The sequence below is a fragment of the Dermacentor albipictus genome, chromosome 5 (assembly GCF_038994185.2).
Source record: "Dermacentor albipictus isolate Rhodes 1998 colony chromosome 5, USDA_Dalb.pri_finalv2, whole genome shotgun sequence".
NCBI classification, from domain to species: domain Eukaryota; kingdom Metazoa; phylum Arthropoda; class Arachnida; order Ixodida; family Ixodidae; genus Dermacentor; species Dermacentor albipictus.
This window is the reverse complement of record NC_091825.1, coordinates 126,515,247-126,640,356: the sequence shown is the minus strand read 5'-3', so window position 1 is coordinate 126,640,356 and position 125,110 is coordinate 126,515,247. Positions and strand designations below refer to the sequence as shown.

Genomic DNA, 125,110 nt, shown 5'->3' with positions numbered 1-125,110 from the left:
TGAGCAAAGGTGTACGGCGAATTGTGTGTTGCAACGTGAAATTACGATGGCTATTTTTTTTTATTGCGAGTGTTCAGGAGGCGAACGCGGCAGTATTTCGGGCGGTAGGTGTGTCATACTTCTGTTGTCGCGCTTGTATCCGTCCCTGGCCTAAGCGCTAAAGCACTTCCATCTACGCGCCACCGAAGTTTTATGCCGGCAGAAGCGAGGATGGAGGGGCTTTGTTTAGCCTTACTTACAGAACTTTATTTAAAGCGTCCAAATTTTGATGTACGTCAGTTTAGTTATTGGTCGAAAAGACACCTACTTGTTTGGTGAAGTGGAGCAGCGTTGATTTGCTGAATGCTTTCAGAGTTATTCAAGCTTTGTGAAGTAAATGTGAAATTGGCTTATACCTACTGCTATTGTATGAACAAATACTGTGCGTTGCATGTACCACTCTGTCAACACTTCATATGCCTACATTTTGTATATATTCTGTTTGTAAAGGCCAACTGTCCTCCACCTTGCAGTAAAAAGAAAGTTCATACAGGTCGTTATCGGCGAGAGGCGCCGGGGCGGGTGATTTCCAACGTGCCGGACACATGCAGCAGCCGATGATGCAGCCACAGTCCATGGCTCTCCGTACTTTGTCAGCGAAAGAGGACGAACAAACAAGCGCGTAGATGCACCCTAATGACGCTTGGTGGAATGGCTAGTGCGAGCAACTCAGATTTGCACCGGTTGCTTAGCACGGGCGCCTCACCATCGTCTGCAATGGGAGCGGAAATTCTCGCAGCGCAACTAGGGTGGCCACCCTAGCGCAACTCCAGGAAGCGGAAACGCCGGAACCGGAAATACCGGAAGCGGAAAGGCCGGAACCGGATTTGGTGTGAGGGGAAAAGGCGGCGCACACAAAGGTTGGCGCTACTTAAGAGAGCGGCGGTGGCGCGTAGATGCAGGGGCTTTAATCATGAGTAGCGGGCGCGCCGAACGCATAGTACGCCACAATGCTTTCAGTGAAGGACACAGCTGTAATTATGCAACGAGAACTATGAATCACGATCGCCGCTTCTCCGAAAAAAAATAAAGCAAGAGTAAACAGACTTAACACAAAACGGCGATGTTGTATCAAATGATTTAGGAATGCTCACAAGCCTGAAAAATGAAAGAAATGCGGGGAGAATGTGCCGCCTTCAGCGATGCTGCTATGTGAGCACCTTGCGGGAACAAAGCCTGAGAAAAACAAGCAATGTTTGCGCTAGAGTCAAGTGGAGGCAAAGCCCATTGAACCAATGCAGTCACAGGATAAGAACGCTACGAAAGAAGAAAACAATGGTCCAACATGTCATCAGGACAATATTTTATGTGAAATTCATCATTGAGGAGTTCATTGGGCAGAGCTTTCGTGCGAAGCTGTATGTGCAATAACAAGCTGCAGAATACAATCGTACTTTAAACGGCAACAAAAAAATTCTAACATTTGGCGCGCCCGCCCTACGCGTTGCCTGAATGGAAGTTGAAACATATACAAAACAAAAGCCGTCGTTAGCAATACAGAAGCCACACCACCGGCATTTACTGAAATTGGACAGTTACCCCTGCACAGCGTGAACAGCATGCGTTGAGTGGTCTGAACGACTAAGTCGTGTGTTAAGAAAACGTGCCCCGAGAAAGGTGAAGCATCCGCTCGAACAAGGAACGCGGCGATTTTGAGATATTGCGACATACGATTTCAAGTGGGTCGAACATTTTAGCCAAACAAAAGAACAGCGATTACAGAAGCAAAGAGATAACATAACGAACAAAGCGTATACATGATGACTAAATATGCAGCACGTATGTTCGCAAGTTGCCTCTAAGAGTGCTTTCGCTCGCTCCAAATTACATCCTTCACGGTCGTCGCGCGAAACGTTTTACGGTTCCAGCAGGTACAAAAGTCGCTTCTTGTTTTTGATCACGTGGGCCGGAGCTGCATCATAGCCGTCCGCGCTGACGGTCCACTGCCGCTCGTCGAAGAACCGTGCGCTCTTTCTCAGGGACTCGATGTATGCCAAGCCCGTGTTCTCGGCCAAGTCGCCCCACCACACACCATGGTCCCGCTGCGCCGAAGTGAGCTTGTACTGCAACGTCACTCAACAAGATCAATATGAACAAAACAATATTCACTCATAGTTGTCATGCGGAGTCTAATTCACATGTTCCGCCGGGCAAATGTGTCTCAGGGAATGTCACCTCTGAAAATGTCAACTGGTTTAAAAATACCCACTCGAATTTTGTCACCTCACTTCGCCAGCGTAGTAATATGAATTACTAATAATACAGCAAGGTGGACAGGCGGTCTGGTTGGTTGAGATTCACCTTGGGCACTTTTCTTTTAGAGCGTAACAAAATAAAAAAAAACGAAAGATGGAGAAACGACAGGACGATGGGGCGGCAGTCAGAAGCTAAAAGTCACTGTTAGCATAAGAAAGTGGAATGGGCTATCATCAAAATCAGCGTGATCAAGTGAACGGTGGAACAACTGCATCAGCCTGAGGTATTCATTAACCCTGCCCTGCATCAAGCAAACCAAACTCATGCCTTCCGGTTTTTTTATTTGGGCGTTCAACGCCGGAGCACATCTCATTACTAAGAAAAGTCAGCAGTAACTGCAGACGTGTCTGCTACAAAATTATCATCACCAAACATTCGCGTCAAGAAGTCCGCCGTCAATGGAATGCCTCCCTACATTACAGCTCTCCATCTTGTTCTCTGCCTTTAGAGACTCAGGAGCCCATCCTTCTATGTCTGTCCGGTCATATTACGATGTCACCGGTTGCTCGTTACATGCATTACGTGACTTGCTCAAAACCCCTTTATTGTAATAATGTTAACTAGTCTAGTGTCTACGTGATATAAGTGTGTCTGCAAGAACCCGGAAGAGATGCACCTGTCTGTCGCTGCTAAATTTTCTCGAAGTTTGTAGTCCTTGCAAACTAACTTCTGCCTCTTATTCGTAGGGTATGTCACTATATATAGTGTACGTTGTGAAATTACTTACTCTTTTCAACGTACTTTACTCTCAACAGCGGCGGCAATAAAAATCTGACTCTTGCAGCATTACCAAATTATTTCTTTCCAGTCTTCATAGTAGAATTCTGAATGCGGCGACGCCAACGCCAACTCCCGGAACCTAAAAGGGCACTATAAAGGAAAATGTAAGTCGACTTCGATTGAAAGTTGATGCTTGTGTAATCATTCGCAACGAGAACAAAGATTATGTAAGCGAGAACAGGACGCAGATAAAAAATCGGAGTGGCGCCTTCTATTTTGGTACCTCTCCTGTGACGTCAGCACTGGCTGATTTACAATCAGCGCCTTGGAGGGAGGGCACATAGAGATTACGACCGTTCCGGCGTGGCCGCTTCACATTAAGGAGCAGCAGATGGGCGTTCGGCGGCAATCTCCTACTGCTGCAAAGCGACATGTTAGCACACAGCAGACGATGATGGACTGCTAGACGATTAATCTGTCGTTCTATCTCGACTCAAACATTTTATTTAGTGACCCCTTAAATGCACGAAATCCAATCTACGAGATGCGTCTGTCAGAAGCAAGCCACCGCATTTGCTCAAATGCCATGCCAATGAAAAAAAAGCAATAAAAAAAACTGACCGTGCTGCACTGACGTGCATGTCACGGTGCTATTGCGCAAAAAATAACACGGTACAATATATTGAAATGCGACGCAAAGAGAGAGCGACGCAGCGCACCCCCTTTGCGGTCCTCGAGAGCGGTTGTGAAAGCTGCTCGAAACAGCATTGCAAGCATTAGGGTTCTTAATTTCCACCTGCTAATGAGTACACGTACCAGAAGACATCGTTGTAGTCTGGTTTTGAGTGCGTGCGTGCGTGTCTGCGTGTCCAATCTAACTTTAGAGACTGAGCGTACGTACGCCCGTATAAAGGCGGAAAAAACGATAGACAGATAACTACGCCACTTTGGAGTTCACGCAGAATCTACCCGTGATGGTATGGATTTGGAAGAGCATCTGCTCGTGACTAATAATCGTTTTGTCGAATGACATAGTTACGTTGTGTCCTAAGCTACGACTCAGTTTAACAAGCTTTGAGAACTTTCTCCGAACAAGCACAGGCGTAAATACATTGAAACATCTGACGCAATGCTAACCGGCGCAGCACATCGGGCAACATACGGAGGGCGACATTTAGCCTCCCTTTTCACAGCCAGTAATCAGCCTTCTTCCATCGAATTAACGAAATGAGGTCTTGAAAGAACACAACTTGTCTAAAAGGATTTGGTGTCACTGTTAACTCTATCTAAGCCACAATGAAATGGCAGCAGAATAACTGATTAGCGCGAACGCTGTTCAAAGAGAGAAAAAAAATGGCTGTGGCTTAGCTAAGGTTAAGCCCAGGATGCGAAGCATACTAGCCTTTATTTTAGTTGTTGAACCACTGTTTAGCCTGGTGAATTGCTGTTGCTTGGCTATATTTGGTTCGGCTAGACGAAGAAACAACTCATGCGTTACTCTGCTTCGCCTTCAAGAGTGGAACGCGATAGCGTTCCCATCGACCCGCCAAGGGGTGTAAGACAATGGGCTACGGCGCAGCGACTACGCGCCCCGCATTGGACGCGATGAGCGTCGAGCAACGCAGCGTTCGGCGCGGCAACGAAATGTGCGCCTGAGCAAGCCACGCACGACTACACCGCATTCACTAGAGGCGCTTTTGTACCGCTTTGAAGCATCGTACTCGTGGCTCAGTGGTAGCGTCTCCGACTCACACTCCGGAGACCCTGGTTCGATTCCCACCCAGCCCATCTTGCAAGAGTTGAGCCAAAGCCACCTAGAAAATCAGTCTCTGTAGCACGCCGCAACCTTCGCTTCTCATTCCAACGAGCAGCTCTGTCTCCAGGAGGCATCTCACCTCGTGAGTGTCTAGCAGAGGCAAGCGCAGCTGCTTATATATCGCCGCGACGCCGCGAGCGACGGCGCGAGTTGGAGCCCCGTTTCTCCTCTGTCGTGACGTCACGGTGTCACGTGGTATAGAAGGCGACACCGCCGCGCCTGAGGAGCTGGGTTGAGCTCTCGTAATATGCTTCGCATAAAACAATGACGTGACCTCATCCTGCGGTGCGTGCCAGAGTACACGGCTGCGTCACCTGTATGCCTTGGGCGTTGAAACACCACGAACACTGCCAGCCGGCGAATCGTGGCCGTGCTCCTTCGATGACCCACTGGTGGGCCACCGTACCCGTGCCAGCAGGCAACGTCTCGGGGAAGGGACTCCTGCCCTGACGCAGTGTCACGAGGTCGTTCGCGCAGACGGCGCGCAGGAAGGCGACGGTGCACGCGGCGTACACGTGCAGCGCGCTCCTGCGCTCCCAGAAGAAGCCGTAGAGGAACCAGCGCAGGGTCAGGCCGATCGGCTCCCCGTAGCCGTCGTGGTGCTTCAGGAAGAGCACGACGTCGCGGTTCGGTATCTCGTCGACGTCGGTCAACAGGATGAGGTCGTCGTCCGGGACGTTTCCCAGCCACGGCCGGCCCTCGAGCCAGGTGGCGTTGCGGCTGCGGTTCTCCGGCCAAAACGGATCGCAGCCGTTGCACCTGAGCTCGCCCACTGTCAGCGGCACGATCTTATGCGCGTGCTCACCCAGAAAGCCGGCATTCAGGTTCGACTGCAGGTAAAGCGGCTTAGCGTCGCCGAAGAAGGTGTTGTTGGACTCGACGACCACGTAACGGTCTACCACGTCGCTCAGCTCGTTCACGTGTATCTCGAGCATGTCGAGTTCGTGGTTCAAAGGGATACCGTTGAAGATCGCGCGCGGCCGTGATCGGCGTGTTATGAGGCCCTCGGAGTACCACTGGCGGAACACCGGCGTCGACCAGACTGCGCTGGGGACGGCGCAGTCGCCGCCGTGCCAGCCGTCCCTGCAGACGCACATCTTCTTGCCAAGTCCCGGAACTGTACCCGATGCGAAGCATTCGACGGATTTCAAGGAGTCCCTCTCACCGGTCGCGTTGTACGCTAGTCTCAGCACGCCCGACGCTGCGTTCGCTCTGTTGGATGAACCACTGCCGTTGACTATTGTAAGCGGCGGTCGGTCAGATGCTGGACATTCGAGGGAGTCGATATCGACTGCTTGCTACGTGTCACGGCTGGTTTATGAATGGTCATGAGGCCGCAGGAATATATTGCGCCAGGAATGAGGGAAAGCATGGCACACATTACATATAACTTGAATAATTTCCGCCTTGTGACCAATGGAAACGAGAATGAACACACCAATGAGCTGCTCGGCTTTTTCGCAGTTTCCCACGAAACGCTGATCATCCTGCACAGGGATCGTTGTACCGCGAGCCACCAAATTGTTCTTCCAAAGCTGAAAATCTCGCGGTGTGATACAGCCAGAGCGAGCCACAATTTGTGTTTGAGGCGCTCAGGCAGCTGAACGTTACGAAGCGTCTGTAAAATGAAAACAAAATTACAGAAAATTATTAAAATAAAAATATTGAGCAGTCATTCCACTCGGTGAAGGTGTATCACCAGCGAAGTTATAGCGCATCACACATGGTTAGACAGGGGTACATATATTTATTTTCATCCTTTGGTAATGGTAGTGACAGTAGCTTTGTATGTACTGTGATATACATAGATTGGTTCTTTTACAACCTTAGACACAATCCTTGCCAAAGTTAAATCTATACGTGACCATTGCGTAACTTGGATTGGTGTCGCATTGCAAACCGAACTGTTATAGCACAAACTCGGTGAACCATTTCTTGTCTGGTTTTGAAATGTCCATATTGAAGTCTCCAACGATGATCACAGGTGTAGTGTGATCACGGCTAATCTGTGCAACGTGCATGGTCATGAACTTCTCAACATCACACTTGTGTGTGCCTCGAGACATATACACAGTGGATACAACAACTTCATTTTTCGTTTGTACGGCACAGACATCCCCTCAGCCGCTGGCATTACCCTCTTGCGAGTCAAGGGTGTATGGTTCTATATACATGTTCTCTTTTGCGTGTATAGTAATGCCTCCTGCTAATGAGTCTACGTGTTGTTCAGAAAAGATTCCAGTATACCTAACAACTTGAAACAATTCATCTGGAGTCATTTATTTCATTTATTATTATTTATTAGTAGTTAGTACTAGAAGGGGTGGCGCGCTTGAAGCCTGCTTCACCTCCGCCGCGGGTCGGCTCGGTATTGCACTGTATGTATGTATGTATGTATGTATGTATGTATGTATGTATGTATGTATGTATGTATGTATGTATGTATGTATGTATGTATGTATGTATGTATGTATGTATATGTATGTATGTATGTATGTATGTATGTATGTATGTATGTATGTATGTATGTATGTATGTATGTATGTATGTATGTATGTATGTATGTATGTATGTATGTATGTATGTATGTATGTATGTATGTATGTAACTGTTTTCTCACCCACCGTAAGACAATGAATGGTCCACACTCCCTAAGCAATGGTTCGTACTACATACGTAGCATACGTACCCCCATAGGCAAGCAAGAAAATTGAAAATGGTGCCTGTTGACCACTAATCTACTGAAAATGCATATCGAAATGATGAGACGTATAATCTTTTGCATAAACAGACGCAATTCTGCATCAAAATTTGGGAGCTGAGCTTTTGCGCACACAGCTTTGTTGATGGACACAAAAAAAAATCTACGGAAACCCAGCCACAGACATCTTCGCTGTAATCAGAACCACATTTAGGCCTTAAAAAGGGGAATTCAAAAGCGTCTTGTTGGGAACTTAGAATTAGTGTTTAATTAAATTACCACAGAGAAGCACTTCTCTAACAAAGGATTCCTCTGGTAGGAGACATTTCGACAAGGGGACTAGTGCTCGTCAAGAGGCAACAGCTGATTTGTCTGGCTGCGTTTGTGAGTGTCTCTCTCCTCCATGCCCAGTGTGAGAGGAGAATAAGCGGGCAGGCAGAGCGAGGGAAGTCAAAATGTCCCAAGACGAAATGGGGAAGCGGCATAATGGCGACAGCAGGTGAGAAAAGGCGGATGGTTGGCAGGCAAGTTTTGCATGTCCTTCAGGAATCCGCAGAAATGTCAAAAATGTTGGTATGTACGAAAAAGACATGAAGGAATATTCACGCGCAACCAGGTTCCGACAACACAGGTGGGCTTCATGTTCATTGAAAAAGAAAAATTGGGGCAAGGCGTAGGTTTTATACACTTGGCTAAATAGCGCGAAAAAGAAAAGTCCTGAAGAAACTGAGTTATGAAAGGGAAGTGAGCATCCAGCTGTGGGTAGCACGAGGCTGCAAAGGAAACCCGCTCTTCTTTTCCTTTGATGAAAATTACTCTATCCTGATTTCTGCAGAAGTGATTTGCTAGGAAACTTAGTTGTATCAAAAGGTGTACAGTTCAGAGAGGAAAGAGCGAATGAGAAAATCTATCCATGATTAGGAATGCACGCCTTGTCGAAAGCTGTGATAAATAGAGAGAAGAGAGTAAGCCAGTATCAAATAACTGAATAAATGAAGGACGTACATTAGGTTCAACTAAGAATGATAATAAAGCTAGTTATAGGAGTGATAAGAAAATAAAAAGCTGGTGAAAATAATTAGGGGCATTTAATTTAATTAGTTTTTTTCCTGACGATATTAAAAGTCAACGAATTAAGCGTGCCCTTTGTCTTCTTGTCGTTAGTATTATGAGTATATTCGAGAGCTCCATTTAAAACATTTATGCCTGTTCGCTGCAACGCGCGGAACTTGTGGTTGAGATCGGACTTCCCGTAATATTTGTTCCTTCAAGAAGTAAGGTTTGGTTGTAGAATGTGAAGTGCAAGTTCCTCGTAGCGACCTGCCAGGTCACTACGAAGTGCGAGATGTTCACTACGCTGAGATTTTTAACCTGTCAAGCCGCATATCGTTTTGCCCCTCTCTTGGTGGGTTCCAAAAATACTGAACTTTGTTCACAAATTCATTCACATACAAGTTAGTTTATCGCCAAAAAGTATCTGAGCGGCAAAAAATAAAAGCAAAGTCATTGTTGATTGGTTATTACTATTATTATGACTTTTTATTATTAAACATTAGTTTCGCACGGTATTAACTTTGTTCGCAAATTCATTCACATACAAGTTAGTTTATAGCCAAAAAGTATCTGAGTGGCAAAAAATAAAAGCAAAGTCATTGTTAATTGGTTATTACTATTATTGTGACTTTTTGGTATTAAACATTAGTTTCGCACGGTAATAGGGTTTCGCCTTACCGTTGCCTCCTCACTCTGAATTTTTCTGCGTAAGTACGATCCGGAATAGCCATAGCGTGCCTGGCTGTCGTGATTGAAGCGTTAAAGGTAGTGGAAGTGGGCTATCGGTATGGTACGAGAGACTATAGTTGCGCCATCTGGAGTGCATTTCGTTTGAATCTGCAGCGAAACACGTCCTTCGTAGGCATTTGTATAGGCAGTATAATGGTACGTATCGAGTAGTTATGGGATACGTTTTCTTGCACGCTTGTGAGTTTGGATAAGCTAAGTTCAAAGCGCGCGCTCGAAAGGCATGAGCAAATTTTTCTCCGGCCCACTTGCAGCCCATAACTTCCATACGGATTGCTTGCGGAATGGTGTAGAGACACCAATCGGCAAGAAGCGTGAAACCCTAAGTCCACACGCTGCCTAAATAATATATATATACTACACCGCCAACTGCCTCAAACCCGAGGGCGTTCACCCTCACCTTACATCGCGGTGACTACACGTTTGCAAGCGCGACACAGCTGCAGCAGCGATGTCCTGTCATTCCTCACTCTGCCTGTCCACTACCTCGGCCGGCTTTCCGTATAAGCCGCGACTGCAGCCCTGACAACTTAGATGACGACGATCAACCACACACGCCCAGCAACACGCTCAGTGGCTGGCTTGACCGTGCGGTCCGCAATTTTTCACCGATGAGTTTTCATGCACACAATGACGAGCCGCCTCTGCGCGTCGTTCGTAGTGCACCACCCGTGGTGTACCACCCATGCTCCGGTCAGAGCACTTCGGCCCCTCTTGGCCCCCTCGGCCCCCTAGAGCCACACACGATGCGGTACGCAAATGGTAAATTACCGGAGGTAAATCTGGCGCTGCAAGCATTCAGGTGCAATGTGAATTGAAGGGTAGTACACTAATTTGTCTAATCTACGTGCTTTCGGTCTCAAACGTTGCGTCGTTGCTTATTACGGTTTATCTTTACTTTATTTTTATTTCAAGTAGTCTTAGTTTTCTAAGCGCAGCAAGCCAATGAGTCTCTGCGCGTATGCATCATAATTGCGAACTGTTGCATTTATAACTAAATACTTCGTTGGATATTACCTAATTTAGGAAGCCTCAAAGCCGTAACTTGGTTGCACAGGGAGGAAGTTTAGGCATATTCATGAGCCCATGCTGGCTGGCCCATGGGAATGATATTCATCGTTCCCATGCTGGCCATATTTGCACTTTCCATAGGCTAGCGCCAGAGTTCCCTCTAGTAAGAGCTTTGCGGGGAACACCGTGAGCCGCTCTATACGCATTCGCGACACCACCTATCGTCGCTTATGGCAAGAGCGCTATAGCTTTGCAAGTGCACGACTGGGCATGCTTTGTCTTTATGTTTGAGCTCGAACGCGTACGCACGAGATCTCGCTTTGGCGCGATCTGGACAACGCTTGTGGGCGGACACACAAATGTATATACATCTAACAACGACTCACACCAGTCGCAGCTGTACCCTCAATGAAAATTGCAAACCACTGCGAAATGAAGAAGAAGAAGAAGTATTTTAATGATTGGAAAATGTAGAGAGGTCGGCCGGATAATGGAGAATCTGGCCTGCTACTCTACGTAAGGGAAGGGGAAGAGGGGAAGAAAAAGGGTCATAATGGGGGATGATAATGATATTACGGGGGTTTGGCGCTCCAAGATCCACGATCTGATTATGAGGCAAGCCGTGCTGGGGGACTCCAGAATAATGTTGAACACGTAGGGTCCTTTAACGTGCACTTAAATCTAAGTATACACGGGGGTTTTCACATTCCGCCTCCTTCGAAATGCCGCTGCCGTCGCCCACTGCGAAACCAACGGCAGCCATAGCAGATCCTTAGGAACTTGTTGTTTATCTAACCATCATATTGACGACGGGTCAAACGATTTTGTTTACCTTAGTTGTGGCCCGAGGCACCACGCACACTCGACATTCTTCTTCTTCTTCTTAATATTCTGCATATGTTCTACGGTACACGCGCAAAGTGTGGAACATGCTGATGATGATAACGATGATGATTTATGATGATGTTAATACGTTTAGAAAATCCTGGGCTGTAACCCGTGTGGTGCATATCGGCGAAGAATTTGGATTCGTGAGAAAGAAAAATCTGCGGGGTATTCTATGTACACTACACCTTGAAAGTTTGTGAGAACTAAAAATAAATTGAAAGCCGTCATGTCTGCAGGAACAGACGTAGAGAAGTGTAAAAAAAATACAACTAGCATGGAGAGAAAGAAAATAAAAAAGCCGTTAGGTTAGGCTTCTCGATCGCGATATTCAGAAATAAAATTTTCCATCGCAGTAGATACCTTTCTCTGATTATGACTAAGAACGGAATGACCAAAATAAAAGGAGGGCAAATGGTGCGTTCCTGACAGCTTCTTATCGACTGGGCACAATACAAAAAAAGAAGGTCAGCTGTTTCAGCTTAATTGCAGAACAAGCACAAACGAGGGATCGCGAAACATGATCCGCGTGAAGTGAAAAATTCAGGGCGGGAACACGTGCTGCGTAACCTACCTAATGTGAACCTCGATATTATGCGTCCCGCAGAATTTGGTGCCCTAAACGATGTTCTCATCCACCGCCACGGCCTAAGTGGCGCTGGCGAATACCCCCACGGCTAATATCTTACACATAACTAAGTACTCAATACAGTGGACGGAAAGATGGCAGTCGCCATAATTTAATTGGTAAAGGGCCGCACTACGTGATACGGAATATATGAGAGTACGACTCCTACCTACAGTAAGTTGTTTCATCGTCTACACTCATTCCTTTTTTTTTTATTACTCTTCCTACATTCCAACTAAACGCAGCAATTAATTTTCCCTATGCTGTCTCTCACGTCATTGCCTGTTTATTTCGTATGGTTGTTTAGAAAGGAATCACGGGGATCAGCACTGCAAAGCACGGCCTCGTTATTTTGTGCACTCACCGCATCCCTATGGGGAGAATACCACACAATTCTTGGCAGACAGAATGAACATCAACAATTGCGCACAAAACGTAATCAAATAAATGCATAACACTCAAGTGGCCATCAAACAACACGAAACATTGTGCTCGGAGGCTGTCCACGAGGTTACTGCAGTCTATTAGGAAGCCTTGAAGGTCACCGATCGTGCGCCTCTGCTAATTAGTGTGCGACCACGGTCCAAGCACTCCGCTAACTGTTAGAGGGCGCCCGTCAAGCATGCTCAAACAGTCACTCAGACAATCCCGCTGTTCTCGGTATCGCAGGCATTATGTAAGTATATGCACCACTGACGCGTCTGGGCTGGCGCAGAAAATACTGCCTTCCTAGAAAATCATTTAAGGCAGCCCAAGAAGTGAAGCGTGTTAGCTATATCCAAGGGGAGATGATAGAGGAGCGTGTAGAACGTGCAGTTAATTTTTTTTCTTTTTTGCGTTTGTTGAAAACTGCAGGAATCGGGGCTGCAGGAGAGACGAATTGGCCTGCTTATCGAACCATATGCCCGTGCAGAAAGCGTGTGCCGCAAGATGCGAAGAACAGTCCTAGCACCTGATAAAGCAAATGTAACTCAAGTAACACTAACGCCTCCTCTGCAGCCGCCAGTTTATTAGCTTTGTTGTTCCCTGTAATTCCAACGTGGTTCGGCAGTCATTGAAAACCGACATCAGGACCAGTGATGGAAGCGATGATCAAAACATTTATAATTTCCTAGATTACAGAGTGGTTTACAGAGTTACCGTTAGTCCTTTACTGACCAAAAGCTTAACGCTTCACGCCTCTGGGTTCCAGACTTCTTTTTTTCTTTCTTTTATGTTATTGGCATTCTTTCGAAACCTCACTCAGTTTCCGGTATCTACACTAGTGAAGAAAAAGGCATAATATTTTGTATTTAGGTCCTGCGAACTCAACTGATCAGAGTGTTGGTGCTGAGTTATGCAAAACCGCTATAGCCTAGGGCAGTAATCTCTCGAACCACGCCCTGCCACTTAAAGTTATTCACACCGCATATAGCCCACCCACCGTGCACCCGATTTCCCAATTGCACTAATGTACTGCAAGGAAACCAGTAGTGAAAATACGCGTGCGCTGCTGAGAGAAATTTAAATCACGTGTGCAGCGGTTAGCCTAAGAAAATGAAGGCTTGACGTGCTACTACCGGTTATTATATAATGTGAGATCAAGGGACGAGAGAAAAGAAGAAAAAAACACACATGCGTCCACTAGCGCAGAAATTCAGAAAGTGGCAGGTGTGAGTTCCACGAAATGAACAAAGAGGAAAGTGGAGCTTTGTGGCACCATCCAATAAGCAAAACGTTAGCCATTTCTGTGGTGCAGCCAAATCGGGCAGACATGGATAACGTTTTAGTGTTCGTTGAAGGTGCCTCAAAGTTCCACTTCCCACTTCGCTCATTGTGAGGAATCACTGAAATGCCGTGTTGTCCTACAAGCTACGCCGTGCTTCACCGCCGTCAATAGCGGAACAGCAAGGCGACAGCGGCGCGAATGGGCGGCGCCGACGGCGCGAAATAAGAAACTGCCTCACGTTATGCCTTCTAGCATTTTGATATTCTTTGTTTTTCATATTCTTTGTGACCCACCCTTTATGTAATACCCCGAAGAGGGGGCTGTAAGGTAATAAAGTGAAAGTGAAAGCGTCTGTGTAATTGCGATGGATGGTTGGACACAACTTTATTGAACGTCCGACAAGGTTTAACGCGACCCGGGCTTAGGTCTCCCACGCCATAAAACTGCCATAAAAAATGGCCGTTTCGTCCGAAAGCCGAAGCAGGGACAGTGACAGCGAAAGCAAAGTATTAGACAACTATATGCAGTAATGTTCCTTCTTTTATCGGCCATGTAATTTAGAGTACACGTTCGCTTACTAAAAAATTACATGCAGAATCTCCCGTGGGAGTTATCTAAACGATGCGTAAGCATTTACTACTAATCACCTGCTGTTTCGTCGTCGTATGCTGCTGTGTGCGGTATAATTGCGATAAACATCGCGAAAGAATGGCGAAACGGAGAAGCGCGTTTGCAACCCCAAAATTTTAATTGAGACCAGCACGAGACGACGAAGAAGGGGCGAGTAGCAGCAATGTTCACTCATGTTATAGATAACACCCAGAGGATGTGGACGTCAGATGAAATGACGAGAGAGATCTTGTAAATGAAGCCAATATATGCAGCACAAATTACGTATACACTGTTTCTTTTTTTGTTCTTCTTGTTGCGTTTCTTCTTTATCTTCAAATTGAATGATCGTACGTTTGGATGATGCCGCTGCTTCGTGGAAGATAAGCACTAGCCGATGCGCACTGTAGTCCGTGACGTAAATGAACACTGTCACGTTCGGTAGACCTCGTACGTAGACGTGGTCGATGATGCTGCTTGCTCTCGATTCGTACCATAATCAACCGGGATGAACCGTATTCCGGCGGTGGTTGCGTATGGTGCTCCCGCACGTGCCTTATGTTGAAAGCGATTTGCGATGGGGACAAAGTGCACCGAGTGCTGATAGCTTCGTGTGCGTTGCGTTCTCGCCGCTTAGTTCGCGCTGAAGCGAGAAGCATAACGAAGGTCAATTCGTTCGCTGCAGCGGGTCCTTAGTTAAAAGCGATCGTCTCGCGTGATGGACGGACGGACGGACAGGTTTCCTGGTTGGGTAGGCATAGAAATGCTTACGCATTTAATAAAATTAACAAGCATGATGTCACGCGCGCACAGGAAAATACGAACAGATCTCACTGGACGACCGCGAACACTCGATGTCCCAATGCTGGCGTGATGAATAACGTATAGAGGGGAGCGAACGCGTCTGCTGCCACTCCCGTCAACGCGGCTCCGAAACCTCAGATTACGCGAACTCCAGCATTAGGCGCGCGGAAAGGCAGTGCACGTGTAGCCACCAGCCATCTCCGCTCGCAAATTTTTTGCATCGGCGAGAGATTGCCTCCAAGATAGGGCACGGCCGGGCGGCACTGGCCAGGCTGGAGGAGCGAAACATTGGAGCGCAACACAAAATGAGCTTAAACTGATTAAGTATTATTTCAAAGTGGTATTTTTGTTAATGTTGCGGTTAAAGCTTGATTACTTGAAACGCATATTAAGGCTTCCCCCTCCCCCCCCCCTTTTTTTTTATTTCGTGCCATACATGTCGAGAAATGTTGCACATTGCCTCTTCGGCCATCTGTTGAACGTGACAGTAATACACCAGCGCAATTCAATGATCAAATATATGAAAAAATTATACTTCAAAATATCGGCCGCATTTCAAGAACTTTCACTTAACAACGTCGCGAGTGCACTCCCTTCTAATAATATGCGCATTTACGACAATTAGTAAGGCCTACCTCAAGGCTCCGAATAGGGTACGTCATTATTCCTAATTTATGTAGATTATATAGTTAATGTAGCTGATTCACCGGAAGTAATGATGTATGCCAAAGATACAAATAAGTTTTGTAGCTCGCATGAGCAGAACGAAAAACAGCACATTGTGAATCGGTACAGCTCATTTCGCTGGCACGGTGGCGATCAACCAGAATCTGTTGCAGCTAATTGCGCAGCGTAAACGACATACGTTGTCTTTAGATCACGCGATATGCACGCAGACAGTTACATAACCATAAACTTTAACGGCATGAAATTGCAGCAACTTAAATTTTGATTGCCCAGAAGAAGCTTTCCAGCTATTCCACAATGACATAGGAATCAACTGCAACACGATGGTATGCCCGTATTGAGACGCCTCAGCAAGCAGAGACATATCATAAACCAGAGGACTATATGCGGTTCTGTGATTCATATAATTGCTAATGAGTTGCAGAGCTCGTTTTGAGTTACAGAACACTGTCCACTTCTCAAGGCTTTGTTGCAGTATGAAGCGAATTGCTTCTCGAACTCCGGTCAACTCAGCGGCTGTAGAGGACGTTCTGTGTGCTATCTTGAACCGTTGTGCGATGCCCCTTCCAGGTACAGTGTAACCCGCCACCGAAGATCTCTGTTTCACAGAACCATCTGCAAAAACATGTTCGGGATATCCATACATGTAAGCAATGTAGGATAACGCGAAATGCTTGAGCCTCGCAAGCGGCATTTTCGACTTCTTCGTTATTCCAGAGATTGAGAGCCTCACCGTTCGCTTTGCCATCGTCCAGAGTGGAACTTCTGGTATGTCGTGCGGTTTGAAATCCGATGGCAGTAAGTCTTGCTGCGACAACACGGCTTCTGCGTAGGTGGCGACAAGCCGTATGCTTGTGATGTTTGTGAGTGGATGATTCCTGTGTCTCAATGGCGGCCTGTCGGAAGAGAACAGCAGTTTACGATAGGTAGTGAGGCACTGGAAGTGGTAAGGGAATACATCTACTTAGGGCAGGTAGTGACTGCGGATCCGGATCATGAGACTGAAATAATCAGAAGAATAAGAATGGGCTGGGGTGCGTTTGGCAGGCATTCTCAGATCATGAACAGCAGATTGCCATTATCCCTCAAGAGAAAAGTTTATAACAGCTGTGTCTTACCAGCCCTCACGTACGGGGCAGAAACCTGGAGGCTTACGAAAAGGGTTCTACTTAAATTGAGGATGACGCAACGAGCTATGGAAAGAAGAATGATAGGTGTAACGTTAAGGGATAAGAAAAGAGCAGATTGGGTGAGGGAACAAACACGAGTTAATAACATCTTAGTTGAAATCAAGAAAAAGAAATGGGCATGGGCAGGACATGTAATGAGGAGGGAAGGTAACCGATGGTCATTAAGGGTTACTGACTGGATTCCAAGGGAAGGGAAGCGTGGCAGGGGACGGCAGAAAGTTAGGTGGGCGGATGAGATTAAGAAGTTTGCAGAGACGGCATGGCCGCAATTAGTACATGACCGGGGTTGTTGGAGAAATATGGGAGAGGCCTTTGCCCTGCAGTGGGCGTAATCAGGCTGATGATGATGATGATTCCTGTGTCTAGTCAGTAGCCTTAAATGCACTCGCAATGGCTCATGTTGCAGATAAACTCGAGCTAGGCACGCGCGTGCCTCTGCAATAGTGCCCCAAGTAGACACACATCGTGGTATGGTATGGTATGGTATGAAGAACTTTATTTAGGTCCTGAGGGATCAGTCTGGGACTGATGCGGGCCACTCCCACGTCGGTACAGAGAGGCCGAGCCCCTCTGCTATCACACGGGCCCTCTGGACAGCCCTGAGCTGGTCCGCCAGCACTTCACTGTGCAGCATTCGCTGCCACCACTGTTCACCTCGAGAACCATCACCGGCCAACGCCAAGCAGCGCCACAGCATGTGTTGTAAATCGAGCAAACCCCCACACTTACTACAATAGACTGAAACCCCGCAGTCCGGATTAATTTTATTCATGATGACAGGGTTAGGGTACGTCCGTGTCTGCAGAAGCCTTAATGTAACCGCCTGCGGCCTATTTAATTTAGGATGTGGCAACGGGAATTCCCTGCGCCCTAAGTAATAGTGCTTGGTGATTTCGTTGTAGGTTAACAGTTGGTCCCTGCACATCGTGGTAGTCCTAGGCAAATTCTCAGTGCGCGAGCCTGAGCACTCTCAAGTGTGCGTACAGCAGTTGTACTAAGCCGAGAAAGTACAGGCGCATTGTAGCGGAGGTAGCCAACAAAAGATGCCTGGTAGAACTTCAGAAGAGATTATTTGTATGGCCTCCATGATTTTCCGGACATATGTCGAATGGTCTGAGTAAAGCTGTCCAGCTTTTTTTCTCAATGCAGAGATGTGCTTCGACCAAGACAAGTCACGTTCGATGATGACTCCGAGAAACTTGTAGTGGGTTACCGAAGGTATAATCTTCCCATCAATCATAAAGAGTTAGCAGGCTATTGAACTCCGTGTAAATGCCATGGTTACACTTTTTGTGGGCTAGAGATGCAATCCTCGACTGTTTAGGTGTGTCGATGTTATTGACACCGCACGCTGCAGCTTCGTTTGCACTTGCAAGCGCGTTGATCTCGTGGTCGATATACAGATATCATCTGCGTACGCAGAGACTGAGACTGTGCCTGTGAGTTCTTTGACGAGTCCAACGAGAACGACATTAAATAAAGTTGGGCTCAGTACGCCTCCTGGAGGCACCCCACGATACACGGAATGCTTCCTTGTTTCACCGTCTAGAGTTCTCATGAATATCGTTCTCTCTTGAAGATAGCTGGCTATCCACTGATACATACGGCCACCGATGCCATGTTCTTCAAGGGCATTCAAAATTGCATCATGTAGAGCATTGTCAAAAGCACCCTTGATATCAAGAAAGACAGAAGCCGTCAATCGACGGCGACGTGTTTGTTGTTCAATAGTTGTTACTAGGTCAATAACGTCGATTGACGACCTACCCTTTCGGAAACCTGTCATTACGTCTGCATATATATTACGCTGCTCCAAAAACCACTCCAGGTGCGTCAAGACCATGCATTCCTTTGTTTTTCCTATGCAACTGGCAAGCGCCACATGTATGTAGGAAATCATAGCATGGGGTGTTTTGCCTGGATTCAAAAATGACACGATCTTGCTTGTCTTCCGGTGTGCAGGCACAGTTCCCAGGACCAAGAGAGATTGTATAAAGCCAGAAGCACTTCAGTCGCTCGAGGGCCTGATGACGCAAGGTAGAATAGATAACGCCATCACGCCCCGGCGCACTTGAGTGTCTTGAAGAGGCAATCGCTGCACGTAGCTCTTCCAGCATGAATGGGAAGTCGAGACGAACGGCCATTGTTGAAGGAGCGCATCTGAGTAGTGAAGCTACTGCTGTTGTAGATCTGGAGGGGTGCATAGAGAAATCTTCCGCAATTTCCTTCTCACTGCGCGTCTAGATGATGGCCAAAGCTCGGAAGGGACGTAGTTTTGAAGAAGATGGTAGGGCTTGTACGACATGCCATATCGGAGACAACGGTTTCCTTGGGTACCGGCTGGTGCAAACGACCTCCAACGTTGTCTGTCAAGCTTGTCTAAGTATCTTTGAATTTTCTTTTGCACATGGCGTGACGTCCTCACGTCTGATATCAATTTAGTTTGCCTGTATTTCCTCTCGGCGCGACGTCGGACTGCCCGCAGGTCTTCATATATAACGTCAACGGATGTTCTTGAATTTGATGTTTGGATGATTCGTGTTGTTGCGTGTATTGCTGCTGCAATGCGCTTTTCAGTCTCTTTCGGAGAAATTATACAGTTGCAGGGCTCTTCCAGCTTGTTTTGAAAAGCATCCCAGTCAGTGCGTCGTATATAAGAACTTGGTAGTCTTGTGAACCGTCTCGATTGTACATAAATGGGTAGGTGATCACTACCATACGTTTCAGCATCTGTGCACCAGCCAGCAGACGATATGCCTCGTGAAGCGATAGCTAAATCAAGGCAGCTGCTGTATGTTGTGCCACAAAAAAATGTTGGTGAGCCATTGTTCCACTGCAGCTTGTGAAGACCACTGCAGTTCTCAAGACCACTGCAGCTTGTGAAGTAAAGAACTTGTCTTCCTGAAATATTCGTGGCCCTACTACCCCACGGGCACGTTGAAGTCACCTACAATAATGTGAGATCCTTGGCTGGAGTCAAGAACAAGTTTCAGGCGTCCAGAGTCAAATCTTCCCCTGGGAAAAATATTGCCACTGATTATCGAGATAGTCCGGTGCTTTAGCTTCAGTGTTATAAAAACGTACTCGTTGCTAATATGCACCGGAACTTGGTTAAGCGAATAGGTGAGGTCACATCGCACGCATACTAAAATATTGCTAGGATTTCCATTTGTCTCCGGCGCGTATTGTTCGTATCCAGAGAGTCTAAATGGCGATGTCATATTCGGCTCGCATATCACAATAACTAGAAATCTATGCTTCCAGCCCTCTCTTTGAAATCCCCCAGGTGACCCCGTAGACATCGTGCACTCCACTGAAATATTACGGAACGGCTTATCCTTTCCTGCAGTGATAACCTTGAAGTTTATGATGCAATGGTGTTCGCTAGTTTTTATATAGCAGCATGCACTGGTTCTAGTGCATCGAGAATCCGCACCGCAGCCTTCGCAACGGGAGTCTTAACTCCTACAAGCAGCATTCGCAAGGAACGAACCAACTGTGCAAGCATTGCCTTAATTTGCCCATCCGACGATGAAGGTTCATGTTCATGCTGGCGTTCCGGCTGCACTTCTGTACTCCGAGACGGCAGGGAAGGCCACATAGTAGTGTCCTTGGTGTTCAGAAGAGTAGACGTTGCTAAAGGTGGTCCTGGCGTTTGAGGAATAGCAGGAGCGCGCGACGACATTTCAATGAGTACAGGTTGTCCTGCTGTCGATTCTGATTTCTCCTGCGATTGTGTGAGCGACTCTGGCGGCGGCCGGTGTACCTTGTTAGCCGCTTCTCTGTGTGTAGATCGATCTCGTATCATTTTCCTTAGCACGGACCTTTCAGTCTAATTTTGGACAATCCTTTGACGTTGCCTCGTGCGGCCCATCGTAGTTAGGGAACTTCAAGTCAGAGCCAGCACACGTCAACTCGGATCACCACCACAGCGGGGACATGTGTTCTTGTTCACGCACACGGCACTTACGTGCCCGATTTTCTGGCATTTACGGCAATGTAATGGCCTAAGGACGGATGGACGGACAGGATGGCTTACATAACCCACTCCACCAACAAAGATGCCGCGGAGGCATGTGCAGGTGAGAGGCAAGAAGCAATGGCACTGGTGTTGATATTCATCCAATTTCTTTCTTTTTCTGACGCCGAAGCAGCCAGCACTCCTCATACAGCCACCTTGATTGCGGGTGTGCGAACAGATTCCAGTTGTACATATGCTCATAATAAACTTGAACTTGATAATAAGCTTGAAGGCAAATGGGACATTGATGTATTGCTTTTTCTTTTAACATTTAGTGTACTCATACACGTTTTACTTTGCAGCCCTACAGAGCATATTTTGAAGCTTCCCTCTGTGTTATTTTCCTTTAATTATGGATGTGTTGTGTGGCCCTCAGTGCTGCAGTTCAAGTTTAGCAGCTGCTTAGTGTATTGCACACTGGATTAAGCTTGTGATATCCACATGTGCAAAAGCCCTATATGCTTCTCTGACAAATACAAACTGAGGTTTTGCGTACAGTTGTCAGTGTTACAATAAAAAAAGTAAACAATCTCATCATGGAATTATGTTTATTACGGTAACGCCTATGACAGTTTTTTTTTTTATTGACAACTTGAACTGGTTGACAACTTGTGAAAATTCGTACTTCAAAAATTTTTCTGACGCATTTTACTTTGAGAAATTCGATTAGTTCAGTAACATCTTTGCGCTAACACGCAGGCCTTGCGTGGTTGGGTATGCGTGGCTCGGAAATATGCATCTCTCACAAGACGGTAGACGCGCGACGCCGACGCCGGAATTTCCGCGACACGTGGCCCTTAACTCTCTCGCGTTAAGAAAAGGTGCCGCGCCATTCGTGCAGTACTGCGGAATCGCTCTCTAGAGCAACAACGCAGCGTTGCTCCTGCGTTCGAGCGCGGCCACTGAGCTAGCCTACACGCAAGAAGCGCTTGAGTTTAGTCCCTACGCTGAACGGGGAGCTAGTGCCACCACGTGGTGAGTGAAAGAGACAACGTTGCCTACAAGATTGCCGACGCAAGTAACTGCGCACAAAATCTCAAAGGCCGCAGATTCCCACGGCGCAGTCGACGACCTTGGCACAGTAGGCTCTCTCGCTATAACAACTAGTAGCGTTGGCGGCGAGCAACTTAATTGAAAAACATGCAAGGCAGCTGATGCGGAACGCCGCGTCACGGCCACTGGACTAAATGCCGCGTGAGCGCCGTCGTCGGCCGACGTATTTCAGCCTTCGTGATGTTTCGCTTCCAATCACGAGCTCGCACGTTTGATTATCGACCGGTCACGTTTATACTTAGGTCAGCACACAAGAACCGAAACGTTGAAGGAATTCTGGTCAGTTTAGTACACCCGGTAGAGGTAGTGCCACTAGGCAAACCTGCCCACAACCCGTATTCAATTGTGAACGTTCCTCGTATAAGGAGGAAAAGACTCTGTCTTTCTTATATTTAATTAGACAATATTATCACTTTTATTTTCTGCGAGATATGTATATACCGCATCGGACTAAAGCTTGTGAAAAATAAAGCAAATAGCTCTGCCCGCTCAAACATTCCATTTGATGTTCGAGCTACAACAAATATCCACGAAGCCTTCTGCGAGGCTTATGGCACGAATTTACAAGGCCAAGTGTACTTATAACAGCCCACCTTGTAATTACCACTAGTTGTTTGCTGCCGCGTCTACAAGAGTCGACGATTGCAATGCGTCACGATACTGCAGGACGTATACTTTTATTGACGTAACCCAGAGAGCGTACTATTACAAGCGTTCGGCAGTGTCACTTGATCGGCTTACGCGACAGTGAGTAGTCTTATTTTGGTCTCACACGCAGTGTAACGCGTACACAAAAAATAAGAGGCGTTATTAAACTGCTCGCGGATCCCCCAAGCAGCACTCGCGAACATTTGCCTCTGTCCAAGCGGATCAACGCCCTTTCAGATGACTAATCTTATGGTCTGCTGAAGCATAACGGGGACATGAGGTTGTTCATCATTCCGTTAGAAATCCAAACCGGACAGGATTTCGCAGGAAGGTGGACACTTGAAGTGATCAACGGTCGTCGAATTCTCAGGCTGGAGCTAGGACATTTCGACAAGGAAATTGATCTTCGTCAGGTTAGCAACAACTGCTGCTCTGACGAATACAAATGCCCGTCAATAAAATGACTCCAGCCTGAGACTGTGTCCGAGGTCTGTTGATCACATTTAGCCAGGTGCAATATGGAGTCGCTTAAGGAATGGTTTACCCATCCAGGGCGTTCGGGTAGCTGTCTGATAGCGAAACTATAGCCATCATTTTTAAGAACATAGTGTGTGACGGCAGCACGGTAACAATTGCGGTGGTAACTTATTGTACCGTATATATATATATATATATATATATATATATATATATATATATACGTAACCCTATTTTCGCGAGTTTGTGTAATCTCCGATGGAATTCATTAACGCTGATTAGACCCGATCAGAGTAAAGGCCCTCCTATCGGTGCGGTTTATTAAAGCTTGAAAATTAAGTCACAAACGTGGGTGACTTGTCTTCCTTACCTTTGCACGGCGTATGCATTTGATCCTGCTCGCTGAGCGAAGGTGTTATGTTAACTTGCATTCTTTGTCCGCATGTTATATTCATTCACATTTATTTCTTCTAGCCCCTCCCCCTCCCCCAACACCCCATCCACTTCTTTATTGCTGTGTCAGCTTTTAAGTGACGAAGAATAGCGCGGCACACAGCTGACCAAGAAAGAATCCCGACACACAAGCATATTGTGTGTCGCGCTATTCTTCGCAAGTACGAAAAACAAACTAGCTTAGCATTCTCTAGTTCTTAGCCAGCTTTTAACATGGTAAGTGTTCGTTCCAACAGTTCCACATTTATAATCGATGACACCATAATGGATTCTTTTACAGGTCAGGCCTAGAAAAACTGCGCTACATGGCTGCCCTACGTGCCTGCTCGTCGCAACACATTCCCAAGAGATGCAACTTTTGAAAGAACATTGCCTCCGCCGTGACTTGACGCCACAAAAATAAACTAACGTAATTCACTGGCTAACCGATAAAAATTGCCTGCTGCGGTGGCCGCGGTTGCCCCAGTGGCTATGGCATTGTGCTGCTGACCCCGAGGTGGCGGGTTCAGTCCCCTGTCACGGCAGCCGCACTTTGATGGGGGCGAAATGCAAAAAGTAGTGTACTTGTGTTCTTGGGCATGTTTAGAACTCCGGCTGGTCAAAAAAATAATTCGTAGAGCTCCACTACGGCGTGTCCCATAACCAATTGTGCAGTTTCGGGATATCAAAAACCACAATTTGTAATACATACAAATTTTCTTCGAGTAGTACAGCGGTGTATTTTGCCAGCGTTCCCTTAGGTACTCACTGGCTACAGGATTGTAGCCTTTGGTCAAAGCGTTCGGTCTACTATGGTGCATTCTTCAAACTCTAACTGAATCACCCCCGCATTCGTGCAATATCTTTACTGAGACTCCGTCATAGTAATAAAAAGTGCAGAAATTGAGAAACGCGCCCCTAAAATGAGCGTCGTTGTAGCGAATAATTTGAATACTGAAAGATATGGAATGGACGTGATAGCTTCCCACTGGCACACCCAGGAGACTTTAGAGAATATGTACTTGAGTGTCTATATGAAGCAGTGCGTCTTCAGCACCGCTAAGCACCAAGCACAAAAACAATCTCATTCGCTGGTAGCAGTTCTGCACCACCACTTGTGAAAGTTTGATTAAGGTCCATGCGCCACAAAGACTGTGGTTTGTACGAGTACCAGGCACCGTGCAAGCACCGGTAATGTCATCTTGTGTAGGTCGCCAGTATGGAACAGGCCCGTCTGTCGCGCGGCAACGAAGTTCGAATGTCACCGTTCTCTGCATAGCTCCGCCTTGCATTGCTAGAGTGGCACGGCGGCTTGGTGGCCGCAGTATGCTTCGGGCGATGGCCCTCTCTGCGTTTTCGTTCGTAGAGCTAGGTCACTCTCGATTTTGCTATGTGACAGTAATGTAGACAGTCCATTAAAGCGACGACGAATCAAGTCCGTTCTCGTCTTGCGGTGGCAGGACTTCGACGATATAGGCCAAGGTCTTGCTGTTGACCCAGCTGTAAGAGTTGTCGAACTCCAGGACGTCTGCGAAAAGATAGAGCGCAAGTTGGTCGTTTTGGCAGCAGGATAAGGCGGCACATGTAAAGATGAAAAGCTAAAAAGATATTGAACAAAAGAGTGGCGATAGAGATCTATTATAACAAGGACAAAAAGCCAAAGAGGCGATGTTGTAACTATGAGAATTGCCCGCCCCAAATTGTGCGACATGAATGCAAAACCAATAATGTTCTGCCCAACATTTTGTCCAAAACAAGTCCAGTCCCAAATTATCTTCAAACTGAGTATATTTGCTTGCAACGTTCGCCGAGAAAAGCAGGTTTGTCAATAGTTTTTCCGTACAACCACATCCGTGCAATTACCTCATAAGAATTTCCTTAGACAATCTGTAAAATAGTACCCATAAATGTCTTGCTATACAGACAACGCGCTGCCTACTGACATCGTGTGTAGCTATTGCATTATATTTTCTCTCCACCAATGTTTACAGATTTTCTGAAAACAACACGTTTGAGTTCAATAGACCACAATATAAAATACAGAACTGCAAAGATAATAGTCTATAAAACATTAGCGAGAAGCTTCAGATCGTGACATTACGATTGTGCTCTGGCACTGCCATCAAATTCCAAGCAGGCACTAAAACTGAAAAAACAATACTGACAGGAATTTTCGTGAGAGCCAAGATTAGCCTCACTTTCAGAAGTTGCTACGCCAGAAACACTTGTTTAAAACTGGACAGCAAAGGAAAAGCGAAGCGTCCGAATAGTTAGCTGTCGGCTCTTTTTGCCCCCCTATGTCACTTTGTTCACAAACATAAGTATTGTCTATAGTAGACTTTATGTGGCTCAAAGAACAGGCTTATAAGAAATCAGATTGGTCTGCAAGAAGCATTTGAAAACTACAGATCGCCTAAATTATGTCTAGTAAGAGAAGCAACCTGCGGTGCGCTGGGGACGATCGATAATGCTCAAGGAACTTCGCCATCGGGCCACTAACAGCAGATGCACACATGGCATCGGTCAATCTTCAGGGCACATTTTTATTTTTATTTATTTATTCATTTATGATATTGCGATCTTTTACAATATCTTAGCAGCGTGGGAACATACAAGTGCATTCATACAAACACACAGTTCAAGCAATCATGCCGACGCTTCAACATGGCATTTCAACACCTCATGTGGACTTGCCTAGGGCTCACCACACAGCTCCAGTAGGCGCCCAATCAGGGTGCTGCCGCTGGCGACGATTCGGTCACAGGACTCACCGGTGTTACTTCATCCCCACTCCGGACCAAACATACTAATCATAGATTCTTCGGGAGTCCTTTTCACTGTGTTGCTCTATCAAATCCATGCGTTCTTAACACAGCTGAACTGCTCCTTAACTGCACCCACCTGATCTAACTTTTTTCTACTCATTTAGCGCGTACGAGTTCGATCGAGGCGTGATTGCAGCCTTTTCTTTTATGCGAAGCATATTACTAGGGCTCAACCCAGCTCCTCAGGCGCGGCGGTGTCGCCTTCAATACCACGTGATACCGTGACGTCATGACAGAGGAGAAACGGGGCTCCAACTCGCGCCGTCGCTCGCGGCGTCGCCTTCAAGGCTGACCACGTGACACCGTGACGTCACGACAGAGGAGAAACGGGGCTGGTCGCGGCGGTATCTAAGCAGCTGCGCTTGCCTCTGCTAGACACTCACGAGGTGAGATGCCTCCTGGAGACAGAGCTGCTCGTTGGAATGAGAAGCGAAGGTTGCGGCGTGCTACAGAGACTGTTTCTAGGTGGCTTTGCTACGGCGCAGCGACTACGCGCCCCGCATCGGACGCGGTGAGCGTCGAGCAACGCAGCGTTCGGTGCGACAACGAAATGTGCGCCTGAGCAAGCGCCGCACGCCTGAGCCGACGACACCGGCTTTTCTGCGACACGAGCTCCTTAACGCTGTCGCGTTAAAATAAAGGCTAGTATGCTTCGCATCCTGGGCTTAACCTTAGCTAAGCCACAGCCATTTTTTTCTCTCTTCTTTTAATAAGCAAGTTTTCGCAATCTCACATGTTCCGGGTTTATCGCAGACGAGGAGTCCGCGCTCGGCCACCAGGCTGCAGGAGGGCAACCTCTGCGGCTCGATCAGGTACTCGCCGACCCCGCCGCTCCCGAACGGAGGCTCGTAGCGGATGCCGAAGGACAAGTCCCCCGTGGCCGTCTGGAAGCTCCAGGACAGTCGCTCGCCGGACCGCGCCACGCGCATGGGCAGCTCCCAGCGGGAACGGCGCTCGATGCGTTGCACGGACGCGCCCGCCTCGCGCGAAAGCCGCCGCTTGGCCAGTTCCTCCCTGAACGAGGCCGGAACTTCGCCGCCGGGGCGCACCTGCGGCGAAACGCGCACGAAGTCAGCCTGGTGAGTTCTCAGCACCGATCCAAGAATCCTTTCTCTCATTCTGAAAAAACTTTGAAGTAGACTACATACTGTCAAAATACATCTTATAATAAGCTGTTTTGCCCGTCTCAGTACATTTCAGCTTCTTCCATCAAAAGCCCGAACCACTACTACTGGTACTACTACGACTACTGGTACTACTACTGGTACTACTACTACTTTTACTACTACTAACGAATGCGTAGTATTAACTACATGCTGCCGCACAAACAACATTTGGTTTATAGTGGAAGGCCCTCCGTCCATAAACAGCCCACAAGCTTAAGAGACCCTATACGTATATCGCGCTTTAACGTGCCTCTGTACAGGGCGTTAAAAATTAAGCTTTATGGTTTTCTTAAAGTTAGGCAATGGGGCCACGCGAACACCACCTGTGCAAATAATATGTGGCCAGAGGGACACAAAGTGAAATGATAATTATGGCTGTCAGCAGCCCAATTAACTAAAATTGAATAATTAGCTTTTTGTTGACTGCAGTAAGAGGGTTTGTTTGTATTGAAAAATTAGAGGCATTCATGTTTCTACACAGTATCAGTTGGAAGAATTCTTCTAGCGTGTCTGTGCTCCGAGATATCCGACTCCAAATTTGAATTGTCGTTCGCATGATTGCGCATGCCAGAGAGTTAGGATCGGCGCAAAGCTCCTCCCTGATGTGATGCGGCTGTTGCGTGGCGCGTTTAGTGCCCACTGCCCACTGATCATTTTCTATGTAGTTTGCTTACGGCTTCCACTAAATTAGCTGTAACCCATATGGCGTCACTACTGATTTGAGTTTCAGTGGTCTTGCTGAATAATCTGACTCCCGTATCCAAAAAATGGCTGTGGCTTAGGTAAGGTTAAGCCCAGGATGCGAAGCATACTAGCCTTTATTTTAGTTGTTGAACCACTGTTTAGCCTGGTGAACTGCTGTTGCTTGGCTATATTTGGTTCGGCTAGACGAAGAAACAACTCATGCATTACTTCTTCGCCTTCAAGAGTGGAACGCGACAGCGTTCCCGTCGACCCGCCAAGGGGTGTAAGACAATGGGCTACAGGGCAGCGACTACGCGCCCCGCATTGGACGCGGTGAGCGTCGAGCAAAGCAGCGTTCGGCGCGGCAACGAAATGTGCGCCTGAGCAAGAGACGCACGCCTTAGAAACAGCGCGTTTCTAAGGCAACACCGCATTCACTAGAGGCGCTTTTGTACCGCTTTGAAGCGTTGTACTCGTGGCTCAGTGGTAGCGTCTCCGTCCCACACTCCGGAGACCCTGGTTCGATTCCCACCCAGCCCGTCTTGCAAGAGTTGAGCCAAAGCCACTTCTCCTCTGTCGTGACGTCATGGTGTCACGTGATTTCATGGTCACCGCCGCGCCTGAGGAGCTGGGTTGAGCCCTCGTAATATGCTTCGCATAAAACAAGCTTCGACTGGAAGCTCTTCCTGAATTCCAGCGAATCGGAAGCCTTGCAAGTTTTGGTTAAGGGTGGTGACAATGTACTTTCACACACTTAAGTGACGGTTGAAACTTTCCACTAAACTTTGCTATGTGGAATACAAGAGGGTGAGAGATCACCCAGACAGGCCGCGTTGTCCGCGATCCTTGTCGACATGCAAGCAATTAAATTTCTTCAACAAACTATGACCTCACCCACCAAAGAAATATAGCGCACGTGAGCTCCATGCAAGCACGTGTACTTTATTGTTAAACAGGATAGCAAGCGAATACTTTGTTAACGAAAGGTGCCGCATTTCGACTGAAGAAGAAAATGCGCTTGAAGAAACGCATCTCGAGGATGCCCACGACGAGGATTTGCCCTAGAAACCTACCTTTCCTCCAGTGCATTCAGATGGACGTCGAGAGCACCTGTTAGAAATTTTTCGCTCTAATGTCACCGAAGAATGACAATGACAATGACAATTATCACTTCAGCCTAAATGTGGTGCTGGCAACCGACCGCCCAACTTAGTGGAGCCATGAAACAGTGCCTAGTGAAGAAGCGTTATGCGAGATTACACGGTTGAAAACCTTGCATCGCCCTGTAGTAACATTCGCCACGCACATATTCTGCATTCGTCTCTTCAGAAGAGAAAAGAGAGTTGTAAATATTTCGTAAAAGCGTTGGGCTTACCAGGTGAGGACAACGAGGATCTCCGTCCGGTCCCACCATGTTTCCGCCCCAGTGCTGCGGCATGAAGTCAGGATCGAAACGCTCCATGAGGCCCTTCTTCCAATCGTCTGCATGGAACAAGCGGTAGTCGATAAATTATCTAATGTGTCGTCGATAAGAAAGCCCTTTATAGATGGATTTCCTGGCTGTTATAGATGGATTTCCATAACTGTTAGTTACCCACGTTGTTGTTAAACCCTTTGGGAAACCACCCGGCATTATTTTATTCACAGCCACTGAGTTTTGCTTTGGTGTAAGCATCACCACGTATACACATAAACCAGAGTTCATATATATATTAAGCGCGGTGCCCGCAACTGCTGTAAATAACAACACATTCGGGGGTTTCGCTGACAGTTCATAGATTTGTACGCTCTCGTGGTCTGCCGAAACGGTTAATGTAGTTTCCTTACATATTTTTTTTCATCCCCCGTCCGCTCACCTGTGCCATAGATGGCCACCTTTTCGACCGTGCGCTGTGTCAGGAAGGGTCGGATGAACTTCCAGAGAAGTGGGAAGAAGCCTGGCGCTGCAAAGGTGAAGGAAAGAAATCGTCAATCCAGAGCGCGCTTGTGCTGAGGCCCTCTCGTATTGCCAGGCAACCCTGTGAAGGTTCTCAGCGTGCTACGGCAAGCGTTTACCGTGTTGATTGTAGAGTAAGTAACGTCATGAATTGCTTTCTTTTTTCTTCTTTAGTCCGGCATGGCAGCGTCAATTTTTTCCGGCTATGCGAGGGAGGAAATATCCTTACAATATGACGAGAAGCTTTAGTCGTGGTGACTACAGCAAAGGAGCATGCTTAACTGCTACGGCAGACCTGCTTAATAGTGACCGAAAGGAAGAGCGAATAGTTTTATTTGGCTCTTTCGCCCGTTTTTTTATTGGTCCATGGCTGGCGGTCTGTGGTAGTTGGTAGGTGGTTGGAACGACGGTGGTGACACAAAGTGGGCGCGCGCAGGGTAGCTTCGCGTAGCGTGTTCGTTGTCGAACGCCAGATGTCGAGCTCTTTGAGATGCACGCGCGTGCCAATTATATTGCCACTCGAAGTGTGGTGGTTCACGGCTTTGTACTCGACGGTATTACGAAACGAAACAACAAACGCTACCTCAGTATCCTCAGTGTAGCATATATGTGTCGTCGAGCACATCTTTTCTTTCTTTCTTTTTTAAATAAAGCCACTAGCTTCCTTGATGTGTTCGGCTATTCGCAAACGCTGACAGTTATTAAGGCGGAAGCCTTTAATGGCTCATTGTCAAGGTCATCGGCCGTTAGCAGAAACTGTCACAGCTTTCCCACCTCCTGATTGGTCTCCTCTGTGTCGTGAGGTCACTGTCGCTAGGCGCAGGCGTGCGCCTCCTGGTTGGCTCGCGTGCGTGACGTCACTGTCGTCAAGTTCGGTTGTCGGGGTGGTTCGGCGCCGCGCGGGATGACTCATCACATCGGCACGCGTGGCGGGCATGTGTTCGACACTGCACAATGACGTCACTGTCGTCAAGCGCTTGGGCTGGCCTCCCGATTGGGCGCTGTGTGGCCTGACGTCACTGTCGCGAGGCGCGCGTGGCGACCGTCTGCTTGGGTGTGGTGTGGCGGCGGAGGTGGTGGCAGTTTACTTTGCGGTATCGTGTGTGAAGGATGCCTCGTCTCGCCAAACCGGTGTCTCCCAATACGCGACGTGCGGCAGCCGCTCAACGCAAGTGGCGTTCAAGAGAGGCTGAGCGTATACGTCGCGTGCACCAGGGCGACGAGGCGCATCGGACACCACAGTGTACGAATTGTGTGCCTCCGTGGTGTTTCCGCCGCAACGAATCGCCATTGGCACTGGTGTCAGGCTTCCGCCGTTTCACGCTTTAGTCTCGACAAAGTGTCTTCCGTTTTTTGTTGATTGCTTATGACCAAACTTTATTTTTTTTTCTGTCCTATTTTTCGGAGAGTGTTTTTCGCGCATTGCTGATACGCAACTGAGCGTAAATTGGGCCATATTGTTTTATCTCATTCTACGCCAATTAGTGATAACGAAATTATCAACTATATCTCCTTGCCTACTTTTTTATGCGAAGCATATTACGAGGGCTCAACCCAGCTCCTCAGGCGCGGCGGTGACCATGAAATCACGTGACACCGTGACGTCACGACAGAGGAGAAGTGGCTTTGGCTCAACTCTTGCAAGACGGGCTGGGTGGGAATCGAACCAGGGTCTCCGGAGTGTGGGACGGAGACGCTACCACTGAGCCACGAGTACAACGCTTCAAAGCGGTACAAAAGCGCCTCTAGTGAATGCGGTGTTGCCTTAGAAACGCGCTGTTTCTAAGGCGTGCGTCTCTTGCTCAGGCGCACATTTCGTTGCCGCGCCGAACGCTGCTTTGCTCGACGCTCACCGCGTCCAATGCGGGGCGCGTAGTCGCTGCCCTGTAGCCCATTGTCTTACACCCCTTGGCGGGTCGACGGGAACGCTGTCGCGTTCCACTCTTGAAGGCGAAGAAGTAATGCATGAGTTGTTTCTTCGTCTAGCCGAACCAAATATAGCCAAGCAACAGCAGTTCACCAGGCTAAACAGTGGTTCAACAACTAAAATAAAGGCTAGTATGCTTCGCATCCTGGGCTTAACCTTACCTAAGCCACAGCCATTTTTTTTCTGAACTAGTGAGTGTGTTCTGTAGCACAAGTTTTCCAAATTATAGTTTGCCGCGATTTCTTCAGTGCTTTCTTTATCAGGCGGAAACAAAGAGGCGGAAACAAGGATATGTTTTGCATTCTAATCTCAGACAGCTGCGGCCGTGACCAGTGCGAACGCGACAGTTGTGCAAAAGGCAGTCCCGTTCGGTACTTGGGCAATCTTAGTAACAACTTGTCCCGAGTAGTCAGCCAACACAGCGTCATAACCGTTCAGCCGGCGGACTCAGTAGAAAAAAAAAAATACTTTGCATGGCCTCAAGTCTGGTACTGGCCGCGCAACATTCTGGGTGAATCGGCTGCTAAAGCGCGCACGACCGCGTTTTGTCAATGACTAAAGACAAGACACAAGTTCGCACTTTCAGTTTCTCCAGTCCTGATGCGCTGGAGTTCGTGACAGCGTATAAGATACCTGGACTAGATGGCCTAGTGAAGCACTTCAAGCTGTGCATTTTTGAGAGTCATGTCCAATCGACTAAAGAAGAAAGTAAGTCGAGCTAGATTGAAACGTTAGGCTTCTGCAATAACGAATTCGTAATTAGTAGCGAGAACAAAGCTTTCGTAAGCGAGAAAATGACGAAAATCGGAGTGGCCCCACCTGTTGTGGTCTACGGTACCTCTCACGTGACGTCAACACTGGCTTATTCGCAGAAAGTGGCATAGAGGATGGTCACTTGTAGATTACGTAAACTAAACCAATACGATGCGAGCGACTAAAATCAAGGAGCAACAGCGAGCCCATCGGCGACAATTATCCCACCCACAAAAGTGATATATTGGCACACAGAAAACGATGATAGATCTCTAGACGAATGATGTACAGATCCAACTCGACTGAATATTTTCCTTTAGTGCACGTTTAACTCAGCCGCGTGGCCACTATCCTTTTATTTATTGCATACCTTGCACACCATCAAACTACTTCCACTAAGCTGTTGCACTTTAGCTGTATACACCGTATGCGGCAAGAGCGCAGCGAGCCGAAGTGTGTGGGACCCACCGTTGATGACGTAAGCTTTTTCGAGAATCTCCGGGTAGTTGTCCTCGTAGGCCTTCAGCATGTCCGTCAGCAAGGTGACGACTGCAATACAAGGAAGGCAGGATCGTTTCAACTGTGCATTAAGTCAGCAAGTTCCGCGACATTGTGGTTTTGAGCTCCTAAAATGGGAACGGGACGCTTGAGCGAAAGAAAACCGGCTGTTTTGGTGCGCAGTTGTCCAACAGAAACACGTTTTGTCGCCATCGTTCACTTAGTTCTGCACACAAAGATTTCAATGAGGCCGAGAGTTTTGGAGACTCGCGCACCTCAGGTCGTCTAGGTGCACGAACTGCTGTCGTAATCAGTGCAACAACATTTTACGAGCTGCGATAAGATGCAATACCATTCGAGTTCCAAGTCAAATGACGTGCTGCGAGAGGACATACGGCTAGAGAAGCGTGCTCTCGTATTAAACATTTATTCGATGTTTTCGTAGAAAGTGCCAAAAGCTCACCGTTGGGCACCAAATGTAGTAGATTCTAACATTAAGGTATCTAACCTTCAATACAGTTATTGAAATTCTCCTAAGTTGTTGTAAATTATAAATCGAATTGTTTTTCTTCCTGCCAGGATATTCAGGCTATGAGACATCAAAATATAGATAACATATCGGCCCTCTGTTGACGACGACACATCACCTGTTAGGTGCAGCCGAGCAGAGTTTCGGTGTTTAAGTAACAGACGTTCACTCGCATAAACGAAGACACATCGTCACGCCGTTTTATTCTGGCACACACCTACGTAGACATGTGAGGGTCTCGGACATGAAAACCAGAAATACATTTGAACCTTTCGCTAGCGTATACGCACACTGGGTACAGTGTAGTCACGTTTCTTTCATCACAGTTTGCGTTTGTCCATTCCATCATTTGTTTGTTCGAATCAAAGAATCTGGCAGTGTAAACTGTTGATGACCGTACCTTGCCACGAGTAGATCTGCCGCAGCGTGAAGTTCTCAAAGTCGGCGATGAAGAAGACAGTCTCCATCACTTTCTTTTTCTGAAAGGCCACGCACAACAGTTGGAAAGAAACGTCAGTAGTGATCCCGGCACGGTGCAACGGTTTTGCAGATAAGAACTAAAGAAAAAGGAAACGAAGCCACTGACGATGTCTGAAGGAAGGTAGGTGGCGAGCATTATAACGATTAGCACTGCTCATGCCGACGCTCAGCCAAGTTTATATTGTTGGCACGGATTTGCAAAAAAAAAAATTAAAAGTTTCTCGCGACTTCGCCAAGCAGTCTGACGGTTTAAGTCACCTACAGTACGTGCAGGTCGAGTAGGAAAGTATTCATTTCACGTTTTGATTCGAGGACCAATGCGAAGAAATTTCTCTTTTCCTCTAATCGCATGGTCACGGAATTGTTCTGCTTTCAGTACCCACTACAATAACTTGCAGCATTTTTTCTTCAAACGCTTAAGATAAGGAACGTTGTAGTGGTGGTACCCAGATGAATTTGTGACTACAAACGTGAGCGAGTTTGCATTCCAACCATGTCAAAATGAGGCATCCGTAGCCGGGATGCACTACATGTCACGCTCAGCACCATAGTGTCAAGGCCAGTGAGCCATAGCGGTGAACGAGCGAGGTGTAACCCGTATTCATGCGAAAGCGACTATAGCATGAAAAATATTTCAGTGGCGATTTAGCAGTAAACGCGAGACAAATGCCTTAGCATTACGTCGCACGTCTTTGAGGTTTCGGATCCATGGTTTAAACCGCGTTGACCACACTACAAAGTGATGTTCAAGAGCTCATTCGACACACCTCCTTCCTCTTCAAGTAGCGAAGTGCAGCTGACGGTGGTCTGAAGCAGACGACGGTCAGTTTCTATATATATACACGCTCTTCTAGGCCCTTCCATCCCCCCTCTACATCTACAACGTGACCGGCTTTCCCCACTTCGCACACATACACTTTTTCCCACTTTGACACTCCTAAGGCTAACGCATTAAAACCAGGAGGTTTACCATGCATGGGGCGCCAAGCTGTCGCTTACTGCTCAGCATGGAAAGTTTGAGGAGGAGGGGCTAAATGGGAAATGGAGGAGAAGATAATTCATACTGGTGATGATGATGAGGGTGAAAATTATGCACACCGGAAACACGTGCTTTTCTCGTAGTCTTATATCTGCACAACTCTCATCCTAAGCACGAGTTCTGTAACACATACGAGATCACAGCCGTTGACCCCAGCCGATGCTCAAAACATTACAACGAAGCTGCCGCCAGTGACTGCTATTCTCAGTTCCTGTCTCTCTCGGCCACACCGATGAACAAGAACACCATCCGTTTTTTACTGTTTGATTAATTCACGCATCGTAGCTGGGGCTGTTGGCGGGACAAATTTGAACGTAACGTCTAGTGAAGACGAACGTCTGTACAAGCTACAGAAGTTCTATAGAAAGCCGCACTTTGGTTATTTTACAAAGGCTCAGGATTCCGAAAACATTAAATGCTGAGGAGGCAGAAGGTAAACTGTAACCATATACCAGAAACAGCTACTAATGTAACTCTGAGCTATAATTTCTCATGCTTGCCTCCTTTCATGCAGTGAAGAAAGTACACTAAACTGACACGGATATGAGCGATAGCGTCAGGCTGTTGTCTATACCATTTGCTTGATTCTGTGAAGTCAGCAAGCTGGAATAATTAGTTCCAGTTGTTGACACACATGGTGCTGGCGCACGCAGACGGCACGCAGCGGAAAGCAAACTCCCGGACGTCGCGCGTTTCTTCGTCAGTGTTTGCATGTCCTAATACAACGTGCAGTTCAACGTGCTTGTCTCGTGCAGTTTTTATCCTTTTTCACGAAGCGAATCATCCATCCTGAAGACGAATGCGGAATTCACCTGCGTCGTGCTGCGCTTGAGGCGATCCATCAAATTCTCGAGCAAATACAGGGTGTGTCGTTTGATGTCCTCCGCCGGGACCAACTCCAGAAAGCCTGCAAGCCGCAGTGGTAGAAGTATTAGTAATTAGTCGATTGTTGAAAATAAGAAATGTAAACTGAGTAAAGATAGAGGAACGATAGAGTCCTCCAGCGCAGGAACAATCGTCACAGGATTTTCTGACGTTTACTTCAGTCACAAAATTTGTCATGATCAAAAAGTAGCAGTCACATAACTGCCTGCTGCACACCAGCAATGGCATACGTTACTAGGTGCTATCCTCGCGCTCAAAATAAGTTATATTTCTGCAAACTCTTACTAGAACTGGCACGCATGCCTCGTATTACAACCGCCACAGAGCGTACGTAATGTATAACGGTTGCAAAACATTAATGTATGGTCGAGCTTGACCAAAAGTGGCTCCGAAATTTCCCCACGAGCGTTACACAACTTCTATACCTTTCTCAGACGCAATTAACGCCAGAACTGAAAACACAACAATGCAGATGCATACTGCTTTGACTCGTCCACTAATCCGCACAGTGTAAGACATGCTGCTTTCCTCCAGCTAGAAGTGTTCGTAATTTGTAGAAATGACCAGTGCAGTCCACCTCCTCCTAAGGAGCTAATGGACCGCAACTTGCCCAAGCTACAGGAAAAAAGCAGATACCTTGAGACGAGCGAACGATAATAAAACGAGTGACGTAATATAAGCCCACTGCCCTCACATCTCATCGTAGATGTACTTCTGAGAGAGAGAGAGAGCTATTTAATGAATACATACATGCCTCGTGTAGCCTGCTACTCAAGGGGGTAATGGTCGAAAATGAATTCACATGGACATTGCCCGTCACAAAAAAAAACCATGCATAAAACACTCCATAAAACGTAACATACAACCTAATTAAAGTGTTAACCAGCGTCACTGAGGAAGCTCGCACGAGATGCACAAGTAGGGCTGGCATGCGTTGCTCAAGGCATGAATGTCCCTAATGAATATTCAGTGCTGACATTAGGACTTTTCTTTGTCATCTGAATAGCCCATAATGGTACATTTAAGTGTGATATATCGCACGCAAGGCACAGCGGTGATCTGTGCTGCAACCATGCTGATCCAGCACACGACTCTTCTCGTTGAAGCAGGCAAATGCATTCAAGCAAAGCGTATCGTCTATGTGGGGAACTTGAAATTGCGGTTCCGGGCCTTTTTTTCTTTTTACCGGTAAGCTGCATTATTTGGTTGCACAACGTCGTAAGTGACTATATAGTCGAGTATGATCCGCGTTGATTGAGAAGCAAGCGGAAAAGCAGTTTCATGTAAAAAGCAGGTTTGTTCTGAGAGAGTAGTAGCAGGAGGGGGGGAGGCAGCTTGCCTCTTGAGCTTTGGTGCAACTATCAAAACTCGATTAGCTTGATGCTTATTACATATCTTAAGACGCCGCAAGGCCAGTCGTTACTGTGCTCTGAACGTCTACAGCTCGACGTAAGCAGTAAAAGACAAACACAGACGTCAACTACATATCTAGTTCGACCTCCTTGCGTTCTAGTTTGAGCTCTAGAAAAAGAGTGGGTGGAGCACACTGTGAACTATATTACGGGCATGCAACGTAGGCAGTAGGTTATAAAAACGTAATGTAACCTTTGATGTCTACGCTTCCGATAGGCAGCAGGTAGCAGGGATGTCCTTCTGGCGAGCATTCCAAGAAGCCGCCCGGGAAGTGCTTGAGGAAGAGCTGCGCCAATCAGAACCCGTTTTGGTATTTAAGGTGCGCACTAGTTGAAAGGAACGCGTCAGCACTCAACACGAATTGGAGAATTGAAATTATGAAATTATGGGGTTTTATGTGCCAAAACAACTTTCTGATTATGAGGCACGCCGTAGTGTAGGACTCCGGAAATTTCGACCACCTGGGGTTCTTTAATGTGCACCTAAATCTAAGCACACGGGTGTTCTCGCATTTCGCCCCCATCGATATGCGGCCGCCATGGCCGGGATTCGATCCCGCGACCTCGTGCTCAGCAGCCCAACACCATAGCCACTGAACAACCATGGCGGTTATGAATTGGATAATTATTCGCTTCGTTTTTCGGATGAGCTGTGTTTGCTTAGTTCGTTACCACAGAAGTAGAACTGCAGCCAAGCAAAATCAGACATTTATTTCGTGGTAACGTGTGTGGTGTTCTTGGCAGTGCGACCACGCACGCGTGCTACTCACCTCTGAAGGCTGGTAGTCGGCGACGATGGTGTCGGCACCCACTTTCTTCCTCCAGGCCATGCTCTGTGTAGATCGAAAATAGGTAGCCGAGCTTTGGCAGCGTGTAAATCACTAGGGCGTGCTCGCACACACGCACGCACACATATATTCGTAAGTTGTTACCGGAACTGTATCACGTCTTACGAAGAGGTGTACAAAAACAACCACGTTTATTTAGTCATTTATATATTAATTCATCTATTTATTCATTCATCTATTTATTCATTCATCTATTTATTCATTCATCTATTTATTCATTCATCTATTTATTCATTCATCTATTCATTTATTCAACTATTCATTAATTTATTCATTCATTCATTCATTGTCTGGATAGGCAATGTGACATCCACGTACCACTAACGTTTCTTTTCCTCCCGTTTGCCACCGCTTTCTGTGCGGTAATTATGCGAGTATCCTATCGATCGTCCAACTCTTGGTCTCCTTTTGATTTCTTAATCTTCTCTTTAAGCGTAGTTTTCGCGTAACCGGTTTCTGTTTGCAAACTAAACAACCTGCTGATCTTTAGGCTCATTCGAATCTTATTGGAGGCTTAATCTTCCCTAGCCGATAAGTCGCTTGCACGAAAGAGACTAGACTGAAACAAGACACCAAATTAAGATTGAAATGAGACCGGAATCTAGCCTGCTCCGAGCTGGCTTATCCAAAACTTATTCAGTATTTTCCAACATGGCTGCCCTGCGGTTCGCCCGCCTCGAGATGCTCGCCGAGCACTTGCTGCGCCGCGAACGCGTGTTTCGCGACAGGACAAATCCGCTGGACGCCTTCAGCGAGGAGGAGCTGCAGCGGCGCGTACGCTTCGGGCGGGACGGCATAGTATTTCTTGTCGAGTTCCTTCGCTCCGAGATCGAGCACCCGATGTGTCGGAGTGGTGCTTTGAGTGCCGAGCTGCAGGTGATGCTGGCACTGAAATTTTTTGCCTCCGGATGCTCCTTGATTACTGCCGGAGATGTGATCGGCGCCCACGAATCGACCGCAAGCCGCACGGTACGCCGGGTTGCCTCATCAGGTAAGCCTCTCTCCAACCTTTTATTTTCTACTGCCTGTTTTAGTAGACAGCTTTAGTACTGCGTCATAACGATAAATACGCCGCACGCAAGTGCTTTGCAGAACGTAGGAGCGCGTGTCGCGTTAGGAATTTAGTGCTGCGAAATGCCTACGTGCGTAGAGGGCGAGCGTTAGACGCCGGGCGCGTCGGAGCGCGTTGGCCGCGTCCGGCATGCAGTACGTCGAATCATCTGTGGAACTAGGCTCTGTTGATCTCGCTAATGTGATGTAACGTGTGGCCGCGTTCCCGCTTCGTCGAACATTAAATTTGAACAAGCTGCGCTGCCAGAACATCAGCTGACGATGTCTCGAATGTTTGCACCTATTCGACTGCAACGAAGCTAACTGATTGCACGTACCGCGAAGGTGTCGCTCTCCGTGAATAACGTTTCCAGCCTCAAGTGAGCAGTTCGTCATTTTGTTCTTTCAAGCCGACGTCGTGCGTAGCTGTGTGATGGTCAGCACGAGCTTAACACTATATACGTGTGCTTCCCTGAATATGTGCGTGTGTCATTGTGTGCAAGACCGCGCATGACATCGGCGTGAATCTAAAGGTGACCACCCTCGTTTTCTTTCCAGTTGGCCGTCGCCTAGAGGGGTGCGGGAAGCCCAAGGCTGCTTCTACGCTGTCGCTGGCTTTCCGCGCGTCGTGGGTGCAATTGACGGCACGCATGTGCGGATACAGGCTCCTGGAGAGCATGAAGAAGCCTACGTCAACCGCCACTTTTATCACTCCATAAACGCTGAACTTACTAAATAAAGCAGTGGTTTTCTCGTTTATGATATGGACCAAATCTATTTTTTCATCTTCGCTCCAGTGATGGCTCTTGAGTCGCTTGGCGGGCGGTTGCGAAGACATGCTTGAAAACACGCGCGTACCGTCAACGTTTGCAGCTGGTTCGGCTGCTTCCGCAGGGGTGACAAGCGCGGGAGTGCGGCCGGATGTTGACATCGAATCGCGGTCAACTATTGGACAGCGCGAACGCCTGTCGCCGCCGCAACGAACTTCCGGCCCATTCCCCATCTCATTCCCTGTCGACGGCGAAATTTCCCACCTAGGTACTAAAAGTACCTACCGTCTTCAATAAGTCCGGACTATAGTTCAGTCTCGTCGGTTCGTGCAAGCGAAACATGATGGCCGGAAAGTCTAGTCTTATTTTAGATTAGAATAAGGCAAGATTCAGATTTAAGTCTAGACTTAGAGGCTGGCGTTTGTGCAAGCGGGCCCTGGTTTCCGCCGGGGCTTAGCAAGCAACAACGCCCGACGCTATCGGCAAACCGGGAGAGGCTGGTTCTTTGCTTCACCTTGCCGGGGGACACTAAAGAAACCGATCGAGACGGCAGGCACGCAGATGGTGTCAAGGGCGCCTCGACGCGAGAGCCTGCCTGCAGCCCCTCCCGATTACGCACTCGCAGTAGGCTGTTCTTACGCAACCCGATACCTTCGGGGCAGTAGCGCGATTAACGCAGTCGACACTTCAGAGACGGCATTGGGAGCCCGCGGCGAGGAAAGGCCGCAACCATCACCGAGCACGTTGCACGCGCTCGTTTCGGTCGAAGCTGTAAGCATCCTCGATAACAACCCCGATGGCCAAATATGACCCTTCTAAGCACTGGCTATATCGTTTGCACTGGGATCACAATGAAACACAACAACATCGGACGTTATTTTGTGTCCAAGTGCGTGTGGTATCTCAAGTGTGCATCATTCTCATCTGCGCACCTGTATACGTCTCGCTTGATAACGGCACCTCACGCGCCATTCCAGCTACCTTTGTGACTCCATACGCTACGTACTCACTCCGTGCTCCTGCCTATGTTGGACCACACCAGGACCTCTCGTACTGGTTTGATGTGATAGCAGTTATATACGGATACTCGAGGCGCGTTTTCGCCGTCGCGCTCTCATGATCGATGCGCTGCTTGCACGTGTATGGCTTGTAGGTATCCAGATACGCGAGAGCACGCGCATTGCATTTTGCCGCAAAAAAAGAAAAAAAAAACGACAAAGCCAAGTGAACGCACCGCCTCATACTGGCTCAATCGGCTTTACAGCGGATCCAATGCACCGTTCCTCCTCCCGCTGCTGGGACGGGCGTCGTGTTCACAAACGCAAGCGTTCCACGCTGTGCAGACGTGCGCATACACAGGGGTCTGAGTGGAACAGACAGTGAAGCTTAAACTACAAACGCCGACGGCTTTCCTTCGTTACCATCTCGTGCACCACCGAAGTGCTAACCCCTGCAACACCGCCGACGGCGACACTCATCACGCCAGCGTTGTAATTAAAGCTCAAGGTAGCCGCCAGCGCACTGTTCATGCGGCGAAACAGAAGTTGCCTCACCTGTTGCGTCCCGCCAACATGTTTGCCCCAGCGTATTGCTAGAACTCTGTCCGAGCAGGTTCAGCGAAACGCTAAACCTTGCTATCGCTTTCAATGAATCGTCCTCAGTGTTAGCCGCTGAGCCGTGCTCCCTAAAGAGCGCTCTCCGCAATCACTCTCCCTCTCTCTTCGGGCGAAACAGCCATTTTTTAGCTCGTGCCATTTATAATTCACTGAACTTTCTGCGCTTCTGCCTACTTTAATTATGAGGCAGATAAGATCAGATTATATTTTCGTGTTTTACGTCCTAAACCACGATGTGATTATCAGGTACGCCGTAGCAGGGGACTCCGGAATAATTTCGGCCACCTGGTGGTTCGTTAACGTGCAGTCAGTGCACGGAACACGGACGCTTCTGCATACCATTTTGCAGGTTGTTTAATTTCCATTGCGTACGTCACGAAGTTCGCTCTTCAGTAACTTTCGTTATTTACGATCCACTAAAATTTTAGTGCTAGACTGCTCTTATAGTCCGCCCCAATCCGAAAGCAACCGGGGATCTAACCGACGACTTCGTGCTCAGCAGGTGACCACCACAACCCCTGAGTCATAGCTGCTAGACGTAATGGTTACGTCGGAAGCCTGGAGATGGACGACAATAGATTCGATGTAAGGATACCAGGAATCCGGTAGCAGCAAGGTTAGCGCATGGTAGATGAGATCATCTATGTACTTCCCATCAGATATGCGCCACGTATATACCAGATTAAGACGTCTCATTTCACAAGATTTAGTATATCTGGTGACTCTTGAAAGCCATGATAGGATCAACCATAGTAGTTCATAGCCGTTGCTCTTAGTTCCACTTGCGGCGTTATTTCGATTCCTTAAAAGAAGGAATGTGCGTAGGTAGGTCACTTTAGAAAGAAATATGAAATAGCAAACGAGAAAGACACTGCTCCACCAGTAAATCCTTCTTTCCTGCGTACTTGTCCGCATACGCGTACCACCGTTTCGTTTCCTTTAGTCATCCGCCGTTGGGCGATTTTACAATGCCACTTGTTTTGAGACGCGAGATTCTCGAGTTGAGACCTTTGAAATTGACGTCTTTAATTGATCTGTTTCTAGGTGCAATGCTTGCATTCCAAGCTCCAATGTCCAAAAATGGAAAGTTGCAGGGTCTCGCCGTGCGTTTATAAATGCCTAAATCAGTGGGCTTTGACTTTTCTAAATTGAAAATTTATATTTCAGCCTTAATTGACATTAATTTTCGCGCTGTTCTCAAAGCGCGTACGCTGTTACACCGAGACATATACAAGACGAATTGATGTGGTTAAAAACATGTTTCTAACGCGCATGCGAGTCTTGGGCGATGCACGCCTTTGTTTTATTTTCTGCCTTTCTTTCATCGCACTTAACAGCTTCTCAATATCAAGCGACAACTCCTGCAAAACGGTAATCGGTATGTGTGAGTCGGCTAAATTTATCCGGCGGATACGCGCGCTTGATAATAACTCATGCCTTTTTCGATTGCCGCACAAATGCGCGCAAGGCATGAATCCGGCAAGGTGAGCTCGGCGATTTCTCATAATATTCTCAGTGGCTGTATCGTGCAAGCATCGGCGTTCGCAAGTTCGTCTATGAGCAGCACGATGGGGCGCAGAATACGTTAATCGACTCCGTATACAGGTGCATGCGGGTAGATCCAGAGGCAGGGCACACCTGGCCTTGAGGACGAACTCGGAATGCATCGCGTCTCTACCGCCGTGACAGAAAAGACTCGGCACCGCAAATGTGTGGAGGACGTTCGAATTTTTTTCCCACTGACGAGCGTACAAGTGCTGAATGCAAGCGCGTTTCACCTGCGACGTCTTCTACGACGTGATGGAGGCCGGCTGCAGTAGTAATAGTAATTCTTTATTTATTTAAACAAATTAATTGACTCAGAGAAGAAAAGGAAGAGAGCGCAGTCGTGTCTGGCTGTTCTAATTGACGGCTCTCATGCAGGCGGCATTGCAGCACCACTGATTCTGCATTCGAGCGAGACCATGAGCCAGCGAAGAGACCTCCAATACTCCCGAAGGATGCGAGAACTCGCTGTCCTTTTCCTTCGTTTGTTATACGATTCATTTATTTATGCATACTGCATTTGGTTCAGTACAGGAAAGAAGAAAAAGAAGTGGCAAGAAAATTACTGGCATTGTTAAAAAATAGGTATACATACCTTACTAAATACAAAGATACTCCCTTCAAGTAGTATAGCGGTTAGGTATTGAGATGGTGATGTAGTTGACAGACGAGACGTTCAAACGAAGAATCAATGTAAATGTCGTGCACGACAGCACGCCCCCCGAGCCTAAGATTACGGCATTTTGTCTATGGTAAAGGTAATCCTGATATTATATGCTAATACGATGGTATATGTGTAGCATCTGCGGCATAGACGATAGCAAATTTTTTTTTAGAACTTCTAACTCTTATATTCATATTCGACATTTGTCAGCTTCAGTGATTTAAATTCTTTATGAAGAAAGACGGAGTGCGTAACGCCTTTTGTTAACCTTCAATCCTCAGTAACCTGTTGTTAGATAGATGTGACAGGAACATTACGGAACCATTGTCAGAAAGGCGTCATTAAGTGGCTCAGGTGTGTTCACTTTTTTAGTGCTTTGTTATACATGTGACCTGTTTGACGCTCAGCATTACGCAGCCCAGATTCTTTTTACGTGTTGCAGTCTTAAATGAAGAACATAGAATTGACAACGGAAAACAACGAGACACCGTAGTTGAACCTTGAACTAGTTTTTTTTTTTCAGCACACCACGTGTGTTGGCGATAAACTATCCTCGTTCAAAAAAATTAGCCTGCTCCCACACAATTCGGCACATTCAAAAACTGTAAAACCTAGTATTATTGCAGGATCCAGCACGCGGACGACTCTTGCGTACTGTTTTCACCACAATACACGCGCGATCTTTGATTCTCAAGTGGTGGTGACCTAGCTACAGGCGGGGCTAGCCCGACAATCATTGCCGGCAGGTCAAGAGGGCAATCGCCCCACCTGAGCATCTCTTTCCGCGTCATTTATTTCTCACCATGGTCTCATGGTGACCATGGTGACCTGGTGACCATGGTGACCGTCTGGTGACCATGGTGACCGCCTGGTGACCATGGTTTCTCACCATGGTCACCAGACCGAACGAGTTCGGTCTCACGCAGGAATGTCGGTAAAATGCGCGACGCGTCCTTGGGCTCAGTTTAATGTCCTTTCGGTAAAGTTAACTGCTCGGCATTTTCACGAGGAAATCTTGTCATGGTGTCCAGAAGCCTTTCTTTTTCAGAATAGAAGCGAAACGGAGCAGAACAGAACAAAAAGCCGTAGTAGGGGTTGGTCTTGTCGCGCGAGATAAGCTTGCTTCTCTTTCTCAGAAATTTAACAGATAAGGCACTCGCTGTCGTGACCACAGTGCGCGTGAAATTTTTGAAGCGTTCTGCGTCCACATGAATCTTATTAGTAATGACACTTGCGCGAGTGCATGGTCTCCATCTCCTTACGACAAGGAAATCGAGTCAGCGATCTGATGACGATAAGTTCTGTCTTGTTCTTGCTTTGTGCTTTTGTTCTCTTTCCCCTGTACGACCTACATAGTGCCTTTTGTACATTATATTTGGATTGGTAGTCAGCGCTTCATTTATCCTTTTTCGTTATCCCATCTCTGCACCGCTCATGTTTCTCGTGCCGGCTCAACGACACTTTCGCCACACAGGTCACTCAAACCATCGCAACAACTTTATGACCACAGGTTAAACACTTGATAGAAGACTTGAATTTTTCACACTAGATTGATCACGCAAGATTGAGTCACACTAGGCGACTGTTTTATGAAATTATTCTACTGTGGCAACACGCACACATACGAAAAAATTAGTTTATCTTTTATTTTACAACGGAGAGCTGTTTTTCTTGTTGAGTCGTCGACGTCGCGTAAAGCTAAAGCTCCGGTGCTTCGATGTCGTTCGCGGAGCAAGCACGACCTTGCCTTACTTCCCTGAAGCGCATAAAGCCTGCGTCTGCGACGATTAAGTACTCTGAGCACGCTGTCAGCAAGCAAGGACCGCAACGGCCCTCGTACAACCTGATGCAAGGGAGGCCACCGTTAACTGAGCACGGAAACATTTCGGAAACCATTTCGAAAGCGCACTATAGGCTCGTTTGGCTGGCGCAGCTTCGGTAGTCAGTACTAGAAAACTCAAGACTAACGCTATAAATTATTCAACCGGGAAGTTAATCAATGAATTGCCCAGCCTAAATATCATGCAATTCAACTTTTAGGCGTCATTGATCACTTATAACACCTAAAACTCGGTACACGTTTCCGTATCTACACTTTGTAACCATGTCAGCGCGGCGCCCAGAGCGCGTTCTGGAATAACAGATGAAAACCTCTAAATCAATCTAGAGTGAAATCAATCAAGGAACGCAGAATGACTGGGTGCATTCTCCCCGCAATGCTTGAGCATTGCAAGTAAGAAAGTCTTAGCAGTTCGCAGAAAATTCGAATGCAGTGGTGCTGGATCGAGCATCCGCCGCGGCTGTGGAAGGTAATCTGCAGCGGTAGGTACCATCCGACTAGCGTTGCTGGCGCGCCTTTAAATACATATAAGTGCGCTGGTGGCCTGGGGGGGTATCCGATAATTGCAATAAAATTATGTAAATCTGAACACATGCTGGAATCTGCGTAAAGCACAGCTTTCGTGTACGTGGCTAATTTAAATGCTATGACACTATATGCGATGCGTAATAGCGTCTTCATTGTCATCTCGTTTATGCCACGTTTATGTCTCTTTTTTATGTACTGCACATTTCACAAGCTATGGCCTAATTTAGAGATCAATTCATGAGAATGCGCGCTGTGAGACGTCGATCGACGCCGTGATTTTACGAGGAAGGCGATATAGCAAAGCCTTTTCTTGGGCGCGTTGGCTCATTAATAAGAAGAAAAAAATAACTGAAGCGCCAAAAACCAAGGACGAGACGAGTACGCAGGAAATCACCAGTGCCCATTCTTTCGTGCGGCTGTCTTTTCCTCTATTTTTTTTTCCTTCTTAATTACGAAAGCCATGTTTGGTTCTTGTCGAGGTGACAATGGCGAGAAGAGGCGGAAGGAGCAGTATACGACGCAAGAGGTAGTGGTATCTGGTTAACGTTTGATTGCGGCATCTTGTGTAGCGTAGGAAACTGACACGAGCTCTTGCGCGCACGTGCTACATCACGTGACGTGACGTAAAGTGACGTGACGTGACGCAGGCACGCACGCACAGCCGTATGAAAATGTCGTGGTCAGCGTGCAACGTGGTGTGGACGCGCGACGCCGGACGGCGCCCTTGTCCGAAGTATGTAGACGGAAGTGCATCCCGTGAGCTTTCCTTTCGATGCTGGCATTTAGCGAGTTTCAGCGAGTCGTTTGTTGAATAATCGCGAGAGCTCGACCACCAGGGAGCACTCGCTTCATGCGCCTGGCATAGGAGCCTAAATGTGTCCATTGATAGCTTACCTCTCGCAGCATGTGCTCCGCCTTGACTTCATCGAACTCCCGCGCTGCAAAAAGAACAAAATTTGCAGTTTTCAGGCAATCGCATTCAATACGTAGGGTCGCCAAAGGCCCCTATCTTAACCGGACTGATACAAATTTTTACGATGAAAGTCACGAGAACCGGCCGAACTGTCAGGACAACAAGATTGGTCTGCCCACAGACCTGGTCAGATTCGCATCTTTTCTAACACGCGCAGATATGCAACTATTGCACTGAAAAACGTGCAGCTTTTTTTTTGTTGATATGATATAAGGAGATGTTGGCGCGCAATTTAAGGCGCCGGCTACTCCTTATCTCTTGGGTGGTTCCGTCATACATCATTCAGGGTTCACGGTTACATATCAAATAATCTTTTCACACAAGCACCAGGACTAATAACACAACGTTTCCACAGGAAGACTATGACGTAAGGAACACATGGTACACACAATATACATGGCAAATGTCTCCACACTTATGTAGTCAAATGTCTCAAAAGTACAAACGACACTGTCGCCTTTAAGCTACTAAAGACTCCTGTGCGCTGAGACTTAATCTCTATTAGGGCAACGTTCCAGCGAACAGAGTATCCGGTGCTGTGAACAAGCTCGCCTAGGGAGCAATAGAAACAAGTGCGAGTGGAACCCGTTGGGTAAACATGAACTTCCCACTGAACTGTGACAAATTCTACGCTTATCAACAGGGATTGCGTGATGCAGTACAGCAGCCAAAACATAGTAAACACCTCGATTCCTCGCGTCCCAACTTTCTGCAAAGAGTTAACAATACCAATTCAAAACTGTTCATAAACTGAAAAAGATTCCTGCACAGTAATATATTTACATGTTTCCTACATGAGTAGCACTAATTAACGGGCTTACGCAACAGCAGCCTTGTAGCTGAATCGTGTTCACGGTGAGCCATGTTCACGGTAAATACAAAGTGACAACGTGTCTCGATTTAGGCGAGACATTCCGCTTTAGAGATAGAGCTGTGTGGTATGTCCTGCCTTTATTACCGTGCCAGGGCAAAACAACGTTCAAAGCAGATTGTGACCAACAGAATTGGTTTGCAACGGCAGTGCCCGCTAAGATATAGCTAATGGCTCTAAAGAAACAGGGTACATCCAGCAAAATTTCAAGCATTGGGTTTGTCATACATTCCGATATCTCCGTTGCAGGCATTGACAAAGCAAAAGCACCAGGCTGCCTTCGACCAAATCTAAATGTCAGCAACCTGCTCCGCCAGAGACGATCACGTGATGAAAGTCCAAGGTGAAGTAGGGGACGCCTTGCCACCGCGTCATGTATGGAAATAAATCTTACATCTGCACGTGCTTTTACTAAAAGAATTCTTTCCAATTTTTCTTGAATTTTTCTCTTTTGAGCACTAAGTCTACTCCAGCAACATACTTTCTAACAGTAAGCGAACGAAGCCAGCCTGACCGAATCACAAAGGCACTGACACCGCATTTCACATCTGACTGTAAACACATGCTACCTCTCATTTTTTCATGTAGACATCAGCGTCGCATATTCTTTGCCCCCTTGCTTTCCTATATCATTCTTCCACCTTGACTTTTGCTTATTCTCCGCTTCGTCTCCTGGTATCTATCCACTTAGTTAGTATTCGCGCCCGCCAGATGTCTCCATGACGCATTCTTCAAGCCCGATTCTACGTTGTTTCACATGGTACCTTCACTCAAGTACCCTCCAAAAGTATTTCATCTGCTGTGAGTTTTCTTTCTTTATTTCGCTCTTTCAAGAGTCCATCTCCTTTTTTTTTTAAGCGGTATCACTGATCACAGCTTATGGCCCTTTCACACTGCAAGAATGTGTTTCCCAGTAGGTGACCAACGGGTTGGCCAACATAGGTATTGCTAAATGTCCTCTCCAACTGCACATCCGCGTAGGCACCCCGAACAATGCTGTCCCGTGTGACAGCATCGGCAACAAGAACGAATGAGATCATCGTGCCGCACGTGCGACCACGTCACTTTCTTGGCATACATTTTCCGTCGCGCTCTCTGTCTTTAATTGCTATTATTTTATTTCTTCTTGCGTCTGACTTCCTTACCTCGTTGTTTTTTTTTTCTTAGAGAAGGAGTACACAAAATTCATAGCGTGAGGCATAATTACACGATTGAGTTATATTCAATTTTTTGTGTTCTCTTTCTTTCGTTTTCTCTCCTCTTCAAGCGGTGGGCGTGATGTCCTTTCAGGAGACAATTGCTAGCCCGCTTTTCTTTTTCTGTGTGGTGTTCATATGGGAGTACATGACTAATAATAATAATAATAATAATAATAATAATAATAATAATAATAATAATAATAATAATAATAATAATAATAATAATAATAATAATCTGGTTCTTGTGCTGGCTCTGTAGTAAGCGCCCTCTTGAATGCACGTGCTGAATTCAGAATGCCCTTCACTGCCGATATGGTAATCCACAAGTACTCGGCGCCTCTGGACAACCGGTTTTCCCGAGTCTGTTCGTACAGTGTAACAGGGCCGCCGACATCGCAGCTATCGCGCAGCTACGAACAGTGTTGGCCACGTTGTTTGCTACGCTTTCTCTGGCCATCCTTAGCCGAAGAGAAGAAATACAACCTTTAGGTGTGGACATCGATTTTATCTGCTCCTCGTGTGCTTCGGCCTTTCCTTATGTCTTTCTCGTGTATCTTTGTCGACACGTGGGGACACCTTCGTCGCAAGCGCATTTCTTGTCTACCCGCATAGTAAATCACTAACCATGGTTATCTGGGAAGCTTACGTGGCTTTTTTTTTTGCACGCACTGAATGACGCTAGTCACGAAGTTATTACCGCTCCTGCAGGTCACTTCTATGCACGCACTTAGAACCTTACTTCTGACTGGTAAACACGGTCAGGTATACCGAAGTTATGTTTAGTGCCTTAGCTCTGCCGTTTTCAGTCTCTACATAGGAGGGATTTCTAAACTGCTGGCCACCCTGCCACGTGTACTTGGCTCGTTTTTCACTGTTTTGATGTCAGCCCAGGCGCACGCTGTTATAAAGATTTTGTCAAGACAAGTAGTTACTACGCCCTTTCGATGTATGCACGGCTTGGCAAAAGAAATAGTTGGTGAGAAGTGCCTAATTAAGAATTACATTTACCTGGAAACTTAGATGACACGCCATGAGGTCGCCACGCTCAACTAAACTGTTACCGTCTGTGCTTGTAATTTCTGGCCGTTGCCGAGTTCTTTCTTTCGTTTGTGAGGCCATGCAATTGGTTGCGAATATGTGTGCTGGTTCACATCCGTCGTGTACGTATTTACCGATATTTATTATCGAACAGTATGCTAGCCTGTGGCAACACTCTTAGCTTCAATTACATTCACCACTTGCTTGACCATCACATACTAGAGACAATCTGCAATATGCTTGACAATCACATACTAGACAATCACATACTAGTGGAAGAGTGTTGCCGTGATATAGGGTCCCTAAACAAACAGCGCATGGTACATGAATAACAGAATAAACGGGCTCAATACTTCGTGCGTTCCATTCTGTTTACCATGCACCATGATCGGTTTCTCCACATTCTAAAAGTTGATTTAGTCCTTTAAGGACACCGCTGCCCTTAACGCTATTTAATATGGTATTTATCTGACACGGCGGCAACCTCGGACTACATCTACGTTTAAGGAAGCCGGAGCTAAAAACTCTAATATTACTGAGCTCCAGGCGCACACAGAAATAGTAGATGTTGGGCGAGCTGCTGTAAGTGTCAAGTTAACAAATATTAGCGCATTGTGTTGTCGTCTCCCTTCCGTCCTTGTTTGCTGGCGCTAAATATGCTTTCAATATACTGTCGGCCTGGTTGGTTCGGGGTGAATAATTTGCAGCGCACGAGACACACAGCGTATACGTGTGTCTCTCTCTTTGTGCGGTCGTCGTGTGCTGCAAGTCATTGCACGTGTCAAGCGCTCTTAATAACCTCGCCGTGAGTGAGCCCGTCGCAATGAGCGACGGGCTCTCGGGTGAGTGACTCGTGTATCGTTCGGTCTCCTGCTGATGTAGACACTCACCTCGCAGCCACCTGAGCAGGAAGTGGTCGGTGTGTTCCGGCTTGGTGACATCGGACACTCTTTTCCGGAACTGCAGGAGGGAAACAAGAACGCTCAGTCCGTTCAATCGCTCGATCCTTTGAAATTAAAATTTTTTAAACTAGTTTCATCAATCACGTTTCCTCTGCGAGGTAACTAGAGTTGGCAGTCCTTGATTAATAGCATTCGTTATTACAGCCATGTTCAGCGAATGGTTGACCAAAAATAAGCGAGAGAGCCGCAGACCGGATGATACATTAAATCCGCAGCCTGGCTGTAAGAGACGTCACTTTGGGAGGGGGGGGGGGTGCTTCAGATTAAATTTGACCACCTGGGGGCGTTCTCGCCTAGTCAGACACACGAGCATTTTCAATCTTCCCGCATAGTAATTCGCCTGCCGCAGCCGCAGCTATTGAAACGATGACCACGTGCTCAGCCGAAAAATGCCACAGCCAATGAGCCAGTGCAACGGGTAGAGACCTCATGCGTCTATTGTTCTACGGATACCTTCATATCTCTCACGTATTGGTACATTATCTTGAATGCCCAGTTTTTCATTTCGGGAGAGCAACTGTGATAAATTGCGCGATGAAGAAAGTCATGTTTTTTTTTTTATTGTGCATTTGCCGACAAGATTCGTTTGCGAAAATCGCGCCCTCTATAGAGCGCGTTAACAATTTATGCGAGCACTATTTTCATAACTAGCGTAAAGCTTTTAATAATTACTGATATTTTAGCTTTGAAGGCACTTTACCTGGTTCCACCTCCAGACGTACGCGTAATTCGTCTCATAAAGGCGGAAATCAAACAGCGGAGGGGAGTGGGGGGACTATGGAGTGGAGACGCTTCATCATACCTTTCGATAAATGAAGGCATCAAAATAAACATAAACCAAGCGTTAAGAAGTGTGAGAATCGAATAATCGGCGTGATTTCAACGTGAAAGGGAGGAAGAGGAGTACATTTTAATAAAGAGAAAGGAGGAGAGGCCGGCCTGGAGAGCGTGTCTCTAGCCTGCTACTCCTCACTGGGGAAAGGGAAATACGGGGAAAGGTAGGTGGCGGGTGAATATGTTATGGTACAATGAGCCACTATATACACGTTGTTCAATACGCGGATGTGCGCTGTAGACACGATACACGCAAGAGAAATGTTGGCCGTTGGCCGAAGTGTCTTGCCGATGTTAAGCTGCGGCGCTTTGCCGCATTCGGGCCACTCTTGTTCCAACAGGGGGCTTCAGTGGGTGCTGAGGACTTGAGTGAATATTGCACAAATGATAATCTTGTTGAGTTGGCTGATGTCTCGGCATCGGCAACGGGTTAAGCAAGAACAAGTGGAGTGCTGACAATGTATGCACGCACAAAAGTTGTTTCTAACATACTAAAAAGCATTTTATCCTAAATGAAGTGCTTGTAGAGGTGAGAGCGCTCAATATATTATCGATGAACTCGATGAAGCGCTCGATATATTCTCGATGGATATATTCGATCCCAGTGAGTTCAGCTTCAAACTATGGACATGCTGGGTTATCTTTCTATAGAGTGTTAATCGACTTATGTACCACCAATGAGCAACAAGATGAAACCCAATCGCCTGGTAAAAAGTGGTTGAAAAGAGCAATCTGATTGAGAAAAAAAAAAAAACGGGCGTTGCCGAGATCTTATTTTTGCCATTTGTATAAAGAGTATCGATCGTTAGTTTTATTGTTCAAAGGGAACGTAACAATTAGCATAACCTGCGCCTTTCGCCAATCAGCGTGTCTGGCTTTTGAAACATAGGATAAGTACTCCACGATTTGGCCTGCGGAAATCTCCACAACTGGTATGATTCAAGAGTTCTGGAGACACCTAGTATTTTTCCACCACGTTTTCCCCAATAAGCAGGACGTGCATGAAGCTGCCGGCTTGAGGTCACTCCCATGCATTAAAGAGACACTAACGAGGAACACTAAATCTGTTTAAACGAATAAGGTATTCATTAAAAGCTGCGTGTTATAATTTCGCGCTAATAGGTTATTTATTAGAGAAGAATGAGCCTCAAAGTTCAATCCCAGGGAATTTGTTCGTCAATGTCCCTTGACAGATTTCACAGTAAGCTTTCCTATTTTGGTCAATGTGGCTGAGCATTAAGTTCTTGAAACGCTCTAGGTTCCGTCTCTGTCCTTTAGAACGCAATGCAGTCAATCTTAAGCGATAAAATAACTACCCACGATCAGACTGCCTCAAAATCCACGTCGTCAAGGTGACTTGGTGCGGTAACTAGAAGGTGGCGTCGCCACCTGTCCTTTTGTACTTCCGTCTTTGCGCGCGATACTGCGTTTTCTCTCTCTCTCTTCGTCCCCACACCCCCTTCCCCTAGAGAAGAGTAGCAAACCGAACGTGCGTCTAGTTAACCTCCCTGCCTTTCCTGTCTTCTATTTCTCTCTCTCTCTCTCTATCTCTCTCTCTGCTCACTTATCAAGCCTCCTATACGACAGGAATATGTATATATATATATTTTTTCTTTTTTTGTGTGTGAGTTGTGGAAGGGTACCTTATTATACTCCGTTTATACATAAGAGTCAACGCTACGAAGGCTAGAGATACTTCTCTCACTTTTAGCGTTCACAGCCAGAAAAATAGTTAGTCACATACAAAAAGAAAGACATTCAGTACGCGCCGCGTAATTAGAAGCAAAATTACGTCTCGTCCATTAACGCCACAAAATATGACGTATTTATTAGATGAAATCCGTCGGAGAACAAAATCTGTTTACCGCCATGCGACCTGAGTAATACGTTTATGAGTCCGGCAGCCATAGCGCATCACTTGCACCGCAACCAAGACATAGTACGTCGCTCACTAGAAGCAGAAATATGCGTAAGTATTCTCTGACTGGACGTAAACTTTCGTCCACAAATAGTAGTTGGAATGTAGGACGTAATTATTTCGCAGGAAGCGTTGCAGATCAAGAACGACTGCGCTTCAAAGCGCGCGTACTGGGACCTCTATGGCGGCACCATTTCCATAGTTTCCGCACCGTTGCGTGCTCTTGAACGCGAGAACGCTTTTCTGAGATAACCTGCAGACAGAGTTTAATGAAATTCGATGTATTTGAGAGAGAAAATTAAATTCTAGTGACTGTTGAAAGCAGAATTTCGATTTAGGGCCTGAATTTTGTTACAAAAATTTTTAAAAACTTGAAGGCTTGAATAAACTGAAAGCACTAAGTTTACCGATCAATAGCTCTGCATCAAGAACAGATATCGCGGTTCTGTAAACGGCGTCCATTAGTTCATTCAAAGCGGACAAATTTGACATGTCAATTTATATATTACATAATTTGTTACGTTGTGTACAAGGGTTCTGCAAAATCTGTATTTACACATTACTAATTTTTTTTTAGGTTTATGTGTAACATATCAATTTTGTCCGCTTTAGATGTACGATTAGATGTAATTCACAGAGTTGGGATATCATTTTTCATTGCTGAATAACGGTGTTGTATATCGATAGTTTCGTCCTTTGAAAAGTTAGGATTTTTGACAATTTTTAATAAAGCATTCACGACATAAAGTAAATATTCGAAAACAACAGTCATTAGATTTTAAGTTTTTCTTTTAAATGCAACAAACATTGCTAAATCTGGTGCAGCGGTTTCTGAGAAAAACGAATTCACCTTTTACATGTACTTAGATAAGAGCACCCGAGCTAAAGCTTCCTCTTAAACACTTTGCGAATTCGGCCAGGTAAGCTTTCCTTTGCCAAACTGCGCAAGTTGGCTGCGGTGTCTTCTGATCAGCAGATTGTACAGAAACAACGACAGGGGAAAAAGTTTTTTTTTCTGTATTGCGTCATTTCTTGTGAACATACCCCTTACAGTTAATTCATACCTTTGTCAACGGCGATAACGGTATTCTCTCGTCGTTAATGGCCAACATGGAAGACTGAAAACTGCCGTCAACTCTTGCACGTGTGACGTACACCATAAAACAAGCATGCTGCTCGTTCATCTTTCCCTGCTTATCTACGCTTGTGCTGCTTACGATGCCTTGAAGACTGTCAGACAAACTTCCCGCAGCTGCCGCTCTGCGGCAATAAACAGTGGGACTCAGCGGGAAAGCACTCAATCTCGCACGCGTTCAGCATGGTACTATCCAATAAACGTTGTCGCTGCGCTAAAGTTATGCGGATGGGAAGATGCAGCGAAACATAGACAAGGACGAACGAAGGGAGAGACATGGATGGGCACAAGCTTTCAACAGCATCATATCAGTCAGAAACCGTCCATGTAAGCAAATTTCCCTACACACGTAGTGAGGCAAGAAGCACGCTATGAATAGAACAAACATGTGGGAAAATACAGGAAAAACAACTCGAGACATAGTCGACATGAATGCGTCACTGTGAAACGCCACTGGAAAATACCTCCTCGCTTCTAAAGAAAAAAAAAATCGAAAGAACGAAATGCGTCACAGGTACTATTCCTTTCCTTAACCGCGAGGCGAAGTTTTTTGCGAGACATGTTTCAGTGAAGAAAATATTGTCGGCCATGTTTCGTATTATGTGCTGTCTTTCGTTTTCCTGTTTTTGTTCTTAGCCTAGTGAATGTTTCTTGCTTGACTGCGCATGTGAGGAAATTTGCTAGGCGGTTTCTGTCAGATGAGGATTGATGGGCTTTAATCGCGCAAGGACACATTTCGCCATTACTGTTCGCCCATGTTGTGGTGTTTTAAAAATGAGTCGCGTATGCATGTTAAGGATTGGTGCTCTCTGTTTTGAATGCCGTATGCGGACATCAAGATGCTTTAAAGGTTAGAAGTTTAAGGGGCCCTGATAAAATGTAATGAGTTCATAAAAATTATATTTGCATGTGTTTGCCTTTCGATGACACTTGGTTCAACTATTTCCTTGTACTTGCGTTGTTGCCTTTTACTGATATCGTCTAACGTTTCCCACACCTGCTATAGCCCTAAATTAGGACTCCGGTATATGTAAATAATGATACGTTTAATAAATAACACATGTGCGTGGGTGACGTCCATATATTTCGATTATTATCAGTAACAAGATTTTGCTACGAACCCGCCAGTGAAGAGCTCTTTGCCTTCAAAAGAGCGGCGAGGCTTCGGGCCGGTCTTAATAGCTCAAACTTCTCGCATGTGATTTTTAGCCTGGTGGCTCAGAGTATAAAATACACTCTTTGAGAAGTGAACTTCTGCGAGGTACTTAAGAATTTCGTTTATATTAAACATTAAACAGAGATAAATCAGTTGAAAGTTTGCCCCCTGTTCGTGTCTTTTTTTGCGTGTGTGTTGGGCTAGGTCTTCCTTTCATCCTCGTGGTGCTGTTAACAAGCCTTTTGCAGCGTTAATGCAGCGTTGACCAACAGTGGTCGAACAAGAGTTGTCGCTGTATCCACGTGTGTCATTGCAAGAAAAAAACAAACGGTGTCGCTTAAAGCTTAGGCAGCTGAAAAAGCAAGGAGGCAGTGAAAACCCAAGACGACCACGCGGACTGCATACTCAGTCGTATAGCGTGCCGCATATATACGGCCGTTTGTCGCGTGTTTTACGAGCGTGCGTGTGTAACCTGGAACCTGCAGAGTCTGCCATGTGCTTTCTTTCACTCTTCTCCCTTTGCTACCCTAATATTATGCTTTGTTTTTTGTTCGTGTATTATCAACGCACGTGGCTGTATTTATGTGTTGTGGCTACGTCTAGTCGGCTTGCAAAAGTCGACGGCCAGACTTAACGCAACCATACAAATTGCCAAGTGCCGCTTAGCCTTAGCACGTTTTATGCAACGAAGCCAAGGCCGAAGCCGTTCACCGGCGATCGCTCGCCGATTATCTTTCAACCAGAAGTTATAAGCAAATTCACTCCTGCGAGAACCTTCAGCGTTGGCGCGTGTCCCACTTTCAGCTGCGCTGTATGCATGGCCGGCGTTGCTGAGCCTGTGCTACACGTGGGTGCAATAGTGCTGACAAGGATAAAGGAGACGAGCAGTGAAGGATTGACCCTGACAGTATCCCTAACAACCCTAGAAGTTGATAGCTTTTGTTTAGTGGCATGGAACCTTAGACAAAAAGAGATGGGAATGAGGTGAGTTGACCGAAAGTAAACTATAGTCTGCCACTTGAACATGGGGAAGCATGCCTTAGCTGCGCCTTCGCTGCATAGCTGTGACCAAACTTGTGCCTGCTCCGCAGAAAGAAACTCGTTCGTTTCGATCCTTGAATTCGTTGATTAACTCCTCCCTTCCTTTTTTTTCCTTCATTCATTCACTCGATTCTGTACAAGGCCATCGCAGGATGGCCACGTTGTGCACTGTCTCAAAACTGATATTAAAGAATTCACTCAGTCTGGATGAACATTTTTCAATGACTTTTGCGTTTCGGAGCGCCTAGAGAGGGTTTTTTTATTATTATTATTACTATTATTATTATTATCAACAGCAGTTATGGGAAAATACGTGTTCTGAAAGCAACTATCTTTTGTAGTTCACAGCGTTTACGGTGGCTATTCGCGACAGCTTATTGCGCGACAATCACACGACAATTATAACGACAGCTAAACTTCTTCGCCACTTCGGCGCACAGATGGCACAGAGATATTGAGCGCATATAAGTACGCAGAATGCACTCGTCACCGATGTTTGTCCGCATACCTAATGAGCCTTCTGCGAGGTGTTGCGTTAGTCTCCGCAAAAGACACGGGATTTGCCAGCGGCATTCCCACTGCGCTCTTGCTATTATCTTTCCAAGTGCGCATAAGTTTGCACGCAGATGCAATCCCCGCTTCCCGATCTGGCGCCTGTTCCAACTTACCTATGCCGCTCTGGTCGCTTCGGCCAATTTGGCACGCGCCGTAGATGTACTCGATGTCCGGTTGCTATCACATACTACGCATCGCTTTCCGCGTGGCTCATAAGAGAAAAAAATTAAGTGATTGGAGGCAAGTTTCTCCAAGAATCATCTGTCTTCTGTGGAGTTTTAAAAAAAATTCAGAACCATTCGATTCTGTGAAAGTGGATCACCAGGGAAGCTGTATTTAACTATAAAGAAAAGGAAATGAAACAACAAAACAATATAACGCAAATATGCATGTTGTTAAGTTAATCTGTACTGAGGCTTATCTCGTGACCACAGTAATTATGGCTTTATGGGCCCTATGGTAGACGGCCATGGCCCATATCTGTGACGACACTGGAGATGTACGTTCTTAGCCAACGTTAGGTCTATGCACGACCGACGGCGCGTCGTAGAGACATTGGCCTTGGTGAAACATTGAAGGCCGAACCTTTCCAAGAGAAACGCCAGGAACCACTTTCCGTCGGGACGAGACACATCGGCGTTAAATTCACCCATAATGACGACGGGATTGGGGTCCACCTGGAGGATCCACCCAAATGAGTCGATCATGAAGTCTTCAAGATCCATCTTTGACGTTCCGGGATAAACGTTTACGGTGGCGACAAGCACTCCGTCCCCAGTGTGCACGGCGCACATGTCGGCACATACCACGGCAGGGCTCTCGCACGTCGCCGATAAGGCATAGGGCGCAATGGCCGCGCTGTCGTTTGCGAAGATCGCAACGCATCAAACCGCCATCCATCATCCATTGCCGGTTTTGACACACCTGGCCTCAAACGCAGCTGGGACACGTGCGCTGATACGACTTTGCCTTATGCTTAAGCAATTTTAACTCTATAGACGCCGCCATTATTTTTGCCTACGCACATTACGAAACGCTGGGAACAAGCCTAAGACAGCTCCGCTGTAAAAAGTCGCAGTTGCTTCTCCCGAAGTGCAAAGCAACGAGGAGGGGGGGGGGGGGTAGAGAGAGAGAGAAGCTTTAATGATATGCTGGAGATGAAAGCAATGACGACGCTGGCTGTAGTTGTACATTGCAGTACTTAAGGTTGACGCTGTTTCGCGCACTATTGGTTGCAGGAAGACATTAGCAGCTGCGCACAAACTATTAGCTTTGGAGAACTACGTATTTTATTCCCTGCTCTTTTCCATACCGTCTGCTTGCGTGACGGGACCTGCAACACATTTCCAAGCATACCCTTTTCTTGGCGCGATGGAAAGCCTTCTATCTGAAGCACCTGTATCCGCAACAGCTCATCCGGGAAAAGTCTGGAAATTTCTAAAACGTAATTTTTTCGATATGCGGAGTCTCGTCTACTTGCTGTGTACTTACGCCGGCAGCAGTGATAACTGATATCGGTGGCGACAGAAACTGAGCACTTCGATGCATGCAGCTTAGGCGGTGGAATAGCCGCCGTATAAAACGCTGTAGAGATGTCACGGACGCTCTTCAACTCTGAAAATTTTTCTGCGGGTGACAGAATAAAACATGGCAGCCTTGGCGTCATAGCCTTCGAGATGCGATTCTGTTATTCAGAGGCACCTCAGAGACAACCGTCGCCGTACCTATGTGTTCAAACAGTGGGCGAATGCACCGAGTCGACCGAGGCGGGTGGTGATGCACATTGCACCGCTATTGTGGTCGTCACGAAAACTCGCTCTCTCGGCTGGCGTGCAGACGCCGGCACGTCGTTGCGGTACAGTCGGTGCACTACAGTGGCTGGTTTTGTACTTGGGAGAAGCTTGCGAGAGGGTGGCGCTCCGTCAGTTAACGGCTCCGCTTCGGTGAGCGTAGGCAGCGCCACCTTTCTGGAAAACTGTTTGCGGATTACAAGCACACAGAGAAATAGAGATAACTTCCATAGCAAATATATATTTTTGTCACTTTATAGATATATCATACGCGAGGCCCTGTACATTTGTGTAGAAATGGACACGGTGTTTTCATGGCCTGATGACACGTTCATTCGCAGAATCTCTCTCTTTCTCTCTCTTCACCTGGCAAGCGAGCATAAATAAATGGAAACAACTTGAATTGTATTTCGAGTACGCGTGAGCGAGCCCGGTCGTTGAACCGAATGAAAGATGTGCCCTGAATGGACTGTTGAAATCGAAATGGTGATATGTTGTTCTCTCTCTCTGTTTCCCCCCGTCTCGAATGTCTAGGCAGAGCAGGTGCGTAAACATATACATCGTTCTATGCATCACCCCGGTCAGAGCTAGTGTGTGCGCAGCAGCATGTTTGAAAAGAAACAACGAGAGAGAAGAAATTGCTATGGGCTGCAATCACGATGTCGAGTTTGTTTGATTTTTCTTTTTTCTTTTTTTTTCCAGAAAGCGTGTCCCTCACGTGTCTGAAAATTTGGTCGCCGCTCCATCGCTCTTCCACTGACATACATTACGAGAAAGGTGTTTCACCTGCAGATTTGGTTGCCGTTTGGGAAAGTCAGTCATTTGTGTTTCTGTTTAAGACGGGTTGTGATACGTTATTTTTAGCTTGCCTTGTTCGTCGTTGGCGTGAGAAGCTGATTAGTGGCAACTGATAAGGCGAAATTACGACTCTTCGAAGGGCATGAGCAAGAAGAAAACAAGATAGATCTACGACGGTGACCTTGCGACTGTGACATCCCGCTACAAATCCCAGAGTCGCGTGTTCGAGATTTCCGACAGCGACAACCACGACCCGATCTGATAGGGATGCTAAAACTTGCTTTCTATCAGATTTTGGGTTCTGGCGGCAGTTCGTGAGCCCCACAAGATATCACAATAAATAGGAAGCTCTCCACCGTTGCTTCTCTCGGAGGCCCGGTGGAGCAGCTTTGGGGCGTACAACCTTGTCAATAATCCTGAAAGTAAGGTCAACCAAGCGATGAAGGAGTTAATGAGTGAATGAAAACCTCATCTCACGCATCAATGCTGAACAAGCAGTTTTCGTTCACTGTTTTTCTTCAAAGAAACACGCTGCAAAATCGCGGTTGCTCCAGTTTGTAAGGCGTGATACGCCATTACTGCATCTAAAATGGCCGTAATATCTGCGAATGCCTTGTTTTACCACGCATGTTGAACCGTGACGTCAGCCGCGATTATGCATAGATAGCCGCGCGCGCGCACGCCCACACACACGTACACACGCACACGGATACACGCACACACACCAAAAAACGAATTTTTCATAGATAACTAAGGCCTGTAGTTAAACTAAATTGCTGAAATGCACTTTCGCAGTGCCAGGCACGTCAGTCTCATCATAGAGGGAGTCACTGTAAAAGAAAGAAAGAAAGAAAGAAAGAAAGAAAGAAAGAAAGAAAGAAAGAAAGAAAGAAAGAAAGAAAGAAAGAAAGAAAGAAAGAAAGAAAGAAAGAAAGAAAGAAGCAAAGAGCAGAAGGCGTACTGAAAGTTCTTTTGCGCAAGCTTCTCGTGACGTCTTAAAATTGTGACAGTGTGTGCTCGACTAGGGGTGCAAAATTTCAGGAAATTTTTGGCTGCAGGAAAGAAAATGGCGTGTTTCCTGCTTTTCGCGCCGGAAATTTCGGAACATTTGATAAAAATCGAAATTGCAGCAAGAATAGCTCGTATTTGTTATTCCAGCAATAAAAAAAGGAATCGCTATTCCTAACAACACGCGATAATCCAAAAACAAGAAAGGGGCTGGCAGATGGAATGGCACACTGTGGTACAAAATTTTTTAAACAGGGATGTAGTACCTCAGACAGGCTGGCCAACGTTTCGCTAGGTGGACCTATCTTCGTCAAAGGCGGCCTCGTCATCCTCGGCGTGTTAGTTTTAAAGGGTTAGTGCAGTGACGTCACGTGCGGGTGTTGTCGCTGGCGGCTGGTTTTAAAGAGAGAGATTACAAGAGGGAACAGGCGCTGTCGTCCGACGTCTGTGAGCCTCATTCTCAAGACGAGGGGACAAGAGCGTGAGAGTGGGCACGCGGGGAGGAAAGAAAAGAAATAGAAGCAGAAAAAAGGGAAAAAAAGGAAAAAAAGGAGGGGGGAGCCAGGGCCGTACCAAGACACAACAAAGGGGGGGGGGGTGAAAGAAAAAGAAAGAGAAAAATGAAATCTTTAAGAAATACGGGGGCTTGGGAGCGTGTTGGGGATGCGAAAGGTTAGGAGGTATTCAGGGGGAGTCGTTGGCGGCATGTTTTTGAGGCATTAGAACGGCCGGTCAAGCAATAGGTCGAGTAATTTTGAAATAGTTAAGGTGGCGACGAGGAGTCTGCGGTGCAATGTGTGGGGTGACTGAAAGGCAGCGGCATGGTCTTTCAAGGGGCACTGCCCCACGCGCTTAACGTAGGTGTCGTTACGGCGGCATCCAGAAGGCGATACTCTGGGTTGAGGCGCCGAAAAAGGCATATTGACTTCGGAATGTGTTGTCGAGGGGGTTTCAAAAAAAAAGACTAAAAAAGGGGGCAGGGGGAAGGGGGGGGCGAAATCGGTATAGCAAACAGGAGGGTGACGCGTGCAGAAGCGGGCGCGGGCAAGTGTACATGGAAGAAGGGGATCGTACAGTTGGTATAGACGTAAAATCCTGAAAGAGTACATTAAATTGAGTAGTAGGCAGGAAAATTTTTTTTTCCTTCGAAATGAAAGAGTAGGTGAGGTTAAGAATTAAAGTTGGCTGGTGGCCTAATGTGTTTTGTGTATTGGTTGATGATATGAGAGTTTCAGATTTAAGTTACAGCTTTTAAAGATTCTAAGTTGCCGCGTGCCAAATTAATTCTCATAATCTGGGGACTCATAATCTGGGGACATGGCCAAGACAGTCTAGATAAATATGTATCCTTTCTAAATTCTGTTCACCCAACAATAAAATTCACATCAGAATTGCGTTTTGTGTCCGCGCGGTGACCATTGAGTCTTGTATTGATTTGTTGTCCGGTCTCACCTATGTATTGTTTGCTACAAGCGGCGCATTCTAGACAGTAGACTACATTGCTTGATGTGCAGGTGAAAGCCGAAGTTACCTTGTGTGTGTAATTCGACGCTGTACTTTTTACTGTAGTAGTGGATTGAATGTGTTTGCATGTAGAGCACCTGGGGCGACCACAGGGATTGGTTCCCAACTTCTTTTTCTGTAGTTTGGCGTGCACAAGAACATCTTTAAAATTAGTGTTGCGTCTGTAGGCCACTCTGGGAGGGTTGGGAAAAATCTTAAGTTTCTGGTTGCTGGTGAGAATCGGGTAGTATTTACTTAGGATGTTATTCACGTTTGGGAGTGCGTTTGAGAATTTAGTAGTAAGAAGAGGCGTTGTTGTTCTTGTGATCTTCGGGCGGGGCTTGAGGACCTCGGCTCGATCAAGTTTGGTTGCAGCGATGTAAGCTGTGTGAAGGTCACTGTTTTGGTGGTTCCTGTTTGATAGCGTTTCTTTAAGGTGATCGAGTCTATCTATGTAGTCTTGGTTTTCAACGCAAATGCGACGTAGTCGTGTGGCTTGGCCTTTAAAGATGCCTTGTTTGCAATGTCTGGGATGGTGGCTGGTATATTCTAGGTACTGTTGTTTGTCGAAAGGTTTCCTATACAGCGTTGTCTTTAGTTCACCATTGTCAATGTATATTGTTGTGTCCAGAAAGTTTATGCACTCAGTTGAGGATTCTGATGTTAATTTTATTGTTGGGTGAACAGAATTTAGAAAGGATACATATTTATCTAGACTGTCTTGGCCATGTCCCCAGATTATGAGTCCCCAGATTATGAGAATTAATTTGGCACGCGGCAACTTAGAATCTTTAAAAGCTGTAACTTAAATCTGAAACTCTCATATCATCAACCAATACACAAAACACATTAGGCCACCAGCCAACTTTAATTCTTAACCTCACCTACTCTTTCATTTCGAAGGAAAAAAAAAATTTTCCTGCCTACTACTCAATTTAATGTACTCTTTCAGGATTTTACGTCTATACCAACTGTACGATCCCCTTCTTCCATGTACACTTGCCCGCGCCCGCTTCTGCACGCGTCACCCTCCTGTTTGCTATACCGATTTCGCCCCCCCCCCTTCCCCCTGCCCCCTTTTTTTGGTCTTTTTTTTGAAACCCCCTCGACAACACATTCCGAAGTCAATATGCCTTTTTCGGCGCCTCAACCCAGAGTATCGCCTTCTGGATGCCGCCGTAACGACACCTACGTTAAGCGCGTGGGGCAGTGCCCCTTGAAAGACCATGCCGCTGCCTTTCAGTCACCCCACACATTGCACCGCAGACTCCTCGTCGCCACCTTAACTATTTCAAAATTACTCGACCTATTGCTTGACCGGCCGTTCTAATGCCTCAAAAACATGCCGCCAACGACTCCCCCTGAATACCTCCTAACCTTTCGCATCCCCAACACGCTCCCAAGCCCCCGTATTTCTTAAAGATTTCATTTTTCTCTTTCTTTTTCTTTCACCCCCCCCCTTTGTTGTGTCTTGGTACGGCCCTGGCTCCCCCTCCTTTTTTTCCTTTCTTTCCCTTTTTTCTGCTTCTATTTCTTTTCTTTCCTCCCCGCGTGCCCACTCTCACACTCTTGTCCCCTCGTCTTGAGAATGAGGCTCACAGACGTCGGACGACAGCGCCTGTTCCCTCTTGTAATCTCTCTCTTTAAAACCAGCCGCCAGCGACAACACCCGCACGTGACGTCACTGCACTAACCCTTTAAAACTAACACGCCGAGGATGACGAGGCCGCCTTTGACGAAGATAGGTCCACCGATCGAAACGTTGGCCACCTGTCTGAGGTACTTCATCCCTGTTTAAAAAATTTTATAACACGCGATAATGACGCAGAGAACGCGAAGACAATGGAATGATCGCCTGGTTCTCTTTCACGAAGGATTGTTGATCTAATAACTCACGAAAGAGGAAACCCTAGCAGTGGTGGTGCTGGTGATGATGATGATCATCATCATCATGATCATGGTGATTATCATGATGATGTGATCATGATCATGATGATGATGGTGGTGGTGGTGATGATGATCATGGTGATGGTGGTGGTGGTGATGATTATGATGATGATGATGATGATGATGATGATGATGATGATGATGATGATGATGATGACGACGACGACGTTTTGGCACACCCAATCACGGGGATTGGCAATGAGTCGGGCAGGTTTTACACGTGTTAGGCGAATTAAGACAACTGAAAAATGTGTTGCCGTTTTCTTGTCGTCGTCGTCGCGTCTAGAATGGAATGCCTGCACAGCTGAGAATGGAAAGTATGCATAAGTACGTGCGCAGATTCTTAAAAGAAATTAAATTATGGGGTTTTCCATGCTGAAATCACGATCTGATTGTCAGGCACGCCGTAGTGGAGGACTCCGGAAATTTCCTGGGGTTCTTTGATGTGCACCTAAATCTCAGCACACGGGTGTTGTCGCATTTCGCCCCCACCGAAATGCCGCCACCGTGGCCCGGATTTGATGCCGCGAGTATGTGTAGATTTTTATGCACTCTCTTTTACGCTTTCTCTGTGTGGGCAAAAAACGAGGGGAAAAAAATTTTTTTTCAGTCTATCCGGATTATTTTCCTGCCTTTACATCTCTACTCGGCACTAGTGAATTATTAATCGATAAACAAGAAACCATAATCGGCATTCTAAAGGAACAAATGATTCAGCCTATATAGTTGTGCGAATTTATTTACCGGCATAAAAAATTGCCTAAACATGTAAACCTACTTGAAAAGATCGGTGACGTCGTAATAATGTATCAGCGGTGTGGCTTGGGAACCCGAGTAAAAACTGAAAATGTCGCCTGTCATTTTCTCCGCCAACAACCAGCCTTAATGCGCCAAGCAAATGCAAATCCAGTCTTGAAGAACACTTAAACCAAACCAAACTTATTGTTGTCATTTAGGTTCCCCTTCAGGCTCTCCGGCGAGTGGCCCCCTAAAATTGTTGCTCTGTCGCATGTCTTTTACGAGCCGAGTCTTCCGCCAGGCGTTCAAAAATGAGTGCGTTATACCGTTGCACCAGCGAAGAAAGGTCGAATTAACTAAAACCTGCGCCACATTCGCAGAATGTGTTGTGTTGTTCGTCCGTGAATTACTGCTTCCGAATCAGTGCAACAACCCCTCATGCCTCCCTCCCTCTCCTCCCTCCTCCACCGGCTCAAACTTTTTTTTTATTTATTTATGAATACTGCGATCTTGTACACAAGGTACATTCAAGGTCTTTCTCTTTCTCTCGCTCATTTCCCGCCGCGATTTAAGCAAATTGCGGATCGTAGGCACCTTGGCTGCTCCAAGCCCACAAGCGAGTCGCGACCTTGGCACGTGTAGGACGCGCCTTGACTCAGCCACAGTTCTCTTACGTGACGCACTAGCGTTAGGCTCACCGAGCGCGGCAGTCTCATGCCTCGCGCATACCGCAAAGCTAGACAATGGAAAGGCGTGAACTTTTTCTTTTTCCTCGTGCCCGGAACGCGCGCGAACCACGTCCAAACTGGCCAGCTTAAATATGAAGAAGGGGTTTCCTTTGTTTATCTTTCCTCGCGACAGTGGGAATTACGCACGCGGGGTCGTTTTTGGATCGCGCCACTGTTTTAGGGCAGAATGCGTGTGATACCCGATTATATACGCACCGCTTCAGACGTCAATTGTCGCAGTGGGCCCACCCCCTGTCTGAGCTGTGGTTTTCCACCCGCTATGCGAAATTCACGTAATCAAAAAAAAGGAGGAAAGAACGCTAAATGGATTATTTGACAAATGGCCGATAGTGCTGAAGAAAGCAACGCGATAATGCACGTTCTAACTGTATGTACCAGCTGAATACGAATCCTTCGTTCGATTTCCTCAATATCTCCATAACCAGTAACAGCTTCGTCCTGCTCCCCGAAGTTGGTGCAATGCATATCTTTTTTTTTTTCACTCAGAAAAAGACATCTGTGTTTCCTACTCAAACTCCAAGCACTTTTATTATGCTACTGATACGTCTGACACAACTGCTTCATTGCTAGCAAAAGTTAAAGAACGAATTCGCAACGATGTTTTACAAAACACTTCCAGCTTCACAAATAGCGATGGTAGAGGACGAACACACTTTCGGTTACGGAATGTGTGTGTACATAAGAAAATGATTACGAGAGCTTCACGCTTGGCAGAACATTTGAATCGTAAGGGAGGATTAGTGTGTTTTTATACAAGGACAAGTTTCCCAGTACAATAAACGTCGTGTAAAGAAGTATGGCCCGACAGAAAATGAGAAGCCAAACATGTGCAGTTGGCGCATTGCCAATTCGCACCATCTTTCTGTGTTGTTTCCGGTAGTCAGCTTAGCAAGGCGGTCAAAACTACACTTAATCACATACCTAACGATCTGTGAATATCCACTTGGCGAACATCCGTGAGCTGACTGGTCCTAAATTTTAGGGTCAAAGAATATGGGCGTGACCTGATGGTGCGATTTAGACAGTGCCTTCAGATAATAACGTAAATGACACAGAAGCTTGCAGTATTTCAGGATATATCCAGAAAGAAAACGCTGCCTGGATCTTGTTTTCGAAAGTGTACGAAAAACGGCCCTCTCGCGCGCTTTCGTATGCTTCGTTGCAGCCTCACTTGATAGCGCTCGCAAGTGGATGCAGTTTTGTTGCACCAGCGCGTGTGTTTTGCAGCGGTACTCATTGGTACACTCTAACTTATCGCCCTCGTTTCATATTGAAGCACTAACGTTCCCTGTGCGATCCCTAGGCGGCATTCGACCAAACGAGAAGCGATAAGGTCAGAATATTTCACGCGTTCCATGCCTGCGTTTTTAAGCATTTTGCATTAATGCTGAGGTTTCGGCTAGTTTGCACTTGTGTACGACGCGCAGAATAAAGGACGTGTCGTCACTTATTTTGCACTATTACGTCTTAAGTCCCGGGCTCGAGCCTCGGACTCGAGTCCCGGAACAGGACGAATTTTTCTTCAACTGCAAGGCTTTTCTTTCGAGGCACGTGTCCAGGCTTCCTTTGCAATAATTGGCTACGTTTGAGTGGATGTCTCACTTTCCCCTTATTAATTACTTCTCTACACCTTGCGTTCCAGTCGACAGGTGAAGGAGCTGGCTGGATATCCTTCTTATACATCCCTTAATTTCACGTGCGCTATGCCTTTATTGCGTTCGCTGGCGACTACTGCTTAAATGTGTTTACCTCGTTTCGCATGAAGGTGCTGTCTACATCTATGTGCCAACCTGGTGCGATCGCTCTTTGATAGGGTTTCCTGTTACCACTACGCTGTCGCCTGTACTATAGGGCGACTGCTGCCTTCTGCGCATGCTTCACAGCAGAGTCGACGTTTTCCGCGAAAATCTAGTCGTGGTCCTTCGTTGCAAAGCTGCTCGCCGTTGGTGCTGTGTGGACGAAAACATCCGTGTGACCGACACACCTTGTATTCTCGCATGTCAGAGGGAGACCTCCCAGCTTTCGGAAGAAAGAGCGCAACGCTGCCTCAAATTTCGCACTCATCCGTCCGACAAAGCAAATGTGCATTTTCTGCCTCAGTCCGAGCCAAGGTGTACACAGGTACATTGTTTCACCCGTGGCACAAAATCACTGAGGATCAGGAAGCTAGCGAGCGTACAGCGCATGTGACGACCCCATGGTGACACTGTTCAAGAGACCCAGCAAAATTAAAAAATGGCTTACTTCTCCGGGGCAAAAGGGCGCGGAAGAACCCGGTGATGCATGTTCTTAAATTCATTTATTTATTGATCCACTCATGAACTGACTGACTAATGGACGGTTCGGCTGATCGACTGACTGATCGATCGACTGATTGATCGAGTGACTGACGAATCAAGTGACTGTCCGACTGACTGACTTACTCACCTATTTATTTATTCATTACCGATTAATATATTTTGAAATATTGGAAAAAAATGCTGACTGACGCCTTCCCCACAACCATAAATTATCGTATGAAGACGCCTTGAAAGGGGAAGACAATCCAATAAGGCATTTTCGTCGTCCACATTAAGATCCCAGTGGTTCGGTTAATCTCTCGGCGTCGGTGCTGGGTCCGCCTGTCAAGTCACTCTTATTTTACGTTATCGAGCACAGCCTGGACCACCGACATCTGGTTAACACACCTTCATATTTTCTTTTTTTTCTTTTGATGCTAGGGAGTCTCGACGCAGATAGAACATACACTTAAATGGGAACGGCGAGAGGCGGGCAGCTGGAAGCTCTATCGCGTTCATGATTTCGTCACGTCAGCTTTGGCGATGATGATGATGATGATGTATGGGGTTTTGTATGGTATGGCCAAAGAGCGCCATGTCTGTGCTAATGAGTTTGCGGTGTAATTATGATTTCTATGAAGTTCGTGTGAGGTGGCTGTAAAGAGGCCTTAAAATATACGCTCTAAAGTGCGTAAAATCTGTATGATAAAATTATTGCGATGACGTATGACTTGTACTATGAACATTTAGATTCATTTAAAAAGAATGATATGATAAGTAAAATATATCTGATTGTAAAAAATCCTAGCGCACTACTGCCTCCTTAGAGCCCTTGAAACACAAGGGCCTGGAGGCATGTGCTATGCAAAACAATTATCGCAGTGGCATCCTCTCGAGAGAGGAGGCGCTACGAATTCATGGGACTAATAACATGTAAGACCACATCTTTAAGAAAACCTAGCACTGTGTCTGTATTAAAAAGTGGTTCTGGACCAAGAAGCATTGCAGGATGAAGAGGAATGTGCTGTCGGTATGCTAATGAAAAATGTCTCTTTCTCTCAGATTCGGCTTCTCGACACTCCAGGAGGACGTGGAGTACGGTCAGCCTCTCCCCACATCTACCACAGGTTGGAGGCTCACTTCCGGTGAGTAGAAAATTATGGGTGCCAAACGTGTGTCCTATTCTGAGACGACAGAATAGAACATCTGTTCGGCGCGATTTTGTAGTAGAGAGCTTTGGCGATGAAAAAAGTTGATTCTCTTACGTGACGTTGTGGCTGGAAGTGTAACAGGTGCTTGCTACATGGGTTGATGCTTGCCTAGACAGCACTTTTATTCTTTGAATGGCATGAACATACAGAAAGATGCACGTAGCAGAGATTGATGTCGCCTACTCCTTATGAAGTAATGCCGACCAAATCAATGTGGTTATAATAGAGAGCGGAACTTCTGTCGTTAGGGGTGGTAAAGCGCGGCTGAAGACAAGCACAAAAGAAAAAGACGAAAGACACGCCGAGTGTTTGCGTACGTCTCACCCCCTCCTTTAGTCCCTGTATTTTGCATTGTGTCGCCATTGTTAATATCGAATCAACTAACACACGCTTCCGTACTGAAATGTTCGTGCCGTGTCGCGATAGGCTATGCGTCAGAAACACAGGAAGTGACGACTGATGAGCATTCCCATTACAATTATTTAGAAAATTTCATCGGGTATCTGAAGAACCGCTGGGAAAACGAATAGACGAACTTGATCATCCCTCTATTACAATGATAGGCATAAACATTGAGCATTTTCAGTCATTTACGAGCGCGCTACATGGCCCGCAAGTCTGAGCCGCGATTTCTCAGAAAACAACATGGGATTGACGTTTGCTTGTAGGCTTACGCCTTTTATTCTGCACTCGCTGAATCGCAATCGAAAACAAAATTTTCATTTTTTTTTCTTCTTACACTCAGCACAACTCATATTTCGCGAAGCTTGCAAGATAAAGTTGTTTCCTTCTCCTCCGCGAAGCATTAAGAGCCTTCCTGTGTCTAACATCGAGCCGGCTAAGCCCTAACGCCTGCACTGTTTCACATCGTCTTCCGGCTCGCACTGGCGATTTATCTGGATTCTCAAGTCGCTTCCTTCAGTTACAATACGATAAAGGAAGCTCAGCTTTGCAAGAGGCAAGCGAGCATCATATAATCGCACGCTTTTTTTTTATTAGCCGAGCTTTTCTTTTTATATTTTTTTGTAAGAGGATAGCGGCCAGTGCATGAACTGTAGATAACGACGTTCCTTGCATAAAGCGAGCTGGTTTCCATCTTGGCCAGTTTTGAGGCAACGACCTCTTGGCCAGTGCTTGCTATATTTGTGAACACAGCGTGCAAACAGTATGCCGCCTACAATACTTCCACATAACAATATAGATATTAAAATCTACATATAAATGGGTGCAACCATGCTCCGTGCAGTGATGTTTTGTAATGAGTATCATTTAAACCCACGTTCCCGGACCCACATACTACGTCCACTTCATCAACAGGCACAAAATGCAAACGTTATTTGTTCCTCTTTTTACCACTGTCCAATCTATGAAGAGAAACGTCTGCACTATTTAGCCATTATTCATTATGCGCAATTTCGGCTTTACGTGGTTACTGTTTGCACCTGGACCTGTATTGCCAGAAAGCCTTTACAATTGAATTGTTCCTAAGAGCAAAGTTCAAGTAATCGCGTTGCTGGGCATATCATTAGCGAAGACGGCTGGTCCTTGACACAGACCAATTATGAACAAAATATTTCTCTTTTTTTTTAAATGTGAAAGCATGATACGCCCCATTACGCGAAAATCAGTAGGCGCGATCGAAAGACGGTGTCACAAATGTCCGACGGTGCAAAGAGTAAAAACACGTAAGAAATGCTCGGATTGACGTCAAATTTAATAACAATATTGTTTATTTTTCACCATAACACTGATGAAGTAAGCTGTAGGTAAAAGCTACTATCCGTAGAGGCAGCTTGACAAAGGCCCACAGCTCCCTCTGGGAGGTTCCGGTAAACAGAGGTAATTAGCGGCTTTGAAAATAACATTTGGTAAGTTTCGGTCTGGGTGAAAATCCAACTCGGGGCCTCCAGAGGGCGATACGAGAACGCTTCCCCGACGCCACGATGGCTCCACGGTTCTGGCTGACTAAAGGTGTGGCCTTGTGCTTGCGTCACTAGGCACGTGATGGCGCAGCCAATGGGGAGGAGGTGGCGCCACGTCATGAGCGTATAACACGGGCGCATTCATGGCGTTCCGAAGTCTACAAGCGGTATCATGCTTGTAATAAGCATGATACGCAATAAGGGAATCCGTGCGCATTCCCACACGGATTCCCTTTTGCAAACGCCTGATACGCTTCACATTCGCTTTTAGCGTTTGCGTGATCCCTCGTGATGACGTAAGGTTTGATGATGTAATAAATGCCACCTCGATATTACGTAACGATAGTTAACGAGCGCGTAAGAAAAGGTACAAATAAATAACTAAATCGGATACCTTCACCATACTCTAGAGCCTGACGTGCTGTGGATATAAGTGGAGGCCTGCCAGTCGGCTCAATGCCAAGTCACGTGTACTTATATGTTCTGTTCATGCATTCTTTGATTGTTTCAAGGAAAACATCATCCGCCTTTATACGTGCATCAAAAAAATTACCGATGACAAATTCGGTCAGGATGGCGCCATGGCGGCGAGGCTATCCGAAAGCATTCTTAATAAAGCATTTTACTTTCTGTAACGTAATTTTTTGTGCAGAGGAAGTTGGCGTTATGAACAATGTTGGCGACTTCCTTTTCCTTAGTCATTCAATGTACAGCAAGCGTAGGCCGGCCCAGGAAAGAGCTAGTAATCATAAAATGAAATTTTAATGAAGGTGGCAACTAGCCCTACACAATTTCCTATAAGGCCTTCATTCTTGGAGAAGCGGCTCTAACAGGGTAGCCGTTGCTCGAATCTGCCTGCTATTAATAAAATCTGAAAGCGTAGAGGATATCGGATGTAGCTGTTATCAATTAGGCCTTCTCTGTGTAGTTTGGTACGTAACCAAACAAGAACAAACAGGCTAGATGAGTTTCAAACGAGCACATTGTACATCACGACACATACTTCAACAGCCAGTCCCAGCAATTTCTTTTCTTTCTACCTCGATACTCGTCTCTTCCCTTGGGCAATTTCATCGCAAATTTCATCAAAATCCGCCCATTTATTTTTTGAAAAGAACAAGAACAAACCTATACAAGCTAATGATGTCTCAAGTCTGTAATAAGCACTAACGAGCCCAACTTTCTTATCTAATTGTGCTAAAAGTAAACAAATATCTGCCGATATTTGAGAATGTCACGTAAGTGTCTAATTTCCTCGAGCGTTGGCAAAGGTTGGCTGGCGACCTTAGACGCTAGCATGCGTCTAAAATTATGTAAATAAAGAAATACAGCGGAATGCACATTCGAAAGCGTAATCCTAATCCGCACATCTCTCAAGTATCATTTCCGTCGAGGAAATTTACTCGCAACTTTTTATAGTAACCTTATTGAGAAGCGGCTCTCGCTGGGCTTGCAATTACTTGAATCTGCCTACTTATTTGTAAAATATAATGGCGTATGAGACATCGGTAGGAGCCGTATGACACACCATTCTCTGTGTCAGTCGGACGCACACATAAGACAAGAAGAACCTACAGAATCAGTTTCTGAACAGCCCCCAAACTCGACGTTTGTTGTCCGAAGTTATCCAACCCACTGGGACACCAAAATAATTCTGTATCGTTTTGCAAAAGCAGCCAGGAATCCCGCCAACGATAGACGTTAGGGGTGTCGACTCAGATTTTACCTAAAGTCGGAGACAGAGAGAACAATTTATTGACATTAGATCTCGCTCTCTCTCTCTCGCTCACTATATATAAATATTATGTATAAGCTGCAAGAAACAGAAGCTAAAATATTTCGGGGTGGGGGGGAGGGGGAGGAGCGGGAACAAGCTATGTTTTAAGCAAGCATCCTAGAAAGAAAAAAAATTCTTGCAGAGCTAAATTTCACGAAGGTTTTCATTCATAAGAACAATTCGTCGTTGGTCATTGGCTGCTCTCGTCAATAACAGGTGTGTTATCCCAATGCAACAACCTCCTGCAACAGCTGTTATTACGAGCCACCCCAAAGCACTAACCTCCTTTCCCACGCTGGGGATCTGAAGCTATTCGCCACAAGGGTTCAGTGACCTAGCATAACTTCAGAGAAGACCGCTGAAAGAACCATTCGCTGCACAGAAGAAAAAAAAAACATACCTTCGTGTTCTGAGGATTATCTCGTTGAACAAGGTACAGCAAATTTCCGCTAACTCTATCGCATCGCCAGTGCAGGAAGTTAGAGCGGCGTGAGTCTTGTAATACAGCTGCTCAGATAATGAACGCGGCAGCATAGTCCGCGACGACGAATAGGTAAGAGCAACCAGACGGGCGTCCGGACTGCCACCCCATACGCGCAGGGGAAATAAGGGTTAAGGAATGAAAAGAAATAAAGTAGCGGGAGGGAGGAAGTAGCAGTGGGAACATGTACGAATGAAGGTTGTGGGTTCGATTCCCACCTGCCATAATAAGATTTTCGATCATGGCCACTTTCCTTCGCTATATCTATACTTAAATTTAAAAAAACACAGCCAGTTCGTCCTGCTTTCTTTAGGTATTCCTCTCTTCTAACTTATCAGCGGCCCAGGCCCTCCGCTGATAAGGCGGAGTACCGGAGTTTGGGTATGACGTGGAATCAACTTTGCTCAAAATTTCACCGAACTATTACCGCGGCTCGTTATTTTTTTTCGCTTCAATTAGTGGTTTCGCTGAAGTATACTTCGACCTAAACCCTCAGGGTCAAAACGCGGTGCCACCTTTGCTATAGGTTCGCCGGCAGCGAACTGCCTCCTGTCTCGTCATCGGGCGCGCTCGATAAGACTGCATTGCAATTGTCATAGCACTTGGACGAATTAAAGTAATATCTCGTACGAACAGAATGCCTGCGTTTCTTGAAGTGGGATAAGGCCGAGAGCTCACACACATTTCAATCGGCACGACAGCGACGCTCAAACGGCTCTTTCTATTTTTTTCTTTTTTTGACTGCTTCGGAAGAAGGATTATGAATGGCAGCGCTGGTTTTCCTAGGTGTTTTAGCTGCAGGTAACAAAAAGTATACGCCTTAGTGCTTAATATTTGAGCTAAAGTATCACTCAGTATCCAATAAACAGCAAGTTGCTGATAAAATCGCAGCTATAGATATGAGCAAATGCATTTCAGTGATTGTGAGAAGGCTGCTCCCCTTTTCTTCGTTTCCTTCGGCTGCACGTTTTGTTTTTTGCGCTTGTCCTCAACATATATTCGTAAGATGCGTAAGGCGAGCATCTAACGAGGCTTCTTTCACGCAAGCACAACTTGTGACCACCGATCGTCCCATCGTCGCAAAGACCGTTTCGTTATCCCGTCGACCGCTATGAATGGAGGCAGGCGCCTATAGGAAAATTAGATGTTTTTACATGAAGGAATATCTGTGAATTTCTGGTGCATATGCCATCGCTCGCCAGCAACGCGCCTCTCAGTATACTTTCGTGTGCCAGTTGTGCTGGCTCAGTGACTACACAAAGTTCGGCTACAGAGCAGAACATCGCACCGCAAAGTTCGGCTATTTGCGGAGGCTAGAAGACGATAGAAGAGGACAAACCACTAAGGGGCCGAGTATGTCTGTGACCAATCTATGACAGCAAAAACGATCAGCGCATTAATATTTTTTAACTCACTATTTGCGACCTCGTAATGTACACCCTTGCAATTTTTTAACCATATCGCGCGAGCGCCGACCGCATGACGTGTCAGTGGCCTTGCAGCGGTGAGGGGCACTCCTGAAGCGAACAGCGCAGCAGTATACATTCGAACTATAGTCCGCCTTGCACGACCGCACTTAAAGCTGCCAATCCCGCTTTCAGTCACCACTACAAGGCCGCCGACAGACCTTACGGTCGATGCTCGCGTGATATTGTTAAAAAATTGCAAGGGTGTACTTGCACGGGATGTCTTCAAGTGATCTAACCAACATAAGTGGCGCAACGGTGCTATCCCCAAGCGATTTCACAGATAGAAATGACTCGCCGCAGAGTGGCGTTATCTGCGACCATTTTAGAGCGCAGCTCTTTGGCGTCCGTTCCTGGGTTTCGCGTCGTCGTCGGCGTCGTCGTTGTCGTCCGCGTTGGCGTCGGCCTCGTAACCAGCTCGCCGACGAATCTGCTCCGCCGCCGCGCATGCGCGCTGTCGGCTCTCCGGGCGAAGGAGGATGATGGAAGGGAGGAGGAGAGACTGTGGAGGAGGGCTGGCTACACAAATGGCTCTTTGGCGTCCGTTCCTGGGTTTCGCGTCGGCGTTGTCGTCGGCCTCGTAACCAGCTCCGCCCCCCTTTCATCCCCCCAGCGCTAGCAGCGACCGACTGATACCGCTTTCGTGAGTCCGCTACCGCACTCACGAAATACGTCGTGCACTTCCTGCAACTCGCATTAACCGTCCATCGATCCACACCGATGTTAGTAGTGGGGGACTATATTGTTGACATAAAGACAAACAGCAATTTCCTAACACTTATGCGGGAGAACATCCCGTTCCTCTCGCTCGTAACGCGTCCCACGGCTGTGACAACCTCGCGAGGCACTTGTATAGATCTCGTCTTTGAGAATCAAGCATTGGTGTACCAAGTCGAACATATATCAGTCTATTTCTCCGACCACAAAGCTTCCTTCATGACTGTCAAGAACTGTTAGTGGAGTCTTTGTTAAAGGAATACGTGTGAAAAATAAAAAAAAAATTCTGTGATAGCGCATACATGTGTTGCTCGATTTCTTTGCCTCAATCTATCGAAAAGGTGAAACAGCTTATTTGCTGCGCTCAAATTTCGCATTAGGAAGTAACGTAATCGTCGGTAATTTTTTCGATGAGAGAAGAATGCAAATGCGTTCTTGCGCCGACGGATCTGATGGAGCACGCTAAAAAAAGGAAAGAAAGACCTTAAGTGGTCAAAATTTATCCGGCATCCATCACTACGTCAAGTGTCACAGCCAGATCGTGCCTTTCCAACGTAAATCGAAGTAATTTACTTGAACAGTGTAACAGTATCATGCACCAACTGGCCCAGCAAACCGCACTACTAAATTCTTTGGAGACTTATGCGCGCACAAAGACAGGACGTCGAACGAAGAAGGGACACACACCAGAATCATGTAACGTACAACCAACTCTCCCAAAACGTAACGATTCTGCACTACTAAATTTCAGTTCGCAGCAAAAGAAAACGCCGCAAAAGTTCGTAGCGTACGGAAGAAAGAAAGCAAGGAAGAAACGACGGCATCACAATTTCACTGGCCTTCGAGTGCTGCCAGACCAAGTCTTACCGGCACGTGGAAACGACGCAGCCGTGCCTTGGCTTAATTAAAGCTAGGCCACTCACCCGGTCAAGCGCGGCTTGCTGCGAGGCCGAGAGATCACCGACGTAGCCGCTCATGACTGCCGGCCCCCTGCCACACGCACCGCTCCCCGTCAAGTGGCACCGGCACCGCTGATTCCAGGCGGTTCTGACGGCCTTCGGAGCACGCTAGCGCCGAGCGAGTGAAGCGCGGATCGCGCGAATCGGGCCTCCGAGTCGCCCGCTGTGGTGCTGCTTCCGCCGCTGCTACGTACTACGAGCCAAGGTCGCGGGCGCGCTTGCCACTCGCGCTCTCCCGCCGACTCGACGCCCTCGCCCTCTCATTATCTTTTCCCCTCGAGCGCTATTCTTTGTTTCGCGCCTTTTTTTTCTGCGATGCGGAAAACGAGCGACGCGATTTAACGGAACCAGGAGGGGACCCGAGGCTCGGAACCGCGGTATTGCGTCAACTCAGTGAAGCCATATCATTGCGTTTTCCGTGGCAGAATAGCTATCCAGAAATCTTTGACCGGGGCCCAGCCCAGAAAGACAATATCGGGTACGCGGCGTGCGAGCTGTCGTGCGCGCGTTCGTTCGTGCGTGTCTGCGCGTGTGTAACAGCGCCCAGTGACTCTATAGCAAGCAGGCAGATCGCAGCGGACTTGTTCGCGGTCCGCTATCGCGTGTCTTTGTGTTATTAACCATTCCGTGCAATCGGTGACGTGTATGCATAAATCGCTGAAAACGCATGGAAACGCGAGATGGGGTTACCGTATTACAGCGAATTTAAGCATCTCCTTTTAAAAAAAAATGTGTTCTTTTTCTTTTTTTTTTCTATTTACTGAAGTGGTTATCAGAAGGTTGTCTAGTCCTTTAAATACCAGAGCCTCCGATTCAGTGCCATTATGGAGATTCTTCCATAATGGTTTTTCTTCCTTGAAACTTCTCGCCCGAAGGCAAGGTCAGCGAAACAAAACACAAACGCGCCATTCTGACAGCAGTAGATAATTTCCGATGGCTTACCAGACGCTGTCACTCTGCAGTTCAATGACTTCTTGTTCTCTTTAGTTCTTTCTTTTGTCATATTGCATCCTTCATTGCACCCATTGATTTTCTTAAAGTCACTTCTTTTCTTCCTATCTTTTCTTTTTTTCTTTCTTTCTTTCTTTCCTTCTCTCTCTCTTTATTTTTATTTTATTTATTTATTTCATATACCTCACAGGCTACAGAAGGAGTATCGCGTGAGGGGGGTGGTACAGATAACAAATGCGGAGCAAAATCATAGTTTTTGTTCCATAAGTATGAACAAAACGAGAATCAAATAATGAACAAAGAACGCGAAGTAAACAAAGATAAAAAGCAAGGAAGGTAAACGAACAGCTGTTAGCTTTTCAGTATGCGGTAAAGCAAACAACCTTAGAACAAATGCTTACATAAATAAATAACAATGAAGTTAAAAGTAACAAAACTGAACAGATATTTGTTTTTAGCTAAGTACTAGCCAAATATGCAGTGCTTTTTCTCTCTCTCTCTTTCTTTCTTTCGTTCATAGTTCTCACTTGTAGGTTACGTTTCTCAAATACCAATTCTGTATTGTTTACCGAGTACCGGGTGGCTGGCACGGTTAGAAACGACGTCAAGAGGAAATTAGGGGGTGACACCGCCTTAACGTTCCTGAATTAACTCTTTGCCCACCGTGTTGGCGTGGTGGCTTTGGCGTTGCACTGCTACGCCCGAGGGCGCGGTACCAAATCTCATTTCGGTTGGGGATAGGGGACTTGGGTAGGCAAGAGAGAGAGAGAGAGAAAAAACATTTATTAGAACCATCGAGGTGGTTGCTCTTGAGGTCGAGTGGGTGGTGTCCTCATTCCAGGACTCCACTGGCCATGGCTGCTCGACGTACTTGCTGGACGAGAGCTTCTTGTCCCGCCAGGGTATCGCCGGTCAGCTGTACCTCCCACCGCTCAAATTGCGTGCTAGGCGTCTTTAAGTGTTGAGGTTTGCCCCCGCACCCCCACGAGATGTGGAAGAGTGTAGGGCGTGTGTCGCCGCACCAGGGGCAGATGCCGCGATATGTATGTGGGAACATTTTACTGTATTTGTGTAGGTTAGGAAATGTGTTTGTCTGAATAAGTCGGAGAGCTACGGCATCTTCAGTGCTCAGCTTTCTGTGAGGCGGAGGATAAATCCTGCGGTTGAGTCGCTGGATCTCGAGTCGGTCGCAGTAATTGGACGGCAGGGGCATGAAGGTAAATGGTGGGGATTGATGAGACGATTCGTCGTGCCCCGCTCGGTTGATTAGCGCTCGAGCTAGGGCGTTCGCCCTCTCGTTCCCCTCCAGACCCGCGTGGCCCGGCGTCCACGTGATTTGATGGTATTCTTGCAGCCTCGGGCCTAGAATCTGAGCCGCCAGAAGCGGTGTTCGTCCATTGGTAAAGTTACGGCAGGCCTGTTGCGAGTCGGTAACGACATGGACTTCCCTGCCTACCCTGTCTTCTTGCTTTATTACCAGTGCCGCGGCTATGGTCTCAGCCGCAGCTGGGGTCTCTGCCCTTACGGAGGCCGCGAGGGTCAAGGAGTGGTCTCTTCCGTTCACGGCGGCTACCGCAAAGAGGCCCCCTACAGGGTACGCCGCCACGTCCACGTACGTTACGTACGGGTCACCCTTGAATTGTCGGCGCTGTCTGTCGACGCGAGCCTTGCGTCGTCCTTCATGGAGTTCATGGCTCATGTGCTTCGGTACCGGATTCGCCTTGATCTTGCCTCTGACCTCAGGCGGGAGTGATCGTTGCCCATCGAGGGCACGGAGCTCCGTTGCCGTTCCGGTCCGGTGGAGGATGGCTCTGCCCGCCGCCGTCTTCTGCAGTCTGGTCTTTTGCGAAGCCATAACCGCGTCCGACAGCTCAGCGAAGGTATTGTGGATCCCGAGGGCCGCTAACTTCTCGTTTGAGGTGGTGACAGGGAGACCCAGGGCCGTTTTGTACGCGCCTCTGATGATGGCATCGACTTGTTCTTGGTCGCGTTTGTTTAGCGAGTGATAGTGATACGGCATGCTATACGTGATTCTGCTGATCACCAGAGCCTGGACGAGGCGCAGAATATCCATGTACGATGCATTGGGCTCACATGATAGAACCCCAGGTGAGCCAAATTAATCCGGAGCCCACCTACTACGGCGTGCCTCGTAATCCTATCATGGTTTTGGCGTGCAAAACAGCAGGATTCAATTTAATTACGTTAGCTCTCTCTTACGTTAGAGAGGGCTGCTTGAGAACAACTGGCAGTAACTGGTAACCTACAGGTGACCGTTAGCTGTTATAAAAAGTGCAATTGCATTGCGTCCGACAATCTAAACAAAAAAAACATTATTTGGTTACTAGTGTAGGTTATTTCATATAGGTGTAAAATGAAGACCGAAATTCACAAATCTAGCGGGGGATTCGGGACGTTACCACTTCCGCAGTATCCTCAGGCTCTGACCACCATCTTGTTCTTAGATTATGTCGGCTGTTGTTTCGCCTTTTCTTCTTCTTGTTAATCTGAAGAAGCGCTGGCAGGATTTCGCTTCTGCAGTATATCACTCGAACTCGATTTAGTTCCCTCCCGAAGCTGTAGGGGAAAAAAGGAGAAAAAAAACGGGTATAGGCTATATCAGGGATGTAGCCACAGAGGGGGTACGTGAAACGCCTTGCACGTGCTGCAGAAGCTGCAAGGGAAATTAGGGGGGCGCCAAGGTACAGAAACACGTAACAAGTTACATGTATACAGTATTACAAAGCTTACATGGTTAACTTGTGCCACACACTGGGGCGGGGGATCGTCTTACAGTCTAATTTTGCAATCGTTCTCGCTCCTTATTCGTATTGGGTCCATCTGTTTTGCAGACGGTGTATGAGCATTGGCAAGGAAATGGTCGGGGGTATACTTGTGGCAACCGAGACGGCTAGGCACCGTCCGAGCCCGCCGCACTTGTAGGTGGTTGGGGCTCATGCGCTTGCGCTCCCCCTGGAGACGGACACATTCCGTCAGGGTCAAAGGGATTGGGTGGGTTTCCATCTGTTTTGCTGCCCGAGTATCTTCACGCCATTGCAGGACCACAGTACGTGTGGAACGCAGGGGCGCCATAGCCGAGTAAGCGTGAAATTTCTTCAACGAATCGTACACTTTGTAGATCTTCTAACTCCCGATGAGGACATGTTTCAGTTTGATGGATCGTTCATTCATTCATTCATTCATTCATTCATTCATTCATTCATTCATTCATTCATTCATTCATTCATTCATTCATTCATTCATTCATTCATTTACAATGCCCTCGAAATCAGAAAAACCATCTAAGTTTTATTCTTCTTTAAGCTGTGGCAATGACGATGCAGGGGATGACGGGATTGCCTGACGACGCAAAAGAATTTTCGTTGTGTGTCGTATATTCCGGCTGCATTCGTCGTCAGTGTAATAGAATGAACCGACGGGGCAGACAGACAAGGCAAACCTAATTTCGAGCTCTTGTCTTCCCTCGCAGCAAAGTCTAAAAAAGTGCAGTCGGCTAAGGAAGAATTATCAAGAACGCAATATTCAGCTTGGGAACAAAGCTAACCAGCTATGTCTCACAAAAATATGTTTTACGTAATCCATGTTGTGATAAAAAAAACATTTTCAAGAATTTTACGCGGAAAGCTTGCCAAAAAATTGGCCGATAGGTAAGTAGAGAATGTCTGTGGCCGGATTTATGGAGTAAGAACAGTATCGTTCAGTGATTGCTGAAAGATCATCGAAAGTATTAGGGTTGAATAGCAGATTGTACTTTTCAAGAACTTAAAGTTAACAAAGTCAGAGCCAGGCAAACACGAAGATTTGAATGAAGGGATTACTTTTGGAAACGCGTTACCGTAGTTACAGCTATCGATGGGAAGTAACGGAAGGGCGGAGGTGGGGGGTGGGGGGGGTGGGTGGAGGGTAAGTGTTTCGGAAAAAGTCATCTGAAAAATAACGTCGTTCAGTATCTCGCTACACAAGGCGGCTGGAATATCACCATAGCTATCACACAAGTTTATGGTGCCGTCGTTATCTTGGGTGATCGTGTGCAAAGACATTTTGGGTCGTTAGCAGGCGATGACGGCAAGATTCTTTGCGAGTAGTTATCTTTTGCTTGCCGTAGTGTAGCAGCGTCTGTTTTAGCGACTTTGACACATTCTGCCCCATGGTCTTCCTGAGCCGACATTTTATTACATTCGAAGAGGGAGCTTCTTTTTATTCTGTGACCGCTTCATATGTCTATTACTCCATGTTGCTCTCGAGTTTGTAGCTATTGTATGGCTAGGGACGTATTTATCCGTCAGTTATTGTACTATTTGAATAAATTTATTCCGGTTAGCTTCTACATAATGTCTGTCAAAACCTTCAAGGAATCTGTTAAGAAATGCCGCAAGTTCGGTATAATGGCATCGCAGTTACCTTTTTTATAATTTACAAGCACTTTCTGTTTATCAAAGCCCCTGGGCCGGACGATGTTGATTTCAAATGCAAGTAAAGAGCGGTCGCGAATACCAGGCAGTTACGTGATGTCAGAAGCAAAATCGGCATGAGTTGTCAGGAGAAAAGTCTAGTGCATTGGCTACTGATGGCGTAATTCTGGTGGATTGCTTAACAAGCTCTGTGAAATAGAAAAGAGAGCACGAATCTAAAAAGTCCAATGCTAACGAGCAGTAAGCGTAAATTATGGGATGGTCACCGTTTCAGCCTATATTAGACATGTTAAGATTACCGAGCAAAAGGACAGGAAGAGTACCATGGCTTGAAGACACAAAGTACGTAACGTAATGCACCTACAAAGCTTTGCGTAAAATTTGGTGGCTGGTAGCAGACAGGAAGAATTACTTTCTCATGAGCTTTTTCACAATTACCAATACAGTTTCCGAATGAGTTGTAAAAGGAATATTCTGGGATGGCAAATATTTACGTACAGCTAGTAAAACTCCGCCGTCCCGTAGTTCTCTACGGTGTTAAGAATGACGAGCCGCAATGCAAGATTGCCACCCAGTTACGACTGGGAAGCAAGACGCGCATCCCCCACTCTCCGTCGCTTCAGCTAGGATGCGTTCGATGAAGCGGGCTTTGTACTGAAACCGCCGCCATCCTCTAGACTCATCGCCGTTGTGACGGAATGAGTTCGGCGGGCGAACTATTGTGCCCAAACTCCCCAGCGCGGACCTGATCTGCTACGCGTGCGCGAGCTGCCGCGGGAAAGCCGTTTTTTGTTGCTTCCCACGCGCCGACCGGGACGCAGGACAACGAGCTACCCAGAATGGCTCCGAGCTACCTGGAACGGCTCCCCTCTGACGTCGGTTCCGGAAATTCGCCCGTGGGTGCCTTTGTGTGTGTAAACTGTCCTGCGGGGCGGCGGCGAGTTTACAATGAGTAAACGAACGTTCGCGTCACCTTGTATCGCGGGAGGACCGAGTGTTTAAAAACTGCTGTGGTGCGAATGCTCGAGACACTTTTCTTAAGCAGTCATGTTGGACTGACACTCTTTTTCTTAAGCAGTCGTGTTAGACTGATGCACTTTTCTCAAGCAGTCATGTTAGACTGATTTAAATACTGTAAATAAACCCTTATTTCTCGTTCTCGATGAGAAGCAGTTCTTCCCTTCATCAACGTCCTCAACGTGGATAAGTTGGACGACGGCATGGGCCAGCTACCTTCGAATTCATGCCGGACTCCAATCTTGACAACGGTTCACGAGCGATGGGATTGAGCCCCCAATCCTGACAACGGTCAGCTATAAAGTGAAAACTGCTGAGACGCCGTAAAAACTTCATTATCTTGAATTGTTTAGTGAAGCAACGTTTCGGTCAGGACAATCACGTCTTGTGTTGCATGTGTCAACTGCTGTTGATATGTGCTTGCGTTTCTTAGTAACGCTTCTAATGTCGCAAACAAACAAACAAACAAAAGACACGCGTGATTGATGTCCATGCCCCTCACTAATCCCTATGGAGAGACAGGTGACACATTTCGTGTCTGGGTGCTATGGTTCGCTGATCATGGAGCATGTTCGTCCGCCTTCGCCAATGACCGGTTCTAGATAAAGGGGCTGACGCATGCTCGTTAACGGTATCGGTTAAACGGTCGTATATGTATTGTTTGCTATTCGTCAGAAGTTTATCGCATGTTATCCTCAAACTTGGCTCGCCGGGCTGTCCTTTGTCAAAATCAATACGTTTCCCTCGGATTTCACGCTTAGCGGGCGAGAAGTCCTTGCTGACAGTAATAGTTTGTTCGTAAAGCCTTGACACCGAATCATTGGTACTAAAGGGGGGAAAGCGGACAATAATGAGGCGACATTAGGCAGGGTTAAAATAGGAGTCTAGAGCTTAGGGTGCTCCCACCAAGCGACCACTTTGCGTGCGCGGTCTGCTCTTCCGGGAAGGTACTTTAGAATAATGTTCCCGGCTTCCGTTAGCTGGATGGATGGATGGATGCTATGAGGGTGCCCTTTGAAACGGAGTAATGGGTTGCGCCCCTAAGGTCTTGTTCTTATTTTAGCTAACGTGCTACCAGTCGTTTTTTGTCGAGCAAAAATACACGCGAAGAATTCCAAGCATCAAACTTTCAGAACCACTACAGGGAACTTTGTTTTTTTATGCCTCCGCTGTTTGTGGTCTCGCTACTTTCCTGCCACCAAAACTCCAATCGCCTCTTACAAATCTTGATTGCGTGCATGTTTTCTTTCACCCTGTTATCCCTGAATGCAAATGCTTCAAGGAGGCCAGAGGAGCATAAACCGGCAGCTGGGTAGATATCTTCACATTCTAATAAAACATGTTTCGTCGTTTCCCTAGCTTTACGGCAGCAAGCAAATGCTTCTTCGTCCTTAAGGTACCTCGCTTTATAACTACGCGTTCTGAGGCATCCTGATCTCTCTTTGAAAAATAAGGAGCTTCCCTTTGAGTTATCATAACTTTTTTTCTCTCCTCATTCAGTTTTTCTTCTTAGGTAGTTACTTATATCAGGCTTTTTTTTCCATTACTACAACATAGTGAGATTGTCTCAGCCTCTCCGACTTTGCGTTTGACGTTCGTTACTGCCATGTTGCTTACCACACCGGTCACATAATTCCTAGTGCAAGCTTCCTGGTTCTTTTCCACCACTGTGAGTCAATATTTTTCCTATACAGATACCTGAACACTCTTGCAACCCATTTGCTTTCTTTTATATTCCCCAGTCGTTCTTCAGAATCAAGTTTAGTCTGAGCTTACCTGACTTCAAAACGCTTCCAGCCCATATCACTCTGCACAGCTTCGTTTGCAATTTTCCCGTGAGCGCCCAATGCGAGGCGTCCCACTGACCTTCGGTTGCCATCGAGCCCTTATTGTACCCTGACTTCAAGCAAACAACTGCATTTCAATATGTAAGTCCTGGAACCATTACGCCTTTCCACATCACCCGGAGCGCCTCGTACCTATTTTATCCCCATAGCGCTCTGTGTTTCATTATGGTCGCGTTTCTCTTCCCCGTTGCTATTATTATTTTTCCCTGTGTTTCCGCATATCAATTGCCTTCGTTTATCCATACAACAATGTATTTGTATTCTTTTGCCCGAGGTATTTCCTGACCCTGTATTTACACTCTGTTGACTGTTTCACTGAACGTCATAAAACCTGACTTTTCAACTACAAATTATAATCCTAAATTCTCACATTCCTGTCCACATATGTTACCCAGACGTTGTATATCACCTTGCTTGTACGCAAGCAACATAATCTCGTCCGCATAAAACAAACCTGGAAGCTGCTGCTCTACTACTGTGCCCACCTCTTTGTATAAGAGATTAAACGGGACAGTGATTCCTTCTAGCGCTATTTCCATCCTTACCATGTACATCATCAACAGCAACGAGAATAAAGGGCACCCCTGTCTCAGTCCCTTGGCGATATCAACTTTCTTCTCGCTCCTCATCCCTTCCCATTCAACGCAAACGGTATTTTCCAAGTAAATGTCCCTCAAAAGCTGTATACAATCGTTGCCTAAGCCTTCCCCTTCCAGAATATCCCTCAAAATGTTGCGGTCTAGATTGTCATACGCGCCGGTAATGTCTAAAAAAGCCACATGTAATGACACACAGCAGGCACCATGCTCGCGCTCCTCTCCACTATCTCGCCTCACTGCCAGAACACCGACCACGTGCCTATTTTCGTCAGACGATACTGCCTTATCGTGTATGCCTGCCATCAGATTACACTGCTGCAGGGAGAATCCTCCTTCCCTTGGTGCTTGGTTCAGCTACAAGTTCCACTGAGAGTACCCGGTATTCAAACGAAGGCACAACTCCCATCACCGGCTCTCGAACAACTTTCGTTGCTCTTGCTGTACGAACAATACGACGATCATACCCATAATACACTGATGGTTCAATCACCGTGGACGGATGTGCAGTATCAGTAACTTTTTCTGTGAAAGTCGCCACCTTCAAGTTCAAGACATCGCATCAGACTACAAGGGGTCATTGCCCCCTGCTCGAACCGAAGCGGCTACCCGACCACGGCCACTCGGCAAACCTGCCTTTACTTTTGAATAAAGCCAGTCGACTCTCCGTTCTCAAGCTGTCAAAACGTGTATTCCTCGCCTCCACTAAACCGAGCTCCCAACAATCTCAATGCAAATTGCTTGACATTTGGAGGCGACTGCCGCTAATTTTCAAGCGCGAACGCGCCTCGGCGGGCGATGATAACACTCGGATGTCATTGTATCCCTCTCCGTCTGTTTACTGTCGTCCTGTACTTCTTTGTCTTTCTCTGCTTTTCTTTGTTTCAGCTTTCTCGACTCTCCGTTGTGTCCGTTAACGCGCCATTTGTACCTCTTTCGCCTTCTTCCCTCTAGCGGGGAAAACAATACATTAACCTTTCGTCTGAAGGACGAATTTCCGCAGAGGTCAAGTGAAGCGGCATAATGGAGGAAGCAGCGCACTTTGCACTTGCTGGCTCAACAGCGGGTTTCTCTTTCTTATTTTTCGCTCGTCGGCACGCGTTAGAGCTTGTGTAAACACGCAGGAGGAAGGAAAGCCACGCATGCGCACAGTGTTTTATGAGCGCAGCACTGAAAAATTCGGAATAGTGCTCGCGGCTGGACCCTGATTACTGCCTAGAATTTATACCCGCAGCCTTCGGTGTATGTACACACGCCTGTGTTCAGCGAAAACTGTGTTCAGCAAAAACTTGTCCTCATTAAGCGATGGGCTTCTATTTCGTCATCGTCGCGCTTTTCGCTCACCGACGCTTGTGCGCAATTAACGATCGTAAATTGTTAGATTATAACAGGTCACTGACATTAAATAGAAGTCGCGGGCTCGACTGCTGGCGATGACTGTTTATCGCAGTGATGACGACTGTTTTCGCGTGAAACTTCCGACACGAGCCCAAGGCGCACCAGCGCATGCGCCTGGCCAAGACTCCGTGCGCTTTTTTGTCGTCTGCCGATCGTCACGAACTGCGCACGCAGTTGAGCAAGCGCCATCCTCCCCGTATGCACGACGACCCTGTCGACTTTGCGCCCGAGATCGGTTTCCGGGAAAGCGATCTCAGTAATTGTGTCTCCAGGGCTGCTTTGGTGTCCTGGAGACACTATAACTGAAAAACGTCTGAAACAACTGAAACGACGATATGATTACCGTATGATTACCGAGGATGGAATGAGGGCGACGGAAGAATGATGACGGCGCGGCGATGCCGACGTGATGACGACGGAATGACAATGCAGGTACGGCGAGAGAATGAAGACGCTGGGTCGATGCCGAAGGCATGGCAATGAACGCTGTCTTTAATTCGTTAGCATTCTTAGGGTATTTCACGCTTTTCAAGGGTTATCTATGTTTGCATCTATGTAGGTTTGTTTCTAACCGTTTTGCCGCATACCTTGTGGGTCACTGGGTAGTCCTTAGAGGGGATAGCGCATCGGGTTGCTGTGCCAAGGGAACAGCAGCCCAACTTGGTTCCCTGAATATGTGAGAATATGCGCATACGTTCCGCTCTTCGAGGAACATATTTCATGCCGATATGGTCACTGTAGATAACGGGACTGGGTAGGTATCGCTATTCGAAGAAACTCTTTGAAGCCGACTTGGAGCAGTTGGTCGGTGTCATTCGGTCTGTGCTGGTCTTCGATGAACCTCTTTAATGGCAACTTGGGTCGCTGGGTATGTGCCAGTATGCGTGCCTTGCTCTTCAATGAACGTCTTTGACGCCAACTTGGGTAAATACGTATGTGCCACTGGGAGTGTGCCGTTCTACAATGACGAAGAAGAGCCCTTAAATTTATCCGATGCTAAGCGGAGTCGAACCCAATTCGGAAGGATTCCTTAAGGACAGCGACCAGGCGCATCAGCAGGCTACGTCGCAAATACAGTGGCTACGTGTCGCTTTTCAACGAACCTTTCGCCAACTTGTGTCACAGAGTATGTGACGATGAGCGTACGGCAACCGAGGGAGCAATTCTGAGCGTTAGCCGGCACCGACGTGCCGCGCTTCTCCTCTCAGAGGCTGCGCGCGTACTTCTCGGCAATGCCACTAGATGGCGCAACGTGTCCAAAAAAAAAAGAGCGCGAGAGGAGCACCGCTGCTGCACGACGCGTTTTTCAGCGTTCGGCGTGTGTGTATGTACCTTTTCTTTATGTTTTTTAAAAATTTATTTTATTCTTCTCTCTCAATCTTACCTATCGCATCCCATTGTCCCTCCCCCAGTACAGGGTAGCCAACCGGAGATAATCAATGGTTAACCTCCCTGTCTTTCCTTTGCCTTTCTCTCTCTCTCAGCGTTCGCATGCACGGAGCGCCGTGCATTTCGGAGGCCATGCGCAGGCGTTTCGCCGGTGGCTTCTAGATGGCGCTGAGTGTTCTTAAGGACTCACAAGTAGGAGTCCCGCTGCAGCACACGCCTCATACATGACTCGTTTCGACGGTGGCAATACGTTGTGTCACTATATTGATTCAATGCAACGCATTGCCGTCGACAGTCATCGTGAGATGGGTTCCGCCACAATTTTATGTGCAAGAGCTCACGTCCCTGCTTACATACATTACCTGTCATCCCGGGCCATCTCTGTTCGCACTAGATCCGGTGCCAATTTCCATTATGTCCTGTACCGGACAATCATTCCACACAGCAACTTCATATATATATAAAGAAAACACTTTACAATAATTTGCAAAACAAAACATTTATTGGTTGACCATCAGGACGAGAAGTAGCGCATAGTACCATACTTTAGCTGTGGCTCGTTTTCCGCGTGCCGGCATCGTCTGCCAATGTCGCAAGGAAAATGCAATGAAAGAAATGCCGCGCCAGCCCCTTTCATTCCATGAAATGCTGTCAAGATAGCGCATTCACTGCCTCGAAAATAAGTGTGCGCCTGCAATTGCAGAGTACGCCAAATCAGTTCCGCGGAAGCCTGCGAAGTGGAGCAAGTTTGACGTAAACGTTTCATGAACCGAAACCCGTCAGGGCTTTCTTTTATAGTTCCGGCCTTCTTTTGGGTGGATAACAATCCTTCTATTCCAGTTGAAGAGTATGTAGGGATAATAATTATATCCTTCTTTTTCCCAAGTAATACCTTGTTTGTAATGGTATACTTTGTTTTATTATAAATGTATTTCGTGCGCTTGTCGTGCTATCGTTACATCTTCCGTTGGACAGTTCTTGATTGCGATTTCAGATGAAAATGCCACTGACGTGCGGCGTGCAAAAGTGTGAATATTAGGATACAAGCCTCTCAAATAATGCATTTAAGACAACGTCAAAATAATATACTTCCGGTGAATGTTCATGTCTACGCTCCAAAAACAGTTTAGGGCCTATATCTTTGTCCCACGACAATATAATCGTCATCTGTCTCGCTTATGTTTCCTTTCTTGAAAACTCTGCGCTTGCTACTTTTCTGTCGCGAATGCTGTCACTCAGGTAACGTACATGCTATTCGGAACCTGGAAGTAACGGGCGCACAGGGTTAAAAAAAAAAAGGTAAGGCGCGCAGTATAGATTACGATTATTTTTGTGGGGCAAAGGTACGCCCCAAGGAGTGTAGTATTTTTGAGACATCTTTGGGTGGTCATTTCGGAGCGCTCCAGAGATAGTCATCTTGTTCGAGTGGTCGAAAAAAGGGCGCTCTAACTACATTCGGTTGGTTCTTTCAGATCGCCGAAATCGGACTTGGAGCGCTCAGAAATTCTCCCACCCATGACGTCGGAGCGATTGCGAGATCCGCCCGGCTTCGGGTAACGCGAGTGACATATGCAAATTCAGTCAGCGCGCTTTTGCCGGTGTTTGCTCGGCCATTTACGCGGTTTAGGTGGTTTCGTAATCGTGCTGGGTCGTGCTTTGTGCGGCTCACGGTTATAATGGCGAAGCGGCAAGGTTTGCGATTGTTAGCGGCACCTTCAGTTCTTGACTGGAGTCGAGAGGCAAGCAGGGACAGCAACTTAATTATTGTAGTGCTGAAAACTTCCTCTGCTGATGGCGGACTGTCTCGCCAGCGACAGCCACAATGTGTACAATTATTTGCCATAAATGATGCTTTGTCACGCTAACGCATGAAAACTGAACGTCGATGTGTTGATAAAGGAGGCCACAGGTGTGCGCACGCAACAAAATTCATAACCAAGTCAGGAAAAGCTCGTGTACACGTCGCGTTTGCACCGCTATGCCTGAGTGGCCTCAGTGGGAGACTATATGTCCTCTCGCGATATTCGTACGAAACTCTGTGTGTGTGTGTGTGTTTTTTTTTCCTCCTGCGTCCACCACATCAGCTGGCAGGTGGTGGTGGCGGTACGATCTGGATCTCGTACGCCACCTCTTTGCTGCTCATCCAGCTAAAAGAATTGTCGAACTGCAGCACGTCTGCAAAGAGAAGGAACAAGCCAATTGAACATAAACTTTCTAAGAACACGATAAAGAAACAAATCAGAAGGATTTCCTAGCTAGAGTGTACGCAATAATATAAATTGAGATTGCACTAAGCCTACTCATGTTTGCGACCCCTTCATATTGGCCAAGAGTATAAATATAAGTAAGTTTCATCACGAAAAATCAATGCTTCTCAGGAAACATTAAGGAATAATGAACAGAGTTGACAAAAACACAAACATCGCAAAAAATTAAAAGAACATTTAACCTCGAAGCTTTACTTTTCTTATCTCTCTCAGCACTGAAACAAGTGTTTCTCCTATGGTCAGGGTTAATCTTTTTTCAGTGTAACCAGACTGCCTCAACTTTCGTTAAAATCAATCAACCAATCAATCAATCAATCAATCAATCAATCAATCAATCAATCAATTTTTTATGTTTATTAGACTGGCCAGGAACAATATTGAAGATCCTGATTCAGGCAAACTTGAGAGGTTACGAACAGTAATGGAGAAGAGGCATAAGCACAAACACAGACAGAGATACAAAAAGTGTTTAAGAGCATGTTTCGCATAGAAAGGAAATAAATGGACAAAAATCCAGAAATAGTAGAAGACATAAAGAAAATAAACACCTCAGCTGTGATACTCAGGAACGACACAAGAGCTTTTTTATGACGCAGCAGAAAACCAAGGATTACTATATCTCGCTGTGGAAACCCAGACACCTATGGAAGCCAAAATCTTGCGGACGCACGTATCACAATTGGGACCACGCATTGAATGTGACGTGCAATGGATTCTTCAGCAGCCACTGTGAAGCTCCTCAAGGCAAAACGGGCTGAGCCCATTGTGCTTTGTACTGTTTGAAGCCACATTAGGATGAGAACTCGTATGAATATTTACCGACGACAATATTCCTGCACAGCCTGCGGAAATATCGCAGAAACTAACGAGCGTGTTGTGTTAGAATTGGCAGTAACCACCCATTGCCGTAAACAAGGCAGACTCTGCTCGAGGCCTTGGGATTTAAAGATAGTGGAGCTTTGGTAATTGAATATGCTGTGGAGAATAGATAAAGACTGCTGCAAAAACTTCAACTTCAAATGATTCAAATAGAGAATGGAAATAACTTTATTATTTTAGGACAATAGGATACATGGAGATTTGTTATGGCTTGTTGGCACAAGCCAGGTATATTAAGAGCGGAGAACAGACGCAGCCTGAAAGGTAAAAATAACGAACTTAACGGCGCCGGATACAGACCCGGCTCAAAGCGCGTGTTGACAGAGCCCGTCTGTCTGCCCATCCACCCATAGGGTGTCGAAGAAGCATCGAGACACAACTTATACGAATTATATCGTTCAACCCCACAATGCGAAGATTTGCAAAAGAACATTGGCAGTTTCGCCCGATGGGCGAAGCACTCACAGCGCAAGGTTTAGTGTGGCGCTTCTATTTCTCGGACGGTGTTCTAATTATAAATGGTTTCATAATGTAAGCGGTCTTATCACTGTATGAATTCTCATGGGTGCAACTCAGCTTGCTGATGGCATACGTAATTGAAAGTGCCCTCACTAAGTTAAAATTAAATTAAATCATGAGGTTTTACGTGCCAAAACCATGATATGATTATGGGGTACGCCGTAGTGGGGGACTCCGGAATAATTCGGACCACCTGGGGTTCTTTAACGTGCAATTGAATCTAAGTACAGAAATTAATGCTTTAGCGGTGGCACAGTACGCACCCTGCCGACAGATGAAGTCACGTGCTCAGCGGCTTCTAAACTTTCGACAGACTGCACCTTCCGCTCAGAGAAACAAAGCACAAGAAATTGGGCATGGCCTGATGTTGCATGCTCATTGTCGCGCGACGTAAAAAGCAAACCCTCCTACCTTCCTGTGCCGAGCAATCCGCTCCCAAAACAGGCGCTCTCTTCCCTTTACACTATTATTATTATTTTTTTACTTTTCTACATAAAGCTGCCACCGACTGGCCTACGGATATCTGCTCCTTATCATTTCACCCTGCACACAAGAAAAGCCTATCAAGTTGCGGTTATCGCGAGGAGTCTCGCGAGCCAACCTCCAAATATACGTATGGCCAGTCTGCGCAGGCCTGCGCAATTCATTAAGAAGGCGGCTTTCGTAAGCATGCACAATAACGGTTCTATGAGAGCCACTTGCAGGCCTGTTGCAACAGCGAACGATATAAGACAGTTCTTACGATCAGATAGCGTCGGGAACCAGGTTTCAAGAACAGGGAGGGAACTGACCCACCGTGATTGCTTAGTGGCTTTGGTGTAGGGCTGCTAAGCACGAGATCGCGGGATAAAATCCCGACCACAGAGACCGCATTTTGATGGAGGCGAAATGCAAAAGCACCCGTGCATTTAGATTTATATGCACGTTAAGGAACCCCAGGCGGTCAAAATTAATCCAGAGTTTCCGCACTACGGTGTGCCTCATAATCAGATCGTCGTTTCGGCAGGTAAAACCCTATGATTTTATTTAACTTTAATTTAGGGAGGGCACTTTCAATTACGTATGCCGTCAGCAAGCTGAATTACACCCATGAGAAGCCTACAGTAACAAGACCGCTTACACCTTCCAAGCTGTGAGCAGTTCCTTGCCATCTGCACATTTGATCTGGTGTTTCATTACAAGTAAATTCATTATAAGATTACAGAAAACTTGCCTCGAGACACTCACATGACCCTTCCTATACACTTTAATAAATGGGCATGACTGGTTGCCTCTTTATATCCGGGTAAGAACTTATGGTGACCCCAATTTTGAAAGAAAGAAACTGCTATGTAACTGAAATGTTTCACTTCACCAATCGCCGTCCTTCGTTCTTTTAACAATTTACAGTTGGAGAGAAGCCGGAGACAAATTGTGCTTGTTGCCGTCACGTCCAACGCATACTAAATCAAATCAAACCCTTCCTCAAAGTCAGAGTGGGCGCTCTGAAGTTAAACATAACTGCGACTTTTGTACACCTGTGACTTCCCTGCAAGGACAGGATCACTCACACGTCCCGGGCTTCGTGCAGACGTGCGAGCCGTGCTCGGGCACCAGGCTGCAGGAGGGAATGCGGTGCAGCTCGAGCAGCTGCTCCTCCACGCCTCCTCCGCCACCTGCCGGTGGCTGGAAGCGAACTCCGAAGGCCAGTTCTCCCTTGGCCGTCTGGAAGGTCCACCGGATCCGGCAGCCAGCCTGGTCCACGGCCACGGGCAGCTCGTGGCGACCGCGCCGATCGACGCAGAACTGCTGCACGCCTTCGCGGCCCCAGAGCCGCTTGGAGGCGAGCTCGTCGCGGTACTCGTCCGGCACCTCGCCGCCGGGACACACCAGGTGCGGGCAGCGCGGGTCACCGTCCGGCCCCTTGAGGGTGCCTCCCCAATGGGCCGGCAGCTTGGTCAAGTCCATGCACTCGGCTAGGGCGGCCTTCCAGCCGTCTGCAAGCGCGGGCGATGAGCGTCAGCCGCGGGCTCGTCAAAAACACTTGCTTGAATGCACAAACAGCCTAAACTGAAATGCGAACAGGAAATGAGTGATCACAACGCCTGTTACGCGTAATTACATAGAAGTGCAACGCATAATCGCTCTGTACGTGGCCGGTTTCTAAGCATTGAGTTGTCCGGATAGGTGGTGTCCAAATCGACGCCACATTGATACCGCCCTCTGGGTAAACTGGCGCAGGTCGTGAAGGCTATGCTTTTGCTGGCTGCATGTGGTGGAAGCGATTTTGGAGCCGGGAACACGTCGTAGACGTTCGGTTTTGCACACAACCTATTGTACGTTTGGGGTGCCTGAATTAAGCCACGAATCTGGTGAATCTGTGAATGGGGTGAAGCCACGAAGGTGAATTGGGAAACGAAGCAATGCAGTGAAGTACTTTCGTAATTGTTCGCGTTTTAATTTATGCTGGCAGCACAACCTCGTGCGGCTCCGTGTGTAATGCACATTACCTTCGATCGCTTTCAGAATTACCTCGAAAACGATTAGGTGGGATACTCCTAATCCATACTCCTAATACTCCTAATCCTAATCCCGTATTGAAGGTAAGATGTCTGCGGAACTCTATGAAAGCTGTTTTTGAGCATATTCCTGCCGCCAGTTTTCGTGAAAATTGACGCGAGTTCTTCTTGAACCATACTGTGATCGCAGGCGACGAAGAACACACGTGAATTGTGTTTCGTATATACAGCGAGATAACATGAAAATTTATGATAAGGAATCAACACGACAAACCAGCACACGATGTTACAATTTCATCTCCGTTTTTAAACAAATGAAGGCGCTTTCTACAAGAAAAAAAAATTAACGAGGAGACGGTCACTTTCTCCTCATGCAGCAAAGCCACCAAAGCGTTACCACTTGCAATTACCACTTGCGTTACCACTTTCGATGGCTCCGGGGCTGCACATATTGTTTTTTTATTATTATTTTTTCTGCTGACCACGAGGTCGGCGTTTCTATTCCAGGTCGCGATAGTCGGCATCTGATGCAAGTGGAATTCAGAAAACTCTTATATGCGGATTTTTAGTGTACGTTATTAAGAATTCCACGTGGCCGTAGTTAACCTAGAACATTTCGCAGTATGGTCTGTCATAGCCAAAGTTCCGCTTTAGTAATCTAAAGTCCATTGTTCATTCAATTAACCAGCATACGCGTCGGATGCTCGTTCGGGGGAGGGGCATGGGACGCGCGTGAGAGGGCGATAGAGCGTAGGATTGGGAAAGGGCAGAGAGACTAACCAGGACTCGCGTTCGCTCTGCTTTCCTGTAGTATAAAATTGTGAAATCGCGAACATAATTTGAGACTGAGAAATCGAAGAGCTGATGGGCCGAAAAGAGTATGCCGCAACAAGTTCATTTTCACTGAACGCATGATGAAATTTGAATTGAGGGCGGTGTTGCGCTTTGCCTCCAGCATACTGGAATATACTTCGTCCTGCAAATCCTTAAATTTAGAATAATCCTCGTTGCACTTTTCACTCGCGCTTTGTCAAGAATTACAATGCGACGATGATGAAAAAAAAATTAGTTTTTCGCTACGCTACACTCATTCCTTCGAACTCGTCCCATAACGGTTTCATGCGCCGTTCTACTCTGGTTAATCCTAAAGGCATGCAAGATTATCACTCTTGCATTAGTCTCAGCGCTCAATTGATTGATTGATTGATTGATTGATTGATTGATTGATTGATTGATTGATTGATTGATTGATTGATTGATTGATTGATTGATTGATTGATTGATTGATTGATTGATTGATTGATTGATTGATTGATTGATTGATTGATTGCCAGTCCACTTTGTTGGAAAATGGAAGTTCAGAATTCAAGAGCAGGCTTCACGGAAAATTAACAGGTCAGGAGCGTCAGACTAAACAGGAAACGTAGTACAAGCTTCGTAGGAAATACGACTGGCATAGGCACGTCGAAAAGTTTAAATTTTGTTTCCTCCACATTTACAGCATCCCATGGATTTTGACAACCGCCGCGACATCCTTGCGGAAATTGTGCCCGTCAGAATGCCTAATCAAAAAAATAAAAAAAACTGTCTGCGTTAAGAAAGCATTCGAGTGAGCCAGGGCATATGAGACCTTAGGCATGATAGTGTTGTATACTTTCCATTTACCAGCAGCTTGAGTAGCTGAAAAAGAATAAAAATCATTAATTTCATAGAGCTACTGCTGCGTTGTCGAGTGCCTCCCTCTAACGATAGCGTTCTATGGCCAAGCGTCGTCTCGATTCTGGCCTTCGAGATTTCTAGCGGAGTGGCGTCGCATTGCCCACGCTGTGCCGATGGCCTCGGAGGCCATGTGTTGGTACAGCTAACGAAGCTAGCGTAACAGCATGCAGTGGTCGGGAGGTGGCGTCAAGTATAGTGAACGGAGGAAAGCAGCACTGACATTTTGATGTGTGTATGTCGCTTCTAAATAGCGCTAATGTTAAAAAAAGAAGGGGGGGGGATATGGAGAAAACGCACAACTGGTGAAAAAACAGAATTTCAGAAAGGACAGACGTATCGTCTGTACCTGTGCTTTTCCGTAGCCCGTGTTTCGTGAGCGCTGTTTCAATATAAGTTAACCACAGTCATCATGAACCTCAACTTTGACGCCGTTATACGGGTTCAGATAAAAATGCAACTGTGGTTACTCCGCTGCATACGCAGCGACATTGCTACTGCAGATTTCGGGGCTGCTTCACAAAACGAGAATATGTTTTAAACTGGCTTTGCAAAGTCTGTGGCACCATAAATGCATTCTAAAACCTGTAATCACCTAATTCGAGTTAAGCGTTTCGTCCACTTCGCTTTCGTATAAGCCAATGGACGAAACGTTCATTTTTTAAGGGAAAAAAATGTTTCTAATGTTTCCGCGAATTATTTACCTCGTTACAAGTGCACCCAGTCTGCTTGGTTCGACACATCGTCTGTGTCATCACTCTTATCTTTTTTTTGTGTGTGTGACATATGTATGGAAAGGAGGAAGTGCCTAATTGTGTTACACGAGGCCAACTAAATGTGTTGCCCCCCCCCCCCTAAAAATGACAGAAATATAGAAGCGAAAGGGGAATGGAGGGTGGTGGGGTATAACCAGGCGTGCCTCCCTTTGGCTACTCCGCATGAAATGAAAGAGGTTACGGTAATAGAAAGAGATAATGGTGACGGAGCAGTACGAGGTACAGCGTACAGACCGGCGCACAGCAATAACTGTGCAAATACAAGCAGAAAAAATTAATAAAGTCAAAATATGGATATCGTCGATCGTTCACTGCAGTGGACGATTCCAAAGATCGGTGGACGCAAAAGGCACTAGTGCAGCAGAAGCCTCTAAAAAAAAAAAAAAAGTTGACTCGCCATTCCGGCACTGCGAAAGCGGGTGTCCAGCGAACCTGTTGCAAAACTCCCCTTACAAATGCTGAGGGGGGTATGCAATGCATTACTGATGATTCGGATGCGTGTTTTGAGCTTGTTCTTTATTGAAACGTAGGCTGTTCCATGTGTTGTATGGGTGGTTTCAATGAATGTATGCACTGTTCGATTCACTTTGCCGAGTGTTTGTAGCCTCTGCATTACGGGTGTATGAGCCATTGCATTTTTTTTTTCCTTAGGGGGGTATGAGCCATTCCTGAGGACGATCATTTTTGTTCATGGACGAGCACGAAAAATTGGAGGACGCTTAAGCTTCGCCTTTAAGAGTGGAACGCGATAGCATTCAAGGATCCCTGACTGCTTCTCACGCATCCCGACAACTGAAACTTATCTAACCGCAATGTTTACCGGGAAACGCTGGCGGCGAACTATATGCACGAAGGCGAGCTTTCTGGTAGAAACGCGACCTCTTGCGTGGGCCGATCCTGGAGGCAGCACACAACTGCGCCACGAAAGTTGCATGATTTTCATATTTCTGTTATTGTTTCGCCGTTTTAATGTTTAAGTCTGAGAGGATCGAACATAAAGGACATATGCTGTCGGTGTTTTGTTTCATGACATTTGTTTTTGGAATGTCATTCTCAAAATTTCGAGGAATAACTTTGTCATGAATGCTAGACAAAGTATGACCAACTTCAGAGATAGAATGGTGTGGCAATATGACCCGCATATACCGCATGTCATATAGCAAGACGCGGCATATACATATATGTACCTAAACACATACGGTAATTTTCGCTCACGGACAACTCCGCCGATGCCGACACCGGACTTTTTGCGACACGGGGCCCTTAACGTTATCGCATTAAAACGCCGACCACCGAGAGGCTAACAGCTTTGCTGTAAAAACGCTGCAAATTTTTCTCGTATTTCTTTACCTTTGCCGTAGATGGCAACCTTGTTCACCGTCCTCTGCGTCAAAAGCGGCCGCATCATTTTCCACAGGACAGGGAAGAAACTGGGCACTGCGATGAGAAGCATGTGTAAATCATGTAATTAGACCAGGAGCCACCACAGCTCTCCAATCACACGAGTGCCCAAACTCGCCACAGGTCACGTGTTTCAGAACCCGGACAGAGCGACAACGTTGGGAGTCTGCTGACTATTGCGTCGCCTATGGGCAAGAAAAGTTTTTAAAAATGTATCTTTTCGTGTAGAACGACAAAGTAAGATCACGGCACGCTCTGTAAGCAAAGCCAAAGAAACTCTGTTTTCAGCCATCACTTTATTATTATGATTGGAAGCGTCCTTTAGCAGGTGATGGGTGACGATGAGCTTTATCTTGTCTCTCACTTGTGACACGTCAGTCAACCAACCTTACCTGTTCTTGTTCGAGGTCTCTAGCGGAGTTTAGGAATTATTATGACGGTGGAAATGTGGGGGACCGCACATGCAAACGAAAAAACTTACCCACTCGTTCAAAAGCTTCATGCAAATCCCAGTATAGATTGCACAATAACTTTCGCACGAGTGTTGCTCGTTTTTCGCTGCACAATTTAATGTGCGGCACTTTACGGTCACTTTCGCGATGCTGTCCAACTAATGAAAAATCTACTTACGGGTGAAATCATCGCTGCAGGCAAGGATTCACAAAGCTAATTTTTCATTGTGAAACAAGGTTCTGCTCAGGACAAGTTCGTCCTGAGCAAATTCCATGTTTAAAAGTACGTGTAATTCTCTTTAACTTTATTTTTCTTCCTTTCTTTCTTTCTTTCTTTCTTTCTTTCTTTCTTTCTTTCTTTCTTTCTTTCTTTCTTTCTTTCTTACTATCTCTCTTTATTTCTTTTTTTTTAGCGCAGAACGATGCAACCCTAAAAACCATGCTTGCACATATGCAATTCGAGCTTTCTTACGGAACTTCCAGCTTGAGAGAGTGCCTTACTATTCGGAACAAGGTTTTCGACGCGATTTTTTTACCCTCGTATCGGAATTTTTTGCTGCGTCCTTACTCATGACGCTGGGGTCCAGGTGTCCTCCATCGAATGAGGCCGTTGCCACGGTTTTCATGTTGCGATAACCTCTTTCTCTTCCTTCAACAATTAAGGAACTTAGCCGCTAGGCGACTAAGCTCTGCAAGAAAGCCTACCTCTTAATGGCAGGAGGCTTTACGCTTAATATTCCACTTCAGCGGAGCGTTTCGCGTCCACATAGCCGTCCTGCACCGACGCATGCAGCGGTTCGCGCCAATCGGCGAAGGACATCACTATAACGTTTGAGCGTTTAGTATAGACCACGTATAGACCGAAGGGCGCACCATTACCGCGATGCACATGCGCTGAGACTCCGACTCATACGCAGCTGGTCTCGGGCGTCAATGCATTGCCCGTCGCGGTATGCTAAGAGGCATAATCCTTAGAGCGCGGATACGGCGTTCTAACGCATCGTCAGTTCACGTTTGTAATAGTAATATTATTATTTTCAAAGTGGGACAAAGTTGCTTCACGCATTTGATTAGCAAAAATGCGATAGTGGAGTACACTCCACGTAAACGCAGACCGAAAGGTACCGGAATTTGGGTCAATTTAAGTGAGGCTTCTTTTAAAGAAAGCGCACGGTTTCGCTGTTATACGACTGTTTAATAGCGCGAACCCATGCTGGCGTCACTGAAAAGGAAGCGCAGCATCAGGTAAATCTAGCATCTCGCAGAATTTTTATCACTAATAATGTATGCGCCCGCTTAAACAAGGGCGAAATCTGCCAGCATATAAAGACTCGATTTGTAATTGTATTTCTTGTTCCTTGAATGGGCTTCCTATTTGTTGTGATGGTCATGTGGGACCTAGTGGCCAGTTGTTTCCCCCGAAGTGACAATTTCTGTTCTTTGGCGAAAGATGTTACCATGGCAAAATCGAACAATACTGAAAAACAAGGCACTGACACTACAAACGGTGCTGCTCTGTCAGTGTCTTCTGTCTGCGCTTTGTTCGATTTTGGGCTGGTAAAATGTTTCACCAATGTGGCAGCCAACTAGCTTGATTAACGGCCTTAGCTGAGATCCTGTTAATGGGGAGTGCCTTTCCTAGCTCAATGACCCTTACCGGTCCGGTTGCATACACTTGGAATAATGATCGGACGTCATCTCTGGGCCTTAAAGTATGTAGCAGTGCTTGGATGAGGCTTTGAACGAACATCCTCGAGTACACTTACGCGACGCTTTCTCGCATCTCGGCGTCACCTGCCTTTGTAGGTTTGAAAGGTCACGTGAGGTCGTCGTTCACGTCCCATGACTCGAGTGCAATGAGCAGCCGCATTTGAAATGTGCAGCACTGCCCGCCGCAGGTAAATACGTCGTAGAACAACTGCTGCCGACAGACCATCGCACTTCCTGTTGTGTTTTGAGCCTGTGCATTTAGCGCGCTGAGTCGTGGTCACCAGGTTGCCGTCTAGCTTAAGTTTAGCCGAGGGTCCCGTGAGAGTCTCGTCGTACTGTCCGGATGTCGTTGGTTCACTTATCAGAGTTACAGCAAGGCTTCAACTGAGACAAATAACAGCGTCACAGCCTTGTTCTGAATTCCCCGTCCCGTTGACTAAATATCTGTTATATTCTGAGAGCGCTTCCCTTACCTGAGCCCGCGTATGTGGTTGTTGTGACAGTAACTGAACTATATACAGCGTATAGCTAAGCGTAGTCGCGCAGTGCTCTGAACCGTCGCCAACAGTTCGCGCACGCTCACCGTTGATGACGAACGCCTTCTCAAGGGATTCCGGAAAGTTTGTCTCGTACATCTTGAGCAACTCCGTCAGAAGGTTGAGCACTACGAACAATACAGAACGAGACACTCTTCAACACGACTTCTTGTGAAACTGATGGCACACAATCAATCACGCATGAAGTAAAACATGCGCGGCTCTTAACTATGTGTGCTGCATGAAACGCGCTGACACGCACCTTGCCAGGAGTAAAGCTGGCGCACTGAAAAGCCCTCGTAGTCCATGATCACGTACTGCGTCTCGATCTCTCTTCCCAACTGCAATGGCGAGACAGAAGTATTAAAAGAGTACACCCGAAAATGGGGTGTTCGGACGAAATGTCCACGCAGTTCTTATATGAAGCCGAGCGTTTCCTCCCATCGTTGTTTGGGTGCTTTGAAATAGCTAATGCTCTGGAATCGCGCACTAAAATATGATGGTTCCAAGCTCTATAGGCAGGTGAGTGTACCGTATACTTCACACTGGACCAGTCCTGTGTGGGAGAACCGATAATACGGCTTTCACGCGTTGTACGTACGTTGGCAAGCGCCGGCCAGCCAAGGCATCATTTGGGTTGATATCTTGCAGCGTAGGCAAGCCGTTTTCTTGAATGTGAAAGGCAACCTAAATGCTGTACGTTGTTGCCTATTAGGAGCGAAAGTATAGAAAATGTGATTAATAACGATCTCGCTGTCCGGATACACAGCTGTGAAAACCTAACTTTAATATTAAAACAAAAAAGGAGAAAACAAAAAGCAATTAGTGAAGTCTGCAAATTAAGGACAAATAAACAAACAGATTCTACGTACACGTGCATCATGGTTAGGAACATGCAGCCTTAAATGTAGTGCTGTATTCAGTGCCCTGGAGCCACTGAACTTGTCACAGCCGTAGGTTGTCTCAAGCCTTCAGTGAAACTGTGTGGTATCGTGTGTTCTCGTAGGTTTCACAGGTGTGCATAACAACGACTACAACAAAAAAGTCGTTATTTTGTCTCCGCGTCCTTTCTGCAGCATAATAGCACCCAGTCTTCATGACAGTTGCATCAACGTGCAGCATTTAAGTTGGCGCGTATATAAAAGAAGTGCCCATTCGGGTGCCCATCGCTCACCTTGCGCGACGTGTCCTTTTTGATCTTCTCTTGCAGCTCGAGCAGGTACATGCAGTGGCGGTAAATGTCCGCCTGAGGCAGCACCTGCAGGAAACCTGAGAGGACAACCGCGAAGGCATGATTGCCACGCTCCTAGCAACACTCTCGCCACACCGCTCACGTCATGCACAGTTTGGGTCACCTCCTAAACACATTTACAAACACGTAAGTGCCGTCGTCATTATTATCATCAGCAGCACCGTATTAAAGCCATCTTCGGGAGTAAGGTGTCTTCCTGTGATCCCCAGCCAACACTGTCTTGTGTGAATTAGATGCATCGTATACATCGGGGGCATACCCAAAATTTCCTACTCTAATCACTTCAGTTAAACAGTTCCCGCACTAGGGTGCACTTCTGCTCCGAAAAAAAAAAGGAAAGACCGTAAGGATTGCTCACGCAACAAACGATGGTAAATGCAAATGTTGGTACAGTGTTAAGATATGGAACGACAGTAGTTTATATCAGCGAGGGGACGTGGGTAGGAAATGTTCTAATTCAGGTTAACTAGCAGAAATAGTTTCCATCGCTTACCCTCGACGGGCTAAAGTTGTGCAACCCTCGGTAGCGGTCAATTTCGCATGTTTAGGAAAAGACGTCAGCGATGTTCAGGATGAGCGTGGTACTTAAGTTGGTCTATCCAAGCTCGATATCACTAGGAAGTTGACTGATAAAAGCGCTACACAAGGCCACTAACAGCGTTGAAGGATAACATCGCGCACCAAGTGTTTCGTACTGACTTTCTTGTTGCAGGAATATCCGTAAGCCAATCAAGTCCTTGCGGTTCGGGGTTCTTTCTGTTTTCTTTTTTATGCGAAGCATATTACGAGGGCTCAACCCAGCTCCTCAGGCGCGGCGGTGACCATGAAATCACGTGACACCGTGACGTCACGACAGAGGAGAAGTGGCTTTGGCTCAACTCTTGCAAGACGGGCTGGGTGGGAATCGAACCAGGGTCTCCGGAGTGTGGGACGGAGACGCTACCACTGAGCCACGAGTACAACGCTTCAAAGCGGTACAAAAGCGCCTCTAGTGAATGCGGTGTTGCCTTAGAAACGCGCTGTTTCTAAGGCGTGCGTCTCTTGCTCAGGCGCACATTTCGTTGCCGCGCCGAACGCTGCTTTGCTCGACGCTCACCGCGTCCAATGCGGGGCGCGTAGTCGCTGCCCTGTAGCCCATTGTCTTACACCCCTTGGCGGGTCGACGGGAACGCTGTCGCGTTCCACTCTTGAAGGCGAAGAAGTAATGCATGAGTTGTTTCTTCGTCTAGCCGAACCAAATATAGCCAAGCAACAGCAGTTCACCAGGCTAAACAGTGGTTCAACAACTAAAATAAAGGCTAGTATGCTTCGCATCCTGGGCTTAACCTTACCTAAGCCACAGCCATTTTTTTAAATTAAGCGTGCCTTTATTCATCGATCAATCGATTATTATGTTTTTATGGCGCGAGGGGCAATTGGGACCAAAAAGCACCATAAGTCACACTTATTTTGCTTGCACAAAGAAGCAGGCTTGTGATTTCATAGAATATAATTTTGCAGAATAAAACAAATCAAACGAAATTCGTTCACTTCTTGTCAGTTATTTGGCCTATCTACGCTGTAAAAATACCCTTCAGAAACATCACTTCTTGGCGGGAAAGACACTGCGTCGAGGCAGTGCCGTCCGTCCTATCTTATGTTGCCTTCACCTTTCCCAGCGTGCGCTCACCCCCTAGATAGGTAAGTAATGCAGTAAAGCTAGCTCTTCGGGTAAACGTAGAGATACTTTTGCCTTGCGGAACCAGATAAAACGAAAATTAAACGGGCTCGAGCAGAACTGCCTTACACCTACACACTACCCCAATATGTCCACTACGGTATTATCATGCGTATCGACTCCTCGGTCGGCGCAAGGCGCCCGCCTGCTGCACCCGAAAATTAGCGAATGTTGTCGCGAATTCAAGCGAAAGAACCTTGTCTAACCAGATAGCGCGAGCGAAGCGAAGGCTACTGTACATTCTCGAATGTAAGCGAGCACGAGTGATAATTCTGGAATGTACTATGACACCTGCACAAATGGTATGCGGACTTGACCCGTGACATCATATTTCGACGACCGATGACTGTGACTGCCGCTATCCTTGTGCTTTCAGCTGTTACTGGTTTGCCTGCGCGCAAATGTAAAGAGTTGTATCGACGAAGATTACAAAAACAACAATAAAATGCGACAGCATCCGGTTTTTCACCATTCACTCTTGCAAACAAGGCCGATGGGAGTCATACTTAAATAATAACTCGGCCTCCTTGTTTAAGCACTCGTGTCCGTAATTTTCATGCGTAATTTTGTATAATAACGCTGTTCTTATATTTCTGCCACTGCTATCAACAACCTAAGCTAAACATGACCATTTTGCAGTCTGCTGGTACTAGCGTCATTCATTCTGGACTTGTAGTTGGCCTTGGTGCGCCAGCGATCGAATCGACCTCGAACGCTTGAAGGCCCTGCTGAGGGCTGGCGATCTGTTTAGCGTTAAGAGGCTGAGACCGCATTATGCATTATCTCACCCGCAACCTTCACAAACAGGACAATAAAAATAGCAATGGCACGGACCGGTGGTACACCTCAACATGCACGTGGACTCGCAATGCTATAGGCAGAGTTAGGCTGAGTTCGGTGTCGTTGAACAAGTCACTTCACTGATACGTTCAAAAAAAAAAATCTGAAATTTTACGTGCCAAAACCACGATGCGACTATGAGGCATTCTGCAGTGCGGGACTCCGGATTAATTTTGATCAGCCGAGATTCTTTCACGTGCACTAAGTGTACGGTAGCAATCCCGACGAGTCCTCATTCAGCACCGTCATTTCTACGTTAAGTGCTACTCACTGTCTGTAACGCCCTAGTGGCCCTGAGAGTACCTAAATAAATACATTTGTGCGTGTCTGTGTGTGTGTGTGTGTGTGTGTGTGTGTGTGTGTGTGCGTGTGCGTGCGTGTGCGTGTGCGTGTGTGTGTGTGTGTGTGTGTGTGCGTGTGCGTGTGCGCGCGCGCGCGTGTGTGTGTGTGTGTGTGTGTGTGTGTGTGTGTGTGTGTGTGTGTGTGTGTGTGTGTGTGTGTGTGTGTGTGTGTGTGTGTGTGTGTGTGCGCGCGCGTGCGTGCGTGCGTGCGTGCGTGTGTGTGTGTGTGTTTTCTGCGCCAATCTAATTGGGGGCGCCATTGCCGGGAAAAAACACGTGACGTCAAGCTCAGCTGCGCAGCGCAAGCCACAGCCGGGATCGTACCCGCGACCTCGAGCTGAGCAGCGCAACGCCATGGCCACTGAACTACCGTTGCCGGTTCTCCTACGTCTTATTTTCCTTGTACGAACCGAAACAAAATTGGTGCGTTCTATCCCTTTCTTTCTTTCTTTCTTTCTTTCTTTCTTTCTTTCTTTCTTTCTTTCTTTCTTTCTTTCTTTCTTTCTTTCCTTCGCGATCATGGTTAGGCGTTACAGGATGTTATAGCTTGTCCGATCGGACCTGGATCTGACGATCAGTTCTGCCCGAGCGAGGATAAAGAGTGCCAAAGTACCGGAGCAGCGTGTCCGCGACCGCCGAAGGTCGGGACACGATGTGTTCGTCCGCCGGAACACGTCCCGCGTTCACGGCCGCCACATATACGCGTACTGCCGGCTGCGGAGAGCGCGACGAAAATTCACCTCGCCGCGGTGTCGTATATAGCGCGCGCTGGCTTCGTCACACCTGACGCAAGGCGTGCACCGTCCTTGTCCGCAGGGTCAGCGCGCGGGGAGATCTCGCATCGTACTTGGCTCGCATCGTTCGCGGCGCGCGGGGCCTTTATCGAAACGAGAGGGTCATGAACGAACGGGCTCTCCGACGGGGGACTCAAATATCAAGATTTGGCACGCGCGTGTGCGTGCACTCTTTCTCGAGCGCAGAAAAACAAAAACTACCTTCGCGTACTCCTCTGAGCAAATGTATACGGACCAGAGATTCCGCGATAAAGTATATTTTTTTTTTCTCCGACATACAGATATAACTTGAAATTGGCGAGTGCAATCCAAACCTGGCATCGATAAACTTTCCGGTGCACTCAACAATTTCAATTTGTGCGTTTAAGTTATGAATACATTCGTTTGATTTCCTTTTTATTTGTTGTTGTTGTCGTCGTCATCGTCTTTGCTGTTGTTACTGTCGCTGTTGTCCTTGTCGTCGTCGTCACCGTCGTCATCGTCGTCGTCGTCGTCGTCGTTGTTGTTGTTGTTGTTGTTGTTGTTATTCGGCGAGTCACAGTCTATGGTCCGTATACTCTTGCTCACAGGGTGCTTCTACTTTTCGAGGTTATTATGGCCTTGTTTACAGGCAGATGTCTTCGCAGATTGAGTCAAATTCTTTTTTTTTTTCGTGGAAATAGCGAGTTGATATCGAATAGCTGTGAAAGGTAATTTCTTACGCAAAATATTCGTTGTTTCAAGCAGCTCCTTCTCTTAAAAAGCTAGTTCAGTCGCATATATTGGCGGATCGAGTTGGGAAGGGGGATTCCAGGAATTTCTTCCCCCTCCCCAACTCCCTTATCTGTAGTAGCACGTATAAATCTCTTGAAAACAGGAAGACAAACGAAGAAGGAAGACGCAACAGGAGTACCTTCTTCGACATCATCTTCTCAAGCACTTTATACGAGTACATGTTCTATAGTACACCAAGAAGACCCAACGTCAACCCTTGTCAAGTTCGTCTTTGATGCGTTTGCCACGGAGGGCGTTGCTGATAATTTCTGCCCCGCAATGTCGCACTACTGATACAGAGGCCAAGCGAGGCGCAGCTACCTGCCGGAGGCCTTGAGTTTAAACGTAGCAGTGAAAAGGTGAATGCATCTTCGGTGGAGAATAGTTAAAGACAGCAGACGACTTCAGTATGGAGGCGTAAAAGCGGGGATCACACACTGAAAGGAACATTACTTACTTTGCTCAAGGTGATAAAACAATTTAAGTTCAGTTCATTGCTAGAGAAAACAGTGGACCTTTCTTTCATCCTTCCCCCTCTGCCACCTGGAGTAATGTGCCAGACATGTCGCCAGACTAACCTCTTCAGATAGCATTAAGTCTCTCTCTCTCTCTCTCTCTCTCTCTCTCTCTAAACAACTGAGAATAAGCGCAAGGAAAGGTAAAGAAAATGACGACCTTGGTGGCACCAGCTCTCGTCCATCTCAAAGGGAATGATCGTAAAATACATCCATCCATGCAATAGGTGGTGCCCGAATCCACGCCTCACAGTTTGGCGCCCTCTGGAATTTAAGTGCGGATCTTAAAGGCCATGATTTCACTGGTTGCACGCAACGGAAGCGATTTTGGGAGCCAGAAACACGCCATGGACATCGGGATTATGGACATCACCTATTGCTCATACAACCGTCTCTCCCCTCTTTGCCCTCCATTTCTTCTCGCTACGGGAACGGCGCTCGCCTCACCTTTTATGTCCACGCTGCCGATGTTTATGAGCCAGACGGGGTGTCCCTTCGGATTGCAGTCCAGGATGCCACCCGGAAAGTTCTCGCGCATCACCTGTAACATTGATAAATGGCCGAGCCCGGTTTGGTATTTTCTTTTTCATTTTATTTCTGGTCTCACTGATAGTATAGGCCACATATTTAGTGAGCAGTACATGCTTGTTATGTTTATATGGCCGCTTGTAACACACCTTGCCTGCCCTCTGCTTAGTTTCATTACCCATGCCCCTTTCACCACATATGACACTCTTCAAGATTTGCGCACGAAAGTTCTCCGAATCAAATAATTAGAAAAAACGACAACAAAAAGCGCTTTGTTCTTGAGTACACTTTGTCACCAAGTGGTCGTACATCCTGTCGTCTGGTTATCCATATTCTTCAATGTGCAAAAAGTTTCAACTGCGTAATCTCAGCTACATTAATCATCTACGCAGTGTTTGATCTCCTGATCAACTCAGCCGTCGTACTACCGATCGAAAGGTCTGATAATGTGCCACTGTGTCTGGCGGCCTTACCACGGCGAATCTCAAACGTCACAGCCGATGACATATCCAAAGATAACTAGCTTTTCACCTACAGTCGATATCATCAAAATCACCTAGATAGCAAAAGTCCTGTACCCTCCGATTCAAGACGTCATGCTACCTGGCCCGAAATTCCCCATTGCCAACGCTGGCATGACGAAACCAGTGACGTCGAAGACACCTTTTCTTATTCTGGAGCATCCCCATTAGATTCTGCGGCAGTCGGGCCAGCTAGCAAGACGTCATGGATCGGAGTGAAGAGGCTTTGTGTTTTCTAGGTGTTGTTGAAATCATCCGGTCATTGTACTACTCCTGAATGTTACACGACGGCCGAATGACTCTAGTGGATGAAACCTGTTCCGCCGACCATCAGTGATTTCAGCATTACATAAGTTCGCTCGCTATTGCCGTTAGACACTCTAATTTTTCTTTCCGTCACTTAGTTTCGTAATCCACAGATTCACTCTAACTCCCTTCCTTACCGTCCATTTCTATCCCGTAGAGGATTACTGTCACAATGCAGTTATCTTTTCAATCATATTGGTAAGCTGGTGTGTTGCAGAGTGAGCTGCTAATACATTCACACACGGCTCCACCCATCTGGCGAACTTATCCTGAACAGGTGACTTTTCAGCGCAGCTGTCACATAGTTTTACAGTACTCCTTAATCGTTTCCAGGTCACTGCACATGTGAGCGGACCGGGCAGCGTATAAAGTACGACCATAACAGAACGTACCCCGTTACAGTGCCCCATACGTCGATATGGAACAGCAGTCCTCACTTTCCTGGAAGGCTCAATGCCAGCTGAATAACATGAGCCTTACAACAGAGCCCGGTCGCAGACTTTGTCTGTGTTGTGGTTGCTTCGGAACTTTTAACACAAAACCTTTTAAAACTTCGGAACTTTCGAAAAAAAATGGCTGTGGCTTAGCTAAGGTTAAGCCCAGGATGCGAAGCATACGAGCCTTTATTTTAACGCGACAGCGTTAAAGAGCTCGTGTCGCAGAAAAGCCGGTGTTGTCGGCGTCGGCTCAGGCGTGCGGCGCTTGCTCAGGCGCACATTTCGTTGTGCCGAACGCTGCGTTGCTCGACGCTCACCGCGTCCGATGCGGGGGGTGACGCCGCGAGCGACGGCGCGAGTTGGAGCCCCGTTTCTCCTCTGTCGTGACGCCACGGTGTCACGTGGTATTGAAGGCGACACCGCCGCGCCTGAGGAGCTGGGTTGAGCTCTAGTAATATGCTTCGCATAAAAAAGGTACGCGTGTAGCAGTGGAGACACAGAAGCCGCCAAACCCACCTTGGGCACCTTGTAGTCCGTGAGCAAGGTGTCCACGCCGTTCTCCTTGCGCCATCGCAGGTGCTGTTCGGGAAGCAAAGCTCAGCCGAGGGCTGTGCGCCCACCAAGGGCGCCAACGCGTCTCACCTGTCGAAACATGTGCTCCGCCCGGTCCAAGTCGAACTCGCGTGCTGAGGAACAAAATCACTTGTTAGAATTGCGACGATAATGTCGCCAGGCAGAAGTAAATTCTTTCGCGGGAACGGCCTCAATTGAGGTAAATTGCGCAATACGCTGCCAGCAAGCCACGACAGAAAGTGTGATGTGCGAACGTCCGATACACACGACACCCCACAAGCACGTGATTCAGACAACTGCATGTGAACTTCAACGAAACACAACGTAATGTTGGTTCGATCCATGAGGTAGCAGGAAGGAGGACTTCGGCTTCTCATGGTTTGAGGTCGTCACATTCATCTACGACGAGACGGAACGGGTTTCCACCTCTCAGAGGACGTCCCTGAAAAGTGTCGCGCGACTACTTTTTTTGTGTTTTTCAGGCTTTCTTTTAGGCCTGGAAAAAAAAAATTATGTAGCACGCATTTAGCAACAGGAAGCTGTATCGAGAATTTTTCAGGAGGGTCTAGAATTTTCTCATTGGCACTTCATCTGGTCTGACTATAGTATTTGAGCAGTTCATTAACTATTAATAACTAATTATACAATTAGGTGAAATACAATAGTATAGTCTGACTGATAGTCTGATGGTGTCAAACTGTTTACGTGAACAGCTAACTCCTTACTACTTTCCTTTTTTTTTTCTCCTGGCAATGCCGTTTTTTTTTTTTTGCTCACTTCCTGACAGTAAATATGCTTCCGAGATATCTAAGAGTTCATTGAACAGTAAAGGGCTTTGCTGCGTCAGATAAGGCTTAGCTTCCATGTTCAGGTGTATGAGCAAAATCAAATGTGACCTGAGTTGCATGACAAATCTTATTAGGCCAGGTTGTGCTCTGCAGCAAGTTTAACTGTATCCGCTTGGTCGCATACTGTGGGTTCGTTTACGGTTACCTGCTGCGGCGCCATTGTGTGCTCGCCTCGCCCAAGACCTACATGCGCAATACAGATCACAAACGCCCTCACCTCGAAGCCATCGAAGTAGGTTGGCGTCCGTGTGCTCCGGCCCCCGGACGTCTGCCACCGCTTCGCGAAACTGTGAGTGAACAGGACACAACGAACATGTCAACCGTGAGTCGCTGTAAGCTAAAGTGTCACGCGTCCACCACAACGTGACTATATGTATATTTGTGGGTTTGCTAACGCGCACAAGGACGGCCGCTCTGGAAAGGCTTTACATTCAGAATTGCCTTCAGAGGGTCCCTCTGTAGCGTCTCGCTTCTCAGTGCGTAGCCCTTCAGTTCGCATAGCTAGTTAGTGCGGACTGCTGCGTGCTTTAGAACGGACCCTGCCTCAAGTGAAACGCTACTGATTGATTGATTGATTGATTGATTGATTGATTGATTGATTGATTGATTGATTGATTGATTGATTGATTGATTGATTGATTGATTGACGTTTTTCTTCGTGTGCAGATCGTGTGCGCCGATGAACGTTCACGTGCTTGCATGACCATTCGATGCAGCCTGGATCATTCGCTTCCGCAGCGTGGTTTTGTCATCTTTCTGCCGTCGTAGTTTGTAGGCGCGCTCGTAGTTATATGCAATTTCACTTGCACTTAGGGCTCTTCTGGAACATTGGATGACACGTGCATAAAAGCGGCCAGACGCAAGCGGCCGTTATCTGTTTCGCCGACCGCCGACGACGCTCGTTGCTATCGCCGCCACCGAGTTTAAAGAACACATTATCCAAGTAGACTGTTCACGGGTCACTAACCGCCTGTCTTCCCGCCTGCCTGCCTGCCTGCCTGCTTGCCTTGCTGCTTAGCTGTGCCTGTGATTAGTTACACTTACGGCACATTTCAAATTTTCGCGCAGACGAGGAATGTCGCAATAATAGTCGCTGTGTGCACCTGGCAAATTGTGCACTACAATGTGGGACGTTGTAGTGTAAGTTAAACGAGTGCTCGCTTTGTCGCGACTATGGATACTAAACTCGTCCGACGAGTTCTCGCCGAGAAATAGATCTAAAAACACCGCGAAAAGTATGCAGAGGATGAAAAAAAAGAGAAAGTCCTGCCTATTTCGTTAGATGCATCTATCGCCTCCCATGGCAAAAACTACGCTAGATGAGCAGCATGAATTTCTAATGTGCCTTGAACGTTTTACATGCACAACGCGCCTTAGTACATAGATTAAATATTTTGTCAGAGTAATGAAACCTTTATTCGTCAGTGGACCCCTCGCAGCATTGGCTATGACTTTGCGCACACTAGCCTCGAGGTCGGTATTTGGACCCCGGCCGCAGCGGCCACATCTCAATGGGAGCAACATGCATAAACGCTCACGTATGTAGATTTAAGTGCACGTTAAAGAAACCTAGGTGGTCAAAATTATAAAATCTAGTGCCCCTTCTACAGCGTGCCTCATAATCACATCGTGGCTTTGACACATAAAACCACCAGAGTTTAATTATTTTATTTGCGACTACTGCGCCCGTGTTACGGCTGCCTCTTACGCCCTCTGTGCCTTTCAAGCTGTTTGCTTTGTACGATGCTAACCCGCCAGCTCGCCCAAGTCGCCGTTTGTTTTAGATTAAAGACATCCCCCAGGCCCCGAGGATTCCCTTCCACAGAACAAACTTTAAAGCAGCTCTAGTCTGACTGCCCATCGTACGAAAATGAAAGGCTAGCACTTGGGTCCACTTAAGGAAAGTTAGACGACCAGCCTTTTGATGAACTGAAGAATCTGGAACTGTGACCTAGCTCGTGCGTCTGAGATATGCAAAACCTGCCGCGTTTCTTGAGATCCAGCAGCCTGTGTGACCGCTTGTCAGTGACTAATCCAAGAACCCTTGGGCTTGTGTGCTGTGGATGTTTCTTCTCTCCTTATGCGCATCTTCCTCGTCCCCCTTCTCTCTACCCGAGTGCAAGGTAGCCCAAACAGGGGCAGACTGGTTCAACTCTCTCCCTTTTCCCTCATCACTTTTCTCTCTACTTCTGTGGCATTCCCTTGACATACACGAGGATGGGCCTCTCGCAAGTGGCAAAAGATTACCAGGTATATCGCTGTTTTCAACTCTAGTGCGTCTCGTGCCTTTGTTCTTGCCTTGCTTTGTTCAGTACAGAGAGATTAGCAGATTACTAGGTTGCGCAGGCCACAACATTGTTCCCGCTGTCGACCGGATCTCCGACTCCACCCCGAGAGAAGTAATAATAAACAAAACAAAACTGGAAAAAGTGAGCCACACTTGACAGCTTGCGAGCCGCCGACGCGAAGAAGGTCAATTTATGTACCCTCCTTCGAATAAAAATAGATCCCATAAAATGAGGGAAAATTGGGATCCAAAGGTAACGCAGTGCTAACAAAAACTGTTTCTTCCAATGAACAAATAGAGGATTGGATAAAACCGTGGTATCAGAACTATGCATCATTGGCTACCAGACTAGCTCGCGTCGCGTCTTTTACGGCTTGTGAAAGTGTCGCCATTAAAGTAGCCTTGCGGAAACGTAATTCCAGTCAGCATCAGCCTGCTGTTCTCTTTGCAGGCAGCAAGGCTGCGCTTTACCTATTTCAGCGAGGGTTTCCCCATGGCAAGTGCATTCAGCGTACGTTACAGGTCCTTAATGAATTACAGAACGTTGCATTAATCATCGTTTTCCGGTAAGCGCCTTCATATATAAGTGTAGCGGGCAACGAGGCCACTGACAGTCTTTCGCGCAAAGTGTTGCAGTCCAGGCCACCGAAGAAGGCTAACCAGTACGCAGAAAGAGACATGAAGCAGGTCATCTTAAGAGGAAGCTTTAGCTCTGGTGCTCCTGTCCAAACACATGTAAAAGGGGAATTCATTTTTCTCGGCAACCACTGCACCAAATTTGGCGAGGCTTGTTGCATTTAAAACAGAAACTGAAGATCTAGTGACTGTTGCTTCGCATTTTGGTTTAGGTCGTCAATTTTTTATTAAAAAGTGGCAAAAATAAATAAAATCAGGAAACCAAACTATCAAGTTTACAACTCTGCAACTCAGCAATGAAAAATGATGTCTTAATTATGTGAATGGTACCTAATAGTTCATCTAAAGCGCACACAACTGACATGTTACAAATGAATTTGAAAAAATTTTAGTAATATGGAAATACAGCTTTTGCAGAACTCTTCTATACGACGTAACAATTTCACGTAAGATATAAAATGACATATAACATTTGTCCGCTTCCAATGGTCTAGTGGATGCTCTTTGCAGAACCGCGATATCTGTTCTTGATGCAGAGCTATTAATTTGTAAACTTCGTGCTTCTGTTTCTTTCTCAAACTAAAGAATTTTTCAAAATTTTTAAAACAAAATTCAGGCCCTAAATTGAAATTCCGCTACGACCACTCACTAGAGCTTAGCTTCCTCTCTCAAATGCAACAAATTTCATTAAAATCGGTGCAGAGATTATCTCATAGAAGCGTCTTTGCGTTTTACATGTATTTGAATAGGCCACGTCGGAGTTGGGCCCGAGCTAAAGCTTCCTCGTAAGCCACTTCCGTTCGCTGTGGTCTCCACCGCACCAACCTTTTGCTATTAAGTGCCTTAACAGAATTGAAGCCGCTCTACTTCGTCGCATCCTCACAGGGTCAGAGCAAACTCCAGCTTGGCGGTGCAAGACAAAACTTGTCCCATCATCGTCGTGTGTGAATTTGTCAAGCTCTTGGGGACATCTAACATTACATACCAAAGCGCCCTAAACTTGAAGTCGAAGGTAAGATGTTGACAGGTGGACTGAATCGCAAGATGGCCCCACACCCTAGTGAGAATGACATTCGGTCCTCGCGAGGACATTGGACGTTTAGGAGAGAGGTGATTGGCTCCTCATAAAATTCCCACTGAATGAATATGAGGGGTCGTATAGTGTGAATGGTGAGCCATGTGGGACGACGTGCAGTAACGGGCAATGCGTAGCGCTCGCTGTCAAGCTCATTGTGATTCCGGGTGTTGTTGTTACTAGACGGACTGCGATGGGCTTCAGACCGTACTGCGTTTGAGAGGTGGCGCTTGGGCTGAGCAACATGCGGGCAAACTTTGCAAGTCTAGGTCCGCCTGCAGCAAGTAGCACCCCTCCTCCTACTCCTCGTAAGAAGGACCCTTTGTTCGCCCTGCGTTATCATCGGATCCACCTTTTCAAATCCCAGCATAAGAAGATGAAGTGCTGATGAAGAAGAACTGGTTGCAAAGAAATGGTTTTCTGCTATGTGGGTGTCATAAACTTCACTAATACTTGGTTTCCATTCCAAGGTCCCGACATATGTGCCCTAAATTGAAAGAAAAAATTTATAAAAGAGATGAATGTTAGTTCGGTAATTTGTTGACAACACACTACGATTTATCGTTTAAATATAATACCCGCATTTTCTTGTAATCATGCTGGTACGACGGAATTGCGCAGCCACGTGGTATTTTCAGCAGTACACATTGCCCGACTATCGGGTCCGTCATGAAGCAATGCTCGAGGAGCACTCAAAGACAACCGTATCATTGTTTCTCTTTGTCCTTCCGTTGTTCCTGTCAAGTACCGACACAGAAGGTTGCTGGAGCCCTATCAGGAATCTTGAAGCCAACGAACTTGAGTGGCCGCACTTGGGTTTCGTGGTCTGCGTTGTGAGCGTTCAAAGGTGACAGACTCCGTGAGTTACCAAGCGCTTCGGCGTGTGAAAAGCAAGAATATCCCTTCATTTAGGATGTACGTATACACATCTGTGTACGTGACTTCTTTTCGTCAGTTCTTTCAAGTGGTGGCAAGGAAGAACTACGCGTTTTGAGCTTCGGATAAAGTGAATCCCCCTAAGTAGTCAGTGGACTTCATTTTATTTCAGTGTGACTGATGCTGCTGCTACAGCTAAAACCACCACCATGTTTGACGATGTGTTATTTCGGCGTGGCTCGTCCTCTTGACAATGGGGAACGAATCATTTCTTCGTTTCTCGTAACGCTTGAAGGCAATGATTAACTTTTCGCATGTGCTCCGAGCCGGTGATTCAGTTATTTCTATGGAAGAATGCAATACCTCTGATTGTACCATATTACTTTTAGAGGCTACAGAAAATTCGCAAAGTGCGCGCCTATCATCTTGACTTTCTTTCTGCGGAGTCGGCAGTGCACTGGCACAATGTTGTGTGACTTTGATCACATTTACCGACAGTTCTTCATCACTAGTGACTGAGGGGGATATAGTCACGGCTGTAGACAGCAATGTCAGAAAAAACCTGCGGTATTACAGTAGGCACTCAGTGAGCTGATAAATTCGCCCAGGTTAGGTCTGGCATACGATGTCGTATAAGTGCTGCTGCTTTAGTGTGTTCACTATGCACGAATGAAAGGATAATGCTCAGTGCGGGAAAGCAGCCCATTCAGTGACTTTGGTTTTCTATACTGTCGATGGCACTTTCTAGCCGTGCGAACCGACAACAGCGCGCCGGTCGGCGTATATGACGAACTTCTGAATACTTTATCGGACACTGCAGACTTTTCATTTCATAAATTCACCCCTGTAGAGAAGACGCACGTCATGTTATGCGCCGTTGTGGTTGATACGCTTATGCCACGCATGCTCGTTTTTTGTCTCTCATTTGGTCAAAAGCAGCGGAGTTAATTTTGGCCTTTGAAGCTTTGGCCGCTCAACTTTCTTGTCATTTTTTCTTCCTCGATAGCACAGCTTATAACTTTTTTTGTCTTGACAAATGGTTTCTGTCAAAGCCGCGACTCCAGTCTAGATCCGCGCAAGCAATTCATCGCGCCCGTCGTATATCCAGCCTTTCTCCCGTGCGGTTATATCGTGCATCGAGAACAGCGGATGTACGTATGGCATTGCTGCACTGTTAGCCTATTATACCAACGCGCCCCCGCAAAGAGGTCAGGCCTTGCCGCTCTAAACCGCGCAAGCAGTGACTTGACAGAATGCAAACTGCACAATTCAGACACCTGGCAGTATGTGTACAGTTGTTCAGGCTGGCGACATGGCCGATGCGTTATGTATTCCTTCGTACACGGATTCTTCCTGTCCTCGCCATCAAATATAATCTCTTTCTCTCTCTCTTTCTTTAATTTTCCCCCTTACTGTGTGCAAGGTAACACGCTGCTGCACACAAGTTCGAGTAGGCCTCTCCGACTTTCTTGTAACATCTATCTATCTATCTATCTATCTATCTATCTATCTATCTATCTATCTATCTATCTATCTATCTATCTATCTATCTATCTATCTATCTATCTATCTATCTATCTATCTATCTATCTATCTATCTATCTATCTATCTATCTATCTATCTATCTATCTATCTATCTATCTATCTATCTATCTATCTATCTATCTATCTATCTATCTATCTATCTATCTATCTATCTATCTATCTATCTATCTATCTATCTATCTATCTATCTATCTATCTATCTATCTTAGGAAAACAATTTATGTTTAGATCAGTTATGAGGGATGATACAATTGCACGGACCTTTTGAAAGGTTATCTATTTAATCAATTAAGCGACAATGCATTAACATGGGCTGACATAAACACTGTACTCTTTCCCGCAAGCAAGGGGGCTCTCGCGTCTTGCCTTTATTTTCTATTACTCCGTCACGCACCTTACCCACGTGTATAAGCTAGGGAACCGGACGTAGGCATGCACGTAATTGATCCCAACTTCATTATCATTCCTTATTTTTTTATTGCCTCACATTCTCTATATCTGCGCAACATAGGGCGCATAGGGCCACCTGCTAGCGTCCCAATTAGCTGAGCTGGTAGGGCGACCACCCGGGGAAGGCATTGGTCCCTGATTCGATCTCTGGACAAAGTCGAATTTTTCGTTCGGCTGTGAAGCGTCATGTTTTCTGAAAAAGCCGTGTCACACGGCTTCACGCTCCTTTTGGGTGGTTGGTTTCTTTTTTTCAACGACATGTCCTCCAAAATTTAGATTTCGGCACAGCTTGTTTGCTATAAGACCGTTAGGCACCTGAGCATAGACGGGGAAGATCCACAAAAAGGCGATGAATATCTCCAGCAACCTTGAAAGAGATGAAAGAGCGCAAAGATGAACAAACACAGCCAGTCTCGTTTAAATTCGCGCTCAAGAGGAAACACGAGCCACGAGCGCAAGCTGTGAGGGATGGTGTTCCAACTCTTGCAATTGCTTTCGAGCAAACAGTCCAGCGATGCATGTGGCGGCGCCCAGAGCGCTCTCGTTGGAAAGATGTATGGGTTGCGCGCATAGGCCTCGACGAAATGTCATTTCAAGGGTGCTTCCTTTCTATATTTCTTTTTTTTTTCTCGCGGCTAATTTCACGTGTGCTCATAGAAATTTTTCAAGCGTGAAAGTCATGAAAACAGGAAAAGGCTCTTTTCTAGCATCAAGCGTATTCATCGTTTCAGCATTGACATATCTTGAATGGCGTGTGTGTGTGTGTGTGCGTGTGCGTGTGCGTGTGCGTGTGTGTGTGTGTGTGTGTGTGTGTGTGTGTGTGTGTGTGTGTGTGTGTGTGTGTGTGTGTGTGTGTGTGTGTGTGTGTGTGTGTGTGTGTGTGTGTGTGTGTGTGTGTGTGTGTGTGTGTGTGTGTGTGATTCCTTTAAGAACTCTATTCGTCACTAAGGCATGTTTATATGCATCGGTCGCTAGGAAATTCGCGTCTTCAGTACTGCTCTAACTTTTCTTTCTCGAAAATTTCATTTTCGGTGACCATGTTTCAAAGGTCAACGGAACACGTACATACGAGAGCGACTTAGAAAGTTCTTGCTCCCTTTTTTTTAAAGCCAAATTATGGTTGTAAATGCGAAGCCAACATATCCACTCCCAGCGATGGGTCTTTCTCGGACCAGCCCGGCCTTATCTGCCGGTAGCTCCGCGTCAAGGCACTGCTGTCATTTGTTGAAGATGGCGGTTGTGCTTCACGCGTCCGACGGCCTACGAGCAACCAAGTGTGATTCGTTTTCTATATGGAGCAAGGAATGAACGCCCATAGAAACCCACAGAGAAATAAATGCAGCCCACGTGTGGGGGGAAAGGTGTTTCGCTTTGAGAAGTGGGACGTGGTGGTGGTGGTGCGAATTCGCAAAAGGCCCTGAATACCTGCATGACAATGAGCGTTTGGGGGAGGCCGCATGCGTCGCTGATTGACGACTGCGATGCGACAAATTTAGCGCTGCGATGGAAGATATGTCTGTAGCGGTGTGGACACCACGTGAAAAAATAGTGTGAGGTACGTAGAATAATACTTATATTTGCAATTACCTGTATGTACCGTATGTACCGTAAAATTTATTTTGGCGAATAATATTTAGGGGCAAATATTTTCTGGTTCGCCCTGATATATATATATATATATATATATATATATATATATATATATATTTGAGAGAGAGAGAGAAGGGGGAGGGAGAGAGAGGGAGAGAGACTAAAAGACAAATAAGGTTCCTTGAGAGAGCGAAAAAAAGACGACAAAAATACAGGAAAGGCTGGATAATTACGCAGAAAAGTCTGTTTTGCCACGCTACAAATAGGGGTATGGGATAAGGTATTTGAAGAAAGCGGTGGCGCCGATTTCGTTTCCCTACTCTTCCTTCTCCCTCACATTATGTCTTGAATGGACAGAAAACCCATTCAAGGTAGTTTAAAATGCTAACTGTGCACCCGATGACTGCATCGGCGAAATATTAGTTTTGACGAGTTTGCCCGAGCTTGACTTTATGACTGCCGGTCGTGACGTGTTTTCAAAGCTGCGAGATAACTTTCCGTCTTCTTGTAACGAAATAAATGTGCTTCCGAGTTTTCTATCACCGATAAGCAGCTGTAAATTAACGTTACTTTTCTTCATGATAAACGAACAACGATAAATAAAAAAAAATAGCGAGAAAAGGCATTACGTACTTACAGAATAAACTGAAACACGTGATGATTTAACAGCGACGGCTCAAATTGGCGCGCAGTCGACCGCTATATGTAGCCCTAAGACGCGCATGAATAGCGAAGAATAAAGAGAACCAAGTATTCTGACATGAAATTGCACTAATGCCTTTTCCTCGCCGAAGGCTGTCTCGCAACTCCGATCCTTAGGGAACGAGGTCGCGTGATCGAATCCCGGCTACGGCGGCCGCATTTCGATCGGGGCGAAATTCAAAAGCACCCGTGTACTTGGATTTAGGTGCACGTTAAAGAACCCTGGGTGGCCGAAATTTCCGTACTCCCCCACTACGGCGTGCCTCATAATCAGAAAGTGGTTTTGGCACGTAAAACCTCATAGTGATCCTTAGGGGAACGCGGCAACACAAACACGCGTTCGTGCTCATTCTTAGTCGTTCTCGCTTTCGGGTCTTGAGCCGCGGTTCATCCGCTATTATTCCCGGATGTGGCTGGATCGCGCTCGTTTGTACATTTCGTACTCTCGAGCTGGCCAGCGAGAAACGAAATGGTGAAGAAAGAAAGAAAAAAGAACAACGAAACCGAACAGCATTGGTGCTTTCGAAAGAAAAAGAAAGTACGCTAGCCGATACGTGGGAGAAGGCTCACCTGTTCAAGCGTGGTGCGTTGGCGCTCATCGAGGTCCTGCAGGTAGCCGCTCATGGTGTCGAATGACGGTTCGGGCCAGCGGCTCCGTTCGTTGTAGTCGCTCGCGCGCCCGCTAGACCGCCACTATCTGTGCGGCGCAAGGGCGCAGCCTTGGTCGAGAGCCGCGACCTCCTCTCCCACGTCACTGAGGGGCAAGCTATGCTGCTGGGAAGGAGGAGGAGGAGGAAGAAAGTTGGAGAGGGGAAGGAGACTTACGACAGAGGTAGAAAGAGAGAGAGAGAGAGACCACGTCGTTCAATGGCACACGGCGCTACGCGTAATTGTCTATAAATGTATGCAAACTCGCGGATCACGGTGGCCGAATAGTGCCCGATATAAAGAAGGTACGCAATGCTTCCCTGTCCTCTACGCGTACGTGTAGTGATGAAAGGGTAGGAGACAGGCAGTGGACGAAGGCATAGCAGTGTGCCACTTCGAGGTAAGGAAAGACAGAAGCAGTGCGTCAACCAAGTTTAACGACGGAATACATTGGCGAATAGAGAGAGAGAGAGAGAGATGAAGAGGAAAGGCAGGGAGGTTAACCAGATTAAGGTTAACTCTGGTTTGCCACCCTACCCTGGGGTTGGGATATAGGGGTTAGAAGGAGGACAGAGAGGAAAGAGTTAAAAAATATGCCCACACAGACACACACACAAAGGGCGTTCCACTTATAGACGTTCACAGAGGCCGGTAGATCGCAGGAAGCGCAGTAGCGCTTACACGGCCTTTTTCTGTGACGTTAAGTCCTGCCGATGGTGTAGAATTCCTTCTTCCGATAGTGCTTGGTCGTGCAGCTGGTTGTGCTCGTGGCGAACTGTGACTGTACTGCGGCCAGTCGCACAAAATATTGCCAATCGATTCTTCATGGCCGCTGTGGTCAGAGGTTGCGGTGTCGCCCATCCCTATGCGGAACGCATAGGCTTTGGTAAAAGCAACGCCCAACCACAGTCGATACAAGCTCTGGTTACGTCAACGCGCTGGCGCGCTGTATATAGGAAAGTAACGTGGGACTTATAGTATACAGCCAAGATCAAAAGTTCTGGGAACACGAAGTCGCGGGAAAAAAAAAAGAAAAGTTGTACTTCGTCGCGACCTCTCCAGTCGGCCGTTAATAGTGTGTAGGTTAGAAGTCTGGTAGTTGTATGGACAATCCATCAACTGAAGCTTTCTATTCGAGGATAGGCACACTGGCGGCGACAAAATTTCGTCTACTGTCAAATTCCGCGATCCGAAAAAAAGAAAGAAGAAGCCTTTGTGTTTGGAGATACGTCGTATCTGCCTTCCTAGAGAAATTATCGTCTACTGATACAATGCACTGACCTCTTCTGTTTCGTAGAATTTTTTTTTATGGAATCGATAAGGCCTAGGCAACAATACCGCATCCCCTTGAGACTTGCGCGCAAAACGTACGAAATTACAGAAATTTAGCCTGCATGCCTCCGGTTATCAACGTACCGAAAAGCACCCGACAGTAAACGGTCCATCCTTCCGTCCGACCAAATGCAGCAAGTGTTTGTTTGTTTGTTTGTTTGTTTGTTTGTTTGTTTGTTTGTTTGTTTGTTTGTTTGTTTGTTTGTTTGTTGACAAAACAACGCTCAAGAGCGGTTTGTCTTGGTGCCAAGGCACAAGGCGGCACTAAAAGCCACCTGACTAGGCCCTTGACACCAGACAGCACGCGCAGCGCACAACATGAGCGCAACATGCTTCAAAACACACTGCATAATATCAAACACATACAAATAAAAATGCATGTACAGAGTATCAAACACGATAAAGCAAGATAAGGAAGAATGACAGAATTAGTCGTCAACACATTCATCATCAACAAGACACAGAACTATTAAGGCCAATGGACTACGATTGGATTTGAAGAGAACAAAACAAATGTACAACAAAATTACAACTGTTGGAGGAAATACATGAGTAAATACAGGAGGGAGAACAACATGTGCGTAATTCGCTCCAAGCGGCCAGCAGCAGCGAATTGATGCAGTCTCCGCATGCGGCTGACGCGGCGAAGGCGCTATAGACTGAACTAATTTTCAAAGCCTTTAATGTTTCAGTTACGCTTGACGTCACCCGCCTCGTGCGGCATCGCTTGATGGCGAATCGGGCGCGCGGGACGCAGCATTGTGAGTCGCACTGTGAAAGAATTCAGCGTGCATGCCAACGAACATAAGGCCTCTCGCCGAAGAACGACAGAGAGTCGTTCCCTTTAGTTGTCATCATCTTAAAGATCGGTAGGCTGGTACAGCTTTCTTTTAAAGCGATAGCGTTAAGGGCCCCGTGTTGCAAAAAAAATCTGTTCGTCGGCGTTGTACGTCGTTTCGCGAAAAGTTCATTCCAAACCGCAACCACGTAGGCCCTCCTCGTGGCGCAGATGCGCTACTGGACTGAGTGGATTCCTTAAATTAAGAGGCATCACAAAAATCGTAAAGTATGACCTAAACACAACTTGCAGACATGATAGCGCCGGAGCTGATTCTAAGTATACGAGACAACATACTTATGTTACGCCAGGAATTGAAACACAAACCACTTTTCCAGCATTTCAATCATTCATAGAGTGACGCAGCCCGCTCGGTCCCTTGCAACAACACGATGGAGCTCGCCTCCGCGCATGCGCAAGAAAGCTGCAGTTGTCGGGAAGCGTGACGAGCAATCATCATCATCATCAGCAGCAGCAGCAGCAGCAGCAGCAGCAGCCTGGTTACGCCCACTGCAGGGCAAAGGTCTCTCCCATACTTCTCCAACAACCCCGGTCAAACAGGGATCAATCAAAGAGCAATCAAGGATCTCTGAATGCTATCGCGTTTCACTATTGAAGGCACACCTTAAGCGTCCTTCGAATTTTTTTCCCCTACTGGAGAGCGTTATTTCTTCACGTTCTTCGATTAAATCGCTACCACGTACGGGTCGAACGGTGTTTCGCTCATTATACCGACGCTAACTTTATCTGTCTGCAGACGGCTTTCCTTTTGCCGTGAATCTTCCCGGTCGGCCTACGGTGGTCGGTCGTATGTGTGCCCTTGATTTCAGAAGGCAAGCCATAGTGTGTGAGACATCTAAATCGGGAGAAGTCCCACCGACTTTCCCCCGATCTGTATGTCTGTACTTGTCTGCTAGTATATCTGTCTTGCACTTGCTGGACAACAGTTTCCTGATGCCACGCGTTTCTTATACGCAAACCGCGATAACATGATGATGTGGTTTTGCATTTTTCTTCTCATATTACTGGGACCTATATAACAAAATATTAGGATCAAATTGAATAGTTTCTTTAAATAACGTTTATTGAAAGCTGTGCGAACTCAACAGGAAATTTTCAGAGAGTATGATCGAACACTTCTTTAAGGTGTACACCGAAAATGTTAAGACCGACTAAAATACTGTGTTTATAAAAAAAATTATTCCTCCACAAACGATTATTATCACCATAAAAACAAATTAGTGCATTGACACCAGCGTGCTCGGTGCACTTCAGTTTCACCAAACTACTGGAATGACATAAACCGGGAGCTTGTTAGCGATGCGTTGCAGCAGCTATTTTCCGGAGCGTTCACTACACACCAGTGTTCCATGCGCAGCCCGTAAGCAACGTTGCCATTTTGTATTCCGTCCCTCACAACATGTACTCGCGGAAAATACGGGAAAACCTGGAGATTCAAATTCAAGACCGTGAGCAAAACGAGAACACGGTAAAAGCGGGAGCCAATGTTTCGACAAGTGGACATCTCTTTTCATGTGTAGGGTTCTCCTAAAAGAGAAAGGGGGTAAGGCGGCTGGGTGACGCCTCACCCACCCTCCTTACCTCTCTCCCCTTTAGAAGAACCCTACCCATATTACACTGTGCCGAGGAAAGCATATATGTCGCCTTGAAAAGACAGGTCCGCTTGTCAAAGCGTTGGCTTCCGCTTTTGCCTTGGTCTTGTTTAGCTCAAAATGTATTCCGGATATTTTGTTGCATCTCAACGGAATGTTTATAGAATTCAACAGAAAGTCAGAAGGAAGAAAGCAGTTTT

General features: G+C 46.7%; 3 protein-coding genes and 1 long non-coding RNA gene across 4 annotated transcripts; 1 reads left to right on the top strand and 3 right to left on the bottom strand.

The window, feature by feature from the left end:
- Positions 1-5,106: 5,106 nt before the first annotated feature.
- Positions 5,107-6,081, bottom strand: LOC135913970 (beta-1,4-mannosyl-glycoprotein 4-beta-N-acetylglucosaminyltransferase-like). The gene has a single exon (XM_065446677.1). The coding sequence runs from the start codon at positions 5,926-5,928 to the stop codon at positions 5,107-5,109; it is 822 nt and encodes a 273-aa protein (XP_065302749.1). The 5' UTR covers positions 5,929-6,081.
- Positions 6,082-22,589: 16,508 nt separating this feature from the next.
- LOC135913943 (SEC14-like protein 2) lies at positions 22,590-77,999 on the bottom strand. Its single transcript, XM_065446642.2, has 12 exons — positions 77,472-77,999; positions 51,452-51,521; positions 47,375-47,418; positions 38,390-38,452; positions 37,813-37,906; positions 36,135-36,229; positions 34,204-34,282; positions 33,245-33,325; positions 30,017-30,103; positions 29,536-29,642; positions 27,044-27,359; positions 22,590-25,013 (listed from the first exon to the last, which is right to left on the bottom strand). The coding sequence occupies exons 1-12, from the start codon at positions 77,523-77,525 to the stop codon at positions 24,901-24,903; spliced, it is 1,203 nt and encodes a 400-aa protein (XP_065302714.1). The 5' UTR covers positions 77,526-77,999; the 3' UTR covers positions 22,590-24,900.
- LOC135913944 (uncharacterized) lies at positions 38,892-40,276 on the top strand. Its single transcript, XR_010568171.1, has 2 exons — positions 38,892-39,458; positions 40,076-40,276. It is a non-coding gene; the product is annotated as an uncharacterized lncRNA (long non-coding RNA).
- Positions 78,000-89,621: 11,622 nt separating the features above from the next.
- On the bottom strand, positions 89,622-121,201 carry LOC135913945 (SEC14-like protein 2). The gene is made up of 11 exons (XM_065446644.2): positions 121,050-121,201; positions 111,535-111,604; positions 110,539-110,582; positions 110,413-110,475; positions 108,552-108,645; positions 103,067-103,161; positions 102,155-102,233; positions 101,940-102,020; positions 99,144-99,230; positions 94,354-94,779; positions 89,622-91,313 (listed from the first exon to the last, which is right to left on the bottom strand). Exons 1-11 carry the CDS (start codon positions 121,101-121,103, stop codon positions 91,219-91,221), a joined length of 1,188 nt encoding a protein of 395 aa, XP_065302716.1. The 5' UTR covers positions 121,104-121,201; the 3' UTR covers positions 89,622-91,218.
- Positions 121,202-125,110: the final 3,909 nt, after the last annotated feature.

Coding starts and splice junctions, on each gene's coding strand:
- LOC135913970 (XM_065446677.1), bottom strand. CDS start 5,928: ATGTGCGTCTGCAGGGACGGCTGGCACGGCGGCGACTGCGCCGTCCCC.
- LOC135913943 (XM_065446642.2), bottom strand. CDS start 77,525: ATGAGCGGCTACGTCGGTGATCTCTCGGCCTCGCAGCAAGCCGCGCTT. Junction 38,453..47,374: donor CGGAGCACATGCTGCGAGAG/GTAAGCTATCAA, acceptor CGATCTACACAG/AGCATGGCCTGGAGGAAGAA. Junction 29,643..30,016: donor GGTGGCCATCTATGGCACAG/GTGAGCGGACGG, acceptor TGTTCCATGCAG/ACGATTGGAAGAAGGGCCTC.
- LOC135913945 (XM_065446644.2), bottom strand. CDS start 121,103: ATGAGCGGCTACCTGCAGGACCTCGATGAGCGCCAACGCACCACGCTT. Junction 110,583..111,534: donor CCTACTTCGATGGCTTCGAG/GTGAGGGCGTTT, acceptor TTTGTTCCTCAG/CACGCGAGTTCGACTTGGAC. Junction 102,021..102,154: donor CCAGCTTTACTCCTGGCAAG/GTGCGTGTCAGC, acceptor TATTGTTCGTAG/TGCTCAACCTTCTGACGGAG.